This window comes from Balaenoptera acutorostrata, chromosome 10, assembly GCF_949987535.1.
Source record: "Balaenoptera acutorostrata chromosome 10, mBalAcu1.1, whole genome shotgun sequence".
In the NCBI taxonomy this organism is placed as follows: domain Eukaryota; kingdom Metazoa; phylum Chordata; class Mammalia; order Artiodactyla; family Balaenopteridae; genus Balaenoptera; species Balaenoptera acutorostrata.
Genome location: NC_080073.1, coordinates 84,158,303 through 84,301,390, shown reverse-complemented (window position 1 = coordinate 84,301,390; position 143,088 = coordinate 84,158,303). Strand labels below are relative to the sequence as shown.

Sequence of the window (143,088 nt, the reverse complement as noted above, 5' to 3'; positions counted from 1 at the left end):
GACATATATACGTCTATGCATAAGTGAGTCAAGTTGCTGTACACCTAAAAAACAAAACACCCTGCAACACTGTAAATTACCTATACACCAATACAAAATTTAAAAAAAATTTAAATGTAAATATACTGAAATTGGGACGTTTTGCATAGTGACCTTTAAAATTTTTGTACCAGTTTTCAATCCCATCAATCTTTTTTTTTTAATAAATTTATTGATTTATTATTATTATTTTTTTATTTTTGGCTGTGTTGGGTCTTCGCTGCTGTGCACAGACTTTCTCTAGTTTCGGCGAGCGGGGGCTATTCTTCGTTGCGGTGTGCGGGCTTCTCGTTGCGGTGGCTTCTCTTGTTGCAGAGCATGGGCTGTAGGTGCGCGAGCTTCAGTAGTTGTGGCTTGCGGGCTCTAGAGGACAGGCTCAGTAGTTGTGGCGCACGGGCTTAGCTGCTCCGCGGCATGTGGGATCTTCCTGGACCAGGGCTCAAACCCGTGTCCCCTGCATTGGCAGGCGGATTCTTAACCACTGCTGCCACCAGGGAAGCCCCCCGATCAATCTTTATGACAGTATATTCTCCCTAAATTCCTGTCAATACTCTCCTCATACTGTTATCTTTGCCAACATGATAGATTTTAATTTATTCCCATTTCTTATTCCACATTTGCATTTTTCTTTACATTTATTTGTTATATATTTGCTTGACATTTGCATTTCTTATTTTCCAAATTGTTTTCTAATACACTTTAATTATGTTTTGTTTGGGATTTAGTTACTTTAAAACACTGAATTCAGGAAGGACAAAGCAGCCTCCAACATCAGAAACTGGTCTGACATTTACCTTAGGCCTCAGCGTTGTCAGAAGCTGGGCTGGTGCTCACCACGCAGCCGTGTTCTTCTCCTGTTGCACAGATGTCACCTCACAGAACATCAACATCAGACAAGGACACCTGAGACCATGATACAGTGAGACAAAACAAGACCACAACATCATTTTGTCCAAGCACAGACCAAACAAGGCAGCACTGTGCACCTCACAATGTATCAAACCTCTCCCTGTGCTGATACCAGCAACCACGGCTTCTTTCCAATTACAGCTGCATCCTCACTCTAGTCTTCCCTCCATACAGGGAAGATGCACTGAGATGCCCAGTCATAGAATTGCCCCCACTTCCTGACAACACCCAATCTAGAGTGAGCCCCTCCTCCATATGCCCTCCTCAACATCACCCAACCAGAGCCCACATCCTGTATATGTTCTCTCTAACACCTCACACTAAGTCACCATGGTCCCCGATGGTGTGTCATCTCCCTCCTCGCTGCATCCAATAATAAATCCAACTTGTTTGCCCACCGATTTTCTCCTGGTGGTCTTTGGCTGAAAAACATTGCTACCTGTTTGTCAATTTTTTTGTCTTTGAGTTTGATAGGGGCATGTGTTAGTATCTTTGTGAATGTCTGGTTGACATAGAGAAAATTTATGATTTTTTAGTGGTTTTTCATCTTTGGGCCATACAACTCTTCATTCCCCAATTGTAAAAAATTCATGTATTTTTTTTGTCTAGGAAAGAGGGGTCCAAGGGTGAAGGGAAACAGAATTGACTGAATTTGGGGGAACGAATAGCAGGAGCAGTCAGTAAAGAATTCTAAGGTGGTAGATTCTAAGGTTTACATCTCCTGCTTTATAATTTTACAAGTATGTACAGCTCCTACAAGGTATTTGATATATGTTGTGTTGAGTAAATACTTTCTCTTGGGCTAAGTGAAGACTTCAGTGTCTGCTTATGTTTACCAGGTTAATGAAAAGAACAACAAGAGCTCAAGGTAATAAAGACAAGAATTAGCTCCAGCGATGGGCAGTTTTGAACACATATGACCTTAAGGTGATAAACCATGGTGTCCTTAATGTCTGAACACTCTAGTTGTTAAAATACATGTTAATGAAACTTTCTGCGCATGCTACATTTTAAGGATCTATCTAACACCCACATAGACAAATCCATGCTTTCCATATGAAGGTTATTTTAATATGCATCAACCTATGAGTCACACAGTATCTTTTTGGGGGAAGAGACTGGAAATTAAGAACATTATGGTTATGCAATGCCCAATAGGCTAACTACTAGCCACATATGGCTATTTAAACCAAATAACATTAAGGTGCTCAGCACAATAGCCACTTTTGAGGTGCTAAATAGCGACCTGTAGCTAGTGGCTACCTGATTTTGACAGTACAAATATAGAACAATTCCTTCACCACAGAACATTCTATTGGACAGGACTGCTCTTCATGCTTTCTGGGCCTCAAGTCGGATATACTGGACCCATGAAAGGGCCAATATTATTTCTCTTAAAGACGATGTCAGATTTCTGTCTGGGATATGAATACATACCTTAGCTGGTGTGTAACAAAACCAGACTAGGTTATGAGTGGGTGTGGTGCCTTCAGGCACAAACTGTTTCCAGGTCCAAAGGGGAAACACCTGTCCCCCTACCTCCCTTCCCAGACTGAGGACACTCTCTGGCATCACTTTCTAGGGGGTGAGTTCTCTCCTAGAGGAGCCCAGGGGCAGGGCCCTCAGCTAAGTGTGGGGAGGCAGGGAGTCCAGCTCAGGGAGAGGGATTCTCCAAAACGAAGAGGAGGCAAAGGCAAGGGTCAGTTAGGAGATTTTCCCAGGTTTATTCGAACAGCAGTTCTCAGAGTGTGATCTGTGGAACCCTTGAAGTCACTGAGACCCTTTCATGAGATCCATGAGGTGAAACCTACTTTCATAGCATTACTAAGATATTATTTGACTTTCCACTATGTTGACATTTCCTTTGAGGTATAACTTAGCAGTGATGGAGACTACTGTAGCAAACGGCAATATAATTATTTTCACCACAAATTACTTGCAGAAAAAAGAAAAGCAGGTTTGCTTTAAAACATTCTGGTTGATGCATTACAAATTTTTATCTTTCCTTAATAAGCCATAATGCAAAAGAAAATGAAAAAGAATGTATATACATATGTATAACTGAATCACTTTGCTGTACAGCAGAAATTAACACAACATTGTAAATCAACTATATCTCATAAAAAAAAAAAACTTATAAAAATTCTTTTGTTTCCTAAATCATCCTTAAATCCACTTTTTTTATTTGGCCACACCCCACAGCATGTGGGATCTTAGTTCCCTGAACAGGGATTGAACCCTTGAACCCAGGCCATGGCAGTGACAGCTCTGAGTCCTAACCACTGGACTGCCAGGGAACTCCCTTAAAGCCACATTTTAAAACTATCTTCTAAGATGACATGGGAAGTACCCATCAAGCACTTCTGCTACATTCCAAAGTACTATGTCCCAAGGAAAATCATTTGTGTGACCTGAACTACCCTCTTCTTCATGGAATACAATGTTTACTTGAAAGAATGAATGACACTGGAAGATCTATATAACTTAGTGAAACAACATATTACTTTTTTAAAATCTTAACGTTAGGGCTTCCCTGGTGGCGCAGTGGTTGAGAATCTGCCTGCCAATGCAGGGGACACGGGTTCAAGCCCTGGTCTGGGAAGATCCCACATGCCGCGGAGCAACTAGGCCCGTGAGCCACAACTACTGAGCCTGCGCGTCTGGAGCCTGTGCTCCGCAACGGGAGAGGCCGCGATAGTGAGAGGCCCGCGCACCGCGATGAAGAGTGGCCCCCACTTGCCACAACTAGAGAAAGCCCTCGCACAGAAACGAAGACCCAACACAGCCATGAATAAATAAATAAATAAAAATCCCCCCCCCCAAAAAAAAAAAAAAATCTTAACGTTAGTACAAGAGACATTCAATGTGCAAAATAGGGTTATGGATTTTAACGTAACAGAATAGGAAATAGTTAATAATATTGTTTCAATATTTTATATTGAAAATAACCTTTGAGAAACTACCACTTGTGTAGTTTTAGTTTTGTATCAAAGACTAACATCCATGACTGTCTGAAAAGGTTATTAAAAATACTACTCCTACATATGTGTGCGCCTTTTTATTTTCATAGACTTCAATCAAAATAACGGATTCGATGCAGAAGCAAACATGAACATCCAGGGGTCTTCTAATGAGACAGACAAGAAAGAGAGAGACTTGCAACAATATAAAAATCTGAAAAGCTCCACTTTTCCCACTACCGTGTTTATTTTGGGAAGTAGTTATTTTTCATATTAAATCATGGGTTATTAATATTATTCTAAATTAATTTAAAATTTTTAAACTCTATTATTTCTACTTTGGAAAGTATCGATAGACGTATCCACATAAACAAAATTATCTTTGGGGTCGTCACTAGTTTGTAAGACTGTATAAATATTCTGACCACAATGTTGTGAAAATCGCTGACTACACAGTCCCCGGGCCAGGACTCAGGGAGACAGTGCGACAAAGAGCTCTCTGAGCAGAAGGAGCAGGGCCAGGCACAGTCCCAGGTCCCGGGAGGGCCAGGCTCTCAGGCTCTCAGGGTGTCAGGCGGTCGCTGGGGCTGGGACGCTCCGTGGTGGGGATTCCCCGTCCCCCCGAGTTTCACTTTCTCTCTCACAACCTGTGTCGGGCCCTCCTGCCTGGACACTCGTGACGCGGCCCCACTTCTCACTCCCATTGCGTGTCCGCTTTCTGGAGAAGCCAATCAGCGTCCCCGCGGTTCCCGGTTATAAAGTCTCCACCGAGGCGCCAGGACTCAGGTTCTCCTCATATCCCGAGGATTCCGGTCATGGCGCCGCGAACCCTCCTCCTGCTGCTCTCGGGGGCCCTGGTCCTGACCGAGACCTGGGCGGGTGAGTGCGGGGTCGGGAGGGAACGGCCTCTGCGGGGAGGAGCGAGGGGACCCCGGGGGTCGGGGGAGCAGGACTCCCAGGGAAGGAGCCGCGCCGCCGCCCCCGGCCCAGACCCGCCCCCTCACCCCGGTCCCCGCCTGTCCCTCCCTGGCTTCCCGCCCCCTCTTCTCTCCCCACGAGGTGCCGGCCCTTCTCCGACCTCCACACCTTTTCCGTCTCACGAGCCCCTCGCCCCCTCCCCACTCCCGGCCCCGTCACCTCGGACCCGCGCCGGGAGGAGGGTCGGACCGGGTGTCACCCCTCCCCGCCCCCAGGCTCCCACTCCCTGAGGTATTTCTTCACCGGGATGTCCCGGCCCGGCCGCGGGAAGCCCCGCTTCATCGCCGTCGGCTACGTGGACGACACGCAGTTCGTGCGGTTCGACAGCGACGCCCCGAATCCGAGGATGGAGCCGCGGGCGCCGTGGGTGGAGCAGGAGGGGCCGGAGTATTGGGATCGGGAGACGCGGAACGTCAAGGACACCGCACAGACTTTCCGAGGGAACCTGAACACCGCGCTCGGCTACTACAACCAGAGCGAGGCCGGTGAGCGACGCGGGCCCGGGTCCGGGTCACGACCCCCATCCCCAGGGCGGGCCGGCGTCGCCCCGAGTCTCCGGGTCCGAGGGTCATCCCAACATTGCGGGACCCGCCCGGCCCCCCGACTTGGGAGGAAACGGCGGGACTTTACCCGGTTTCATTTTCAGTTTGGGTTTAATCGCTGCGGCTGGTCGGGGCGGGGTCAGGGTCTCACACCTTCCAGTGGATGTACGGCTGCGACGTGGGGCTGGACGGTCGCCTCCGCCTCGGGTACAGTCAGTACGCCTACGACGGCGCCGATTACATCGCCCTGAACGAGGACCTGCGCTCCTGGACCGCGGCCGACGCGGCGGCTCAGCTCACCAAGCGCAAGTGGGAGGCGGCCGGTGTTGCGGAGCAATTCAGGAACTACCTGGAGGGCAGGTGTGTGGAGTGGCTCCTCAGCTACCTGGAGACCGGGAAGGACACGCTGCAGCGCGCAGGTACGAGGGGCCGCGGGGCCTCCCTGGTCTCCCCTCGGGCTGGAGCTGGCTTCCCACAAGGGGAGGAAATGGGGTCCCTGTGGGAACAGCGCCCCAACTTCTTGTCGGGAGAGGGAGGAATCCGCCCAGGTTTTCATATTCTGTACAAGACAGTGATTCACCGGTGGCCTCACTTCTCTGAAAGACAGTTAAGGAGTCCAGTCTCTTTGGGGAAGAAGCCGGAAACCATCCCTGAGATAACTGACCAGCGGCGCCCTTTGACCCTGACCCCCATCTTGTGAACCATGACTTTCTCTCTCGAGGCCTGTTCTCAGCTTGAGAACATGTTAGGAGGCCTGACTCCAGCTTTTCTGAGTCATTCAGCCTCCACCAAAGTCAGGACCATTGCTCTGTATTCTCCCCTTTACATGGAGCCTCCTACCTTGGCTTTCATCCTTATTCTAGAACTTTCTAAGGACTGGGAGATTTTCCCAGACTCCGGAGTCCAGGCTGGTGTCTGGTGTTTTTGCTTCTTCTTTTCAAACCTGTTGTGCTGTCCATTCTCAGGATGGTCACATGATGCTGCTTCAGTGGCCCATGAAGGTAACACTAAGTGTGAATTTTCTGATTCTTCCTCCTCAGACCCTCCAAAGACACACGTGACCCATCACCCCATCTCTGACCGTGAGGTCACCCTGAGGTGCTGGGCCCTGGGCTTCTACCCTGGGGAGATCTCACTGACCTGGCAGCGTGATGGGGAGGATCAGACCCAGGACATGGAGCTTGTGGAGACCAGGCCTTCAGGGGACAGAACCTTCCAGAAGTGGGCGGCCCTGGTGGTGCCTTCTGGAGAGGAGCAGAGATACACGTGCCATGTGCAGCACGAGGGGCTTCAGGAGCCCCTCACCCTGAGATGGGGTAAGGAGGGACATGGGGGGGTGGAGCGTCTTCTCAGATAAAGCAGGAGCCCTTCTGGACACGTTCAGCAAGGTCGGGATTCAAGCCTGAGGTCAGGGCCCCTTCCCTTTCCTCCACAGAACCTCCTCAGCCCACCGTCCCCATCATGGGCTTCATCGTTGGCCTGGTTCTCTTGGTGGTCACTGGAGCCGTGGTGGCTGGAGCTGTGATCTGGAGGAAGAAGCACTCAGGTAGGGAAGGGAGGGAGGAATCTGAGTTTTCTTGTCTCACTGGGGAGTTTCAAGCCCAGGTAGAAGCTTGCCTGCGTTTTTATTGGGCAGTACCACTCAGAAACATTGCTTGCCTGTCTGGAGACTGGCACTTACCCTTTTGTAAAGCACATGTGGAAATGAAAGACAGATTTCTTCACCTTCATAATTCCAGTTGGGGACCAGATTACCAGCACTTGAAGGTCAGAGAGGGAAGGTCCCTGCTGAGGACAGACCCCCCAGGAAGGCAGAAGTTGATCCAGTCCCCCCATATCTCCTTTCTTCGTGTTGCTGATCCTATCATGGGTTTTGGTCAACAGTTCTGGAAAGTTCTCTGTGGTCCAGGATTAGGGCGGTGTTCCTCTAGGATCTCACAACTCGGTCTTCTCCCTGGCCTCTCACGTGATGGTTTCTTCTTACAGGTGAAAAAGGAGGGAGCTACGCTCAGGCTGCAAGTGAGTGTGGAGGGGGTGTGACTCCTGAGACCCTTGTGAGGGTGCAGACAGGAGGCCATGGGGGGCTCACCCTCCTAAAGTTCCTTCTCTAGTTTCTCTCCTGTGGGTTCTGACCACGTCCTGGTTTTGTTCTCCCCAGGCAGTGACAGTGCCCAGGGCTCTGATGTGTCTCTCACGGATCCTAAAGGTGAGACCCTGGAGGGCCTAGACTGGGAGAGGTGTTGGGGCCGAGGGGATGCCCCGGGTGGTGGGGATCTTTGAGTGGGACATTTGAGCATGTGGGGGGCTGTTGGGAAGGTCAGTACTTACATGACTTACCTGAATTTGTTCATGATTATTTTCTTTCACAGTGTGAGACAGCAGCCCCGTGGGGACTGAGTGATGCACGGTCCCACTTTGTGGCTTCAGATCCCGTGACTCCTCTTTCTGCAGCTGCATCTGAATGTGTCTGTGTTCCTCGTAGCATAACGTGAGGAGGTGGGGAGACTGGCCCACCCCTGCCCACCACGACCCCTCCCCACTCTGACCTGTGTTCTCTTCCCTGATCCACTTGCCTGTTCCAGCAGAGGCAGGGCTGGGCCACCTCCATCCCTGTCTTAACTTCGTGTTGCACTGAGTAATAATGTCCTACTTTCCTTTTGGAAATAAAATTTATATATGAAGTTTGTTTTTTCTAATTCCTGCCATGAGGGGTTGATGGGATAATAAAGGAAAGGATTCCTAAAGTTTGAGAGAGAAAATAAATGGAAGCACTGAGAACCTTCCAGATTCTGTGTGTTTGCTGTGCCGAGTCTGTCGCAGGTGGGACAGGAGGAGGGTGTGAGGAGCCGAGCGTGGACGCGGCCTGTGCCCACTCCGTGCTCACTGCATCGTGGGCTCTGATGTGGTCACTGCTCTGCCAGGTCATCTTCTCTGTTCCTTTGTCCTCGTCACTTGAGTAGAACCTTGTCCCACCAGGACCTGTGATCTCAGAGGCTCAGAAATCACCTGGGCCTTGTACTGTCTCCAGGACTGTGGGCAGCAAGGGCTTCCTGTAACCAGGTAGCCTTGGCTCAGGCCTTGGTCCCATCCTCGGACCCTGTCTTTATCGTGTGTGTTTATATTTTGCTTATTTAGTTGTTGTTCTTGTTGTAATAATGACTTGTTTTTCATGTGCAGAGTTCTGGTCTCATTCTTCTCTGGGTGTCCCCATCTCTGACAGCAGCAGGAGTCATTTTGCCTGTCATTGTCCCCACAAGTCCAAGGGGGCCCTGCACACAGGATTCTCAGTAGTATCAAGAGAGCAATTTTCAGCCTCATCCAGCTCTTGCCCTCCTTGTAGAGATGTTTGCTGGATTCTTCTTTCCAACTTTTCCCCATCTTTTTTTTTTTTTTTAAAGATTTATTTTTTTATTTTTTTATTTTTATTTTTATATATTTTTAAAATTTATTTATTTTATTTTATTTATTTATTTTTTTATTTATGGCTGTGTTGGGTCTTCGTTTCTGTGCAAGGGCTTTCTCCAGTTGCGGCAAGCGGGGGCCACTCTTCATCGCAGTGTGCGGGCCTCTCACTATCGCGGCCTCTCTTGTTGCTGAGCACAGGCTCCAGATGCACAGGCTCAGTAATTGTGGCTCACGGGCCTAGTTGCTCCGCGGCATGTGGGATCTTCCCAGACCAGGGCTCGAACCCGTGTCCCCTGCATTGGCAGGCAGATTCTCAACCACTGTGCCACCAGGGAAGCCCTCCCCATCTTTTTAAAGGAACCAGATTCTGGAATTAGCAAAGAGAAGGGACCCAGTAGTCTCTCATCTTGACTTAATTCTTGCTGGATTTCTCTCTTCTCTGCAGCCTGGCCCCTCTTCTGCCCTTAGATAGATCTTCTAAGCGTAGTGCTAACTCCAATCCAAACTGATGGATTTAGAAAGCAGAGTCTAACAGAGTCAGGGTACGTTGGAATATAGACACATAAGTGCAGGATACTCTTTTCTGAAGCGAGAAGGAGCATGGTGTGTGGTGTGCAGACTGATTGGTGTGGGAGGGAGGAGAGATCAGCCCTTGTGAGAAAAGTACAGGCGGCATTGATGTCATTGCAAATGGATGTTGTGCTGTAGCTGCCACAAGACAGCATGTGGCCTGAGGTCACGTTAATAAAGACACTGTCTCTAGAATAGGGAGGTGCTCTACACTGATGATTCATTCAATTGATATTTTTGGTGCCAGATACATGATACACTATTTTTGCATCTAGGAAACCTCAGGGAACTAACAACAGACAAAACTTGTCAGCCATGTGGAGTATATGTTCTAGGGGAAAGGGCAGAGTGTGCACTCTGAGACTAGTAAGTGAGGGAAGTGTTTACATTAAAAGTTGGTAAGTGCTTTGAGGAAGGTGACCCAGCGTGTAAGTGTGTGGGGACAGGGAAGGTGGCTGTTTTACTAGCGCGGTCAGTGTGGGCCTCATTGAGAAGATGACCTTTGAGTAAAGATGGGAAGGACATGAAGGAATGTCCCCGAGGATGTCTGGGGCAAGTTCTCTCCAGGCAGGGGAGCCTCCAGTGCCAGTGCACTAGGGCAGGAGAGTGTCTGCGTGCTCAAGGAAGAGCGAGGAGGCCATCGTAGCTGGAGGAGAGAGGAACTGAGATGAGGTGCAGTGTCCGGACAGATCATATAGACCTAGACAATATTAGAAGGGTTTTGATTTTGTCTGAGTAAGATGCGGAGTTTACAAGATGGTTTGAACACAAGATTGACCTGGTGTGACTACTCTCTAGAAACATCTGGCTGCTGGGCAGAATCAGGAGGTGAAGGGCAAGAGACTCCATAGAGGAAACTGTAGGAAATGGTGCAGTGTCCAGGCTGGAGTTGCTGGTGCCTGTCTGGGGTGTGAGCAGGGAAAGTAATAGTAACTGATTGGATTCTGGATATATTCTGAAAATGACGTTTTACAGCAATTCCTAATGGATTAAATTTGGGTTATAAGAAAGCAGAATGAAGGGAGACCCCAAATTTTGAGATTTGCAAGTAGACATGTGGGGCACCTTCCGCAGAAGTGGGGAGACTCTGGAAGCAGCACGTTTGAGGAGGCGGCAGCATTGGCATTCGGTTTAGGAAAGTGCAAACTGAGTCTGGGGTTCAGGTGAGATGACTTGGCTGGAGAAATAGTTGGAGGAGGTGACCCCCTATAAATGAGGTTGAAGGCTTTGAGAACAGATGAGGTCACCAGGGGAGAATTGGCTACAGAAGAGGAAGGACAAGGACTGAACCCTGGACCCTCCAGCGCTATGCGATCTGATCAGACCACACACCCGAGCAGACCGCACGGTTCTGAACACCGAGTCTAGAAGGCACAGAGACCAGGGGGTCCCGATCTTCCTCGTGCATCACCTGCACACCTCAGGTGGAAGGGAGCGTGAGAATCTGCATTTTAAACAAGTTTGGTGCTGAGGTTGCTGGTCTTCAGATCACACAGTTAGTAGCAACAATGTAGACAAGGATTCCCACGTGGCTGTGCATCAGCCTCACCTGTAGGGCTTGTTCATAAGGGATTCCTGGACTCCATGCCCACATTCTGAGATGGTGGGTCGGGGAAGAGGCCTGAGTACTTTGCAACAATCCCTACAAGCAGTCCTGAGGCTCAGGCAGATTGGGATCCACTGAGGTCAGTGATCAGAGAGTAATCAGGGTGGGGAGGGGTTTTAAATCGGCACTGAAATGTTTTTCCCTGGGAAGAAAAAGTCAGGACATTTTCTGGGAGATACATGTTTTCTCTACCATGCAGTATAGCCAGGTGGAAAATTTAAGAAGCAGTTATCCACTCAGCATAAAGAAAAGCTCTTGAGTTGCTAAGAGGGTAGACCTAAATTTTCTCCACACACACGAAAAAGGTGATTATGTGGCATGATACAGTTGTAAGCTAATGCTACGGTGGTAATTATTTTGCAGTATTAAGTGTATCAAGTCAACAAGTTGTACATCATAAACTTACTCAATATTGTAGATCCATCATATCTCAATAAAGCAGCGGGGAAGAGTCTCTGAATCCCTGCTCTCTCAGAGTTTCGATACATGGGATTCTCATGCAATTCTTTATGGGGAAAAAAGGGTTTCAAATTGTTCTAAATGGAACGAGAGAGAGAGAGAGAGAGAGAGAGAAAGAGAAATTGATTGCAGTTTTGTTTTATTTCAGGAAAAAGCCACAGAACAGCCCTGAGAGTACACAGCCAGGAACAGAATCCACAATCCCATCCGGTCGGGTCCCACAGAGGAACCCCTGCGCCTGCAGGTGGGCACAGATGCCACTGTTCACAGCACTGTCAGCCCTGATGCTGGACAATGCACCCTGCGGCTAGGCCTGCTGTCTCTGCTGCTCCTGACAACTGGACGACACTACTGCCACCTCTGCCACATGTGCCAAAGCATTCAGCACAATTCCAGCCTCCCTGTGTCACCATGTCCTGAGTCAGAGTCCAGCATGGGGTCACCTGCCTGGTGGGGCCTCAGGCTGTTTCAACCTGCCAGAATGTTTGGAAGCAGGTTTTTCTCTCTTATGGAGGGAGGTGGCCTCTACCTCCTACCAAGATCTTCAAGTTTGAAATTCCCCTAACTTGGGAAGAGGGTACAGATTCTAGGGGTGGAGGTTGAAGGTGAAGAAGGGAAAAAGAATGACAAATTTCAATTTTTGCAGCAGTTACCTAGACGAGAACTTGACCTGGTACATTGTAAGCAGTCAGGTTGGATGGATGAATAAGTAATAAATGACATCTTTCAACTTCTTCTGTGATGTTCTGTTATGGGGTCCAGCTTCTGTGTACTCCAGTTTATACTCAGATAAGCAGAGTGCATTTTTCAATAATGAAATGATTACTCAAAATGTCCTCTCCCTACCTTTGTCTCCTTCTAAGCTTAAAAAAACAAGATCTGTAAGTCTTCATGGGATCCATACATAAACACTGACATTTTATACTAAGTTTCCTATTTCTTTGTACATGCACATCTTTCTGGGGAAAGTATCCATATCACTTATCAGTTTACATGTGATCCCCAAAAAGAAGTATCAATACTAGTTTAGACAGCAAGTTACTCAGTCTCTGGTCCATGAGGAACTAATGATCCAACTGTCTTAGCAGATCCAATTGCTCATCTTTTTCTTGGCAATTACCAGTCTGGGTCAAGATAAGGGTAGAAGTTTACTTGCTTACACTCACTTTCAATGTCTGTATGTTTCTTATTGTGAGCTGAGAGCAAACATTTCACAAACCAGCACTGGCTCACAGAAGAGATAAAGTATCATTGGCTTAGGTGGACTTGTATTCTAGCACCTACCATGGTGCCAGATAAATAGCAGGAGTGAAAAAACAGGTCATGGAGACTCCATTCCCAGTAACGTGATAGAACTTGTTTTAAGGATGCCTCTTCCAGTAAAAACAAATAAAAATAATACATAAACTATAAAAAGCTTCCATACGTACAGTATCAAGAGAATAATTGTTTAGGCCAAAATATAAATGGGGGTAATGACCCAGAGGGAAAAATTGTTTTTATCCTTAGGGCATTAGCCAAATCTGGAAACATCTTACCTTTGGTTTTCTCAAGCTTATGAGCTGTAATTGGAAATGTCACCCAGAGAACTCATATTGGTTTTTTTTAATCCCGTGAAGTAAAAGCTTTTAGTAAGAAAGGCTTAGTGGAAGCCCCTGAAAAAGCCGCCCAAGCTCAGCCACGACAGAACATTAAAAACGATATTGTGTCTTGGGATAATGAAAGAAGTTAACGTCATCCTCAAACACTTAAAGGATGCAGGGGTGGTGGTCACATCACATACCAGTTAACTCACCACTGTGGTTCTTGCGGAAACTGGAAGGATCGTTGTCAATGATAGTGAGACAACGCTAACTCTCAGCGCTGCTACCTTTCTTTTCATTTCCTACCTTTATGTTTCTACCTACAAAGTTCTCTCTTTTAAAAATCCCAAATTACCTGGAAGATCGGGCCAGTTTTTTGGGAATATTTTGATCTGGATTCCTGTGAAGTGAGCCCCAAAACTTTGACTTGAACTCTATTTATTCTGGTCTCTGCATTGCTAGCCTCAGCCGTGTGACAGGCCATGTAGTCAGATGGTCCCAAAGTCACCCTGTGGTTGGCAGACTCTAAGCTGGTCCCCGATGCTCCCTCCTCTGGTATCTATGCCCCTGTCTAATACCTTTGGAACATAAGCTGGACCTAGTGATTCATTGGTAACAAATAGAATAGGGGAAGTGATGGTATATTTGGGGATCACCAGGGAAAAAGATATGAGGGACGCGGGGTCAGCTGTCTCAGGGCTGGCTGTCCAGGCCTGGCTGGGGAAGCAGAGATTCCCAATGGAACCCAATGACAACTGATGCTGCATTCTTTCCCAACCTGAGGAGTTTCTCCTCCAAATCTCAGCCTCCACAGTCACTGCCATCAGACAGGAGGAGGAGGAGGAAGAGACCACCAGCAGTGATTCTCATCCTGGCTGGAATGTCAAGAGAACTGTCTGTGAAAAGGACAAGAAGGGAAGTGAAGAAACGAAATTCTCCCAAAGCTAACACCTGGTGACCCAAACGCTCCCCTATCAGACCCCATGGCTAGAGAGATGAGGAGGGTAACAGTCTCCAGTCTCCCTGTGCTGTGACCCCAACCCTGGCCCAGCTCTCCCTTTCTCCATTTACAATAATGTTCTAGGAGCCCATTGGTGACACTGTAAATATATCTCTGCTCGTCTTAGAACAGACCACCACAGCCCCACACTCCTGGGAAGTCCTATTCTGCCGATATGTATTCAGTATGTGCAGCAGAACCCAAGTAACAGTGGTCTCACAGGATGGAAGCCTGTGTGTGTCTCCCATGACAGTGAGGCAGGCAGTTCCAGGGCTGCTAGGGTGGCTCTGCACCACGAGGATGTCCAGGCGTCCAGGTCTCCTTGACCTTCCTTCTCTGCTGTCCCTGGGATGTTGCCATTGTTGACATGACCCAAGGTACCTAAGACCATGTTCATGGTCCAGGAGCAACCAGGGAAAGCAGGGAAGGAAGAATGGTTTCTTCCCTTTAAGATAAAAAATTTTAAATTCACATCTGCTTCATCATATTGGCCAGAAGTTAATCAAAAAGATACAAGTAGTGGAGATTGAATGGTTTTTTTTTACTTTAATTAATTAATTTATTTATTTATTTATTTTTGGCTGCATTGAGTCTTCGTTGCTGGGCTTTCTCTAGTTCCGCTTAGTTGCAGTGCGGGGGCTTCTCATTGCGGTGGCTTCTCTTGATGCGAGCACGGGCTCTAGGCGCGCAGGCTTCAGTAGTTGTGGGGTACGGGCTTCAGTAGTTGTGGCGCACAGGCTTATTTGCTCCGCGGTATGTGGGGTCTTCGGGGACCAAGGATCGAACCCGTGTCCCCTGCATTGGCAGGCGGATTCTTAACCACTGCGCAACCAGGGAAGTCCCGAATGTATTTTTAATCTGGGTGACTTTGTCCAGAAAAAAACTCTATTACTATGGAAGAGAGATGATTTTTGCTATACTTAAATTTTTTTAAATCAGCAGTGGAGAATTGTTATTATCAATATCTTAAGCTGAGCCAGATTTGTATTTTAAAAATAGAATAATCTTAGAATATATTGCTAATTGATAACAAAACTGCAGATAGAATATGTGATAAATACCACCTGATAAAATGAAATCGCTCTCTATGATACTGTCGAAACTGGTAACAGTTACTGTGTCCAGGGAGGGAATTTGGAAGGGTTTTGGATGGGATGGAGGAGGAAATTTACTTTTCACTGTATATCCTTTATGTCATATGAATTTTTAAAACTTTATGCATGTATTAGTAAGTTGAAATAAATGTTGAATGACCAAAGAAAACCCCACACTCATTTAGTAATCATTTATTAGGCGGTTACTAGATGTCAGGCTCTGTGCTGGGCCTCAGTGAGTGACACATCAAGGAACTCACGATGGAGTGAAATGACCTGGTAAATGCAACATAGTCTATAATTAGTTGTCTGGGAAACAGCTTCCAGGAGGGAGGGAGCTGATTGAGAGCATACTGTGTGCCGGGTGTGGTGCCCCCTGCCGGGCACATAAAGAAAGCTAAGGTCTATGCCTTGGTGACTTAAATGTCTCACCCCGATGAGGGTCTGTGCCAGTCCATGACTTCCCAGGAGCCCCACTCTTATCCTGTCCCTGTGTGGGACGTGAGCTGAGGATTGGAGAGACGACCTTGGCCCATTTGGTCCAAAAATTAGTAGAAAGGGTTAGTTAGAGAACACAATTTCCTAATGAAGCTGAGTAATCAACACGAGAGAAAATCACTAAGAAATAATCTGGATGAAGGGGAAGAAACCAACAAACTAGAATCACAAGGAGTGACTCTGGGATCCTGTATGAAAGTAAGATGGGAGGCATAATGGGAGCCCAGGGTTTGCTGGCAGGATGACACAGGGAAGAAAAATGTGGGTGACTTTAGTGACAGCACTTTCCTAGAGGTGTAGGAGGTTTGAAAAGTAAGGGGGCAAATATTCAGAGGGGACCCTCTCAGATTCCCACAGACCTGGAGAGAAACCTTTCCGATGAAAACATTGATTCTTGTATCCAGGTCGGTGCCGTGATAAACACGAGTCAGTTCTGCAGATCATCCTGCCTGAGGCGGACCCACAGTGACAATGACTGTTCAGTGACTGTGCAATCCGTGGCAGAGTCCTCACTACCTCGTGCTCCTGCTTCTCTGACCTGGAATGTCCCAGTGCAGACAGACTCTGAGATACCAAGGATCTACCCAAGGATCCCTGCCTCCTGGGGTTCACACCCTGTGGCTCTCCACCCCTGAGTGTGGGTGGGACCTGGGACTTGCTTCTGACCAATAGAATATGACAACGGGGATGTCACTCCTGAGATTAAATCATAGAAGAGCAAGACCCCATCTTGCTGGCTGACTTTCTACTGTCTTCACTGCTTGCAAGCTCTGAGGAAGGAAGCAGCTGCGTTGGAAAGTCCTACATGGCAAGAAATTAAGGTCAGCCTCCTGTCAACATCCAGCAGAAGTCTGAGGCTGCCAGTGTAACAGCCCCCAAGAAACTACTCAGTCTTCTTCCCTAAGGCAACCCTTTCCATTTCTTGGTGACAGACGTTCTGCTTTCTCTTTACCAGCATAATATCAACTTCTCTGTCTATCCTACTTGCTGTCCTCTCACTTCATCCAGGAGGCCCCAGAAGGGAGCAGCAGGCAGGGTGGGAGGAAGTGCTGGTGAGCAGGGGTGTGGCCAGACCCCTCCTCATGTGTCACCTTGGACAGCAGATGTTCCCAGAAAGTCAGCTGGAAGAAGAGCAGTCAGGGCAGCAGGGATGGGAAGGAGATGCGTGAACACCCCTGTGACTCTCAGGCCCACGAGGGGCCGTGGTTTCAGGCTGTGAAATAACACAGTGATGAGTAAACTCTGCACGGCCCCTGCTGGTCTTCACCCTTCAGCATCTGGAAAGCCCAGCTCACACCCAGATGCAAACACCACTGCGGTCCTACAGCCCAGATGTGACCCTCACTTCCCACCACCTCCGGCAAACACACTGCAGCAGCCAATGTAGAACCAACTCTCCTGTCACTTCAGACCCCATGGACACACCTATAGGGAGTGTGAGAAACGCAATAGACTCCCAGCCAGTCTCAGAGCCCAGAGGGGACAGGGAAGCTGTCAGAGCCCCCAGAGGAGGTGACCCTTAGTGAGGCTGGTGAACAGTGTATGGGAGTCAACACAGCAGAGTGAGTACAGACCTGGGTGCAGCGGTCAGACCGCTGCCTTAGAGACATGGCTCAGCCAGCTGAGGGCCAGCCAAGCTCTCAGAGGACTCAGTTTCCTTGTCTGTAAAATGGGGTTAATTGTTGTCCCTATCTCAGAGGACTCTTATGAGATTTAAATAATTTGATTCATGTAAGTCCCTTAAAATGGTATCTGACACACTTATTAAGGCAAAATCCTGGGAAGGAAGAGAGTCCACACATGCAGCTCCTGTTTCTTTCTTCCAAGAGGATGAGGACCACTTCTCCCCAACACTCATCACCTCAGCCTCTTCTTACTCATGTGCAGATGGAGAGCTGTCCTGTCTCTTATATCCCCTGAGGTGGGAGGGGCACCTGGAGAAGGCCAGGGTGGGGGCCAGGATGAGGACGCATCAGAGCAATGCACACCCGCACACCACAAAAACACACATACACATACAAAGGCCCACACATGCTTGTGTACACTCACCCACACACATATACACAAACATCCACACACATGTGAACACACACAAACAGACACACATGCAGGTTACACTCTCCCTTCAGATTTGCCAGTTCATTGTAGGACTGGGCTTAATACTCCTTCATCTTTGTAAAAAAATTTAGGATCCTGCAGGAGACGGACATGAGAATTTTTGTCCCACTAGAAAGAGACCCATTCCCCAGGCAATCTGGTACTTTCTGGGCCTCATGTAGACCTGCTCCTGGAACCCTCATAGAGGAGAAGGGGAGCTGAACTTAGATCAAGGTCCTGGAGTCCAAAGGCCCCCAGCCTCCCAGCTCACCTGCACTTTCTCAGCTGGCCTCCCACCAGCCAGGGTCCCTCCACGCTTTGCTGCACAACAGGATGTCTGCATGTTGGCTCCAGAAGTCACGAGGACAGGAGCTGCAATTCAACCCCTGAGGTGAGAGACCCTTGGGTCAGAATAATGAAACCCAGAATCCCTTCCTAACCTGAGTTCTTGGTGTTCTAGAGCACAGTTCTTGCAGGCAAAGTTCCAGCAATCTGAACTCCTGCAAACACAACCCCACTGACAGCAGCTGCAAGGAGAAGCTGGCCAGCAAGTGCTCCCTTGATGGGGATGCTGGGCTGGGAAGACGGCTTTGAGGAGGAAAGGAGAGTGAGGGGCCCTGACCTCACATCTGAGCCCTGACCCTGCTGAAAGTCCCCAGAAGGGCTCCTACTTCCCTGAGAAGAAGGTTCCCCCTCAGATCTCTCCACACCGGACCTCAGGAAGAGGGGTTCAGGCAGCCCCTGGTGCTGCACGTGGCACACGTGTCTCTGCTCGTCTCCAGAAGGCAACACAAGGGCCACCCACTTCTGGAACGTTCTGTCCTCTGAAGGCCTGGTCTCTACAAGCTCCATGGCCTGGGTCTGGTCCTCCTCATCACGCTGCCAGGTCAGGGTGACCTCTGAGGGTAGAAGCCCAGGACCCAGGATCTCAGGGTGACCCCTCCGTCAGGGCTGGGATGCTGTGTCACCTGTGCTCTGGAGGCTCTGCGGGAGACAAAGCAGGGAGGGCTCAGGCAGGGCCTTGCTGAGTGGCATCGACTCCAAAGATCAAGACACTGTAGCTCCTGATGGTTTGGCTGCCAACCAGCACAAGGCAGGGACCGTCCTCTAGGGGGAGGGTGAAGAGAACAAGCACTAGACAAGCCAGGTCCAGACAAGGAGGTGAGAACTCTGTCCAACATTCTCCTCCAGGATAAGATCCTCTTCAAGGACTCTCTTCCCTTTTTTTTTTTTTTTTCCTGTCAGTGGTGTGCAGGGTTTTTTCTAATAGTTTTATGTTTCATCGTTTTTAAATCTTGTGACCAGACAAGTTTGTTGCCATTTCTACCATTTTGGACTTTATTGAGGCTTTCTGTATGGTACGTTGTAAACTTTTGGACAGTTCCAAACACTTGCAAAGAAGGTACATTCTCTGTGTTCTTGGAATAGGATTTGCTCTATCTCCATGAAGTTTTCCTTAGTAGTTTTGTTATTTAGGTATTTTGTATTGACACTTATTTTTTGACTTCTTGATATGTTATGGACTAGAAGCAATCACTCAAAGATTCCTATTAGCAATGAGTTTTTGCCCATTTTACTTGTATTCTTATAGTTCTTGCTTTTTATATTTGATACTTTTTTTCTGTATGACCTTTAAGGAGAGTTGTATCTTAATTGTGGATTATAATTTTCTTAGTAACATAAAACACCCTCTGTTGTCTTACTTAATAATTTTTTGCTTTGAATCCAATCCTGTTTGATAATAAGATCAAGACCTCAGATTTCTTTCATTTTGTATTTAGCTTATATATCTCTGCCCAGCACTTCCTTCATTTTAAATTTAAAGCCTTTAAAAATGTATATTTAAAGCTTAATTTTAATTTGTCTAGTTTATATCCTCAGGTAATTTCCTTAGAGGTTGTAGTATTACTGGCATGTTTCAAAGACTTTCAAAGGCAGAAAATGGCTTTCTCTCTTTTTTAACATTGTCTATAAATGATATATTGGTGGGTAGAGAATCCTTGGATCATGGCCCTTTCTTCAGAACTCTATATATCTACTCTTTGACTCTGATGTTGAAATCGACCACTTGGAAAAGCAGCTTTTACTCTCTGCCCCTTTGGTCCATTGCTGGTGTTTGTGCACATGCACGTGCTGACGATGGGAAATCATGCCTTTCTCTCAGGAGTTCTAACTGTGACTTCATTTTCTGTAGATACCCCAGGAAGAAGTTCTGGATTGAAAAGCCTATCAGTCCTCCAATCAAAAAGCAGACACAAGAATTTTCAGATAAACTTCTTTCTTTAGAGAAAGGACTCAAAGGATTCCATGGTAAAGGAAGGGGTTCTGAGCCTAGAATACCTTCTTTCTTTCTCTATAATGTTTCCTTAGGTTTTGATTGTGGCCGTGGCTTCTCAGAGTTCCTTGTTCTTGTGCACGTCACTCACACCACGCAGGGACATTGGGGAGGGAATCTAAGCAAGTCCAAACCAGAGAGCATTCCACATGATAGTCTAAGAACGTTACCTAGACTAAAGCAGAATCATAGTCAATAGGTCTCAGAGTTGGTAAAAAGATATTTCACATTTAACAGTGAGGCAAAAGAAAATTGGGAGGCTATGGAAAACAGTGTGGCATTTCCTCAAACAATTAAAAATATAATTACCATATGATCCAGCATTCCCACTTTCCAAAGAATTAAAAGCAGGATCTCAAAGAGATATTTGCACTCTCATGTTCATAGCAGCATTATTCGCCATAGCCAGGAGGTAGAAGCAACCCAAATGTCCATCAGTGGATGAATGGATAAACAAAATGTGGCATATGCAGACAATGGAATATTATCTAGCCTAAAAAAGGAAGGAAATTTTGACACATGCTACAACATGGATGAACCTTGAGGACATTATGTTAAGTGAAATGAGCCAGTCACGAAGGGACAAGTACTGTATGATTCCACTTATGGGAGGTCTCTGAAGCAGTCAAATCCACAGGAACAGAAAGTAGATTAGTGGTTGGGAGGAGGGGGAAATGTGGAGCTGTTGTTCAATGGGTAGAGAGTTTCAGCTTTGAAGAATGGAAGAGGTCTGGAAATTGGTTGCACAGCAAGTTAAATACGCTTAACATTAATGAAGTATACACTTAAAAATGGTAAAAATGGTAAATGTTATGTGTTTTTACCACAATTAAAAATTTTTTTAATTTAAAGAATACTGGGAGAATGAATCTAAAAGAGGTATCTTTGAGAGTGGAGAGAAATAGTGTGGTCTAGGACTAGAAGTTTAGGACTTAGTTTAACAACAGGGAACATGTCCACAGGTCCTCTTTAATGAAGCACCAGTTGGGTTCAGCAGATGTTGGCCGGGATACTTACATGAACCACTTTACATTGGACAGCTCTGGGTGTCTCCTGAATTGATTTCTCTATTTCACTTGTGTTTTCATGGTGCTTTGTCACCTTCTAAAGTTATATTAGCCAACAGTAAGAGAATTTGACCTAGAAGATGTGGTGTCAGAATTGCTTACCGTCCTTTGGTACTTTTATTCTAGGAAAATTGATGAGGGATCTGGAATATAAAACAAGTGAGCATCTGGAGGGGATAGTGGCTGAAGTTTGCTAATTGCAGCTTTCCTGTGAAGCTCCATTACTTATGGGTCAGCTCTTTCGATTTAAAGAGGAAGGTCTTTCTGTGACTAATGTATCCAAATTCTTTATCCTGAGATTTCAGATTTCAAAACCACAAACCTTTCCCCAGATTTGTGCAGCTGCAGTGATCCCAGTCCTTACCGTTTTTCCCTCTCAAGTCTCATCACACTCCCTGTGCCCTTGAAATTTCTGTGTTCTCTTCATTTTCCAGATATGGTTGCTAATAGTAAGAGCCCAAGGTCAAAAGCAGTTTCTGGCCTGGCCCCCTGAGGAGTCTCCCCCCATTGTCATAAAGGCCCCGGGACCTATGGGATAAATCTCATTTGCTGTCTTTTGTGATGCCACGCCTTTATCTCCTTGTCCCCACAGGGAGGCTCATCCTGAATTCCCAGACAGCCGGCGGCTACCTTTCAGTGTTTCCAAATGGGAAGAGCATGATATTCACTGGCTTGTGGATGAACACATAGCAACATGGTCAGCGATTTAATCCGGAGCCTGGCGTGCTGGGCAGTAAGGGCTTCACATGGGGCAAAGTGTATTGGGAAGTGACAGTGGACAGGATCTGGTGGGGAGCAGAGGAGGAAGAAGAAGCAGTGAAATACAGGGGTGGAAGCAGAGGTGTGTTTGGCAGTAGCTATCTTGGTGGATTTCTAGGCATCTCTGATGGGTCTAGTTCTCCTGGATATAGAGGTGAGAAGGAGGAGTCGGAGGGGAATGGTCGCAGGAAAATGGAATGTGGCCAGAATTCTGCCTGGTGAGGGTGGCAAGAGAGTCAGTGGTGAGAAGAGGGTTTCTCAGCTTCACCCCTGAGGAGGGGTTCTGGTCTCTGCAGCTGTCTTCAGCTGGGGTTTATATATGCACCGGCCCTGAGCCTTGCCAGATCCTGTCCTACTGTCCAAGGCTGACTGGAGCTGCTCTGGATTATGATGGTGGGAAGGTAACCTTTACCAATGCCAGAACTCAAGAGTTTCTCTATGGATTCTCATCTTCCTTCACTGGGAGAATTTTCCCTTTCCTGTGGCTTCACTGCATGAGATCCAGGCTTACGCTGAGACCCTGAGAGGAGACCTCCTGGGCAGGGCCCTTGGTGTTTTCATTGATCCTCTGCTCCTTTACATCATTCCCAGCTCTCTGCCTCAGCTAGGTGGTCCTGCGGGGTTTCTGAATGCACTTAGGTGACTGGAGCCTTATGGTAGTCAGGAGTCTCTTGTCCTCACTGCTTTGTCTCTAAAATGGGAGTCGTAACGCTTGGCCTGCTTTCTCTACAAGGGAATGGTTGAAATGTCTTTAAAGTACTTATTAAAATGCGTATTAATTATTAATTTTTCTCTTCTGTTGCCTTTGATTTGGTTCTTCACCTGCCACTGAGACAAAGGTATGAGAATGAGTGACTATATCATAGGACTGCAGCCCCTGCCAAGAATAGGAATTGATTACAACATCCATATCCATTTCTAGAGCACCTTTTCTGTCACATAATTTCTCCTGCCATCCTTCTAAACAGCTGAGCAAACAGTAAATGTTTTGCAACTCGTACCTGCTTACTATTGATACATTATGAGACTTGAGCTATCTGGAGTGGGAATTGGTTTATTTCTTTCTGAGGTGTTCTGATAATTTTTGCAATAAGAAGGGGGGAGTGGAAGCCATGTGAGGTTCAGGTGTATATGAGTTTTTGGAAGTCACTTGGTCCTGAAGTTCAGTCTTATATCAGCTGTGTTTTGAGATGGTAGAAATAGATACTTAGCTTAATATTAAATTAGTAGTCTTAACTATAAGCAGCAGAAAACAAATTTGGCTAATTTTAGAAAAAGGGAAATTTATTAAACGTTACTGGGGCTTGTAGAGTGTAAAGAGGGAGGGATATGTGTGCCTACCTGCTTGCAAATTCTGCCCCAAGAGAGCTGGGAGTCAGTGCGGGAGCTGCAGTGAGAGGGAGGAGCAGGTGGGGGAGTCATCAGTGGTTGAGAGGATTGTTGGGATTGTCAGTACGTAAACAGAACATATGATGCATGAGGACAAGCTAGTGGAGAGTGGGTGTGATCTGGTGGGGAGCAGAGGAGGAAGAAGTAGTGAATACAGACAGGGGTGGAGCCAGAGGTGCGTTTGGCAGTAGCTATGTTGATGGATTCATAGACCCAACTGATGGGTATAGTTCTCCTGGACATAGAGATGAGAATGAAGAGTTGAGGAGGGAATGGTCTCAGGAAATTAGTGGATAGAACAGGCCATAGTTCTTCATGTAACTAACGCCTAAATCAAAATCTGGCATAAGTGCACCAGATTGCCAGAGAATAGGATGCCTGCCTGTGCCCCAGCAACATTAAAGGTTAGGAAAGCGTGCTTTTGGCTTCTGTAATAAGAGGTGGTCTCATCAAGACTCACGTAGTTTAGCATTCTCAAGACATGGGAGCAGATGCTAGCTGCGTAAGAAGAACGTCCCTTATTTAAACTGCTGGGTTCAAGAGATGTGGGTATACTTGCTCTGATAGCTCAGTTGTATAAGAATGTTTTGTCAAAAAAATATGACCAAACAACACAAGATTCCTATACCCTATTACAGTATCTATCAATACAAGCAAGTACAAGTCGATTGCTGACGTTGTATGTTCAGATCCTCATTATAGCAGGGACAAAGCAATGTGCAACCAGATTTTTTCTATATGGTGAGTGGCCAAAGGTTTTAACTATTATATTCAATTACAGCGCAGTCCATATTTCACTTACAGGACTGAAGGGAATAGATTTTATGGGTTAAGGATGTAGATAGAGGATGTTGCAGAAGTAAATATGAGATGAAATATTAGTAATTACTAAAGAACAGGGTCAAAATTTAGCAAGACAGTGTTGAAACTGTTCCTCTTTAGAATGTTTCTTAAGTTAAAGATTAATGTTCATAAGATACTTATTAGACAGATAAATAGAAAAAAAATCAGGGGGTTTCCCTGGAGGCGCAATGGTTGGGAATCTGCCTGCCAATGCAGGGGACACGGGTTCGAGCCCTGGTCTGGGAAGATCCCACATGCCGCGGAGCAAATGGGTCTGTGAGCCACAACTACTGAGTCTGCGCGTCTGGAGCTTGTGCTCCGCAACAAGAGAGGCCGCGATAGTGAGAGGCCCGCGCACCACGATGAAGAGTGGCCCCCGCTCGCCACAAGTAGAGAAAGCCCTCGCACAGAAACGAACACCCAACACAGCCAAAAATATAAAATAAATAAATAAATTAATTAATTAATTATTTTTTAAAAAGCTACCTTAGGATCCTTAATTAAAAAAAAAAAAATCAGAAAAAAGAAGCCAAGAAGAGAAATTATGTCTGATACTAGAACCACAAGGAAGAGTCCTCTGGGGATTCCAGATTCTGTGCCAAGAGCATGACTCTGAAGGCCCACCCTTCTCTCAGGACAACTAAGGCATCCAGTCTCTCCAGGGATAGAGGGGAAGACAATCCCCGAAGTAACTGATTAGCAGTTCCCTTTGACTCCGGTGGCAGCAATGGGCACTATACTCTGGGCGACTTTCTGTCTCTCAGGCCTTGTTCTCTGCCTCACCCTCAATCTGTCTGGAGGTCTGATTCCAGCTTTTCTGAGTTACTTGGCCCCCACACAGGTCAGGACCAGAAGTGGTCTTCTCCAACCCAGAAACCTGGAGCCTCTTTCTCTGAGTTGTCTCAACCTGAACTTACAGCTATCCAAGGAACAGGAGATTATCCCAGACCCCAAGTCCAGGCTGGTGTCTTTCTCCCCGCAACTCAACTGTCCTGTCTGTTCCCAGGATGGTCACATGAGTGCTGCTGGAGTGTCCCATTAGGGATGCAAAATGTCTGAATTTTCTGATTCATCCCCTCAGATTCCCCCAAAGACACATGCAACCCATCACTCTATCTCTGACCGTGAGGTCACCCTAAGATGCTGGGCCCTGGGCTTCTACCTTATGGAATAACCCTGATCTGGCATCATGATGGGGAGAACCCAACTCATGGCACAGAGGTTCTGGATAGAGAAAAATATACCATGCTAACACTAGTCTAATGAAAGCAAGAGTAGCTATATTAATTTCATACACAGCAGACTTCAACACATGGAAGGTTATCAGAAACAGCAAGAAAGGCGTCACACACTGATAAAGGAGTCAATTCTCCAAAAAGACATTAAAATCTTTAATGTGAATGCACCTAACAACAGAGGGTCAAACTCTGTGAGGCAAAAACTGATAGAATTGATAAGAGAAATAGATGAATCCACTCTTTTAGTTGGAGACTTTAACATCCTTCTCTCAGAAATGGACAGAGCAAGCAGGCAGAAAATCAGTAAGGACATAATTGAACTCAAAACACTATCAATCGACTGGATATAATCGATATCTATAGACTACTTCACCCAACAACAGCAGAATACACAGTCTTCTCAAGCTCACATTAAACATTCACAAAGATAGACCACATTCTGGGTCATAAAACACACCTTAACAAAATTTTTTTTTATAAATTTATTTATTTTATTTCTGGCTGCGTTGTGTCTTCTTTGCTATGTGCGTGCTTTCTCTAGTTGCAGCAAGCGGAGGCTACTCTTTGTTGTGGTGCGCGGGCTTCTCATTGTGGTGGCTTCTCTTGTTGCAGAGCACAGGCTCTAGGCACACGAGCTTCAGTAGTTGTGGCTCACGGGCTCTAGAGCACAGGCTCAGTAGTTGTGGCGCACAGGCTTAGTTGCTCCGCGGCATGTGGGATCTTCCCAGACCAGGGATCGAGCCCGTGTTCCCTGCATTGGCAGGCGGATTCTTAACCACTGCACCACCAGGGAAGTCCCCACCTTAACAAATTTAGAAGATTAGAAGTCATACAGAGCCTGAACCAAGATGGCAGAGTAGAAGAACATGCTCTCACTCCCTCTTGTGAGAACACCAGAATCACAACTAGCTGCTGGACAATCATCGACAGGAAGACACTGGAACTCACCAAAAAAGATACCCCACATCCAAAGACAAAGGAGAAACCACTATAAGATGGTAGGAGGGGCGCAATCACAGCAAAATCAAATCCCATACCTGCTGGGTGGGTGACTCACAGACTGGAGAACACTTATACCACAGAAACCCACCCACTGGAGTGAAGGTTCTGAGGCCACGTCAGGCTTCCCAACCTGGGGTTCCATCAATGGGAGGAGGAATTCCTAGAGAAACACACTTTGAAGGCTAGTGGGATTTGATTGCAGGACTTTGACAGGACTAAGGGAAACAGAGACTCCACTCTTGGAGGGCACACACAAAATAGTGTGTGCATCGGGACCCAGGGCAAGGAGCAGTGAACCCAGGGGAGACTGAACCAGACCTACTTGCTAGTGTTGGAGGGTCTCCTGCAGAGGCGGGGGGTGGCTGTTTTTGTGGGGACAAGAACACTGGCAGCAGAAGTTCTGGGAAGTACTCCTTGGCGTGAGCCCTCCCAGAGTCAGCCATTAGCCCTACCAAAGAGCCCAGGTAGGCTCCAGTGTTGGGTTGCCTCATGCCAAACAACCAACAGGGAGGGAACCCAGCCCCACCCATCAGCAGTCAAGCGGATTAAAGTTTCACTGAGCTCTGCCCACCAGAGCAACACCCAGCTCTACCCACCACCACTCCCTCCCATCAGGAAGCCTGCACAAGCCTCTTAGATAGCCTCATCCACCAGAGGGCAGACAGCAGAAACAAGAACTACAATCCTGCAGCCTGTGGAACAAAAACCACATTCACAGAAAGAGAGACAAGATGAAAAGGCAGAGGGCTATGTACCAGATGAAGGAACAAGATAAAACCCCAGAAAAACAACTAAATGAAGTGGAGATACGCAACCTTCCACAAAAAGAATTCAGAATAATGATAGTGAAGATGATCCAGGACCTCGGAAAAACAATGGAGGCAAAGATCGAGAAGATGCAAGAAATGTTTAACAAAGACATAGAAGAATTAAAGAACAAACAAATAGAGATGACCAATACAATAACTGAAATGAAAACTACACTAGAAGGAATCAATAGCAGAATAACTGAGGCAGAAGAACGGATAAGTGACCTGGAAGACAGAATGGTGGAATTCACGGCTGTGGAACAGAATAAAGAAAAAAGAATGAAAAGAAATGAAGACAGTCTAAGAGACCTCTGCGACAACATTAAACGCAACAACATTCACCTTATAGGGGTCCCAGAAGGAGAAGAGAGAGAGAAGGACCCAAGAAAATATTTGAAGAGATTATAGTCGAAAACTTCCCTAACCTGGGAAAGGAAATAGCCACCCAAGTCCAGGAAGCACAGCGAGTCCCATACAGGATAAACCCAAGGAGAAACACACTGAGACACATAGTAATCAAACTGGCAAAAATTAAAGACAAAGAAAAATTATTGAGAGCAGCAAGGGAAAAAGGACAAATAACATACAAGGGAACTCCCATAAGGTTAACAGCTGATTTCTCAGCAGAAACTCTACAAGCCAGAAGGGAGTGGTAAGATGTATTTAAAGTGATGAAAGGGAAAAACCTACAACCAAGATTACTCTACCCGGAAAGGATCTCATTCAGATCAATGGAGAAATCAAAAGCTTTTACCGACAAGCAAAACCTAAGAGAATTCAGCACCACCAAACCAGCTCTACAACAAATGCTAAAGGAACTTCTCTAAGTGGGAAACACAAGAGAAGAAAAGGACCTACAAAAACAAACCCAAAACAATTAAGAAAATGGTCATAGGAACATACATATCGATAATTACCTTAAACGTGAATGGATTAAATGCTCCAACCAAAAGACACAGGCTCACTGAATGGATACAAAAACAAGACCCATCTATATGCTGTCTACAAGAGACCCACTTCAGACCTAGGGACACATACAGACTGAAAGTGCGAAGATGGAAAAAGATATTCCATGCAAATGGAAATCAAAAGAAAGCTGGAGTAGCAATACTCATATCAGATAAAATAGACTTTAAAATAAAGAATGTTACAAGAGACAAGGAAGGACACTACATAATGATCAGGGGATCAATCCAAGAAGAAGATATAACAATTATAAATATATATGCACCCAACATAGGAGCACCTCAATACATAAGGCAACTGCTAACAGCTGTAAGAGAGGAAATCAACAGTAACACAATAATAGTGGGGGACTTTAACACCTCATTTACACCAATGGACAGATCATCCAAACAGAAAATTATAAGGAAACACAAGCTTTAAATGACACAATAGACCAGATAGATTTAATTGGTATTTATAGGACATTCCATCCTAAAACAGCAGATTACACTTTCTTCTCAAGTGCGCACAGAACATTCTCCAGGATAGATCACATCTTGGGTCACAAATCAAGCCTCAGTAAATTTAAGAAAATTGAAATCATATCAAACATCTTTTCTGACCACAACGCTATGAGATTAGAAATGAATTACAGGGAAAAAACGTAAAAAACACAAACACATGGAGGCTAAACACTACGTTACTAAATAACCAAGAGATCACTGAAGAAATCAAAGAGGAAATCAAAAAATACCTAGAGACAAATGACAATGAAAACACGACGATCCAAAACCTATGGGATGCAGCAAAAGCAGTTCTAAGAGGGAAGTTTATAGCTATACAAGCCTACCTCAAGAAACAAGAAAAATCTCAAATAAATAATCTAACCTTACACCTAAAGGAATTAGAGAAAGAAGAACAAACAAAACCCAAAGTTAGCAGAAGGAAAGAAATCATAAAGATCAGAGCAGAAATAAATGAAATAGAAACAAAGAAAACAATAGCAAAGATCAATAAAACTAAAAGCTGGTTCTTTCAGAACATAAACAAAATTGATAAACCATTAGCCAGGCTGATCAAGAAAAAGAGGGAGAGGACTCAAATCAATAAAATCAGAAATGAAAAAGGAGAAGTTACAACAGACACCGCAGAAATACAAAGCATCCTAAGAGACTACTACAAGCAACTCTATGCCAATAAAATGGACAACCTGGAAGAAATGGACAAATTCTTAGAAAGGTATAACCTTCCAAGACTGAACCAGGAAGAAGCAGAAAATATGAACAGACCAATCACAAGTAAGGAAATTGAAACTGTGATTAAAAATCTTCCAACAAACAAAAGCCCAGGACCAGACGGCTTCACAGGTGAATTCTATCAAACATTTAGAGAAGAGCTAACACCCATCCTTCTCAAACTCTTCCAAAAAATTGCGGACGAAGGAACACTCCCAAACTCATTCTATGAGGCCACCATCACCCTGATACCAAAACCAGGCAAAGATACTACAAAAAAAGAAAATTACAGACCAATATCACTGATGAACATAGATGCAAAAATCCTCAACAAAATACTAGCCAACAGAATCCAACAACACATTAAAAGGATCATACACCATGATCAAGTGGGATTTATCCCAGGGATGCAAGGATTCTTCAATACATGCAAATCAATCAATGTGATACACCCTATTAACAAATTGAAGAATAAAAACCATATGATCATCTCAATAGATGCTTGAAAAAGCTTTTCACAAAATTCAACACCCATTTATGATAAAAACTCTCCAGAAAGTGGGCATGGAGGGAACCTACCTCAACATAATAAAGACCATATATGACAAACCCACAGCAAACATCATTCTCAATGGTGAAAAACTGAAAGCATTTCCTGTAAGATCAGGAACAAGACAAGGATGTCCACTCTCATCTCTATTATTCAACATAGTTTTGGAAGTCCTAGCCTCAGCAATCAGAGTAGAAAAAGAAATAAAAGGAATACAAACTGGAAAAGAAGACGTAAAACTGTCACTCTTTGCAGATGACATGATAGTATACATAGAGAATCCTAAAGATGCCACCAGAAAACTACTAGAGCTAATCCATGAATTTGGTAAAGTTGCAGGATACAAAATTAATGCACAGAAATCTCTTGCATTCCTATATACTAATGATCAAAACTCTGAAAGAGAAATTAAGGAAACACTCCCATTTACCATTGCAACAAAAAGAATAAAATATCTAGGAATAAACCTACCTAAGGAGACAAAAGACCTGTATGCAGAAAACTATAAGACACTGATGAGAGAAATTAAAGATGATACCAATAGATAGAGAGATATACCATGTTCTTGGATTGGAAGAATCAATATTGTGAAAATGACTATACTACCCAAAGCAATCTACAGATTCAATGCAATCCCTATCAAGTTACCAATGGCATTTTTTACTGAACTAGAACAAAAAATCTTAAAATTTGTATGGAGACACAAGAAACCCCGAATAGCCAAAGCAGTCTTGAGGGAAAAAAACGGAGCTGGAGGAATCAGACTCCCTGACTTCAGACTATACTACAAAGCTACAGTAATCAAGACAATATGGTACTGGCACAAAAACAGAAAAATAGATCAATGGAACAAGATAGAAAGCCCAGAGGTAAACGCACACACCTATGGTCAACCAATCTATGACAAAGGAGGCAAGGATATACAATGGAGAAAAGACAGTCTCTTCAATAAGTGGTGCTGGGAAAACTGGACAGCTACATGTAAAAGAATGAAATTAGAACACTCCCTAACACCATACACAAAAATAAACTCAAAATGGAGTAGAGACCTAAATGTAAGACCGGACACTATAAAACTCTTAGAGGAAAACATAGGAAGAACACTCTTTGACATAAATCACAGCAAGATCTTTTTTGATCCACCTCCTAGAGTAATGGAAATAAAAACAAAAATAAACAAATGGGACCTAATGAAACTTAAAAGCTTTTGCACAGAAAAGGAAACCATAAACAAGACGAAAAGACAACCCTCAGAATGGGAGAAAATATTTGCAAACGAATCAACGGACAAAGGATTAATCTCCAAAATATATAAACAGCTCATGCAGCTCAATAGTAAAAAAAACAAACAACGCAATCAAAAAATGGGCAGAAGCTCTAAATAGACTTTTCTCCAGAGAAGACACACAGATGGCCAAGAGGCAGATGAAAAGATGCTCAACCTCACTAATTATTAGAGAAATGCAAATCAAAGCTACAATGAGGTATCACCTCACACCAGTTAGAATGGGCATCATCAGAAAATCTACAAACAACAAATGCTGGTGAGAGTGTAGAGAAAAGGGAACCCTCTTGCACTGTTGGTGGGAATGTAAATTGATACAGCCACTATGGGGAACAGTATGGAGGTTCCTTAAAAAACTAAAAATAGAACTACCATATGACCCAGCAATCCCACTACTGGGCATTTTCTCAGAGAAAACCATAACTCAAAAAGACACATGCCAAAAAAAAAAAAAGAAGACACATGCACCCCAATGTTCATTGCAGCACTATTTACAATAGCCAGGTCATGGAAGCAACCTAAATGCCCATCTACAGTCGCATGGATAAAGACGATGTGGTACATGGCTTCCCTGGTGGCGCAGTGGTTGAGAATCTGCCTGCCAATGCAGGGGACACGGGTTCGAGCCCTGGTCTGAGAAGATCCCACATGCCGCGGAGCACCTGGGCCCGTGAGCCACAACTACTGAGCCTGCGCGTCTGGAGCCTGTGCTCCACAACAAGAGAGGCCGCGATAGTGGGAGACCCGCGCACCGCGATGAAGAGAGGCCCCCGCTTGCCGCAACTAGAGAAAACCCACGCACAGAAACGAAGACCCAACACAGCCAAAAATAATAAATAAATAAATAAATGAAATTAAAAAAAAAAAAAAGATGTGGTACATATATACAATGGAATATTACTCAGAAGCTGGGCTGGAGCTCACCATGCGGCCATGTTATTTTCCTGTTGGACATATGTCATCTCACAGAACATCAACGTCAGACAAGGACATCTGAGGCCATGACACAGTGAGACAAAACAAGCCCACGACATCATTCTGTCCAAGTACAGACCAAACAAGGCAGCACTGTGCACCTCACAATGGACCAAACCTTTCCCTGTGCTGACAAGAGTGACCACGGCTTCTTTCCAATTACAGCTGCATCCTCACTCTAGTCTTCCCTCCTTACAGGGAAGATTCACTGACATGCCCAGTCACAGAATTGCCCACACTTCCTGACAACACCCAATCTAGAGTTAGCCCCTCCTCCATACATCCTCCTCAAAATCACCCAACCAGAGCCCACATCCTGTATATGTTCTAACACCTCACACTAAGACACCATGGTCCCTTATGGTGTGTCATCTCCCTCCTTGCTTCATCCAGTAATAACTCCAACTTGTTTGCCCACAAATTTGCTCCTGGCGGTCTTTGGCTGAAGGACATTGAGACAGGTTACCTGTTTGTCAATTTCTTTTTTAAGTGTCATTGAGTTTGAATAGGGGCATGTGTTTGTATCTTTGTGAGTGTCTGGTTGACAGAAGATTTATGGCTTTTTATGATTTTTCATCTTTGGGTCATATAACTCTTCATTCCACAAGTGTAAAAAATTCATGTAAAGAAACTTTCCTGGTGGTCCAGTGCTTAAGAATCCACCTTCCAATGCAGGGGATACAGGTTCGATCCCTGGTCAGGGAACTAAGATCCCACATGCCGCAGGGCAACTAAGCCCTTGCGCCACAACTAGAGAGCCCGCGGGCCTCAACTGCTGAGTCTGCGTGCTCTAGAGCCCATGCTTCACAACAAGAGAAGCCTGAACGCCACAACGAAGACCCAGCGCAACCGAAAAAAAATTCATGTATATTTTTATCTAGGAGAGAGGGGTCCAAGGGTGAAGGGAAACAGAATTGATCGAACTTGGGGGGAAAGTATAGCAGGAGCAGTAAGTAAAGAATTCTAAGGTTACATCTTCTACTTTATAATTTTACAAGTATGTACAGGGCCTACAAGGTATTTGATATATGATGTATTCTATAACTACTTCCTCTTGGGCTAAGTGAACTCTTTGTGTCTGCTTATGTTTACCAGGTTAAGGAAAACAACACCAAGAGCTCAATGTAATATAGACAAGGATTATCTCCAGTGATGGGCAGTTTTGAACACTTATGACCTTAGGGTGATAAACTATGGTTTGGTTAATGTGTGAACACTCTAGTTGTTAAAATACATGTTAATGAAACTTTCGGTGCATGCTGTATTTTAAGGATATATCTAAGACCCACGTAGACAAATCCATGATTTCCATATGAAGATTATTTTAATATGCATCAACCTATGAGTCACACAGTATCTTTTGGGGGAAGAGACTTAAGATTAAGAATATTCTAGATATGCACTGCCCAATATGCTAGCTACTAGCCACATATGGCTATTTAAATTAAATATAAGTGGTCAGCACAATAGCCACTTTTGAGGTGCTAAGTAGCCACATGCAGCTAGGGGCTACCTGACTGGACAGGACAGATACAGAATAATTCCTTCATCACAGAACGTTCTATTGGCCAGGACTGCTCTTCATGCTTTGTGGGCCTCAAGTCATATACATTAGACCCATGTGAGATGAAAGGGCCAATATTATTTCCCTTAGAGACTATGTCAGATTTCTGTCTGGGATAAGAATACATATTAAGCTGGTGTGTAACAAAACCAAACTAGGTTATGAGTGGGTGTGGTGCTTTCAGGCACAAACTGTTCCCAGGTCCAAAGGGAAACACCTTTCCCTCCACCTCCCTCCCAGACACTGGCACCAATTTTCAGGGGGTGAGTTCTCTCCTAGAGGAGTCCTGGGCAGGGCCCTCAGCTAAGTTTAGGGAGGCAGCAAGTCCAGCTCGGGGAGAAGGATTCTTGGAAATGACGAGAAGGCAAAGGCAGGGATCAGTTGGGAGACTCCCTGGTTTATTCAGAACAGCAGTTCTCAGAGTGTGGTCTGTGGAACTCTTGACGTCACTGAGACCCTTTCATGAGATCCATGAGGTGAAACCTACTTTCATAGAATTACTAAGATAATATTTGTCTTTTTGCTATGTTGACACTTGCTTTGAGGTATAACAGCAGTAATAGAGACTATGGTAGCAAACTGCACTAGTAATTATTTTCACCACAACTTACCTGCAGAAAAAAAAAAAAAAAAGCATGTTTGCTTTGAAGTGTCCTGGTTGATGCATTAAAAATTCTTATCTTTTCTTAATAAACCATAATGGAAAAGAATATAAATATATATGTATATATACATATATATATATATAACTGAATCACTTTGCTGTACAGCAGAAATTAACACATTGTAAATCAACTATACTTCAGTAAAATAAATTTTAAAAAATAAATAAATAAAAATTCTTATCTTTCCTAAATCACCATCCTTAAATCCTCATTTTAAAAGTATCTTCTGTGATGACATGGGAAGTACCCATCAAGCCCTTCTGCTACATTCCAAAGTACTATGTCCCAAGGAAAATAATTTGTGTGAGCTGAACTATCCTCTTTTTCATGGAATACAATTTTTACTTGAAAGAATGAATGACACTGGAAGATCCATATAACTTAGTGAAACAATGTATTACTTTTTAAAAATCTTACATTAGTACAAGAGACATTCAATGTGCAAAATAGGCTTATGGATTTTAATGTAACAGAATAGGAAATATTCAATGATATTGTTTCAGGTCCACTTTGAAAATAACCTTTGAGAAACTGCCACTTGTGCAGTTTTAGTTTTGTATCAAAGATAAACATCCACGATTATCTGAAAAGGTTATTAAAAATACTACTCCTACTGGGACTTCCCTGGCAGTCCAGTGGTTAAGACTTCCCCTTCCAGGGCTGGGGGTGAGGGTTTGATCCCTGGTCGGGAGCTAAGATCCCACATGGTTCGCTGCCAAACAACCAAAACATAAAGCAGAAGCAACTCTGTAACAAATTCAATAAAGACTTTAAAAATGGTCCACATTAAAAAAAAAACAAACTACTACTACATATGTGTGGGCCTTTTTATTTTCACAGACTTCAGTCAACATAACAGATTCAATGCAGAAGCAAACATGAAAATCCAGTGGTCTTCTAATGAGACAGACAAGAAAGAGACTTGCAAAAATATAAAAACGTAAAAAGCTCCACTTTTCCCAACTACCGTGTTTATTCTGGGAAATAGTTATTTTTCATATTAAATTCATGGGTTATTAATATTATTCTAAATAAATAAATTTAAAATGTTAAACTCTGTTATTTCTACTAAGGAAAATATCGGTAGAAGTAACCACATAAACAAAATTATCCTGGGGGTCCTCACTAATTTGTAAGACTGTATGAATATTCTGACCAAAATGTTTTGAAATCGCTGACTACACATCCCCTGGGCCAGGACTCGGGGAGACAGTGCAACAAACAGCTCCTGGTGCAGGAGGGGAGGGATCAGGGCAAAGTCCCAGGTCCCGGGGAGGGCGAGGCTCTCAAGGTCCCAGGCTCCAGGGCGGTGTCTGGGGCTCTGACGCTCCGTGTTAGGGTTCCCCGTCTCCCAGAGTTTCACTTTCTCTCTCACCACCTGTGTCGGGCCCTCCTGCCTGGACACTCGTGACGCGGACCCAGTTCTCACTCCCATTGGGTGTCCGGTTTCTAGAAGCCAATCAGCGTCTGACCCGCCGAGACTCAACTTCTCCCCAAACCCCGAAGATGCGGTAATGGCACCGCGAACCCCCGGGGGTCGGGTGCGCAGGACCCCCAGGGAAGGTTCGATTCCGCCGCCCCCGGCCCAGACACGCCCCCTCACGCCGGTCCCCGCCTGTCCCTCCCTTGCTTCCCGCCCCCTCTTCTCTCCCCCGGAAGTCCCGGCCCTTCTCCGACCTTTTCCGTCTCACGAGCCCCTCGCCCCCTCCCCGCTCCCAGCCCCAACCCCTCGGACCCGGGACCTGCGCTGGGAGGAGGGTCGGGCCGGGTCTCACCCCTCCCTGCCCCCAGGCTCCCACTCCCTGAGGAATTTCTACACCGGGGTGTCCCGGCCCGGCCGCGGGGAGCCCCCCTTCATCTCTGTCGGCTACGTGGACGACACTCAATTCGTGCGGTTCGACAGCGACGACCCGAATCCGAGGATGGAGCCGCGGGCGCCATGGGTGGAGCAGGAGGGGCCGAAGTACTGGGATCGGAACTCGCGGATCTACAAGCACCACGCACAGACTTTCCGAGTGAACCTGAACACCCTGCGCGGCTACTACAACCAGAGCGAGGCCGGTGAGCGACGCGGGCCCGGGTCCAGGTGGTCACGACCCCCATCCCCAGGGACGGGCCGGGATAGTCCCAACATTGCTAGACCCGTCCGGCACCCCCTACCCGGGAGGGTCCGCAGGTCTTTCACACGGTTTCATTTTCGGTTTAGGTTTAATCACTGTGATTGGTCGGGGCGGGGGCGGGGCTGACTTCGGGGCGGGGCCAGAGTCTCACTCCCCTATGGATGTATGGCTGGGAAGTGGAGCAGGTCGGGCGCCTCCTCTGCGGGTACAGACATTTAGCCTCCGGCGGCGGGGATTACCTCGCCCTGAACGAGGACCTGCGCTCCTGGACCGCGGTGGACACAGCGGCTCAGATCACCAAGCTTAAGTGGGAGGGCTCGGGTGAGGCAGAGCGCGACAGGAACTACCTGGAGGGCACCTGCGTGGAGTGGCTCAGCAGACACCTGGAGACCGGGAAGGACACGCTGCAACGCGCAGGTACGAGGGAATGCGGGGCCTCCCTGGTCTCCCCTCGGGCTGGAGCTGGCTTCCCACAAGGAGAGGAAAAGCAATCAGTATCAGAATATCACCCTTCCTTCTGGACGGGAGAGGGAGGAGTCCTTCTAGGTTCTTATATTCAGTACTAGAGACTGACTTGCCCAGAGGGCTAGACTTTTTTTTTTTTTTTGGCTGCGTTGGGCCTTCGTTGCTTCGCGTGGTCTTTCTCTAGTTGCGGCGAGTCGAGGCTACTCTTCGTTTCCGTGCGCGGGCTTCTCATTGTCGTGGCTTCTCTTGTTGTGGAGCACGGGGCTCTAGGCACGCGGGCTTCGGTGGCTCGTGGGCTCTAGAGCGCAGGCTCAGTAGTTGTGGCGCTCGGGCTTAGCTGCTCCACGGCATGTGGGATCTTACCTGACCAGGGATCGAACCCGTGGCGCCTGCACTGGCAGGCGGATTCTTAACCGCTGCGTCACGAGGGAAGCCCCGTTGGACTTTTTCTAAAGGACAATTAAGGAATCCAGTCTCATGGGGATGGAAAGGGAGACCATCCCTGAAATAACTGATTAATAATTCCCTGTGACATTGACAGCAGTATTGTGAACCATGACGTTCTCCCTCAAGGCCTTGTTCTTGGCCTGAAAACACCTTTGGAGGCCTGACTCCAGCTTTGCTGAGTCCTTCGCCCTCCACCCAGACTAGGTCCAGAAATCTGTGTTTTCTTCCTTTGAGACCTGGAACCTCCTACCGTAGTCTCTCATTCTAGAACTTTCCATGGAATAGGAGATATTCCCAGACCCCTGAGATGAGGCTGGTGTCTGGGTTTTGTGCTTCTCCTTCCCAACCCTTGTCCTCGCGTTTCTCAGGATGGTCACATGATGCTGCTTCAGTGGCCCATGGAAATAACCCAAAGTGTGAATTTTCTGATTCTTCCTCCTCCGACCCTCCAAAGACACATGTGACCTGCCACCCCATCTCTGACCGTGAGGTCACCTTGAGGTGCCGGGCCCTGGACGTCTACCCATCGGAGATCACCCTGACCTGGCAGCGTGATGGGGAGGATCTGACCCAGGACATGGAGCTTGTGGAGACCAGGCCTTCAGGGGAACGGAACCTTCCAGAAGTGGGCGGCTGCGGTTGTGCCTTCTGGAGAGGAGCAGAGATACATGTGCCATGTGCAGCATGAGGGGCTGCCTGAGCCCATTACCCTGAGATGGGATAGAAAGGCGGATGGGTGGTCGAGCTTATTATCAGATAAAGCAAGAGCCTTTCAGGAGAACTTCAGCAAGGTCAGGACTCAAGCCTGAGGAAGGCCCTCACCTTCCCTTTCCTCTACAGAACCTCTTCAGCCCACCGTCCTCATGGCATCATTGTTGGCCTGGTTCTCTTGGTGGTCACTGGAGCTGTGGTGGCTGGAGCTGTGATCTGGAGGAAGAAGCACTCAGGTAGGGAAGGGAGGGAGGGATCTGAGTTTTCTTGTCTCACTGGGGGTGTTTCAAGCCCACGTAGAAGTTTGCCTGCCTTGTTCCTGGGAAATACCATCCACACATATGTGCTTACTAGTCTGGAGCTGAGTGCTAACACTTACCCTTCTGTAAAGTATATGTGAAAATGAAAACAAATTTTTCACCTTGATAATTCTGGTGATGGGGACCTGATTCCCAGCACTTGAAGGTCAGAGGGGAAAGTCCCTGCTGAGGACAGACCTCCAGGAGGGCAGTTGGTCCAGTCCCTGCACATCTCCTTTTTTCATATTTCCTGACCTTACCCTGGGTCTTCAGTCACAGTTCTGGAAACTTCCCTGGGGTCTAGGACTAGGGGGCTCCTCTAGGATCTCATGGCCCTGCCTCCTCCCTGGTCTATCATGTGATGTTTTCTTCCCACAGGCAGAGAAGGAGGGAGCTATGCTCAGGCTGCTAGTACACTTGGGTGGGTTGGAGGGTTATCCCTGAGACCCTTGGAATAGTATAGATGGGAGCCCATGGGGGGAATCTTACCCATCCCATAATTCTTCCTTTAGTCTCATCTTCTGTGGGCTCTGACCAGGTCCTGTTTTGTTTTATCCTAGGCAGCGACAGTGCCCAGGGCTGTGATGTTATCTTTCACCAGTCCTAAAGGTGAGACCCTGGAGAGCCTGAAGCAGGAGAGGGGTGGGTCAGAGGTGACACCACTGGGTTATGGGGATTCTCTGAGTGGACATTTGGAACATACAGTGGACTGTTTAGAATGTCAAGACTTTTCTGAATGACTTAAATTTATTTATGATTATTTTCTTCTAAGTGTGAGACAGCTGCCTGCATAGGACTGAGTGATGCAAGATTAGTTCCCCCCCACACCATTGTAGCTTCAGATCCCCTGATTCCTCTTTCTGCAGCTGCATCTGAATGTGTCTGTGTTCCTATTAGCATAATGTGAGGAGGTGGGGAGACTGGCCCACCCCTGCCCACCGAGACCCCTTCGCACCCTGACTTCTGTTCTTTTCCCTGATCCACTTGCCTGTTCCAGCAGAGGCAGGGCTGGGCCCTTTCTACCTCTACCTTAACTTCAGGGTGCCCTGAGAAATACTGAAAATAAGAATCTGGATGTGAATTTGTTTCTAATTCATGTCATGACAGTCGATGTGTTAATAAACAAAAAAGATTCCTAAAGTTTAAGACAGGAAACAAATTGAAGCACTGAGAACCTTCCAGAATCTATGTGTATGCTGTGCTGAGTCTGATGTAGGTGGGACCAGAGAAGGATATAAGGAGCGTGGACAGGGCCTGTGTCCAGTCAGTGCTCAGTCCATTGTGGGCTTTGAAGTGGTCACTAATTGGATGGGTCATCTTCTCTGTTGTTTGTCCTTGTCCCTTCAGTAGAACCTTGTCCCACCAGGACCTGTGATCCAAGTCACCTGGGCCTTGTCCTGTCTCCGAGCTGTGGGAAGCAAGGGCTTCATGTGGCCGGGTCAGCCTAGACTCATGCCTCAGTCCAGCCCTCAGCCCTATCTTCTTTTGGATGTTTATGTTTTGCTTCTTTAGTTTTTTGCTTTTTTTTTTTTTTTTTTTAATTATGACTGTTCTTTTCATGTATAGAGTTCTGGTCTCATTCTGCTCTGGGTGTCCCCCATCTCTGACAACAGTAGAAGTCATTTTGCCTGTCAGGGTCCCCACAAGGCCTGTGGCAGCCCCTGCACACAGGAGTCTCTGTGGTATTGAGAGATGACTTTTCTCTCTCATTCAGCTCTTGTTCTCCTTCTAGGGCTGTTTCCTGGATTATTCTTTCCATCTTTTCCAAAGAACCAAAAACTGGAAAGGAACAAGGATTAAACCCTGGAAGTCCCAGTGCTACGTGATCTGATCAGACCACACACCTGAGCAGACTGCAGAGTTTTGGCACTGCGTCTAGACAGCACAGAGACCAGGGAGTCCTAAACTTTAATTTGCATAAGAATCATCGGGACATCTTGATAAGATTCAGAAGGTCTGCAGTAGGGCATGGGATTCTGTATTATAACAAGGTTGGTGCTAATTCTGCTGAGTTTCAGATCACATTTAGTAGCAAGAACATAGACCAGGATTCCCACACGGCTGTGCACCAGCCTCACCTGTAGGGCTTGTTGAATAAGCAAGTCTTGGGCTCCGTGCCCAGCATTCTGAGATGGTGGGTCTGGGAAGAAGCCTGAGTATTTTGCAGCAATCCTTGCAAGCAATCTTGGGATTCAGCCGGATTGGGAACGACTGAGGTCAGTGATCAGAGCGCTCAGGTTGGGGAGGAGCCTTAAATCCACACTTAAACCTTGTTTTTTCCTGGGAAGAAAAGGGCAAGACGTATGCTGGAGACACATGTTGGTTTTTCTACCCTGGGGTATGTAGCCAGGTGGAAGACTGACGAAGTGTTATCAGCTCAAGATAATGAAAATCTATGAATCCTTGCTCTCTGAAACTATTCCCTGGATGGATTTCTCACTCATTCCTTGGTATAAACAATGGAATACAAATTTTTCTAATTGTAACATAAATGAAAATATGTGTGTGTGTGTGTGTGTGTACCCTGGGAACTCATTTCATTTCAGGAAAAGCCACAGAACAAGCTTGAGGGTGTGTGTGTGTGTGTGTGTGTGTGTGTGTGTGTGTGTGTGTGTGTGTGTGTACCCTGGGAACTCATTTCATTTCAGGAAAAGCCACAGAACAAGCTTGAGGGTGTGTGTGTGTGTGTGTGTGTGTGTGTGTGTGTGTGTGTGTGTGTGTGTGTGTGTGTGTGTGTGTGTGTGTGTGTGTGTGTGTGTGTGTGTGTGTGTGTGTGTGTGTGTGTGTGTGTGTGTGTGTGTGTGTGTGTGTGTGTGTGTGTGTGTGTACCCTGGGAACTCATTTCATTTCAGGAAAAGCCACAGAACAAGCTTGAGGCTACACAGCCAGGAACAGAATCCATAATCCACTCCAGGTCTGGTCCCACATAGAGGGATTCTGTCTTGGAATCAGACATTTGGGGCCTTGGATGGGAGGGAGTTTATTTTGCATGTGGGAGGAATGCAAATAGTTAATGTCCAGAAGGTGAACTGTGGTGATTTTCAAATGTCCACATACTGTATGATACCGAGAGGTAGAAACAATATCTTCCATAGTGGCTGTGCTATTTTGCTTTCCTGCCAGCAAGGAATGAGTGTTCCCACCCTGTCTGAATGTTTGTGTGCCCTCAAAATTCATATGCTAAAATCCTAATGCCCAGTGGGATGGTATTAGTAGGCAGGGCCTTTGGGAAGTGCTTAAGTCATGAGAGTGGAGCCCTAATGAATGGGATGAGTGCCTACAATCCTGTTCCCAGTCCCCAAGATGTGGGGTTTTTTCCACACCACCAAGCAGTTCTCTGATACCAGATGGGGGTCTAACAATTCAACTCAATTCTGACACTGTCTACACTATCTACCTGGAGATCACATCAGATCACACAAGTTAAAGGTTCAGTCTCACAAGAATACCCACCCCTCCCAACTTCAGATGCCAATTGCAAATCCCAGTTGTCACCTATACTTCTGACTGATCAGTTAGGTATCAGTGGTTCCCAGGACCCCTCCTGATAATTTGCTAGAGAGGCTCACAGAACTCAGGAAAACAGTTTACTTAATGTTTATCAATTTATTATAAAAGGGTATGATAAAGGATACAGATGAGCATCCAGATGGAAGAGATTCATGGGGCAAAGTATGTGGGGAGGGGCACCAAGCTCCCATGCCCTCTCTGGCTGCACCACTCTCCCAGCACCTCCACGTGTTCACCAACCTGAAAACTCTTCAAACTCCATCCTTTTGGGTTTTTATGGAGGCTTTATTACATAGGCATAGTTGATTAAGTCATTGGCCATTGGCAATTGATTCAACCTCCAGCCCCTCTCCCCTCCACGGAGGTCATGGGGGTGGGACTGAAAATTCCAACCCTCTAATCATGGTAGTCTCCTTTGGTGACCAGCCCTCATCCTTAAGTTAGCTAAGGGCAGTCCAAAAGTCATTTCATTAACATAACAAAAGACACATTGATCGCTTTCATCACTAGGAAATTCCAAAGGCTTTTGTAGCCCTGTGCCAGGAAAGGGGAGGAAGACCAAATATACATTTCTTATTATAAATAACAACATCACAGTGCCTCACAGAGAGATCCTTAGCTCTTAACATTGTGTGAGGACACAGCCAGAAGGTGGCAGCTATGAATCAGGAAGACGGTCCTTACCCACCCTTGCAGGTACAGTGATCTTGGACATCTCAGCCTCCAGAACTACGAGCAATAACTTTCTGTTATTTATAAACAACCCGGTTGGTGCTGTTTTGTTACTGCAGCCCTAATAGACCGTAGTTCCTGTTGCTCCACATCCTCACCAGTACTTGGTAATATCCGTTTTTATTTTAACTATTCTAATAGATGTGTAGTGGCATACTATTTTTTTATTTGCATTTCCCTAATGACATATGATATTGAGCATCTTTTCATATGCTTTTTCATATACCATCTATATTGTCTTTGGTGAATTATCTGTTCATATTTTACATATTTTTTAACTGGGTTATCTGTTTTCTTATTGTTGAGTTTTAAGGGTTCTTTGTATATTCTAGATACAAGTCTTTTATCAGATATGTGATTTGCAAATATTTTCTCCAAGTCTGTGGCCTGAGCTCTTTAACAACATATGCAAATGACCAAATATAAGCATAGATTTGTATTTTACAAAAAAATAATACTAGGGACTTCCCTGCTGGCGCAGTGGTTGAGAATCCGCCTGCCAATGCAGGGGACACGGGTTCGATCCCTGGTCTGGGAAGATCCCACATGCTGTGGAACAACTAAGCCCGTGCGCCACAACTGCTGAGCCTGCACTCTAGAGCCCATGAGCCAAAACTACTGAGCCCGCGTGCCACAACTACTGAAGCCCACACTCCTAGAGCCCATGCTCCGCAACAAGAGAAGCCACCGCAATGAGAAGGCTGTGCACCACAACAAAGAGTAGCCCCACTCACCGCAACTAGAGAAAGCCCGCGCGCAGCAACGAAGACCTGACTCAGTCAAAAATAAATAAATTTATTTAAAAAAAAGAAAGAAATACTACTATTTTTCTGGAAAGAGAAATGAGAAATTGCTAACTCTAGTTTCTGGGCAGATGACCTGGGTGACTGGGGGATGGCAGCTGGGGAGACGTGACTTGTGTGTGTGTATTTATCTATACATCTATATCTATGTATCTATATATTCTGATATAGATATAAGATATAGATATATCCCTCAGCATTTTTAATTTTCTTGTGTATCAAAGAATGGTTTCAAAACTAAATTACATTAAAATCCTTTAAACTTGTAAAACACTTGACATCATGTCCAAATCATGTGTTAAAACTCATATTCTGATCCTCTATTCTAGCACCAATGATTTTTTTTTGAAATTCACGTTCTTTTATTTATTTATTTATTTATTTATTTATGACTGTGTTGAGTCTTCGTTTCTGTGCGAGGGCTTTCTCTAGTTGCGGCAAGTGGGGACCACTCTTCATCGCGGTGCGCGGGCCTCTCACCATCGCGGCCTCTCTTGTTGCGGAGCACAGGCTCCAGACGCGCAGGCTCAGTAATTGTGGCTCACGGGCCCAGTTGCTCCGTGGCATGTGGGATCTTCCCAGACCAGGGCTCGAACCCGTGTCCCCTGCATTGGCAGGCAGATTCTCAACCACTGCGCCACCAGGGAAGCCCCCAATGATTTATTTTTGACTTTTTTTTTTTTTTAGAGCAGTATTAGCTTCACAACAAAATTGAGAGGAAGGTACAGAGATTTCCCATATACCCCCCCGGCCCCCACCAATGCATAACCTCCCCCATTATCAACATCCCCCACAGAGTGGTACATTTGTTATAATTGATGAACCCACATTGACACATCATGATCACTCCAAATCCACAGTTTACCTTGTTTACCTTAGGGTTCACCTTGGTGGTGTACATTCTATTGGTTTCAACAAATGTATAATATAGGTATCCATCATTATAATATACAGAGTATTTTTACTGCCCTGAAAATCCTCTGTGCTCCTCCTATTCATTCCTCCCCCTTCCTAATCCCTGGCAAACGCTGAACTCTTTACTGTCTCCATAGTTTTGCCTGTTCCAGAATGTCATACGGTTGGAATCGTACAGTATGCAGCCTTTTCAGATTGGCTTTTACTTAATAATATGCATTTAAGGTTCCTCCATGTCTTTTCAAGGCTTGATAGCTCATTTGTTTTTAGCACTGAAAGTATTCTGTTGTCTAATGTACCACAGATTATTTATCCACCTACTGAAGGACATATTGATTGCTTCCAGGTTTTGGCAATTTTTAATAAAGCTGCTATAAACATCTGTGTGCAGGTTTTTGTGTGGACAAGAGTTTTCTCCTTTGGGGAAATACCATGGAGTGTGATTGCTGGATTGTATGGTAAGTTTTGTAACAAACAACCAAACTGCCTTCCAAAGTAGGTATACCATTTTGCATTCCCACCAGCGATGAATAAGACTTCCTGTTGTTCCACATCCTCATCATCATTTGGTGGTGTCAGTTTTCTAAATTTTGGCTATTCTAACAAGTGTGTAGTGATATCTCATTGTTTTAATTTGTATTTCCCTGATGACTTACATTGTGGAGCATCTTTTCATATGCTTGTTTGCCATATCTGTATGTCTTCTTTGGTGGGGTGGCTTCTTTGGTGGTGGTCTTTTGCCCATTTTTTAATGGTTGTTTGTTTCATTGTTGCTGAGTTTTAGGACTTCTTTCTGTATTTTGGATAACAGTCTCTTACCAGATGTATCTTTTGCAAATATTTTCTCCTACTCTGTGGCTTGACTCTAATTCTCTTGACAGCAGAAGTTTTTAAAATTATTATTATTGAGCTATAATTGACATTATTTTCAGGTATAAACCTAATGATTCTTGGCTTCCCTGGTGGTGCAGTGGTTGGGAGTCTGCCTGCCAATGCAGGGGACACGGGTTCGAGCCCTGGTCTGGGAGGATCCCACATGCCGCGGAGCAACTAGGCCCGTGAGCCACAGCTACTGAGCCTGCGCGTCTGGAGCCTGTGCTCCGCAACAAGAGAGGCCGCGATAGTGAGAGGCACGCGCACCGCTATGAGGAGTGGCCCCCCACTTGCCACAACTAGAGAAAGCCCTCGCACAGAAACGAAGACCCAACACAGCCATAAATGGATAAAATTAAAAAAAAAAAACCTAATGATTCAATATTTGTATATATTGTAAAATGATCATCACAATAAGTCTAGTTAACATTCATCACCATACATAGTTATAAAACTTTTTTTCTTGTGATGAGAACTTTTAAGATCTACTTTCTTAGCAACTTTCGAATATGCAGTACAGTATTAACTATAGTCACCAGACTGTATATTACATCCCCAAGTCTTATTTATTTTATAACTGGAAGTTTGTACCTTTTGATCCCCTTCACCCATTTTTCCCACCCTCACCACCCCCACCTCTGGTAACCACCACTCTGTTCTCTGTATCTATGAGCTTGGGGACTTTTTTTAGGGGAGGGGATTATATTCCACATATAAGTGAAGTCATATGATATGATATTTGCCTTTCTCTGTCTGACTTATTTCACTTAGCATAACGCTCTCAAGGTCCATCCATGTCACAAATGGCAAGATTTCATTTTTTTATGGCTGAATAATATTCCAGTGTGTGTGTATCTGTGTGTGTGTGTATACCACATTTTCATATCCATTCAACCATCGATGGGCACTTTAGGTTGTTTCTATATCTTGGCTATTGTAAATAATACTGCAGTGAACATGGGCATGCACATCTCTTTTTGAGTTAGTGTTTTCATTTTCTTCAGATAAATACCCAGAAGTAGAATTGCTAGATCATATGGTAGTTCTCTTTTTAATTTTTTGAGGGATCTCCATACTGTTCTCCATAGTGGCTGCACCAATGTACATTGCCACCAACAGTGCACAAGGGTTCCTTTTTCTCCACATCCTCGCCCACACTTAAAGAAGATTTAAGTAAGTCCAGATTATCAATTATTTCCTTCATGGATTGTGCCTTTGGTGTTGTATCTAAAATGTCATCACCATACCCTAAATTCATCAAGGTTCTCTCCTATATCATCTTCTGGGTGTTTTATAGTTTTACATTATACATTTAGGCCTATCCTCCATTTTGAGTTAATTTTTGTGAAGCGTGTAAAGTCTGTGTCGAGACGGACATTTTTTAATATGGATGTCCAGTTGTTCTAGCACCATTTGTTGAAAGAGGTTATCTTTGCTCCATTGTATTGCCTTGCTCTTTTGTCAAAGGTCAGTTGACAGTATTTATGTGGGTCTATTTCTAGGCTCTTTATTCTGTTCAGTTGATCTACATTGTCCCTCAGCATCCACAGGGGATTGATTTCAGGACCCCTCAAAGATACCAAAATCTGTGGATGCTCAAGTCCCTTTTACACAATGGCATAGTGTTTGCATATAACCTACACATATCATCCTGTGTACTTTAAATCATCTCTAGGTTACTTCTAATACCTAATACAATGTAATTGCCATGCAAATGGTTATAAATACAATGTAAATGCTATGAAAATAGTTGCTGGTATATAGCAAATTCAAATTTTGCCTTGGGGAACATTTTGGAATTTTTTTTTTTTAATCTTGGGGGCAGTAGTTTGCCTTGTTTCCTCTCCTCTTTTACGAATCTGAGAAGAGTTGGTGATTTTTCAGTCTGTTCAGCTTTTTACTTGGTTTAAGGACAGAGAGGTGATTTCCAAGCTGCTTATGTGTAGAACCAAAACCAGAAACTCCCCAAAGATCTTTTCGCTGAACTATTTTGGCTTAAATTTTCCATTTCTAGAAAAGATTGGCTATAGTATATGGACAAATCCTTCCACTGAAAAGAGGTACAAATGCCATGTAAAACTCAAAAACCATCTTCTTAAAAGCATCAAAGAGTTGACAAGATAGTAATAAATGACCTAGCTCCCCAAAGAAGGGAAAGATCCTGCTTGGACTTCATAGAGAACAGTGTCCTGAAAATGGAGAAACAGCTCTGTAAATTTATTGCCCCAGAGCCCAGACATAGCAGTCCTGCACTTTCAGCTCTTTGTCCCAAACTCCTGACTTTTCTACCCATCTGCCTTCCCTTTAAAATTTTAAACCAAGCTTTTAAAATTCTGATTATAATGTATATGGATAGTGTATAATATATGATAATGTATATTCACTATAGAAAATTTACAAAATGCTGAAAATAATAAATGACAGTAAAAATAACTGTAACCCTCACACATGGAAATATTTTGTTGTATTTTCTTCTAGTTTATTATATAACCTGCTGCTGCCCAAGTGCTGAAACTCTAAGTTGATGAGCACAGACCTCAGTGGCCCCAAGCTCTGTGCCTGTATCTCTGCCTTCCAACCAGTTATGATGGATGGTCCCACTCCTATCTAAGGTCACCCCTCAGCTTGGGCATAAGATTGGGCCCCTGCTTCCCCCGAGAATCAATTTCCTAGTCTCTACTGTATCATTCATTCTTGCATACAAATGTGCTGTAATACCTCTCATTAAAACAAACAATATCCCCCCAAATTCTATACTTCAGGATAGAGATGAGCAAAAGACTCTGGATTTTAGACAGCTTTCTTTGAATAGTTAAGAAAGTCAGCTTTGTGCTTAGCACACTAAAAAATAATTTTATATTACATAATCTTTTGGTATCATTTATATTTAGACCATGTCTGGGGAATCTAATATTCAATTACTAAATTAAATGTTCTCTTTACTACTTACTTTGTAACCCTATAATATTCTAAGAGTAAACACAAATTAATAGAGTTGGTAAGAAGAGGAGAAAAAAAGAAATTTTGTATTCCAGTTTTTAATCCCATCAAGCTTTATGACCAGTATATTTTTTCCCTATACTGGCAATATCCTCCTCATTCATTTTCATCTTTGCCAAGCTGATAGATTTTTTCATTCTTTTTTTTTTTTAATTAAATAATTTATTTATTTTTGGCTGTGTTGGGTCTTTGTTGCTACGCGCAGGCTTTTCTCTAGTTGCAGCGAGCGGGGTCTACTCTTCGTTGTGGTGCGCGGGCTTCTCATCGTGGTGGCTTCTCTTGTTGCAGAGCACAGGCTCTAGGCGCACGGGCTTCAGTAGTTGTGGCTCATGGGCTCTAGAGCAGGCTCAGTAATTGTGGCGCACAGGCTTACTTGCTCCGCAGCATGTGGGATCTTCCAGAGCAGGGCTCGAACCCGTGTCCCCTGCATCCGCAGGCAGATTCTTCACTGCGCCACCAGGGAAGCCCCCAAGCTGATAGATTTTAATTTTTATTTCATTTCTTATTCCACATTCTTGTTTTTGTTCACATTTATTGCTAATATATTTGTTTGACATTTAACCTATGTGTCAAAGAATTTGCACAAGATAAAGGAGCAGCTTGGAGCAGGAGATGTATAAGTACAAGTGGGCAAAAGACAATACAATTGAGAACCACAAGAAACAACAGATAGTACAAAGAGGCTCATAAAACTTCAATATTGTAATTATAAAACATAGAAAATAAAACAACCTGGATTATTTTGTATAAAGAGAAAAATGACAAGCTTGAAAATGCCATGATGGAGTATCAAGGATCAGATTTACTCTCCTGTCTTAAACAACGACAAATTCAGATAAATATATGAAACAACAGTATTCAGACCTTGGGCATCAGGCAGCACAAGAACTGTGACTCCTATGAGAAGGGAAACGAAAGCAGCAAGGCCTACAATTGTCCAGCTTCCTTCCTGGAGAGAGTTTCCAGGACACAGCGCGGGTGGGGAGGAGCCCTAACACAGCCCAGCAGTCTCAGTGAGTTAAGGGGACAGAGTTATCAACTGTGAGGACTAGGATGTTAGAATTAGCAGACAGTGACATTAGAAGTTATTATAAATCTACTCCTTATGTTCAAAAAGTTATATAAGGACATGAAAGGTATATAAAAGACCACAATCAAACTTCTAGAGATGAAAACGTCTGAGATAAAAATACAATGGATGGGACTTCCCTGGTGGTGCAGTGGTTAAGAATCCGCCTGCCAATGCAGCGGACACGGGTTCGATCCCTAGTCCAGGAAGATCCCACATGCCACGGAGCAACTAAGCCTGTGCGCCATGCCTGCGAGCCACAGCTACTGAGCCCACTCGTTGCAACTACTGAAGCCCGTGTGCCTAGAGTCCGTGCTCCACAAGAGAAGCCACCGCAATGAGAAGCCTGCGCACTGCAACGAAGAGTAGCCCCCGCTCGCCGCAGCTGGAGAAAGCCCACGCACAGCAAAGAAGACCCAAAGCAGCCTAAATAAATAAATAAATAACTTTAAAAAAAATACACTGGATGTGTATTGGTAGATTGGTAGATTGTGTTTGGATGTGTAATGGTAGATTTGATATTGCAGAAGAAAAGATCAGTGACCTTGAAGACATAAAAATTATACGAAGTAATAATTAATTATTACAGTGTATTACTAAGTTTGCAACATATGTTCAAGCAACATTATTCATTATAACCAAAAAAACAGAAATAACCTAAATGTCCATGAATAACACACGAGGTGACTATTTTCCTTGGAGGGACCCAGAGGATACTGTTTATCAGGCAATAAGGAATGTGCAGGCAAGGGGAGTATCAACCTCATTGTGCCTGTGCTTGGTAAGCCGGGCCTGACTCTAGGAGATGATATTACAGAACCTGGCTCCTTAGCATTAATGGGGATAATAGGATCCCAGAAAGCCAGAGGACAAGTGACAGCAAGTTAGAAACAAAGTGGGCAGAATTGCCAAAATAGCCAGCAATGTCAGAACTGAAGCCAGAAAATTCTGACTGCAAGGAATTTTGGAAATGGGTAACAGACCATTGTACTCCTAGGGGCAAGATAAATGGGCAGCCTACAAGAGTGTTGCTTAATATTTTAACCAATAGAAGAAAAATGAATAAGCTGAAGGCTGAGATTAATGGCTCTAATACAAAGTTATGATTCCTTGGGACTTCCCTGGTGGTCCAGTGGTTAAGACTCCATGCTCCCAATGCAGGGGGCTTGGCTTCAATCCCCGGTCAGGGAACTAGATCCCGCATGCCACAACTAAAAGATCCCGCATGCCACAACTAAAAGATCCCGCATGCCGCAACTAAAAGATCCCACATGCCGCAACTAAAAAAGATCCCGCATGCCACAGCAAAGATCTTGCATGCAGTGACGAAAGATCCCACGTGCCGCAACTAAGACCCAGCACAGCCAAAATAAATAATAAATAAATAAGCAAATAAATGAAAAATTTTTTTTTAAAGTTATGATTCCTTGACCAGTTTCCAGACCCAAGCCAGATCTCAGACACAGAATCCATTAATTAAAGGAGAGGCCAGGTCCCCTGTTGAAGTCCCATGCAACACCATGTCAAGTGTACATCAGTAATTCCCCAAGCCCATCACTAAAGGAATCAATGGCCATTTATTCATACACTGAAGAAAGAAAATACCCTGATCTTTGCTAGGTTTATTAGACACAGGATCCAATTTGACACTAATTCTTGGGGAACCAAAGCACCATCATGGACTCCCATTAGGGAGAGGCATATGGGGACCAGGAAATAATTTGTTTCCTGTCTCAGGTCCACCAATATCTCAGTGGGTCCTCTGTGTCCACACATCCACTTGATGGTTATTTCCCCAGTTTCCAAATGTGTCATTGGAATGGACATGCTTAACAATTGCCAGAACCCTCACATTGTTTCTTTGACCTGTGGAATAAAAGCCTGGTAGTAAGAGAGGCCAAGTGGAAGCCCATGAATTAGCCTTTGAACCTCAGGCAGGATAGAAAATTAAGACAATATTGTATCTTGAGGGCAATTAAAGAGGTTAATACCACCCTCAAATACATAAAGGATGCAGGCGTGGAGGGTAGTCCAAACATATTAAGTTAATTTGCTGGTCTGGTTCTTGCAAAAATTGGATGGATCATGGTAGATGATAGGGAACTGCTAGAAATTTAACTCAAATTAGCCTAATTGCAGCAGATGTGCTGAATGTGATATGTTTAATAGAGCAGATTTATGCAGTTTCTGGTACATGATATAAGGCTATTGAATACCTAAAGGGAATTTTACCTCAATTCAGTTGCATAAACAAATGGCTCAGGCCTTCATGTCGCCTACCACTGTTGTGCCTTTCTCTTTTCCTCATTTCTCACCTATGACCTAACGGGGAGTTCCTATGACCAGTTGACATAAGAGGGGAAAACCTGAGCTTGGGTCACAAATGTGGCAGCTCAGTATGTTGGTGTGAGCCAAAAGTGGGCTACTGCCGTGCTGCACCATAGCCCCACTCAGGGATGACCAAAGACAGTGCTGAGGGGCCGTCCTTCCAATGGGCAGAACTTCAGGTGGTGCTCCTACTTACCCACATTGCATAAAGAAAAAGAAGTGGCCTGAGGTAAGACTATGCACAAACTCAGGCAGTGGCGGTGGCTTAACTGGAGGGGCCTGGGAGGGACCTAAAAGGAGCAAGATTGGAAGATCAGGACAAGAATATTTGGGAAGAGGCATATGGTAGGCACAAAGTGTTAGGATAAGCTGTATCACATGTTAATGCCCATCAAAAACTATCTACTATGCAAGAGACACTAAACAACCAAGTGCACAGAATGACTCAGCCAGTAGACATTAGCCAGCCTCTGTCCTTAGCTAACTCAGTGTTTGCACAACAAGCTATAAAAGGAATATCCATGGTTGGGCTCCCTTTCACCCAGGCTGATATAGTTACTGCTACAACTGAACAGCTGATCTTCCAGCAACAAATAAACTCCAATGTGGTATCATTCCTTGAGGAGGGCAACCAGCCCCTTGGTGGCAAGTTGATTATGTTGTTACTCTTCCACCTTGGAAAAATCAGGGATTGATCTTGATCTGGGCTGACATGTATTCCAGGTAGGATTTTGCCCTTCCTTCGCACAGAGCATCACTCAGAACTATTAACCTAGGGCTCACATAGTAATATAAGTATCCAAGGCTATACTTCTAGTCATTAGACTAGACTAGTCATTAGACTAGTCATTGGATGATGGAGAGAACATTAAATTCTGCTGGGCTTTCATTAAAAAAATAACAATATTTGCATCATTGTGGCAGGACTCCTTCAGTCACAAGTTAACAGTTTTAGCAGAACAGATTGAGCATGTTGATCTACCTGAGAGGGCAGGGATGAGGCTGACTTGAGACATAACTGGATCTAGGGAATCAAACTTGTCATCAGCTCTCTCTTTCTGTTCCTAAGGAAGGTAGCCAAGATCATCTCTAACCTCCCTCACATTGCGCCACTTTAACAACTTAAGCAGAAAAATAAACATCTTTCTCACAGTGTCCATACATAAAGTACCAGAGAAGGTTACCTTTGGACCAATCCTTGTTGCCAGGCAGATGTGGTACAATGTGGTACACCCTGATTGGTCAGGTCTGGGTCATGTGCCTCTCCTGGTACATCATAATATTTCCTAAGCTATTTAAGGTCATGCTGATTATTAAACCATGTAACTATAAATAAAAAGAACTTTCAGAATTCTTTGGGCCACGAGAAAAATGAGAGAACATCAGCTATTAGCAAAGTTGGCTTTCCTTTATGTTTCTTTTTAAAATTAATTAATTAATTAATTAGGTTGTGCCAGGTCTTAGTTGCGGTTCGCAGGCTCCTAAGTTGTGGTATGCATGTGGGATCTAGTTCCCCGACCAGGGATCGAACCCGGGCCCCCTGCATTGGGAGCGTGGAGTCTTAACCACTGGACCACCAGGGAAGTCCCTACCTTTATGTTTCTAGCTAACAAAACTGACTCTTTTAATCACAAAACTGATTCACCTTTCTAGGTGGTAAACAGACAGACTCTAAGATATTCCCAAAGATCTTCATCTCCTGGCATCCATGCCCATGTATAACCTTTACCCTTAGAGCATAAGCTGGAGCTAGTGACTCACTGGTAGCAAATAGAATTCGGGAAGTGAGCGATGGAATATTTATTTTGGGATGACCGGGGACAGGATATGAGGGAACTGAGGTCAGCTGTCTCAAGTTCAGCTGTCCAAGCCAGGCTGGGGAAGCACAGACTCCCAGTGAAAACCAATGTCAAGTGGCTCTGCATTCCTTTTCCACCTGAGGAGTTTCTCCTCTAGATCTCAGCCTCCACAGTCACTGCCTCGAGACAGGAGGGAGGAGGAGGAGGAAGAGACCACCAGCAGTGATTCTGATGCTGGCTAGGACCGTTGTAAATATATTGGTTTGAAATGATTTCAAATCCACTTGTTTATAGCTTAAGTGGAGTTGTTTTAATCCACTTGTTTATGGTAAGGACCAAAAAAAGTTGTTCTTCAAAGTAAAGTTGTTTTGACATTAGAATGAAGTAAGTTGTGTCAGGATGTCATCATGTCCTCTGCTGTTGACTGATAAGCACTTAGCAGCCCAGCTGCTGACAGGGGCCCTCTGGGGGCTTATCAATAAGAACATGTGGAGAAGCAACTATGGCAAAGGGACATTTACAATATAAAAAACCAACAGTTAGGGAGGAATATCTGAGAGTTTCAGTCAGGGCAAAGCTACCCTTCACGGATCTAGCTCTCTGAAGATATTGAGACACTTGCTCCTGCCCTGGCCAAGGCAACTCTTTGGTCAGCAGCGATGTTCAACCACGCAGCAGTCTCAGGAAGGGAAGGGACACCTGTTCCTGCTTCACCGAGGCCCTCCTGGTTGGCAGTGACATGAGCCATGCAATGGTCCCTGGAGTGATAACCCTCGGAGCAGCCTCGCCTGCCCACCAACACAGGCTCCAACGTTCCCTAGCAACATGCTCTAGCAAAGCCTTCTCTCCCGAGAAAACAAACTCCTATAAAAGATGCACCTCAAAGTACATTTGGACATTATTTCTGTAATCTCCCCTTGCCCAGAACAACAGTGTAATTAATCATTTGTTTGGAGTATGTTATTTCTTTATTAGCTTATTAAAAGACATTATCCTGTATGCTATTGGCTGATGAAATTATTATAATTTCCACAGTGAACCTGTGTTAAATAAACTATTGGCAAAGACAATCTCAGTCTCTGAGCACAATTTGCTGCCTCCAAACCAAATCATAAAACAAACAAGGAATCTGATCTGTAGTGAAAACAGGAAGTGAAGAAACAAAGACTCCCAAACCTAGCATGTGGTGAGCCCCATGGCTAGAAAGATGAGCACCAACATTTCCAGCCTGGACACTGCACTATTTCCTACAGTTTCCACTGCTGCATTGTTCACCCTTCACTTCTCAATTCTGTTCTCAGCGCAACAGCCAGACTGATGCTTCTAAAAAGAAGTCATACCAGGTCCCTCTTCTTCCAAAACTGTCTTGGAGTGCTACATCTTCCTCAGAGAAAAGTCAATCCAATATTCTCAAAGCCCACATGATCTGGCGGACACTGGATTTCATCTCAGTTCCTCTCTCCTCCAGCTACGATGGCCTCCTCACTCTTCCTTGAGCACGCAGACACTCTCCTGCCCTAGTGCTCTGGCACTGGAGGCTCCCCTGCCTGGAGAGAACTTGCTCCAGACATCCTTGTGGACATTCCTTCATGTCCTTCGCATCTTTACTCAAAGGTCACCTTCTCAATGAGGCCCACACTGACAATGATGCCCTAGTAAAACAGCCACCTTCCCTGTCCCCACACACTTACATGCTGGGTCTCCTTCCTCAAAGCATTTACCAACCTCTAAGGTAAACACTTCATTTATTACTCTGCTTATAGTACCCACTCTGCCCCTTCCCACCAGAACATGCTCCACAGGCCAACAACTTTGCCTGACTTTAGTTTTCTGAAGTTTCTTAGATGCAAAAATAGTGTGTCATGTATCTGACACACAACATATATATTGGTTGAATGAATGATCAGTGGATAGCACCTCCGTATTCTAAAGGCAGTATCTTTATTAACGTAGCCTAAGGCCACATGTTGTTCTGTGGCAGCTACAGCACGACATCTACTCTCACTGGTGTCAATCCTGCCTTGCTTTTCTCACAAGTGCTGCTCTCCCTCCCTCCCTCCCTCCTTCCTTCCTTCTCCTTCTTCCCACACCAACCCTCCTGCACACCACAGCACACAACTTCTTTCCCTCTTGAGAAAACAATGGTCCTTGACCTATGCGTCCTATTTTCCAATCCACTGTAAAGCTAAATTAGACTCAGCTTTATAAATCCATGAGTCTGGCCTGAAGCCAGCACTAGCACTACTAGAGCTAAGGGCAGGGAGAAGGAGTAATGAGCAGAGAAGATAAGAGGAATTTCTAAGATGAGAAACTATCAGATCCCTCCTCTCTACTAATTCTGGGATCTGGTTCCTTAAAGAAAGGTTGGGGAAAAGACGGAAAGAACAATCCAGAAAATAGCCTTAGAAGGAGGGCAAGAGCTGGATGAGTCAGAAAACTCATTTCTGCAGACCACTGACACTACAGTGAGCAGGGAGCTCCTGGGCCTTGTGGGGACAATGACAGGCAAAATCACTCCTGCTCCTGTCAAGAGATGGGGGACACCCAGAGTAAAATGAGACTAGAATTCATACCCAAGAACAAGAAGAGGCGTAATTCTCTATAGAAACAAATAAAAAATAATAATAAACACCCAAAAGATGAGGGCTGAGGGCCAGACCCAGTCCTGAGTCCTGGCTGACCCAACCAGGTAAAGTCCTCACTGCCCAGAGTCCAGAAGACAAGACAAGGTCCAGGTGATGTCCGAGTCCCTGTGATCACAAGTCCTGGTGGGACAAGGTTCTACTGAAGGGACAAGGACAAAGAAGCTGAGAAGATGTGACCAGGAGTGACCACATCAAAGCCCACGATGCAGTGAGCACGGAGTGGGCCCAGGCCGTGTCCACGCTCGGCTCCTCACAGCCTCCTCCTGTCCCACCTGCAACAGACAGAGCACAGCAAGCACACGGATTCTGGAAGGTTCTCAGCACTTCCATTTATTTCTCGCAAAATTTAAGAATCTTCCTATCTTTTAATTAACCCACCAACCCCACCTCACGACAAGAATCAGAAGAAACAAATTCATATCCAGATTCCTATTTTCAATAAGGAGTAAGAAGCTGCAATTCAGTGCAACGTGAAGTTAAGACAGGGATGGAGGTGGCCCAGCCCCACCTCTGCTGGAACAGGCAAGTGGATCAGGGAAGAGAACACAGGTCAGGGTGGGGAGGGGTCGTGGTGGGCAGGGGTGGGCCAGTCTCCCCACCTCCTCATATTATGCTAAGAGGAACACAGACACATTCAGATGCCAGCTGCAGAAACAGAAGTCAGGGGATCCAAAGTCACAAAGGAGGGGGGTGGGGCATAAACAAATCTTACATCACTCAGTCCCACACAAGGCCATTCTCTCATACTGTGAAAGAAAATAATCATGAACGAATTCAGGTCAATCACCGTAAGTGGTCCATTCTTAACAGCCCCCCACATGCTCAAAATGTCCCACTCAAAGAATCTCCATAACCCAGTGCGTTCCCTCTGCCCCAGCCTCTCTCCCATTTTGGGGCCTTTAGGGCCTCACCTTTAGAATCAGTGAGAACATCAGAGCCCAGAGCACTGTCACTGCCTGGGGGAGAACAAAACAGAACGTGGCCAGAGCCCAGAGATGTGACTAAAGAAGGAATCATGGGGTGGGTGAGCTCCCCCATCGGCTCCCGTCTGCACTATCCCAAGGATCTCAGGGTTCACCCTCCACCACCACCTCTGCTCAATACTTACTTGCAGCCTGAGAATAGCCCCTCTTTTTCCACTTGAGGAAAGAAACACAATGTCCTGTGAGAAGCCAGGGAGAAGGCAGGTCATGAGGCCCTAAAGGAACCCCCTAGTCCTGAACCCCAGGGAAGTTTCCAGAACTGTGACTGAAAACCCAGGGCAGGATCCAAAAACATGAAGAAAGTAGATGTGCAGGGACTGGACCAACCACCCTCCCGGAGGCCTGTCCTCAGTAGTGACATTCCCTGACCTTCAAATCCTAGGAATCATGTCCCCGTCACCAGATTCATCACGTTGATATTGGTCTCGATTTTCACATGTGCCTTACAAAGAATAAGTGAAAGCAAAAGGTCCCAAACTTACTAAGCACACATGTGTGGATGGTACTTCCCAGTAACGAGGCAGGCAGACTTCTACGTGGGCTTGAAACCCCACAGCGGGACAAGAAAACTCAGATTCCCTCCCTCCCTTCCCTCCCTGATTGATTCTTCCTGCACATCAAAACCACCACAGCTCCAGCTGCCACAGCTCCAATGACCATAAAGAAAACCACACCAGCAGTGTTGCCCTTGATGGAGATGGGAAGGAAAGCTGGCTCTGGGAAGGAAAGAGAAGGGAAGGGGCCCAGACCTCAGTCTTTAGTCCTGACCTTGATGAAGTTCTCCAGAAGGGCTTCTGCTTCCCTGAGAATCTCCCCGCTCCATTCCCCTCCTTACCCCATCTCAGCGTAACGGGCTCAGGCAGCCCCTCGTGCTGCACATGGCACGTGTATCTCTGCTCCTCTCCAGAAGGCACAAGAACAGCCGCCCACTTCTGGAAGGTTCCATCCCCTGCAGGTCTGGTCTCCACAAGCTCCATGTCCTGGGTCTGATCCTCCCCATCACGCTGCCAGGTCAGGGTGATCTCTGCAGGGTAGAAACTCAGGGCCCAGCATCTCAGGGTGACCTCCTATTAGGGCCGGTGTGTTGGGCCACGTGTGTTTTGGGAGGCTCTGTGGTAGACAAAGCAGGGAGGGCTCAGGCAAGGGCTCACTGAGTGGCATTGACTCCAAAGACCAAGACACCACAACTCCTGATGGTTTGGCTGCTGACCAGGGGGAGACAGGGAGCTTCCTCTATCTGAAGGTAGAGGGACCCATATTAAGCTGAGCCAGGTTAAAGACAAGGGTGTGGGAACTCAATCTAACATTCTCCTCCAGGATAAGAGCCTTTTCAAAGACTCTCCACTCTTATCAAGCCTTTGGTCAATGTTTCTAGAAACAGGTGTGTATCTAGTGGAAAAGTGCCAAAAGGGTGAAAAACCTCCAAGGTTCTATGAAGTAGCTCTGTGCCCTCCTGAGAGTAGTTTCCTGAGCCTAATAAGAATGGGTGGATCGGGACTTCCCTGGTGGTCCAGTGGTAAAGAATCCGTCTTCCAATGCAGGGGACGTAGGTTCAATCCTTGGTCAGGGAACTAAAATCCCACTTGCCACGGGGCAACTAAGCCCATGTGCCACAACTACTGAGCTCGCACGCCTCAACTAGAGAGCCTGCATGCCGCAAACTACAGAGCCCATGCACTCTGGAACCCGTGCGCCACAACTACAGAACCCATGTGCCCTGGACACTGCGTGCCACAACTAGAGGAGAGAAAACCCGCCCGCCACAACTAGAGAGAACCCCACGCACCGCAATGAAAGATCCCACATGCCTCAACGAAGATCCCGCATGCCACAACTAAGACCCAATGCAGCCAAAAAATTAATTAATTTTCTAAAAATCGGTGTTTGAATCAAAGCTTTAAAAAAAAAAAAAAAAAAAAGAATGGGTGGGTCAGATGGCACCGTCCAGGAGACTCAAGATAGGAAGCCCCCCAGTCCACATCTCTGGCTTGCAGGGAAGTCATCATCAGCACATTGGCCCCAGCCATCCCACACTAAATATCTTACACCCCTGCGCTGGATCAGTTCTGGAGGAGACCCCCTCACCTCACCCACACTCTGGAGAGAGAATGGCCCAAGCTGGGGATGGGGGAAGGGCTGAGTGGGTGGGCTGTGGGAGGTCATTACCAGTACGGTTCAAGCTCTCCCCTCCAAATTTCAAGTATCTCTGCAGCCACAGGACGCACTCTTTCTCCAAGTAGTTCTTGTCTCTCTCAGTGAAGTTCCCACCAGCCTCCCATTTTCATTTGGTGTACCGAGCAATGAATGGTGCTGCTGTGTATTGCAGAGAGTCCGTATGCAAGCTCAGGTAGTCCTCACCATCATAGCCATACTGCCAGTGCCCCGTGGGCCTGCCGTCCTGCTGGAGCTCACAGCCGAAGGTGAACTGGAGGGTGTGGGGACCTGCTCACCCCCAGGGACCAAGCAGTGTCAGTCAGGCGGAGCCTGACTCCAAGGCCTCCGCATCCATGGTTCCAGCTCCCCCACGCCTTCCCATCTTATCTCTTATCTTCTCCTTAGAGGCCATTCACATTCTATAGGCAAACTAGTTTTGTCCTGATACTGATCTCTTTTATTGGCTGTCAGCTCTGCTGTGGGGAGTGGCCTATGGTTGGTTCCAGGAGGTACTGAAAAAGCCATGGATGGGGAGTTACAGATTTGGACTTTGCCATGAACTGTGTTATCTGGGCAAGTTATTCAACCTCCAGGGTTCCACATTTATCTTGTGTAAATGGAGGGTTAGATTATGACCTTACAGGTCTCTTCTGTGTTAAGAGTCTCAGATTCTAAGCACAAGTTCCTGAAAACAGGATCACACTACACAGCATTAACACAGGAGGGCACAGAGTGCTAAGTACAGTTTTCCTTGAATGCTATGGACTGAATTTTATCCCTCCAATATTCATATGTTGAAGCCCTAAACCTCGATGTAACTTTATTTGGAGATTCTAGGAGGTAATTAAGTTTAAATGGGGTCATGAGCATGGCGCCCTAATCCAACAGGGATTAGGGGGATAGGGAGATCTCTCACTCACTCCATGTGCATACACCAAGGAAAGTGAGAATGTGGCTGACTGCAAGCCAGGAAGGGAGCCCTCACCAGAAAGTGAACCCTGCTGAATCTTGGTCTTGGACTTTCCAGCCTCTAGAACTGTCAGAAAATAAGTTTCTGTTGCTTAAATCATGCAGTCTGTGGTATTTTGTTATGGCAGCCCGAGCAGACTAATACACGAGGTACTAGAGAATGCAAATAACATCAATAAGCCCAAACTGCTGAAAAATTTCTTGAATGAATTTCAAAGTCAAATATAAATAAATATGAGATCACTGCAGCCTGGATTCACCACACTCTCCTCTGGGTTCCCACAGTCTCCCAGCTCAAACTCCTAGTCCAACACTGACATACTCTAACCTTATTGTGTATCATCACTCTCTTCTTATGCTGTGAGCCCTTAGATGGCAGGTACTATGTCAGTGCCTGTGAAGTAACCATCTGATAGACCTTTGTTGAATTCATGCTCCTAGAAGGATCAACTGGTAAAAGCTGAGCAGCCTCAGTATTCAGCTTGAATTGTACTTCTCACTGGTTTATGCCTTGATTTGGCTTCAAGGACCTTTACAAACTTGTTTCAACAGAGCTAAACTCTCAAGAGCCATTAACTAGAAATGATTAAACTTCAGTCTATCCCCTGAACTCACTATGCCAAATCCCACCCCACACCTTGCTGCACCCTAATTTCCTACTGCTTGAAACATCTTTTACTTTCTTCATAGACCTAAGTAATACACATCCATCAGGTTCTATATAAAGTTCCGCCTCATTCATGAAACTCTGACCACTGGGGTGTGTTGCCTATGAACCTCAGTAAACTATTTCTCTGCTTCTCATTTGGCATTTAAGGAGGTTCCTGTCTTTGACATCTCTGGGTATGCATCAAAGGGTTAATAAAGTTTTCACAGAAGTGTGAGTACCCTCCCATATTAATTGTAAGCTCTCTGAAGACAAACACCAGGTTATACTTTTCTGGATCCCCACCTCCAGCACCCAAAAGAGACATACTAAGCATATGTCCATGACCCAATAAAACTGCTTAATTCATCTATTTATTAATTATTAAGTCATGTCAAACAGACCCTATGCCATTGTGACCAGACTAGCCCAGCTTTCATTCTCAAGTGTTAACTTGTACACGTTCTCCTGCCCCAGCCTGATCCTATGGGAACACTTGTAGAGAGGGCCTTTCACCCATGGGGATTGGTGTGATGTGATAACCACCACTTCCCTCTGCTTTTTCTGAAGCACCTACCTGTTTGCTTTTGTGCCAGCACTTTGTTCAGACCATCCTCCATGGTTTGGTTGTAATATTGCTGCACATTCCTCAGATTTAAGTGGAAAATCTTCATCCGACTTGTGAAGATCTTGGTCTCATCCTCAAAGTAACTCGGCTCCTCCATCAACCACTGAAGAGAAGACTTTGCCTTCATCTCCTCACTGTCATAGCGAATGAAGGGCTGGTCATCCACGAAGCCAAAAGCAGTAAATGAAGGGACTCCTGGAGCTGGCTCAGACACAGCCGAGTAGAAATAATGCAGAGAGTGCGATCCTGAGGTAAGAACAAGAGACAGTGGGTCAGAGCAAGCTCCAGAATTTACTGAGTGAGGATCTAGGGAATGAGTGTGTGTGCACGTGTGTCCAATAAGAGACACACGGCACACAACATAAAACAATGAAAAAGACAATTACAACACTCGGCATAAGTGAATTCAAATCCCACACAGAGTACGCACTGAGAGAATTTGAAGAAATAAAATATATACACACACATATGTATACACATGCAAATATATATGTATACACATACAAATATATATGTATATACATATTTACATACATACAGAGTAAGAGATTGATTTACTTTAAGGAATTACTAGCTCATGCAGTCTTGGAGGGCTGGCAAGTCCAAATCTGCAGGCAGACCTGCATGCTGGATACCTAAGGAAGACTCGATGTTGCAGTTTGTGTCCAAAGGCAGTCTGGAAGCAGAATTCCCTCTTCCTCAGGAGACCTCAGTCTTCCCCTTAAGGTCTTCAACTGATTAGACAAGGCCTACCCACATTATCACTAGGGTAATTTACATTACTCAAAGTCTACTGATTTTTTTTTCTTTTGGCCATGCCATGTGGCTCACAGGATTTTAGTTCCCTGACAAGGGATCGAACCTGGGGTCCTGGCAATGACAGTGTCGAGTCCTAACCACTGGACCACCAGGGAATTTCCAAAGTCTACTGATTTAAATGTTAATTTCAACTAAAAAATAACTTCATAGCAAAATCTAGACTAGTGTTAGACCAAATAGCTAGGTGCCAGGATCTAGTCGACACATGAGATTAACCATCGCAAGCACTTAGCACAAATACATAATTACATAGTACATATACAAATGTATATATAAAAATATATAATATGTGTATTATACATATATACACCATATGTATATGAGAGGGAGACGAATAAGTGAAAAATCCATATACCTTACAAAGGTACCAGGAACATAAATTCATGTATAGCAGATATATAATATAGAAAGTACAAATGTCCCATAATAATATCCAAGAGAGAACCACTATTAACTATTTGTTTTATATTTCCCCCTTTTTTCCCCTATTCATACATTAGTAAAGATGGATGGAAGTTTGAAATAAATGTTTCTTCCAATTCAGATTGTTCTACAACTTTTATTTTTAATTTATCATGTGGACATGTTTCCTGTCCATATATATAGACTCTTATCTTTTTTCCTAATGACAAGTGTGGTATTTCACTGTATGTACATAGCTTATTTAACTATTCCAGTACTGTTTTTCCCAATTATTCACTAATATACATAATGCCTCAAAAGTATTCTTGCACTTACTTCTTTGCATACTAGAGAAAGTGTTTCTATGAATTCTTAATTTAAGTGGAAATGTTGAAACAAAGCTTATGAATAGTTTGAATATTAATAGGTAGTACCAAAGTGCTCCACAAAAAGATCATCAATTTATACCCACATTAACAGGAGAAGTTGCAATATATAGTTTTTTGTTTGTCACTCAATAGATTATTTAATAAGCAAGTTTCACTCAATAGATTATTTAAAAAGTCAACAAAAACTTGGGAGGGCCTTTTCTACAGAATTAAAGTGTGTTTTTTATTTTTTAGTTGAAGAGTTGCTTTACAATGTTGTGTTAGTTTCAGGTGTACAGCATAGTGATTCAGTATTTTGGCAGATTATATTCCATAATAGGTTATTATAAGATAATGGGTATAATTTCCTTTGCTATACATAAATCCTTGTTGCTTATCTACTTTATATATAGTAGTTTGTATCTGTTAGTCCCATACCCCTAATTTGTCCCTCCCCTCTTGCCCTCTCCTCTTTGGTAATCACAGATTTGATTTCTATGTCTGTGAGTCTGTTTTGTATATACATTCATTTGTATTATTTTTTAGATTCCACGTATAAGTGATGTCACATAGTATTTTTTTGTCTGACTTATTTCACTAAGCATATTTTCTAGATCTATCAACATTGCTGCAAATGGCAGTTGAAATATATATTTTTTAATGTACTTATGTTGTAATTAGAGAGGTTGAATATAATTTCATGTCTACTGGGCAACTGAATTTATTCTTCTGTAAATTACTTATTCATATCATTTATATGCTTTTAACGGAATTGTTTTTCTCTGTTAAGAAGAACCTCTCCATTTTTACCCCTTGGTGTGGTCTCCTCCTTTGATGAACAAGTCCCTCTCACCGTGAACTGACTCTGACCCCACTCAGATCTAGACTCCATGAAGAAGCACCTGCTGAGTCAAGTCAAGAAGTCCTTCCTGAGGAACCAAGACAGTGGACATGCAAGCCAGCGGTCCCTCTGTCTGTTCTCTGCCAATCCCTACTGTGGCCCTGCACCTGAACAGGGGCTATGCAGGGAGCAAGGCTGTTGTTAGATGTTCAGAGACACTGAATTCCAGGGAATGATGGTGAAGAGAAAGAAAAAAAAAACAAGAGCAAAAGACGAAAGACACTGCATACAAACTCCCCTTTATTCTTTCTAAGGTTCAGTCCAGCAGCCATATCCTGGATGACTTGGTCCATTCCGGCAGACAGGAAATGTGCAAATATGGAAAAGTTCACACCTTACTCCCATTAAACACCCTCACCAAACCAGTTAGGTTTGCACATAAATAAAGTCTGTTTCCTAAATATTATCACTGTGTTGGAGCATTTCCTCTGTGGTCTGCTATTATTTCTTTGTTTTAATTCTTTTAATAACTGTATGAAGTGACATTTAAATTCCATGTTAGGAGTGAGAAAACTGAAGCTTAGTAGCAAAGCTTTAATTAGAACACATCTCTCTCTCTTGCTCATAAATAGGTGAGACAAAAAAAAAAAAAAAAAGTGAAACTGACATCACATTCATGCTGCCAGATATGAATGTCAAGAATTTGTTTCATTTTCCATCGAGTTTTTCCTTGCTAGTCCAGAAACATTTTAATCAGCAATTAAGTCATGAGCCTGGCTTTCCATCTGGTTTTCTTAGTACACCTCTAGACTCTGAAGTTTAACAACAGCTGCTGAGCAACCATGCATAGGACACCTGAGGCTGGAGACAACGGTTTCTCATTAGTCTGCATAAAGGAAAATCCAAAAATAGCAGCTTGGGGTGCGGAGAGCTTTACATAGTTTCGGGTCGGGGTTTTCCTGGATGAGTCATATTTAACGAGTACATCAGTGAAGCACTTCTTCCATCTGAATAAATGTGAATGTTCGTGCGTGTTATCTCTTTCAACTCTGTCATTAACCAAGCTTCTGATAAATAAAAAAGAAGTTATTTAAAATATTTTATCCCATCTTTTTAGATTTCTGTTTTTGTAAATTTTTATAATGTGCATAATGTATTGGTACAATGGAACATCTACATACTTTATAAATAAACACACACTTTAAACTGTAAAGAAAGATGATTTAAAACCTTGGACACCATGGACCCCAAACTCCTGCTTCTGGCTGTGGCTCTGCCCTTCGAAATATTCAACAAGCCTCTTTTCTAAGTGGCTTTGAAGAACCAGAAACATCTATTCTGAGGAAGAATACATAATTCGTAACTTCCAGCCTCGTTCAGAGATCTGCCAGCTTCCTTCTTGTTTGCACTACATGCCCTTCTTTGACAGAGCCCGCACAATAGTAAGCCTGTGACAGCCTGCACCAAGATTTTGGAAAGTCACCCTTGAGCTTCCAGTGCTCTGAAGTTCCATTCTGGAGTTTTCCTCTGCCGGATTCGGTTTCCCCTGCAACTCTTCCCAGCCCGCTGCCCCCAGTTCCCCACTCAACGGGCTCGGGTCTCTGGCAGGAAGGTCAGGAAGGAGTGAAAGAGGACAGGGGCCCACAGCATCGCCTCAGCTGTTATGATTGGCCCCAAGGCTCCCCAGCACAACCGGGACGGGGCACTCAGCGCCGGGGCAGCCAGCTTCACTCCAGCTCTTTACCCAACAGGGCGGGACCTTAGAGGTACAAAAACTGCTGAGGGCGAACAGGAAAGGGTTGGGGAGGGAAACTAGAGCACCAGCCAGAGAGAGATAAGCACTGCAAAAACGCTCTCTGGAAAAGTCCCACTGGAATTGGTTTCGGAGAAAGTCCCAGATGAACAGGAAACGCTCCCGGTCCCGCATAGCCAACGCCACACCAAGTCAGCCAGTAGCTCAGGGCTGGTCTAGAGGCACCCACCCCCTTATTGGACTTCAGATCCTAGGCAGGTCTCTCAGCTTAGGAGCCTTGGTTCCTTCCTCACCCAATACAAATAATGTTCATCTATACATGGAAAACCACAGAGAAGTTAAAAGAGTGATTAGCAACTTGGAAAAATATAGCCATATATGGAACGTAATAAACATACAATTAAAATTGAATTGGACTTCCCTGGTGGTGCAGTGGTTAAGACTCCGAGCTTCCAGTGCAGGGAGCACAGGTTCGATCCCTCGGCTCGGGTAAGTTCAGCAGGCCATGGGGTGTTGCCAAAACTTAATTAATTAATTTAAAAAAGAAAAAACAAACCTGGGGACTTCCCTGGTGGCGCAGTGGTCAAGAATCCGCCTGCCAATGCAGGGGATATGGGTTCCATCCCTGGTGGAGGAAGTAAGATCCCACATGCTGCAAGGCCACAGGGAAAAACAAAATTACATATTCAGGGGGGAAATCGGCAATAAATACACAAAAATAATGTTCTGATTTGGGGTGATCTTTTTCCCTCCAGTTCCAAGTTTTATGGAATGCACTGCCTTTGACTTATAACAGCTAATTAATCAGTCACATTGGCAATCATTTCACAGTACATACATATATCAAATCATTATATCCTACACCTTAAACTAATATAATGTTATATGTCAATTTTACCTGAAAAACTGGGGATAAAAATAAAATGTCCAATTCAAATAAGTTCAGCAGGAGCATTGTTTGTATAAGACAGAAACTGTTATGAGGAACCTGGGAGGGGCAGTTACCCTGCCTACTCTGGGCAAAGTGAGAGGACTGCTGGGTCACAGAGTTGCCTCAGAGGGTGAGGGAAGCTCTCCTCCCTGGTTTGGCGGTTCAAGTGGACCAGGTTCAGACCCCCACAGTGGGTTGCTGGGGGTGAGGGAGGTTGGTAAAGCTTGGGACAAGGACGTAGAGCCAAGAGAAAGATTAAAAAACAAAAACAAAGGACATCCCCTTTCCCTTTCCACCCGGCTTCTCTTTTGCTCACATCTGGATTGTTGAAAGCATACCCTGATAGGAGCCAGTAGGGACCAGAAGTCAGGACTTCTCCTACCTTCTGTTTCTCTAATCTCCCTAATCCTGCCTCCCATAAATCACCACACCCCCACCCTACCCTATCCCAACGGCCATACTCACTGGCAAGAATGGCCTTCGGCATTCCCTGGAACAGCAGCAGTAGGAGGTGAGCCCTCATCACTCCAATTCTTATTATCAAGCGCAAGGTCATTCAGGGGGACCCAGTACAACACAACCTGCAACTTGTAGCTAAAGCCAGGGGAGCAGAAGGAACAAAGATGTGGGCTAGTCCTCAGAAGAAAGCAAAGGGTTTAGCAGCCAATAGTTCCTGTGATATATAGTTCCTGTGACTATCTTGATAGCTTCAGCTTTGTAGTAAATTTTGAAACCAGGAAGTATGAGCCTTCTGATTTTGTTCTTCATTTCAAGATTATTTTGGCTTTTCTGGTTCTCTTTCATTTCCATATGAATTTTAGAATTAGCTTGTCAATTTCTGCAAAGAAGTTAACTGAGATTTTATAGGGATTGCATTGAATCTGTAGCTCAGTGTGGAGAATATTGCCATCTCAACAATATTAAGTCAGGACTTCCCTAGTGGTCCAGTGGTTAAGACTCCGTGCTTCCACTGCAGGAGGCATGGGTTTGATCCCTGGTCGGGGAATTAAGATCCCGAACGCCACACCGCCAAAAAAAAAAAAAATTAAGTCTTCTGATCCTTGAAAGTGATAAGTCTCTCCATTTATTTCGATCTCCTTTATTTTCTTTCAGCAATATTTTTTTTCATTTCAGAGTATAAATTATACACTTGTTATATTTATTCCTAAATATTTTATTCTTTTTGATGCTATCACTCATGGAACTGTGTTCTTACGTTTATTTTGAATTGCTCATTGCTACTGTATAGAAGTACAACTGGGGGGACTTCCCTGGTGGTCCAGTGGTAAAGAATACGCCTTCCAATGCAGGTGACTTGGGTTTGATCCCTGGTTGGGGAACTAAGATCCAACATGCCCCGGGGCAACTAAGCCCGAGCACCACAACTACTGAGCCCGCATGCCACAAACTACAGGGCCCATGCGCCACAACTAGAGAGAAGCCCGCACGCTGTAATGAAAGATCCTGCCTGCTGCAACTAAGACCTGTCACAGCCAAAAAAAAGAAAATAAAATAAAATGTCAAACTTTTTTTAAAAATACAACTGATTCTTGTATATTAACCTTTGTATTTGTTTTCTGTTGCTCTGTAACAATATTATCACCAACTTGGCTGCTTAACACAACAGTATCTTATCTCACACAACTTATCTCAGTTTCTGTGGGCCAGGAGTGGAGTATGATTTAGCTATGTCCACTCAATTTTGGACCATCCCATCCAAAATGGTGTCAGCAGGGCTGGGGTCTTATCTTAAAACTTTACTGGGGAAAGACTGGTTTCCATCTTATGTGGATGATGGCAGAATTCAGTCTCTTGTGGTTTTGGGGCTCAAGGTTTCAGTTATTTGCTGGCTGTCTGCTGGAGGCTGCCCTTGGCTCCTAGAAGCTGGCCTCAGATCCTTGCCACATGAACCTCCCAACATGACCACTTGTTTCATTAAAGCCAACAAGGGAGGAAGTGTCTTTGCAAATTTGGGATCACAGTCCTATGTAACAAGGTGTAACAAGTGACATCACATCACACATGCTGTATTCTATTGATCAGAAGCAAGTCACAGGTCCTGCCCAAACTCAAGGAAGATAACGCAAGAGTGCAAATGCCAGGATGTGGGGCTCATGGGGGCCATCTTAAAGTCTGTCCACCAGTCTGTCATCTGACCCCTTATAATTCATGTCCATCCCATATGCGTAATAAACTCACCCCCTCCATGAACACCAAAGCTCTCATCCCATTACAGTATCAGCTCAACATCCAGAATCTCTTCATATAAATAAATCAGGTCCAGGCGTGGATAAAGTTCCATGAATATAGTTCTTTTCAATCTGTCAATCTGTAAAACTAAAAACAAATTATCTGCCTCACACACTCCAACATAAAATGGTAGGACAGGCGTCGGATAACAGCTGTAAACATTCCCATTCAATATGGGGAGGGGGGATAATGGAGATACTATTGCATAGCAATTCTGGTATTCAGCTGGGCAAATGTTGGATGGGATGGTCCTGATTAAGTTTCGAGACCTGAGAATAATTCTCAGGGTTTTTGGCTCTGCCCTGTGGACGCTTGATTCCACCCTCTTAGTCATCCTTCCTTTTTCATGAAAGGCAGCACTTGTTTGTACCTGAGTCATTTTATCAGCTTGTTTCCTACCAATAGAATCTGGGGGGGTCTGACAACAATCTTTCCTTCCCATTCTGCATTCTCTTCATCCTTTTCAGTACGAACTGCCAGTGATTTTATTGACTAACCTTCTTATAAAACACTGTGGGCCTTCCATGGATTTCACTGGTGTTCACAATTAGACAAAAACCACAAACACAGATCTTTTCAAGATCTTGGGCTCTTGCTGAGATGGCTGAGGGACAAGATATTTAAGCTTCCTAGAATTGCTATGGTTTAACTGAGAGGTTCTATGAGGCATACACTTAGTATTTTTAAAGGGCCTGTTTAACTGAGAGGTTCTATGAGGCATACACTTAATATTTTTAAAGGGCCTGTTGTGTGACTGAATTTTACTTGATGCTTAGGTCTTTCTGAGGTTTTAACTAAAATTCATTTCTAATTTTAATGCTTTTTGTCATCTGGAGAGGCTGAGAATTTTCAAAATAATCAAACCCTGGTTCCTTTTTTCTTTAGCTCTTCTTCCCTCAATTTATCTTTCTACTCTTACATGTTACTATAAACAGTAAGAAGAAAGCAAGCAGCACCTGCAACACGTTGCTTGGAAATCTCCTTAGCTATATAACCAGGTTCATTGCTTACAAGTTCTGCTTCCCACATAACTGTAGGAGATAATTTAGCTAAGCTTTCCACTACTACTTAACAAAGACTTCCTCTTCTTCTAGTTTCCAATAAGATGTTCCTCATTTCCTTCTGAGCCCTCATTGGCAGATTAAAGCCCAGGTTTCTACTAAGTGTGTTCACAGAAATGTAGGCTTTCTCCAGCATGCTTCTTTCTTTCTTTCTTCCTTTCTTTTTTAAATTTAATTTTATTTATTTATTTTTCATACAGCAGGTTCTTATTAGTTATCTATTTTATACACATCAGTGTATACATGTCAATCCCAATCTCCCAATTCGTCCCCCCAACCATCACCACCCCCACTTTCACCCCTTTGTGTCCATACTTTTGTTCTCTACATCTGTGTCTCTATTTCTGCCCTGCAAACCGGTTCATCTGTACCGTTTTTCTAGATTCCACATATATGCATTAATATACGGTATTTGTTTTTCTCTTTCTGACTTACTTTACTCTGTATGACAGTCTCTACATCCATCCACTTCTCTACAAATGCCCCAATTTTGTTCCTTTTTATGGTTGAGTAATATTCCATTGTATATATGTACCACACCTTCTTTATCCATGCGACTGTAGATGGGCATTTAGGTTGCTTCCATGACCTGGCTATTGTAAATAGTGCTGCAATGAACATTGGGGTGCATGTGTCTTTTTGAGTTATGGCTTTCCCTGAATATATGCCCAGTAGTGGGATTGCTGGGTCATATGGTAGCTCTAGTTTTTATAAGGAACCTCCATACTGTTCCCCATAGTGGCTGTATCAATTTACATTCCCACCAACAGTGCAAGAGGGTTTCCTTTTCTCTACACCCTCACCAGCATTTGTTGTTGTAGATTTTCTGATGATGCCCATTCTAACTGGTGTGAGGTGATACCTCATTGTAGCTTTGATTTGCATTTCTCTAATAATTAGTGATGTTGAGCATCTATTCATCTGCCTCTTGGCCATCTGTATGTCTTTTTTTAAAAAAATATTTATTCATTATTCTACCTGTGTGATTTGTATCATTGTATTTTTTTAAATTTTATTTATTTATTTATTTATTTATTTTTAGCTGTGTTGGGTCTTTGTTGCCATGCGCAGGCTTTCTTTAGTTGCGGTGAGCGGGGGCTACTCTTCGTTGTGGTGCGCAGGCTTCTCGTCGTCGTGGCTTCTCCTGTTGTGGAGCACGGGCTCTAGGCATGCAGGCTTCAGTAGTTGTGGCACGTGGGCTCAGTAGTTGTGACTTGCAGGCTCTAGAGCTCAGGCTCAGTAGTTGTGGCGCATGGGCTTAGTTGCTCCACGGCCTGTGGGATCTTCCCAGGCCAGGGCTTGAAGCCGTGTCCCTTGCATTGGCAGGCGGATTCTTAACCACTGTGCCACCAGGGAAGCCCTGTTTGCTAGTATTTTGCTGAGGATTTTTGCATCTATATTCATCAGTGATATTGGTCTGTAATTTTTTTTGTAGTATCTTTGCCTGGTTTTGGTAACAGGGTGATGGTGGCCTCGCAGAATGAGTTTGGGAGTGTTCCTTCCTCTGCAACTTTTTCGAAGAATTGAGAAGGATGGGTGTAAGCTCTTCTCTAAATGTTTGATAGAATTCACCTGTGAAGCCATCTGGTCCTGGACTTTTGTTGGAAGATTTTTAATCACAGTTTCAATTTCCTTACTTCTGATTGGTCTGTTCATATTTTCTGTTTCTTCCTGGTTCAGTCTTGGAAGGTTATACCTTTCTAAGAATTTGTCCATTTCTTCCAGGTTGTCCATTTTATTGGCATAGAGTTGCTTGTAGTAGTCTCTTAGGATGCTTTGTACTTCTGCGGTGTCTGTTGTAACTTCTCCTTTTTCATTTCTAATTTTATTGATTTGAGTCCTCTCCCTCTTTTTCTTGATGAGTCTGGCTAATGGTTTATCAATTTTGTTTATCTTCTCAAAGAACCAGCTTTTAGTTTTATTGATCTTTGCTATTGTTTTCTTTGTTTCTATTTCATTCATTTCTGCTTTAATTTTCATGATTTCTTTCCTTCTACTAATTTTGGGTTGTCTTTGTTCTTCTTTCTCTAGTTCCTTTAGATGTAGGAACCTAAGATTGTTTATTTGAGATTTTTTTCTTGTTTCTTCTGGTAGGACTGTATTGCTATAAACTTCCCTCTTAGAACAGTTTTTCCTACAACCCATAGGTTTTGGATCATGTTTTCATTGTCATTTGTCTGTAGGTATTTTTTTATTTCCTCTTTGATTTCTCCAGTGATATCTTGATTATTTAGTAACATATTGTTTAGCCTCCATGTGTTTGTGTTTTTTACGTTTTTTTCCCTGTAATTGATTTCTAATCTCATAGCGCTGTGGTCAGAAAAGATGCTTGATATATGATTTCAGTTTTCTTAAATTTACTGAGGCTTGATTTGTGACCCAAGATGTGATCTGTCCTGGAGAAGGTTCCGTGTGCACTTGAGAAGAAAGTGTAATCTGCCGTTTTTGGATGGAATGTCCCATAAACATCAATTAAATCTATCTGATCTACTGTGTCATTTAAAGCTTGTGTTTCCTTATAAATTTTCTGTCTGGATGATCCGTCCATTGGTGTAAGTGAGGTGTTAAAATCCCCCACTATTGTTGTGTTACTGTTGATTTCCTCTTTTAGAGCTGCTAGCAGTTGCCTTATGTATTGAGGTGCTCCTATGTTGGGTGCATATATATTTATAATTGTTATATCTTCTTCTTGGGTTGATCCCTTGATCATTATGTAGTGTCCCTCCTTGTCTCTTGTAACATTCTTTATTTTAAAGTCTATTTTATCTGATATGAGTATTGCTACTCCAGCTTTCTTTTGATTTCCATTTGCATGGAATATCTTTTTCCATCCTCGCACTTTCAGTCTGTATGTGTCCCTAGGTCTGAAGTGGGTCTCTTTAGACAACATATATATGGATCTTATTTTTATATCCATTCAGCGAGCCTGTGTCTTTTGGTTGGAGCATTTAATCCGTTCACATTTAAGGTAAATATCGATATGTATGTTCCTATTACCATTTTCTTAATTGTTATGGGTTTGTTTTTGTAGGTCCTTTTCTTCTCTTGTGTTTCCCACTTAGAGAAGTTGCTTTAACATTTGTTGTAGAGCTGGTTTGGAGGTGCTGAATTCTCTTAGCTTTTGCTTGTCTGTAAAGCTTTTGATGTCTCCGTCGACTCTGAATGAGATCCTTGCCAGGTAGAGTAATCTTCCCTTCATCACTTTAAATATATCGTGCCACTCCCTTCTGGCTTGTAGAGTTTCTGCTGAGAAATCAGCTGTTAACCTTATGGGAGTTCCCTTGTAAGTTATTTGTTGTTTTTCCCTTGTTGCCTTCAATAATTTTTCTTTGTCTTTAATTTTTGTCAGTTTGATTACTATGTGTCTTGCTATATTTCTCCTTGGGTTTATCCAGCCTGGGACTCTCTGCACTTCCTGGACTTGGGTGGCTATTTCCTTTCCCAGGTTAGGGAAGTTTTCGACTATAATATCTTCAAATATTTTCTTGGGTCCTTCTCTCTCTCTTCTCCTTCTGGGACCCCTATAATGTGAATGTTGTTGCATTTAATGTTGTCCCAGAGGTCTCTTAGACTGTCTTCATTTCTTTTCATTTTTTCTTTATTCTGTTCTGCAGCAGTGAATTCCACCATTCTGTCTTCCAGGTCACTTATCCATTCTTCTGTCTCAGTTATTCTGCTATTGATTCCTTCTAGTGTATTTTTCATTTCAGTTATTGTATTGCTCATCTCTGTTTGTTTGTTCTTTAATTCTTCTAGGTCTTTGTGAAACATTTCTTGCATCTTCTCGATCTTTGCCTCCATTCTTTTTCTGAGGTCCTGGATCATCTTCACTATCATTATTCTGAATTCTTTTTCTGGAATGTTGCCTATCTCCACTTCATTTAGATGTTTTTCTGGGGTTTATCTTGGTCCTTCATCTGGTACATAGTCCTCTGCCTTTTCATTTTGTCTGTCTTTCTGTGAATGTGGTTTTCGTTCCACAGGCTGCAGGATTGTAGTTCTTCTTCCTTCTGCTGTCTGCCCTCTGGTGGATGAGGCTATCTAAGAGGCTTGTGCAAGCTTCCTGATGGGAGGGACTGGTGGTGGGTAGAGCTGGGTGTTGCTCTGGCAGGCAGAGCTCAGTAAAACTTTAGTTCGCTTGTCTGCTGATGGGTGGGGCCGAGTTCCCTCCTTGTTGGTTGTTTGGCCTGACCCAGCACTGGCGCCTGCAGGCTTTTTGGTGGGGCTAATGGTGGACTCCGGGAGGGCTCACGCCAAGGAGCACTTCCCAGAACCTCTGCTGCCAGTGTCCTTGTTCCCACGGTGAGCACAGCTACCCTCCGCCTCTGCAGGAGACCCTCCAACACTAGCAGGTAGGTCTGCTTCAGTCTCCTATGGGGTCATTGCTCCTTCCCCCAGGTCCTGATGCACACATCACTTTGTGTGTGCCCTCCAAGAGTGGAGTCTGTTTCCCCCAGTCCTGTCGAAGTCCTGCAATCAAATCCCACTAGCCTTCAAAATCTGATTCTCTGGGAATTCCTCCTCCCGTTGCCAGACCCCCAGCTTGGGAAGCCTGACATGGGGCTCAGAACCTTCACTCCAGTGGGTGGACTTCTTTGTTATAAGTGTTCTCCATTTTGTGAGTCATCCACCCAGCAGTTACGGGATTTGATTTTATTGTGATTGCCCCCCTCCTACCGTCTCATTGTGGCTTCTCCTTTATCTTTGGACGTGGGGTATCTTTTTTGGTGAGTTCCAGTGTCTTCCTGTCAATGGTTGTGCAGCAGTTATTTGTGATTCCAGTGCTCTCACAAGAGGGAGCCTTCCCTTCCTTCTTCCTTCCTTCTTCTTTTCTTCCCTTTCTTTCTCTTCCTTCCTTCCTCTTTCTTTCTTCTTTCTTTCCTTCCTTCCTTTTCTTTTTCTTCCTTTCCTTTCCTTTCCCTTCCTGTGAAAGCACTGAGTCCTAACCACTGGACCACCAGGGACTTCCCTCCACCACGCTTTTTTTTTTTTTAATATTTATTCATTTATTTGGTTGCACCAGGTCTCAGCTGCAGCAGGCGGGCTCCTTAGTTACAACTCACAGGCTCCTTAGTTGAGGCATATGAACTCTTAGTTGCAGCATGCATGTGGGATCTAGTTCCCTGACCAGGGATCAAACCCGGGCCCCCTGCATTGGGAACACAGAGTCTTAACCACTGCACCACCAGGGAAGTCCCCCACCATGCTTAAAATTCTCCTAGCCTCTACCAACTGCCTGGTTCCAAACCTGCTATTCCATTTGTAGGTCTTTGTTATAGCAATATCCCACTTTCAGGTACTAAAATACATATTACATTTCTACTAATGCCTAACAATATTACCATCAATTCAATGGCTAAAACCATAAACATTTATTATCTTGCAGGCTTCGTGGGGCAGGAATCTGGGCACAGATTAGTGGGTCCTCTGCTTAGGGCCTCACAAGCCTGCAATCAAGGTATTGGCCATCTCAAGACTTGACAAGAGAAGGATCTGCTTTCAAGCTCCCAAACTGTTGGCAGAATTCAATTCCATGTGGCTATAGGAAGAAGGGCTTCAGTTTGTTGCTGATTGCTGACCAGAGGCCACCCAAGCTCCAAGAAGCAGCCCTCAATTACTTTCCATGTTCCTCCCAACATGGCTGCTTGCTTCATCAAAGCCACTAGAGAAGAAAGCCTCTTTCTTAGACATGACAATCCTATGTAATGTAATCACGTAAGTGATATCCCATAACCCTGGCCATAGTCTATTGGTCAAGACCCTCAAGTGTAAGTTATCACACAAATGAATGAACACCAGGAGGCAGGGACTATAGGGGCTACCTTAGAATCTATCTGCCACAATCTTGTACTGTATTACCTGGCTGAATTAATTTATTCATTCCAGTAATCTGTGTGTTTGGGAGGGTACCTTAGGGTTTTCAGAATGCAGGATCACATTATTTTCAAATAAAGATAGTGTTATTTCTTCCTTTCCAATGTAGATGTCTTTTTTTTTTTTTTTCTAATTGCACTAGCTATAACCTCTAGTACAATGCTTATAGAAATGGTGGCAGCAGACATACCTTGTTCTCAATCTTGGGGGAAAGCATTCATTCTTTCACCATTAAGATGTCAGGTTTTTCATAAATGCTCTTTATCAGGTTAAATAAGTTCTCTCTGTGGCAAACTCTAAGATGACCCCTAATGATCCTCATTTTCTAATATTTATGCCCTTTTATTATAACCCTCCCCTCGACTGTCTCTGGGACCTTTGACTTGTTTCTAATGGAGAGAATATGGCAAAAGTGATGGGATGTCATGCCTATGATCACATTGCTACAGAGTCTGTTTTGCTAGTAGACTTTCTTGAGACACTCTCCTGTGCTGGCTTTGAAGCAGCAGCCATGTTGAGAGTCCCATGTGACAAGGAGCTGAGGGTGGTTACTAGGAGCTGAGGGCAACCTCCAGCCAACAACCAGCAAGAAGTCAAGTCCCTCAGTCTTATAACCACAGGGAACTGAATTCTACTGACGTCCTTAGTGAGTGTGGAAGTGGATCTTACAGTCAATCCTCCAGCTAAGAACACAACTGACACCTTAATACAGCCTTGCAGAGAACCCAGCTGAGGTATACTTGGAGTCCTGACCCACAGAAATTGTGAGATAATAAATGTGTGTTGATTTGGGGGCCAGGTTTGTGATCACTTATTATGTAGCACAGAAAACTATGTATGTTTAATCCATTCACATTTAATGTTATTCTTTATCTGAGTGGATTTGTTTACCATGTTTTTTTCATTTTTTTATGTATCTCATGTCTTTTTGTTCCTCTGTTCCTTCTTTATTGTCTTTTATTAGGTAGATATTTTGCTATGAGCCATATAAATTATTTTGTTCATTTCTAAGTATAATTCTGAATTATTTTATAGTGGTTTCTTTAGGAATTACAATCTCTACCTTAACATATCACAGTATACTTTGGATAAATACTAATTTAATTCCAGTAAGCAGAGAAACCTTGCTCTGATATAGTTTTGTTATGACTCCTCTCCTTCGTGTTATTGTCATATATATTACATAGCTATATTTGTAACATAGTATCATAAATATTGAGTTATGTAATTTTCTTTTAAAGAAGTTGAGAAAACAGAAAAAACATACTTGAGCCTTTCATTTTAAACTCTGTATTTAGCATTTCCAGTACTCTTCCTCTTGTGGATCCAAATTACCATTTTTGTCATTTCCTTACTCCAAAAGAGTTCCATTCCGTCCTCCATCCTTTGTCCAATTATTCACATGAATATATATTACATCTGAAGATGTTGTAAGCCCAACGCAATAAATTTATTATTGCTTTATATAATTTAAGTCAGATAAGAAAAGATGAAAATACATTTATAATGTTTTTCATAATTATGTTCATATTAGCTTTCCTGGTGCTCTTTGTTTTTTTCATGCAGATTGGGGTTATTGTCTGGTGTCATTTCTTCTCAGCCTAAAGAATTTAACTATAGTATTTCTTGTAAAACAGATCTGCTAGCAATAAATCCTCTCAGTGTCTTTGGGAATGTCTTTGTCTTCAGTTTCAAATCATAGTTTTGCTAGATATAGGATTCTTTGTTAACAGGTTATTTGGTGGTTTCTGTGTTTTTGTTTAGCTTTATTTTGCTTTTCATTTTGAATGTATCAATGCTTTCTGGCCTCTATTGTTTCTGATGAGAAGTTAGCTGTTATTCTTATTGTGTGTGGGTGGGTGTGTAATATGTAATGAGCTTTTTCTCCTACTGCTTGCAAATTTTTCTCTTTTCTTTTGTTCACGATCTTTTGACCATAATGTGTCTTGGTGTGGATCATCTTACTTGGAGTTTGATACATCTCTTGAGTGTATAGATTCAAGTTTCTCATCAAATTTGGGAAGTTTCAAGCCTTTATTTCTTTATTTTTTCTGCTTTTTCTCTTTCCTCCTTTTCTGAGACTCCTATTATGCATATGTTGGTACTGATGTTGTCCCACAGTATCTGAGGCTCTGTTCATATTTTTTTATTCTTATTTCTTCCAGTTCTTCATACCAGATAAACTCTATTGAACTATCTTCAAATTCTTTCTTCTGCCTGCTCAATTCTGCTATTGAGTCCTTCTACTGAACAGGTTTTATTTTGTTTTTTGGGGGTTTTTTTGCTTTGTATGTGTATTTTTTTTTAATTTTTTAGAAGATTTTATTGTTTTAGAAAAGTTTTAGATTTTCAACAAAATTGAGAGGAAGGTAGATATTTTCCATACACCCTCTGCCCCCACACTTACACAGTCTCCCCCATTATCAACACCACTCACCAGAATGGTACATTTTTTACCAAGGATGAACACATCATAATCATGAAGTCCATAGTTTTCCTTAGTGTTCACTCTTGGAGTTGTACATACTATGGTTTGAACAGATGTATGACATATATTCATTATTACTATAGCATACAAAGCATTTTCATTGCCCTAAAAATCCTGTGTTCTGCCTATTTATCTCCCTACCTCACCCCACCCCACCCCACCAGTTACCACTAGGTTTTCTTGTCTCTGTAGTTTTGCCTTTTCCATATGTCATATAGTTGGAATCAACCTTGCATCATTTATATTCCCACCTAGTTCTCCCCACAGTACATGCTGGATATTTTAAACAAAATTATAGATATATCATTTCATCTGTAATATTTTTAATGTATCCCTAAAATTAATTTTATAAATTTCATAATTACAGTATCATTTCTAAAAATAACAATTCTTAACATCATCAAACATTCAGTGCATGTTCACACTTCCCTAATTATATTTTTTTCTTAACAACTGAGGTGTTTAAACCAGGATCCAAAGAGATGTACTCAATGATTTTGGTTGCTACGTCTCCTAACTTACTGATTCCCTCTCTTCTTTTTGTTTTTTTCTCTTGAAATTTATTTGGTTAGAAATCAGCCTTCACTTCTACCACAGCTTACCTACAGCTTCCTGTTTCCTGCCCTTTGAGGTCACAAAATTACTTCTTAGTTAAGATACTGACATTTTCTTCGAAACTTCTTTCTCTTAAGTTTATTTAGTACCTTCAACAACTCTTTCTCCTCATAGTGAGATTTCAAGTGTCTAGAAAAACACATCCCTACATAAGGGGGTCTATAACCCACTGTCCTAACCTCATTAACTCACTCTAGTGTTGTTCTATTATCTTTATGATGCAAGAAGCAGAACTGTCTGAGAATAACACTGCGAGCTCATGCTGGGTAGCCTGAATAATAAGCTAATTAGAACCTGGGGTTCCTTCTTCTCCCAGCGAGTGGGGCTGTAAGAAATCACCATCCAGTTGGATCAGTGGTGTTTTTAACACTTGGCAAAGGAGTCTATAATTTGCCATGGGCCCCCAGGCCTCCAGTTATTGGGCAGTTGGCATTTCCGTACATCTGCAATATATCATCTATTACTGCATAACAAATTACCCCAAACAAGAGGATCTCACAGCATCTCACAGTTTGTGTGGGTCAGCAATCCAACCACAGCATAAGCTGGGTCATCTATTTCAGGGTACCTACAAGGCTGCAATCAAGGTGTTGGCAAGAGTGGGGCTCATAAAAAGAAACGAAATTGAGTTATTTGTAGTGAGGTGGATGGACCTAGACAGAGTGAAGTTAAGTCAGAAAGAGAAAAACAAATACTGTATGCTAACACATATATATGGAATCTTAAAAAAAAAAAAATGGTTCTGAAGAACCTAGGGGCAGGACAGGAATAAAGACGCAGACGTAGAGAATGGACTTGAGGACACGGGGAGGGGGAAGGGTAAGCTGGGACGAAGTGAGATAGTGTCATGGACATATGTACACTACCAAATGTAAAACCGATAGGTAGTGGGAAGCAGCCGCATAGCACAGGGAGATCAGCTCGGTGCTTTGTGACCACCTAGAGGGGTGGGATAGGGAGGGTGGGAGGGAGATGCAAGAGGGAGGAGATATGGGGATATATGTATATGTATAGCTGACTCACTTTGCTATAAAGCAGAAACTAACACACCATTGTAAAGCAATTATACTCCAATAAAGATGTTAAAAAAATGCAGATGATGTCCAAATAAAACTTTCTTTTCACTTCAAAGTTTGACTCAGCTTATCTTGGGAATGTGAGGAGGGTGTTGAGGAAGAGTCTGTTAGAGGTTCATGGGAGAGGCAAGTGGAGGGGGCAGGGGGGAAGAGGTGGTGGGGACAAAGGGAGAGACTGAGCAGACTGGACGATATCCAACAGTGCTCTGAGACTAAGGAGGGAGCACCATGAGCGGTGTTAGGTGCCATAGAGAAGACTAAGGAAAGGCCTCTGAGGACCACTGGAAGACAGTGTAAATTAAGTGGCGAGAAGAAGTGGGACTGCAGAAGTCAAAGAAAGATGAGAATTTTTTTTTTGACAGGAAAGTAGGATTTATTGGTGGGCATGAGTAAGGAGGGGACAGCGCCAAAGCTCTCAAGAGTGCAGGGTCCACCATTTGTCCAGGGGCCACAATTAGGGATGCATTTGACCACACAGCCATCCGGGATGAGCCACTTTTCTGCCACCATGTTTTCAAATTCATCCCCATTAAACAGTAAATCCCCACTTCTTGGAGATGTGGATCTTCTGGTGGCCAGGGAACTTGAACTTGGCCCTGCGGAGGGCCTCAATCACATGCTCCTTGTTCTGCAGCTTGGTGTGGATGGACATTATGATTTGGCCAATGTGGACCCTGGCCACTGTGCCCTGGGGCTTTCCAAAGACACTGCACATACCTGTCTGGAGCCTAGACTGGGGACAGCATGCCAGTCATGAATGTCCACTGGAAAGGGCTGTCTCCAAGGTCCCTTAGGGCAACCCATTCAGGCAACAGGCTGCATACACTACCGAGGAGGCTGCTGTTTGCAGCCATTGCACACTGGGCCCCCATGGGGAAAGATGAGAATTGAGGAAAGTAAAATAAATGCAGACCACTTCTCTCACTGCAGCAAAGGGAAGATTGTTGCTACATAGGTCAGCCGGGCCAATAAAAGCTTTGTTAAATTCTGATTTGAAAGCAAAAAAGAGGAAGCACTATAAAGACTGATAAAAGAAAAAAGACTATGAAAACAATAACTCTAAAGGAGTTACGAAAAAAATAAAAAATAAAGGAGTTATGATCAAGACTACAGTCAGTTTGGAACTGGCTATATCTCTGGAGAAACATTTTGGAATTAGCTGTCTCTTTTCCCAGCTATGACCTCAGATTCCTGAAGGGACTATGTCTGTCTTGTTCACTGGTATCCATGGGACCTAGCACAATGCCTAACACAGTCTCTCAATAAAAGTTTGCTACTGATGGACTCTTCCTTCAATATTTGAGGAGTACATGCTTAATAAGTGTCCTCAGTGGTCCATGGCCCACCTCTACTGCAAAGAGAAAGAGTAATTTCCATGAGCAGTTTGCAAAGATCTTGGCTTCCCTAGAAAGTGCTCAGTTTGACAAACGAGAAGGATCACTTTGCTCCTTTCACCAGCCAAAACAAAGACTGTAGAAAGCTGTTTTAAACTTTCTCTCCTTACATTTGAATGGGACCACATATGGAATCCCCCATATACCTAAGTGCACAAAGATGCAGTGTCTATTTCTCTACAAGTGGTCTGTTCTTCCTCACAAATCTCCCACCTATAAAGTTAGGACAGCCCACTGGACAAGATCATAAAGAGCCTTGTAAGCCATTCCAGAGAGATTTAGGTCTTACCCAATCAGTGAAGGATAAAAGTCATCATCAAAGATGACTGAGTAGGGGAATACTACAGACTTCTGAGTCAGAAATATCACTGAGGAGGCAGTACAGAGGAAAGACTGGGAGTGAGGCAAGGGAGTGAGAACAAATGCTCAGATAAAGGTAGGGAGTCAGCTGCCACAGTATAGGAAGGGCCTGAAATAGGACAGTCAAAGTGGAAAAGGAAGGAGGGGACAGCTAAGATGTTTAGAAATGTCAGAAACTGGCAATTAACTAAATGGGAGGGATACAGGAGAGGAATTACAACATAATTAACAAAGCAGTGAAGCACTGGATATCAACAGCAAAGAAAATGCCCTTTAAAAAAAAAAAGGAAGAAAAAAAAATCTCATCCCAGTAGTTTCACATCCTAAGGGTCAGGATCTCCACCTGGAATCTTTCTGCGGTGCTCTATGGGAACAGGGAGAGGATTTTAGAGGCTACCACTTTTGGGTCACTTCCTAAGCAGTGGAATTCTTAGGATGGGAGGGAGGACATTCTAGTTCCTCAGGGATTCACTGAAGTGAATCAGGGCATGATCAGTGACAACACTGTGTTGCTCCCAGAGTGGACAAAGGTCTGAGTGTGAGAGATACAGAGCTCCTGAAGTCTGACAGATAAACCCATCAGCCTCTGGAACCTACCTAATCCTTCTCCAGTCCTAATCTCCTTAATCCTAAATCTGAGCTCAGTTCTGCCAGCACCTCTAGAGTAAATCATAAGGTCTGAGACCTCAGCAACAAGAGAAGCAGAGTTGGACTCACTGAGGCAGCCAAAAGAAAGAGGGGGAGATGGAGAAATGCAAAATAACAGAAGATCTGACTCTACCACCTGGGTAGTGCCTTTCATTCTCCTGTGTTTTCCAGTAAGTCATTAGCAGATCATCTGCCATCTTCTTTTTCTTCAAGAACCAATCAAACTCAAATTTGCATTTGGGAAACAGAAACTTTCAGAAAACCCAGAGACATCTTTTCAGGACCATGGAGAGCAGAAGGTGGTCGCTCCTGAGGAAACGTTCCATCGCAACATGAAGATGAGGGAAAGAAAGAATAAAGGGTAGTGGAGTCATTAATGGAGAGCATTCAGGTGAGGTAGAAAGACTTGCAATATAAAATCCAAAAGGGCCTTATAGAGCACCTAGTCTGAACTCCTCATAGGAGGGATACTCTTGAGCCAGAAAAGGAAATTCTCCATACCTTCATTATAGCCAACAGTTCTCTTCAGCGATTTATCTTAAAAGGTATCTATAGGGAGTTGAGACTTTTTCAATTTCCTTGGAAGAAATGCATACAAAAAGAACCTTTGATTGATGGTCCTAAAAAGAGCATTACAAACAAGAACCGAAATATTGATACCATAAAGGTAAAGAATCTCACCTAGGTAGGATGACACAAGAGCTGCCAACTCAAGGTTAGTCCTTGGGTCTCCTGACACCCGTGCAGTGTTTTCTTCTTTATAGTTCTTGAGTGGTTAAGGATCTAGATTCTCCTCTGGCTCTGCCATACACCAGCTGTGTGACCGCAGGCAAATTACTCATTCATTCCAAGCCTTGATCTCCTTCTTTGAGCTAAGGCTTCCTGTGTGTCAGACACTGTGAAGCAATGGGAAAACAAAGACAATTTCTGCTCTCAAGTAGCTCCTACTCCAGTGGAGGACAGATATAAAAAACATCGATAGTTCAAGAACACTATAAAAGTACAGAAGTTTTCCAAAGAAAAATATTAACAACTTGGAGGTGGGAGCAAGATTAAGAGGAATCCAGAAAAACAAAGGCATCAAGCTGTGAAATAGGGCACTAGATTTAGGGAACTACAAATAACAATAACTTAGTTCTGATAGATGATAATTTGGCAGTGGGGAGAGCTGGAGTAATAAAACCTTCCACATACTAATGTTGTGGAAGTCAAAGGAGACAAAGCACTATATAGATAAATATTAGCTATGTATTATGCCAACAGCTACCCCTATGAGAAATAAAGATTCTTTAATTCAACAAACATTTATAGAATACCTACTACATACTCACTGTACTAGGAGAAGCCACTTCTCCTTTTGGTCCCCTCCCTAAAATAGAGCCAGCTTGAGAATCAAGAAAACCAAATTCTGCAATCTTTCCTGGAGGTAAAAGTGCCTCTTCTATGCATATCAAGCAAGGGGAGTGGAGGAGAGCTTGACAATCCCATGATTCCTCTACTGAAGTGTCACTTAGATAAGCACATCTTGCACTTGTGTGATTTGAAAAAAGGCTTTGCCTACAGACCAAAGAATACCAGGGATGACCTCTGGTATGATCCCCTCGGCACCAAGTAATCAAGCAAGGTGGTATCATGACACAGAGTCAGATGATCAAAAGTGGCAAATTTCCCAGGCTCAGCTGACAATGAGAGCATACGTAAAAGTGGTTAGAAAAATCATCTTTATGCCAGTTACTATTTTCAACTTCTCCTACTTAGTACTAATTCTCTTAGCTTCCCATAACCAAATATTTGCATATGAACAAGTAGCAGCCATGGTTCTACAATCTGACTAGTCCACTGACCAACTCAATGTCTACATCAAGGACATCTGGATATTGCAGTGTCATGTAAACTTCTCTCTGGTGAAGTGTCTACAGACACCAGTGAAATTTAAAATTTATACCCTATATTGGGTTGAATAGTGTCCCCCCAAAATTCATGTCCACTAGGAACCTCAGAATGCAATCTTATTTGGAAATAGGGTCCTTGTAAATGTAATCAAGTTAAAATGAGGGCATACTGGATTAAGGTGGGCATTAATCCAATGACTGATGTTCTTTTTAGAAGAGGGAATTTTGGACACAGACACACAGACACACACATACACACAGAGAACACCATGTGACAGTGGAGAGACAGACTGCCAAGGAACGCAAAGTATTGCCAGGCACCACAATAAGCTAGGAGAGAGGCATGGAACAGATTCTCCCTCAGAGCCTCCAGAAGCAATCAACCTGACCAACACCTTGATTTCAGTCTTCCTCCAGACCTGTGAGAGAATAAATTTTGTTCTTTTAAGCCACCAGTTTGTGATACCTTGTTATAGCAACCCTAGGAAACTAATACATACCCCCCTCCCAGTACATGTTTTCCTTCTATGTGCCCTAGGATTTAGGATTTTTTTATCTTCTCAGACAGAAAAGATAGATATCAACGCTAGTAACTGTATTAGCACATGGAAAGGGGTACTCGTGAGAGCAACAGAATGACTGAGCAATTCAAACCAAAAGAGCACCTTCACAGGTGATGTAAAGGGCAGGGAAATTTACTTCTGAAGGCTCTATAAATTGAGACCCTTTAATCTCTGCAGTAGTTTTTTAAATACCTACAAATTCTTTGATACTCTAGGGAGGGAGAGAAGGGCAGCAGTTAAGAAGAATTCCTGGAACTCAGTAACACATTAGCTGTGAGTGAGAGGGAAAAATCTCAGTTCATACATGTTGAGCTCCAGATGTGTGAGTTTCAGGAGAGACATATAAGCCAGAAACAAATTTTGAGAATCTTTAGCATACAGATTAGCAGATCTCAAATGAGCTTCTCTGGCCAAATGCACAAGAATTGTCTGGGAAAACCTATGAAAACACGGAGTGCCAGTTAATACTTAAATGAACTCTATAATTAAAAATTTACTACTATTAGTAAGAGATTGTGACGGGGGTCTAGATATAAGAAATAGTCAAATATCAATGATTTCTTACTTCTTTATCCAAGCAATGAAGCACCTGGTATGCTTATCAGAAACTGGGGGAAAATCTCCACTCATAACAGCCAAAAGAATGCTAAATGAATCTGTTTTTTAAAAATGAAGATTTTGGGACTTCCCTGGTGGCACAGTGGTCGAGAATCCACCTGCCAATGCAGGGGACATGGGTTGGAGCCCTGGTCTGGGAAGATCCCACATGCCGTGGAGCAACTAAGCCCATACGCCACAATTACTGAGCCTGCGCTCTAGAGCCCACGAGCCACAACTACTGAGCCCGTGTGCCCCAACTACTGAAACCCACTCGCCTAGAGCCCGAGCTCCACAACAAGAGAAGCCACCACAGTGAGAAACTCACGCACCACAATGAAGAGTAGCCCCCACTCGTAGGAACTAGAGAAAGCCCGTGCGCAGCAACAAAGACCCAGCACAGCCAAAATTAAATAAATTTTTTTTAAAAAATGAAGATCTTACTGAAGAACTAAAACAAGACCTAAATAAATGGAAAACAAACCACATTCTTGGCTGGGAAGACACATAAAAAATACCAACAATACCCAAGTTAAATTATACATTTAATGTTTTTCCATTTAGAATCACAATAGGTTTTTCTCTTTTTCTTTGACGGGAGAGAACAGTAAAAAATGATTTCAGAGTGTATAGGGAATACATGTCCAAAAACATCTAAGAAAAAGTATAAAAATAACAGGAAAGAGACTTGCCTGTCTGGATTTCAGAAAATACTATAAAATCAATGAAATAAAATCTATGGTGTTGGTGTAAGAAGAGATAAATAGAAGATTAGAATATAGAATCAAAAATCCAGAAACAGATCTCACTATGAAAGAATTTCAGATATGACAAGTGTGATAGTTTAATTCAATGAAAAGAGGATGATTATTTAATAAATGTAGCTAGTACAACTAGCCATCCATCTAAGCCATCTAATGCATGCTATTCAACAGTAACAACTAGCCACATGTGGCCACTAAGCACCTAAAATGCGCCTAGTCTAGAATTGAGATTTGATATGAGTGTAAAATATACATTGGATTTCAAAGACTTAGTCTAAGAAAACATAAAATATCCCACTAATAATTGTTTAAAATGGATCACATGTAAAAATATTTTTGATATAACAGGTTAAGTTGGTGAAATAAAATATATTATTACAATTAATTTCACTTCTTTTTCTTGTTTTTAATGCAGCTTTGACTAGAAAACTTAAAATTACATAAGTATCTTGCATTTTATTTCTACTGGACAGCACTGCTCTAGAGAAAAATAAAGATCTTCCCTTTACATCATATTTTTAAAAACAAAGATAAAGGGCTTCCCTAGTGGCGCAGTGGTTGAGAATCTGCCTGCCAATGCAGGGGACGCGGGTTCGAGCCCTGGTCTGGGAAGATCCCACATGCCGTGGAGCGACTAGGCCCGTGAGCCACAACTACTGAGACTGCGCGTCTGGAGCCTGTGCTCCACAACAAGAGAGACCGCGACAGTGAGAGGCCCGCGCACCGCGATGAAGAGTGGCCCCCACTCGCCGCAACTAGAGAAAGCCCTCGCACAGAAACGAAGACCCAACACAGACATAAATAAATTAATTAATTAATTAATTTTAAAAAACACCAAAAAAACAAAGATAAAGACTTAAATGTAAAAAATAAAAAACACTGTAAGAAAACCTAGGAAAGTAAATTAGAATCTGAGGGTCAGGCTAGATTTCTTAATGAGGACAGTATGTCAAGTGTGTGTATGTATGTATGTATGTATAAATTGATAAGCAAAAGACAGACAACCCAACAGGAAAAACAGGCAAAAGACAGGATTGGAAATGCACAGAAAACAAATCCCAATAACAAACAAACAAACAATAACAACAAAAAGATATTCAAAATTACTAAGTAAGAAAAAGTGTAATTCAAATAACCAAGACATTTTTTACTGGCCAGAAAAAAATAAAAACAGATAATAACTCTCTCTCCTGGGGATGCAGGAAAGGGGAAAGCTCATACACTGCTGCCAAGGTAAATGTAAAGAATAACAGCCTTCTTAAAAAGCAGTAAGGGGGCTTCCCTGGTGGTGCAGTGGTTAAGAATCTGCCTGCCAATGCAGGGGACACAGGTTCGAGCCCTGGTCCGGGAAGATACCAGATGCCACAGAGCAACTAAGCCCATGCGCCAAAACTACTGAGCCTGCACTCTAGAGACCACGAGCCACAACTACTGAGCCCAAGTGCCACAACTACTGCAGCCCGCACACCTAGAGCCCATGCTCTGCAACAAGAGAAGCCACCACAGTGAGAAGCCCACACACCACAACGAAGAGAAGCCCCCGCTCATCGCAACTAAAGAAAGCCCACGTGCAGCAACAAAGACCCAACACAACCAAAAGAAAAAAAAAAAGAAAAAAATGCAGTAATGAAATATCCATAAAAATTAGTACTACAGTTGTTCCACACAGATACCAAAATCCACTGATGCTCAAGTCCCTTCTAAAAAATGGTAGCCCTCTGTAACCACAGATGCAGAACCTACAGATACAGAACCCACGGATACAGAGAGCTGATTGTAAATAATACCCTTCAACCCCGGAACCGTTTTCACAGTAATGAATCCACTAGCACATAAGGACAAATGTTCAGAGAATCTTTAGTCTAACACTATTTATGCAGCAGCAAAATAAAATAAAGAGGAAACTAAGGCAAAAGAAAGGAAACTAAGTAACAACAGGAAACTAAGTAAATGCCCATCTGCTAATAAAAGATTGGAAAATGTATGTCACCTGCAGAACAAAACCTGTTATGCAATCATTACAATTTTAATGAAAAAATAAGCAAAAATTTTTAAATATGAAAATGTCAACAGTGGCTCCACTGTAAGCAAAGAGACTATCTCATAATATGCTGGTGTGGGCAGGAATCGGTACAACCTTATGGGAAGGAAACTAGAAGACAATTAGAATTTTAAATTTCCATGCCTTTTGACTCAGTAGCTCAGTTTCCAGAAATCTGTCCTACTAATACAGATGGTATGACAATTTAAAGACATACGTGCAGAGCAGAAGCAAGAAGAACTACAATTCTGAAGCTTGTGGAAGGAAAACCACATTCACAGAAAGATAGACAAAATGAAAAGGCAGAGGACTTTGTACCAGATGAAGGAACAAGATAAAACCCCAGCAAAACAACTAAATGAAGTGGAGATAGGCAACCTTCCAGAAAAAGAGTTCAGAACAATGATAGTGAAGATTATCCAGGACCTCAGAAAAAGAATGGAGGCAAAGATCAAGAATATGCAAGAAATGTTTAACAAAGACCTAGAAGAAAGAACAAACAGAGACGAACAATACAATAACTGAAATGAAAAATACACTAGAAGGAATCAATAGCAGAATAACTAAGGCAGAACAACGGATAAGTGACCTGGAAGACAGAATGGTGGAATTCACTGCTGTGGAACAGAATAAAGAAAAAAGAATGAAAAGAAATGAAGACAGTCTAAGAGACCTCTGGGACAACATTAAATGCAACAACATTCGCATTATAGGGGTCCCAGAAGGAGAAGAGAGAGAGAAAGGACCCGAGAAAATATTTGAAGAGATTATAGTCAAAAACTTCCTTAACATGGGAAAGGAAATAGCCACCCAAGTCCAGAAAGTGCAGAGAGTCCCAGGCAGGATAAACCCAAGGAGAAACACGCTGAGACACACAGTAATCAAATCGACAAAAATTAAAAACAGAGAAAAACTATTGAAGGCAACAAGGGAAAAACAACAAATAACTTACAAGGGAACTCCCATAAGGTTAACAGCTGATTTCTCAGCAGAAACTCTACAAGCCAGAAAGGAGTGGCATGATATATTTAAAAGGAGTGGCATGATATATTTAAAGTGATAAAAGGGAAGAACCTACAACCAAGATTACTCTACCTGGCAAGGATCTCATTCAGATTCGATGGAGAAATCAAAAGCTTTACAGACAAGCAAAACCTAAGAGAATTCAGCACCACCAAACCAGCTCTACAACAAATGCTAAAGGAACTTCTCTAAGTGGGAAACACAAGAGAAGAAAAGGACCTAAAAAAAAAACCCATAACAATTAAGAAAATGGTCATAGGAACATACATATTGATAATTACCTTAAACGTGAATGGATTAAATGCTCCAACCAAAAGACGCAGGCTCACTGAATGGATACAAAAACAAGACCCATCTATATGCTTGTCTACAAGAGACCCACTTCAGACCTAGGGACACATACAGACTGAAAGTGAGGGAATGGAAAAAGATATTCCATGCAAATGGAAATCAAAAGAAAGCTGGAGTAGCAATACTCATATCAGATAAAATAGACTTTAAAATAAAGAATGTTGCAAGAGACACGGAAGGACACTACATAATGATCAAGGGATCAATCCAAAAAGAAAATATAACAATTTTATATATATATGTGTATACACACACACACACACACACACACACACACACATATGTGCCCAACACAGGAGCACCTCAATACATAAGGCAACTGCTAACAGCTATAAAAAAGGAAATCAACAGTAACACAATAATAGTGGGGGACTTTAACACCTCATTTACACCAATGGACAGATCATCCAAACAGAAAAACTATAAGGAAACACAAGCTTTAAATGACACAATAGACCAGATAGATTTAATTGGTATTTATAGGACATTCCATCCTAAAACAGCAGATTACACTTTCTTCTCAAGTGCGCACAGAACATTCTCCAGGATAGATCACATCTTGGGTCACAAATCAAGCCTCAGTAAATTTAAGAAAATTGAAATCATATCAAGAATCTTTTCTGACCACAACGCTATGAGATTAGAAATCAATTACAGTGAAAAAAACATAAAAAACACAAGCACATGGAGGCTAAACAATATGTTACTAAATAACCAAGAGATCACTGAAGAAATCAAAGAGGAAATCAAAAAATACCTAGAGACAAATGACAACGAAAACATGATGATCCAAAACCTATGGGATGCAGCAAAAGCAGTTCTAAGAGGGAACTTTATAGCAATACAATCCTACCTCAAGAAACAAGAAAAATCTCAAATAAACAATCTTAGGTTCCTACACCTGAAAGAACTAGAGAAAGAAGAACAAACAAAACCCAAAGTTAGCAGAAGGAAAGAAATCATAAAGATCAGAGCAGAAATAAATGAAATAGAAACAAAGAAAACAACAGCAAAGATCAATAAAACTGGTTCTTTGAGAAGATAAACAAAATTGATAAACCATTAGCCAGACTCATCAAGAAAAGGAGGGAGAGGACTCAAATCAATAAAATTAGACAAGAAAAAGAAGAAGTTACAACAGACACCACAGAAATACAAAGCATCCTAAGAGACTACTACAAGCAACTCTATGCCAATAAAATGGACAACCAGGAAGAAATGGACAAATTCTTAGAAACGTATAACCTTCCAAGACTGAACCAGGAAGAAATAGAAAATATGAACAGACCAATCAGAAGTAAGGAAATTGAAACTGTGATTAAAAATCTACCAACAAACAAAAGTCCAGGACCAGATGGTTTCATATGTGAATTCTATCAAACATTTAGAGAAGAGCTAACACCCTTCCTTCTCAAACTCTTCCAAAAAATTGCAGAGGAAGGAAGACTCCCAAACTCATTCTATGAGGCCACCATCACCCTGATACCAAAACCAGACAAAGGTACTACAAAAAAAGAAAATTACAGACCAATATCACTGATGAATATAGATGCAAAACTCCTCAACAAAATACTAGCAAACAGAATCCAACAGCACATTAAAAGGATCATACACCATGATCAAGTGGGATTTATCCCAGGGATGCAAGGATTCTTCAATATACGCAAATCAATCAATGTGATACACCATATTAACAAATTGAAGAATAAAAACCATATGACCATCTCAATAGATGCAGAAAAAGCTTTTGACAAAATTCAACACAACACCCATTTATGATAAAAACTCTCCAGAAAGTGGGCATACAGGGAACCTACCTCAACGTAATAAAGGCCATATATGATAAACCCTTAGCAAACATCATTATCAATAGTGAAAAACTGAAAGCATTTCCTCTAAGATCAGGAACAAGATGAGGATGTCCACTCTCGCCACTATTATTCAACATATTTTGGAAGTCCTAGCCACAGCAATCAGAGAAGAAATAGAAATAAAAGGAATACACATTGGAAAAGAAAAAGTAAAACTGTCACTGTTTGCAGATGACATGATACTATACATAGAGAATCCTAATGCCACCAGAAAACTACTAGAGCTAATCAATGAATTTGGTAAAGTTGCAGGATACAAAATTAATGCACAGAAATCTACTGTATTCCTATACACAAATGATCAAAATTCTGAAAGAGAAATTAAGGAAACACTCCCATTTACCATTGCAACAAAAAGAATAAAATACCTAGGAATAAACCTACCTACGGAGACAAAAGACCTGTATGAAGAAAACTATAGGACACTGATGAAAGACATTAAAGATGATACAAACAGATGGAGAGATATACCATGTTCTTGGATTGGAAGAATCAATATCGTGAAAATGACTATACTACTCAAAGCAATCTACAGATTCAATGCAATCCCTATCAAATTACCAATGGCATTTTTTACAGAACTAAAATTTAAAAATCTTAAAATTTGTATGGAGACACAAAAGACCCCGAACAGCCAAAGCAGTCTTGAGGGAAAAAAACGGAGCTGGACGAATCAGACTCCCTGACTTCAGAGTATACTACAAAGCTACAGTAATCAAGACAATATGACAGGGCTTCCCTGGTGGTGCAGTGGTTAAGAATCCGCCTGCCAATGCAGGGGACACGGGTTCGAGGTCTGGTCCGGGAAGACCCCACATACCGTGGAGCAACTAAGCCTGTGCGCCACAACTACTGAGCCTGTGCTCTAGAGCCAGTGAGCCACAACTACTGAAGCCCGCACACCTAGAGCCCATGCTCCACAACAAGAGAAGCCACTGCAATGAGAATCCCATGCACCACAACGAAGAGTAGCCTCCGCTCGCCACAACTAGAGAAAGCCTGCGTGCAGCAATGAAGACCCAACGAAGCCAAAAATAATAAATAAATAAAAATAAAATGAAAAAGAAAAAGAAGACAATATAGTACTGGCACAAAAACAGAAATATAGATCAATGGAACAGGATAGAAAGCCCAGAGATAAACCCGCGCACCTGTAGTCAACTAATCTACGACAAAGGAGGCAAGGATATATAATGGAGAAAAGACAGTCTCTTCAATAAGTGGTGCTGGGAAAACTGGACAGCTACAGGTAAAAGAATGAAATTAGAACACTCCCTAACACCATACACAAAAATAAACTCAAAATGGAGTAGAGACCTAAATGTAAGACCGGACACTATAAAACTCTTAGAGGAAAACATAGGAAGAAGACTCTTTGACATAAATCACAGCAAGATCTTTTTGATCCACCTCCTAGAGTAATGGAAATAAAACCAAAAATAAACAAATGGGACCTAATGAAACTTAAAAGCTTTTGCAAAGCAAAGGAAAGCACAAACAAGATGAAAAGACAACCCTCAGAATGGGAGAAAATATTTGTAAACGAATCAACGGACAAAGGATTAATCTCCAAAATATATAAACAGCTCATGCAGCTCAATGTAAAAAAAGCCCAAACAACCCAATCAAAAAATGGGCAGAAGACCTAAATGGACATTTCTCCAAAGAAGACATACAGATGGCCAAGAAGCACATGAAAAGCTGCTCAACATCACTAATTATTAGAGAAATGCAAGTCAAAACTACAGTGAGGTATCACCTCACACCAGTTAGAATGGGCATCTTCAGAAAATCTACATACAACAAATGCTGGAGAGGGTGTGGAGAAAAGGGAATCCCCTTGCACTGTTGGTGGGAACGTAAATTGATACAGCCACTATGGAGAACAGTATGGAGGTTCCTTAAAAAACTAAAAATAGAACTACCATATGACCCAGCAATCCCACTACTGGGCATATACTCACAGAAAACCATAACTCAAAAAGACACATGCACCCCAATGTTCATTGCAGCACTATTTACAATAGTCACGTCATGGAAGCAACCTAAATGCCCATCTACAGTTGCATGGATAAAGAAGATGTGGTACATATATACAATGGAATATTACTCAGCCATTAAAAGGAATGAAATTGGGTCATTTGTAGAGAAGTAGACGGATGTAGAGACTGTCATACAGAATGAAGTAAGTCAGTCAGAAAGAGAAAAACAAATACCGCATATTAATGCATATATGTGGAACCTAGAAAAATGGTACAGATGAACCAGTTTGCAGGGCAGAAATAGGGACACAGATGTAGAGAACAAAGGTATGGACACCAAGGAGGGAGAGTGGCGGGGTGCGGGGTGGTGGTGGTGGGATGAACTGGGAGATTGGGATTGATATGTATACACTAATATGTATAAAATGGATAACTAATAAGAACCTGCTGTTTAAAAAAATAAAATAAATTTCAAAAATTCAAAAAAAAATAAAAGACGCATTCCTTATTGAGAAGTTAAAAAAAAAAAAAGACATCGGGGCAAATATATCAAATCATTACGTTGTACACCCTAAACTAACACAGTGTTATACGTCAGTTATATCACAATAAAACTGAGGGAAAAAGATATATGTACAAGAATGTTCACTACAGCCTTTATTTAATAAGACTTGGAAAACCCTAAATGTCTTCTCTAAACAAAATGGCTGAATAAATTATACGTCTACACAATGAAGCAGTGATATAGACTTGAAAAAGAACAAGGTAGTTCCAATGTTACTGAATTGGGAAGATAAAAGACAGCCAGTATAAAGTATTAAAAGCACAGTGTGTAAAGCATAAAAAGCACAGGATAAAGTATAAAAAGACTGACGACTGTCTTTCTGCAGTTTAAATTTTTTATAATTTAAAAAAATGGTGGGGGAAAATTAGATGCTTTGCCTTTTTCTGAGGAAGCATTTCGGAAGTCTGGACAGTTGAACCCTCTCCCTCCCCAACCTACCGTATCTCATATCTGACCTCAACCAGTTTTCTACCTGCACTGCTAATACATCCTTTTCCTCTATATGACTCAGTGGTTCCAAGATATCTTCTGATATAAAAGATATATCAGATATATCTTTTACTGATATAAAAACAATATTAAAGTGTATATTTAATTTTTTTAAATTATCATTCATATTACTATTATTCATTTTTGCATATTCCTATGTTGGAAATCCCGTGTTGATATAAATCAACATCACAATTCAGTGTTATTCCACCTCTCCTGAACTGAAATCCCTTTTAATTTTAGATAACGAATACCTTTCCTTGTTTAAAGAATGTACTTGTATCTTAGTATATTCATAAATCTCAGCCGACCAAGTTTCACAGGTCATAACAAATTTGTGTTAATATTTCAAATTTCCTTTATTATTATTTTGTGTGTTATCATATAGACAGATGGAAATAAGAGATCATAGCATTGTGTTCACCCACTTTCCCAGGCATTCTGTCTTGAAAAATATTGGGTACTTCATTACTGTTCTATGTCAGGGGTCAGCGAACTATGGTCTGCTACCTGTGTTTGTACAGCCCATAAGCTAAGAAATGTGTTTACATTTTTAAATGATTGGGGGTAAAATCAAAAGGAGAATAAAATTTCAAGGCAAGTGAAGAATTTATATGAAATTCAAATTTCAGCAACGCTCACTCATTTAGTATAGTCTAACGCTATTTTCATACTACAAAGACAGAACTGAGTATGGGCAACAAAGCCAAACATATGTCCTATTTGGCTCCTTACAGGAAAGGTTTGCCAAACCCTGTTCTATGACATAGTACATGCCCTTCATAATTTTATAGTTTTACCTAGACATTCTCCCCCCTTTCCTTCCATACTGAGCATAAAGTCATCTTAATAATCTATTAGTCTCCAGGCCAACACATTCTTCATATTCCTCAGAAATGCACTTCCTCCTGGAAATTTGCTTAATATTACCACCCCTGGCCACCTACAAACAGAAAGCCAGAATGAAGTGCTAGCCAACACCTTAAAAGTTACAAATCATAGCCAGAACCAAACCTCACCACGCTCCCTATAAAGTAAGGATAAAGAGGCTGACCCCTCAGTTTGTGGCTTTCAAACTACCCTACCTTAGAACTGAGGCAGTCCATGAACTAGAAAAAGTACTGCTGCTAAAATTCCCAATGGTCAAATAACAATGAGGGGAAAAGAAGTTAATAAATGTAATTTTATCAAGTTTAATCCTCTTCAAATCACTGCTACTGAAAAAAAGTGAACAAAAAGCAAAGAACAGTGAAGAAAAAGCAGACCAGCTGTATTTAGCATGCCTGACCCTAAATCTTTATACCTCCCACATGAGATATTTTCTGCAAATAAATAGTTCCTGGCTCCCAGGATGAGAGGTTAAATACTGCACAGTGTTTGTAAACAGCATCACAACTTACACAGGAACAAGTTGGGCCATTGGGCCATTTCACCTGGAAGGGTACACCAAAATGTGCTCATTTCTTTCGGTTAGCATTCTGTATGCCAAGTGTTGGCAGAGAGAAGGCGGGGCGAGCTGCGTTTCCTACCAGCAGTGTCCACTCTTAGCACTAACTCCTGCCCAGCCGCAGCACACCTTTCCCCAGCCCCAACTTCTCCCCAGTCCCATCACCCCTTTACCCAGCATCCACTCCTCCCCAGCTCCATCAACTCAACTCAGCACCTCCTCCCAGTCTCATCACACCTCTGTCCGCCGACTCTTCCCCAGCCTCATCATCTCGCTCTCGTCCTCCAAAGTCACAGGGCTGCGAAGCTTCCAGCTACAGGAGAGGAAAGTAAGGAGGCTATAACGCAGGAGTCCGGAGTCTCCGCACAACCACCATCTGCTCTTGAGGAGAAACTCAAGCCAAAGCCACAAAACTGGAAAAAGACGGGATTGGCTCGCACCCAGAACGGGTGCTCACGGCGCGCTCGCTGCGGTCGGGCACCGAGCGAGGAGCTGAGGACACAAAGGTGAGCAGCAGAGTCACAGTACCAGCTCTTTCGGGGCTTCCACTCCATCGGAGGAGGTAGATTATTTCCGTAAAGCTCGCCTAGCAAGGACAAGGTGACCAGCATCCGAAGTCCACGGCAGGGAAAACTGAGCTAATCCTTCAATGTTAAAAGGCTTAAACTCAACTTGTCGGAAGTGACGTGCCAGCTGAGACCCGCAGGTCCACCACGTAATTGGCCGCCGACTCGGCGAGCCACCTTCTCCCGGGACTGGCCTGGAGAGAGGAGCAGTGTAGCTCAAAGTCCGCAACCCGCCCTCGTCCCGCCCCCGGCGGCTCCCAGCCCCAACCGGGACCAGCCCGAGCCGGGTCAGAGCCCGGGTCCACACCCTGGGCGGGACGGTCCCGCCTGCCCCGGCGCCCGTAGACGCCGTGTGGGCAATGGGCTTCAGCGCTCCGCCACGCGCATGCGCGGCCCTCTTTCTCCAGAGTATTCCTCGGGTCACCTGGACGACCGCATTTCAGCCACCTGCCCCTCCGGGTCTCTTCTCGCCCTTAACTCCTGCTGCTGGTTTTCCCCTCCGGCCCCCCGCCTTCTCCTTGTTCCGCAGGCGCCGCTAGGCCTTCCCGCGGCCGCCCGCCGATACCCGGGCTTCCACTGACACGAACCTCTCACCGCGGCTTCCGCTTCCGGCGAGTATTGTGTGTCGCGCTGCGGGGCGGGGGCGGGGGGAGGAGGAAGGAGGGAGGCAGCGCTCCGGCGGCTCTGCGCCCCGCACTCCCGGACCCGAAGCCGGGAAGGTAGGTGCTGTCCCGCCGCCGCGCCGGGGCCTTGGGGCCTGTCCCCGCTGACCGGCTCCGCACGCCGCGTCCTAGCGCCCCGCGACTGCGTCACCGGCCCCCCGCACGTAACCACAGCTGCCTCCGCCCGCCTCGGGCCCGGGCGGACGTTTTGCCGCCCCGGCGACGTCAGCGCGTCCGGCGTTGCTTGGCTACCCCGCCGTTCCCCCGTCCCGCTGCCGCTCGCCTCCCCGGGTGAAACTCTTACGCCGTCACCGCGGCTCTCGGCTGCGTCATAGCGGCGGGCATCCCACCTTCACGTCACACCTCCTCCTCATCTGGACACACATCCCTCCCTCCCTGCCAACAACGACGTTTCCTCTCCCCCCACTCCAGTCCTCCTGCGCCAGATCTGGCGGGAGAAGATGGAGACGGGGGTGGGACCGAGTTGTGGACCACGCTCAGGAAAGGGTCGCAAGGTGGGACCCCCGACAGTGGTAGAAACAAAATGAGGACGGCTTTGAAATTTGCCCTTCTACTGAGACACGAGGAATAGAGGGGAAAAAATGACCAACCCAGAGACACTGAAGGCCTCACTAGTGCTGTAGCTCCAAGTCCTCTCCCCATACCTCCCTAACCTTTCCCCATCTCTCTTTCACTCTACTTCTTTGCTAGTCTAGATCCATCCTGCTCCCTAACTCTGCAAACAGTTCAACTCACCCCAGGTGAGGAAACCACCTAATTTCTAGAAGATTAGGGAAAGGGAAGGGTTACTCGTCAAAGTTGGATTCCCGTAGGTAGAGAAAAATCGTCTGACTGAACTTCTCTCCTGGTTGAGAGAGGAAATTAAGATCCAAATAGGTTATCAGTTCCTACTCCAAATTAAATACTTTTCATGTGTGCCGTCAACATATACAGGAATAATCATTGTTAACCCAACTCATTATATGGCCACTTCTCTCTCAATACATAGACTTACTAAATTTCCTTCTGTTGGGTCCCTTAGGGAGGGGGTTAAGGGGATAGAGAAGTCAGCTATTTCATGGATAAAAGTGGTGATGTATTAAGGATGGAACAGAGGACCAGCCTTCTGCTTTATAAATCTCTTAGATGCATTTCCAATTCTTTTGAGGCTTCATTAGAAGTTTTTGATTGCCTCTTTACTTTTCTCTCTCTTAATTCCCAACCACTCCAGAACCTATTAGTTGGAGGTACAGTACATCCAAGGAATTAGTTATCGATAACTATTTCAAAAGACTCCAGTCACTGCTGAATACTTAAAATAGACTTGTCAGCTCTCTCTTCAAAAAATTATTGCCCTGGGCTCAGTAATAGACTTTAGTTGCCGTGAATTTATCACTTTTCAGCAGTTCCAGATGTCCAAATGCACACAAATAGAAATGAGTTGTTGTATAAATCATTTCATTCCAAAAAAAGGGCACACTTCCTCTAGGCTAGCCTGATAAAAGGAAGAGTAATTTCAAACTTTCTGAAAAGAAGAGGTTGTCACCCTTGCCTAACTCATTCTATTTATCACCCTTTGAAAGACTGAGAGAACAGTGGCAGAGAATCAAGCTTAGGCTCCAATGGGCTATTGTAGTAAAACTCTTCTGTAATATTAAACTTTAAAATACACTTAATTTAAGAAATCTTAATTAATGCTTTGACTTTTGTGGCACTCTTCGCTTTCCCATACTCTTTTCTCATCTATTAGAAGAAGATGTCACACTAGGAATACATTGGTCTGAAACTCTTGGTTCTAAGATACAAGTGGAATGAACCTGGATCAGGAGAAGTACTCAGCTAGAGTTGAAGGAAGCCTCTGTTTCTAGCAAGAGAAAGCAGTGGTAAAAGACAAGATTGAGGGTTGTGTGTCATTTTGCTGAAGAGAAAAAAAAAAATTGATGGCTGGGAGTCAAAAGTTTTGGAAATGGAGGGCTTCCCTGGTGGCGCAGTGGTTGAGAATCTGCCTGCCAATGCAGGTGACACGGGTTCAAGCCCTGGTCTGGGAAGATCCCACATGCCGCGGAGCAACTAGGCCCGTGAGCCACAATTACTGAGCCTGCGCGTCTGGAGCCTGTGCTCCGCAACAAGAGAGGCCGCGATAGCGAGAGGCCCGCGCACCGCGATGAAGAGTGGCCCCCACTTGCCACAACTAGAGAAAGCCCTCGCACAGAAACGAAGACCCAGCACAGCCATAAATAAATAAATAAATAAATAAAGTTTTGGAAATGGAGAAACAAAAGAGGTTGATGTAGTGGAAGAGAAGATGTAAAATACCATGATGGGGCTAAATCTGGGCTTAGGATTTAACATGGGGGTAACTGTCAGGCCAGGGATGCAAAAAAAACTAAACCTCCAACTAACATTTTTTTTTTTCTTTTCTCTCATCCTAACCTCAAGTTAAATAATGGCAGAGACAAGCCTGTTAGAGGCCGGGGCCTCTGCAGCCTCCACAGCTGCAGCTCTGGAGAACTTACAGGTGGAGGCAAGTTGCTCTGTGTGCCTGGAGTATCTGAAGGAGCCTGTCATCATTGAGTGTGGGCACAACTTCTGCAAAGCTTGCATCACTCGCTGGTGGGAGGACCTAGAGAGGGACTTCCCTTGTCCTGTATGTCGAAAGACGTCCCGCTACCGCAGTCTCCGGCCTAATCGACAGCTGGGCAGCATGGTGGAAATTGCCAAGCAGCTCCAGGCCGTCAAGCGGAAGATCCGAGATGAGAGCCTCTGCCCCCAGCACCATGAAGCCCTCAGCCTCTTCTGCTATGAGGACCAGGAGGCTGTGTGTTTGATATGTGCAATTTCCCACACCCACCGGGCCCACACCGTCGTGCCACTGGACGATGCCACACAGGAGTACAAGGTAGGGAACCAGACACATGATGCCAATGCAGGGCAAGAGGGAGGAGCACAGAGGATGGGAGACTCCCTGGGTAGAGGATTGTAAGTTCCTGAGGGCAAGACGGTATCTGATCCTCACTCTATAGTCCCTTCAGAGCTATGTACACCGGGGCACACAGTATGTCTGATCAATTATCCTCAGGCATGAAGAAAAGCAGTAAGGAGTACCCCCAAAACTTCTGTCTGACTTTTATAACACATTTGAGTATGTGTGGTCTTGGAATGTATCATATTTTTCATAAATGAATGAAACCATGTGGAGAAGATCAAACTTAAGAACTGAAAAATGGCCTGGTTTCTTCATTCTGTCCCCCTGCTCAGCACACCCCTTGTTTACCCACTGGTATTGGGAACAGGTAACCTCACTTTAGAATGATCCCCACCAGGCTAAGCTGAACCAGTCTGTTTGCATCTTCCCCCAATAAAGGATAATACGGCATCTGGTTTAACTTACTACTGGGACACAGGGTAAATGTTTGAGTAATAGGAACTAGAGATTTTAATGTCTTAGCACTTTATCAGGTACTTTGCCTAATTAATAAATGTTAATAATGTTAATAAAATCTTGGAAATAAGACTTTATGGTAGTTTGAAGAATAAGTAATCAGGATTTTATTATATTTGCAAGTGGTTAGAATTGGATAGGAAAACAAGTTTAAAGAAAGATATCAGGGTACAGGAGGTCACTTTGACAGTAACAAGCATTTCCTTTAGTTAGAAAATTAATAGGGCTGGGGAAGGACAGAGAGTTGGTGACAGTGGAACAGTGAGATTCAGTGAAAGGAAGGTTTCAGAGCAAGGAAGGTGATGGAGACAGGCTGGTGGCAGGAGGAGGGACCTGTAGGAAGCTGACACCTCAAATGACAGGCCAGGAAGGGAGTTGGATCAAGAGGCAGTGAGATGGATAGGAAGCAAACAAATGGTTTAAAACAAATAGGTTAGGGCTTCCCTGGTGGCGCAGTGGTTGAGAGTCTGCCTGCCAATGCAGGGGACGTGGGTTCGAGCCCTGGTCTGGGAAGATCCCACATGCCGCGGAGCAACTAGGCCCGTGAGCCACAACTACGGAGCCTGCGTGTCTGGAGCCTGTGCTCTGCAACAAGAGAGGCCGCGATAGTGAGAGGCCCGTGCACCACAATGAAGAGTGGCCCCTGCTCACCGCAACTAGAGAGAGCCCTTGCACAGAAACGAAGACCCAACACAGCCAAAAATAAAAATTAATTAATTAATTAAAAAAAAAATAGGTTAGCCTCTGAACGTAGGATGTACTAGCCAACTCCAAATGCCATTCTCCCACTTCTCACCCCTCAGGAAAAACTGCAGAAGTGCCTGGAGCCCCTGGAGCGGAAGCTGCAGGAGATCACCCGCTGCAAGTCCTCTGAGGAGAAGAAGCCTGGGGAGCTCAAGGTAAAGGCAGGCAATCCCATTTGGGCTGCTCTGCAGGCAATTAACTGAACAGTAACCACACATTATTTAATCCACCAGTTCTGGTTTATTAGAAAAATGCTGTTCTCTCAAAAACAATGATATTTTATTAAGCTTGACTGTGATTAAACATTGTACTTAAATTGTCATGGATTAAGAATTGAGGAGAAGGATGTAAGAGGTGAAGGACAGAACATCTTATATCTGGCGAGTTGAGGGAGTTCATGCCCCTTGGCCTCCTTTTCTTTGTAGAGCAGGGAAGGAGGCTCTCTGCTGAGAGATCCTTAGAGGGATTGAGGAAAGGAGAATGTGGAAGGTGCACTGGGGAGGAAGAATGAAGGAGCTGCCCAACAGCGCCCAGAAGAACCCCCCAGCGACATTAGGACCACATTCTCTTAATTCAAGTAAGCTCAAGTATGCTAGATGATAATGGTTCCTAGAATGTTCTTACCCTCCTCATCCTCTACCTATAGGATCCTGTCCATCCTAAGATGAAAACCACTTCCTATGTAGCCTTTCCTGACCCTTTAGAAATTAGCTTTCTTAATGTTCATACAGTTTCACATCTCTTCCATAGCATTACCATATTTGTAGCATGGTATTTTGGTATCTGCCTTATTTCTTCTGTTGGACAGTGAAACATGTATTAATTATAGTGGTAATAATACCTAGTATTTATTGAATCCTGTGCATTAATTCATTAGGTGTCCATGACATTCCAAACTTAGAAGATTGTATTAGGTCTTAGGGTTCTGCCCAGTATTAAGTTCTAAGAGTTCAGGCTATACTTGGCCCAAGTGGGACATAGAGGAGGTACTAGACAAGGAGAAGGGAGTCCAGGAAGTCATATTTGACAAGAGTGAACTTAGATACCCTGTAAGGTAAGTATTGTTATCCCCAGTTTACAAAGTAGGAAACAGAACTTGGATAAGTGTCTAGTCCAAGATTATATAGCCAGTATGTGCAAAATCAGAGATACTAATTCTGCAGAAATCAGTAAATATTTACTAAGCTTCCAGTATAGGCCAAACCCTGTCTTTGACACTGGGGAACAATGATGAGCAAAAGCACAGTCCCTGCCCTCCTTGAGCTTACAGTCAAGTAGAGAAAACATAAATGACATGGCACAAAAAGCACAGTTGCAAATTCCTAAGAAGACAGCAGAGAAACTTGATGTCATTAAAGGCTTCCAAAAGAAATAATGAGTTTTTGGAGTTGAGATTTAGGGATCACCAGAAATTAAACACAGGTTTGAAATCCATAGAAACACTAATTTTTTTTTTTTTAACAATGACATTTCAACAGGAAGCAAGTATTATTACCTTAGTCCTTTATACATTTTAACAAACAAACATTTGAATTTTTTTAAAATTTGAACTAATTTTGATTGCAAAGGTGAACGTTAAAAAAAAAAGTTATTTGTCCTTTTGGAGGGCTCCTGAAGAACTTAAAATATGTGAAAATGAAGCTTATTCCCAGTCATTAGCTTTCCTCTTCCTGTTGATCACCTTCTTAAAGGTAAAGGATGGAGAGGGGAATAAAAATTTTAAAAACCTGCTAAGTGCTTGAACAGAACTGTGGTGTGTTTTTTTTTTAAAATGTAAATTATCATTTCAGTGGTCTCGGAAACTCACCAACCACCAGCATTCCTTCAGTGACCTTTTGAATTCTCTCCCTCATCCCCACCTCCAGACCCAATGCCCCTTTTAGAAATAATTTGTAATTAATCATGCTGAAATGAAAATTATGGATAAAATGATCTATCCACATAATTTTTAAAACAGGCTATCATGCCCAAATATAGTATAATATAATATAACATAGAAGTAATTTATAATAAAATCTGGTATGTAAACATTTAGGCATGACTACCCTGAAAGACACTACAGTGTAGTTTTATCCTTGCACCTATATCAACAACGCAACAAATACAAATTCAGACTGACGGAATTGTGTAGCAATGTTGACTCAAATGCCACTAGCAGTTTAGCTGTTGGTGCCATAATTTTTCAAAATGATAAATAACTTACAGTAAAGTTCTAAGAAAAACAAAATACAGTCTTAATGAGTTTTCAGCCATTCCTGAAAAATTCAGGTATAGTAAAACCATATAAGAATTACTCTGTGTTTGTATATAAAGTGGCATTCAAGTCCAGGACTCCCATTTTTTTAATATCCAGCAGAACATTAGAAAATGGTGCAGTTCATCTTACTGGGTTGTCTTCACACATTGGAGGAGTGTTAGCATCCTTCCCAGGAGCTCCCCGAATCATGGCAAACAGAAATGCCCCCTGTTTCCAAAACATCCCTAGAGGGAGGTAACACCCTGATTAAGAACCACTGCCCTACAAAATAGAAGGAAAAAAAGAGAAGGGATTATGTGATTATAAGAGAGCCCTTTGCTTTCTTTTTACCACAGTTACGAACCTAAATTCTACCCATACATCACCCCTAAACACACAGACACACAGGAAAAAAGGTGGTGTTTTACTTAATGGTAAATGTTGTGAGAATAGATTTTGTTCCAATATGCTCCTGAGGAGGCAGCAGTGAAATGGGAAGCAGCAAGCAGCTCTAGAACTGGAGCTAGTCCGCCTCTGCTGGAAACTAGCTTGAAATCCAGAAACACAAGGCTTGTAAGGCCCACCTGGCTTTGCAGCCCCACTCTCTATTCACCCTCAACCCTGCCTTCCAGGCCCTATCTACTTCCTCCTTCCAGAGTCCCAGTCTCTGCTTCTAACTTTGCTTTCCTCTTGGGCTGATTCCTCCCCATCAGACACGTGATGCTTAGGGAATCCTTTGGGGAGATCACTTCTTGTTGCAGTTGAGGTGCAAAAGGGAGGATATGTCTGCTGATAACTCTCAGAATGGGTTATGGCTGGAGTTTGAGTCATATGTTATCCAATTTCAGAAATGTTAGAGGTTTAACTGAAAGAAAGCATGTTTCAAATTTCAAGCAAATAATTTACTCACAAACTTCTATAACCTGTTCCTGGGGTGTGAACTGTCAGTCTGTGAAGTGACTTGAAGCTGTTTAACAGGTTCAGCCCTGAAATCTACATTTATATTTTGTAACAACCCATTTCTAAAATCTTGTTGATTCTGATATTTTTCCAGTTGCTTCTCTGATTTTTATCAAGTAAATGTCTTGCAATGTACAAATGATAACAATCTCTGACTTTCCAGTATTTGTACTTTCCTTTTCTTGACAGATTGCATTAACTAGAACTTGAGAGTAGGCCATAGCAGAGGTATCTCTGATATCTGTAATAGTACATGTCATATTATTGGGTTCTTATGTCTTGAATATTTTTACTAAAATATAAAAGTGTAGCTTTTTTAGAAGCTAATTTAATAAAGAAGATAAATTTTTTTAACATTGGTTTATTTTCTTATCTCCCCAATGGTCTTCATCCCATCATCAGTAGGGGTGACAATGAGGATGGAGCCATTCTTTTCTTTTCTTTTTTTTAAATTTTTATTGGAGTGTAGTGTAGACTATTTTGTTCATTTCTACTGTACAGCAAAGTGAATCAGCTATACGTATATATATATATATATTCCCCTCTTTTTTGGATTTCCTTCCCATTTAGGTCACTACAGAGCACTGAGTAGAATTCCCTGTGCTATACAGTAGGTTCTTATTAGTTAGGGATGGAGCCATTCTTTACAAAAGGAAATTCCAATGGAGAGAAACATGCGTGTCCTGTTAAGCTCTTTCCAATGACGCTGGAAGTCTGTGTGAATTCATGCACATGGTGGGTGGGGAAAGGCACTTTATGCCCCACTGGCCCTGTTAAACATAATACCCACCCTCTGTTCTCAGAGACTAGTGGAGAGTCGTCGACAGCAGATCCTAAAGGAATTTGAAGAGCTTCATCGGCGGCTGGATGAAGAGCAGCAGGTGTTACTTTCACGACTAGAGGAGGAGGAACAGGACATTCTACAGCGCCTCCGAGAAAATGCTGCTCACCTTGGAGACAAGCGCCGGGACCTGGCCCACTTGGCTGCTGAGGTGGAGGGCAAGTGCTTACAGTCGGGCTTCGAGATGCTTAAGGTTCGACCTTTGCCCCTGCATAGCCCCTCAGGCCAAGCGCAGTCTAGCTTTGCACAGGCCATTCTGTCAGCCTGCAATGCTCACTCCTCCGCTCTGCCTCTCTAAATCCAATTCATTCTTCCAGACATGCTCAAAGGATCTTTCTCTACAGAAAGCCTTCTCTGATTTCTCCCATCCCCTTCTGATCATTTCTGTGTTCTTATGTCTTGTCAACAATTATGTGCTTAACTTGTACCAAAGAAAAAATTCACTCTTTTGAGAGGAGGGCAGTCTAGTCTGAATCAGTGAAAAAACTATGCATTAAAAATTGTGTAAATGCAGTAACCGTTACTTTTAAGTCCTGGAACTTGATTTACCTAGTGCACAGAAAGAATAGAATCATAGTTTGAAGGACACTTGAAATAATGTATAAGTAATATATTGCTTTTGATATGTAAATGGTGCCTCTTAAATGTTTGAAATAATCTGTTTTCTTAAGCAAATGAATGGTGTTAGCAAGGCTGTAGGAAACATATTTCTTACCTTAGAGATCACATTACCAGCATTTGAATCAGTGAGGCTTCGTTGTACATTTATCTGCATGTTATACATTGCTTGGTATTTACTCTCGTGTCCTTTCATGTATGTGTGTTCTGCCTTCCACATTAAACTGGGAAATCCTTGGGGGGCAGAGATTTGTCTTCTTTGTCTTCTGGACCCCAAGTATTCACAAATCAGGATTGGCACACAGTTACTAATATTTATTAACCAATACTAGGCAAGGGATACCAAACCACAACGGGAGAGTGTGATTCGTTCCTATGCCAGCAGTCTGGAACTATCTGTACTGATCCTCAAGGAGACAGGTGTGTGGTTGGTACTTGGGGGACAGAGTAAAGAGCAGACACAATCCCTGTCCCTGGCATTGAGTCCCAGTGTTCTTGAGGAACAAAGACAAGCACCCAAGAAACTATTTGGAAGTGATATCAATTACCAAGCTTCATGATGACTGAGAGTTGAAAGTGGGGGTTAGGTTGGGAGAGATGTACTCAGATCCCTCTGGAGCTCGTCCCCTTGCACTGTGACCCATAGTTTGCCTTATGCCTATTTAATAGATCTAGAACTTTTGGGAGGAGGGGAACCTTTTGCCTTTAGGACCCTTGACTACCAGGACCAATATTGCTTTCTTTTCTCCTTCCTCTAGGATGTCAAAAGTACCCTGGAAAAGTAAGTGATTCTTGTATCTCTTTGAGTGAGTTAGGTCTTGGCTTAAAGAGTAGGGCTACAATAAGGAGTTGGGGGAATAAGGATGGGAAAGTCATGCAGTATCTGGGTAGAAAAAGGGAGAAGGTTTATTGCATCCATGAAGCCAGTTAGAGAGCAAATCACTGGGAGTACTAGTCCCTTACCTTTTCCCCTTTGAGATCAGGACTTCCTAGATACAAAGATAATGAAATAGAACCAGATTCTACCTGGGCCTATGGGTGGAATTGTGTCCAAACAAGATGGAAGGAGGAACTGGTTGGGGGCAGTGGGGGGAGGTGGTTATCTATTTGCATGAAATATAACAGTACCTCCAAAAAGTTCTAAGACTGATTATTAAGATAAGGGTTTGTCTAGGGGACCATATGGCTTTCCATAGATAGGCAAAAGAAAGCAATAAGCAAGTACTTGTCTTGAGGGAGGAGAAAGTGTGAGGATGGAGAATTTTAGTTTCTCCCTAGAGATGACAACATCTGAATACTCACTAAGCTGGAGCTTCCCCTGACCCTGCCCTTTCTTCCCCTATCTTCCCATCCCTCCTAGATGTGAGAAGGTGAAGACCATGGAGGTGACTTCAGTATCCATAGAGCTGGAAAAGAACTTCAGCAATTTCCCCCGACAGTACTTTGCACTAAGGAAAATCCTTAAACAGCTAATTGGTGAGTTGTTCCCAAAAGGAAACTAGCAGAGGGAATTAACAGAGAGAAGAGAGTCTTTAGGTCCTACTTTATCTGGACTTCAATTATCCCCTCTGTCACTTTTCATGTCCATATCCACACCCACTCCTTTACCTGGTTTTCAGTCTCACTCTGAGTCACAGAACTCAAAGTGAGAAGCTTCAAGTGTCATCTACTCTTAGTCCCATACTTTTCTAAATAGGGACCCAGAGAGGTTAAATAATTTGCTGAAACTGGTCCCCTCTTGAGAGTGAAAGGGAGTCTTATTAATACTTACTTGGAAAATAGTCATAAGCCAGACTGTTCCAGGAAAACAGACACATGGTCACCCTATCGCTAGACTATAAGGTTATCTTGCTCTGTACCCTTCTTAACATTTTTATTTTTTCTGACCGTTGGACTGTGCCTTGTGCTTCTCCACACAGTGAGATGGATGATGATGTCAGGGAGGATGGAGGGAGGACTAGTCAGGAGCCTAAACCACCAGCCCTTGCAGAGTCAAGAGATCATTACCTGTTTATTTTAGGGCCAGGATGAGAAGTGAAGCCATTGTTCCCTCCCCTCCTCTCCCTTAGGTGACACCGAGGATTGAGAAAGTTAAGCAAACCACGGGGTTCTGGGGGCTTTCAGGGAGCAGGCTCTGCAAAGGCAGGCTGGAAGAGTGAGGCAGGGGCGTTTAGCTATTCCCGTCCTCATCTAGCTCCCCACTCTGGCTTCTCCCGCCAGCGGATGTGACCCTGGACCCTGAGACTGCTCATCCTAACCTAGTCCTGTCGGAAGATCGTAAGAGCGTCAAGTTCGTGGAGACAAGACTCCGGGATCTCCCTGATACACCACAGCGTTTCACCTTCTACCCTTGTGTCCTGGCTACTGAGGGTTTCACCTCAGGTCGACACTACTGGGAGGTGGAGGTGGGCGACAAGACCCACTGGGCAGTGGGCGTGTGCCGGGACTCTGTGAGCCGAAAGGGCGAACTGACCCCACTCCCTGAGACTGGCTACTGGCGGGTGCGGCTGTGGAACGGGGACAAGTATGCAGCCACCACCACACCTTTTACCCCTTTGCACATCAAGGTGAAACCCAAGCGGGTAGGCATATTCCTAGACTATGAGGCCGGTACACTGTCTTTTTACAACGTCACAGACCGCTCTCATATCTACACCTTCACTGATACTTTTACTGAGAAACTTTGGCCCCTCTTCTACCCAGGCATCCGGGCTGGTCGGAAGAATGCTGCACCACTTACCATCAGGCCCCCAACAGATTGGGAGTGACAGGTAGGGACATGGGAATAATCAGGGTGAGGCAGGGTCAAGAGCTACGGGCCTTCCTTCCTGTGACCTGCTGGAACGTCTTCGTGTCTGCCTGGTTCCAGTCCTGAACCATCTGGGAGAACACCTTGGTTTCTAGGATGGTTTATGGGGAGGAGTAGTTAGGACTGGGCTGGGACGAGAGCACTGCAGTGTCTCCCTCCTCACTGTTAGGGTGGAGAGCTGGTTCCCAGGGGGTAGTCTCCTCTGAAGTCCATCAGGTTTTCTATTGCACAAGGATGGGTTGGAAGGAAGGAGAGGCTTTTCCAGAAACAACAAGTCTGTCGGAGGGTCTGACTTGCTCAAACCAGAGGAGGAAACAGAAACCCCTGTACATCCTTTTAGGGGGTTTTTTGACCCAAAATAGTCTTGTTTTTTAAGGAAGATCACAGGGGTCTTTGTACCTCTAAATTGAAATAAAGATGAATGACAGTTGCTCTCGTGGGTGTAGAAGTTGAGGAGTTATTTTCAGGGCAGAGATTGGGCATCAAGAAGGTTAGAAAGAAGGTCAGGAAAGGGGGCTAAATGAACAGATTCCTAAAGACTAATGAAGGGGAGAAGGGTTTCTTTGGTTGCCATTATGAGTAGGATTGGCCAGAGGTAGGAATGTGGGGAGGAGGGGGTTGGAAGAAAGAGAACCCAGGTCCCTGCCTTAGCCTTCAGCAGAGATGTCTCATCGCCCACCTCCTTGTAGTTGCTCATCTCCAAGAGCTGTTACCTTGCTCATCTGGAGAGGCAAGATGCAAGACACATCTACCCTTTCACTGCTTTCCCAAGGGAACTTGGAAAGGAGAGAGTCAGGTATTAGAGGAAAGAGAAAAGTATTCTTATCCAAAGCCCTGGCCTTAAAGAATGCTACTAAGTAGCTACTCCCAAGTTGTCAGCCTTGTTACCTGGCTAAGGTGTCCAAGCCAGACAGGGAAAAAGAAAACGGAGTCTTCCTCACCCTGGGGACAGGGTAGAAGAGGGTGGTATGTATAGGGAAGGGCCAGATAGGCAACTTCCTTTGGCCTGTGTGCATCTGGCCTGGAACTAGTGTTCACAAGAGCCGGATTTTGTTTGTTGCCATCCTTCACCTTTTGCCATTTCTCATATCAGAGAATGTAAATCATTTTAATGTTAGGCCAAAATAAATAACCTGTAGGGTACATATGTTGTCAAAAAAGGTAAAGCAATGCATGCCAAACCAAACTAAAATGACTGGATTATCTGCTACTTGGGTAATCAGGGGTTCACAGAAGATTAGGACAAGAAACTGCAGTTCATTGAGGGCATTTCAGCTCCTCCTACCACCTCAACAGGACTTTGTCCAGACTCTCCTCTTACCTTTGTGCCTTGACTGTGGTTCTTTGTGGCAAGATGCTTTGGTTGGTAAAACGTAATATGGAACAAAGGATCCACTGAAGTGATCTATGTGTCCTGTGTTAATTTGATGATAATCTCTGTTGATGTGTAAGAAACGGTTAAAAATGCATGTTCCTTGGAATTCCCTGGCGGTCCAGTAGTCAGGACTCCATGCTCTCACTGTCAGGGGCCCAGGTTTGTACCCTGGTCAGGGAACTAACATCCCACAAGCTGCACGGCGTGGCTAAAAAAAAAAAGTTGTGTGTTCCTGGGGCTCACCTTCAGTGATTGATCGAGGTCTGGAGTGGGCCTGGGCATCTACCTTTTAAACACTCCTCATTTGAGCCTGAAGACCCTTGTGAAACTAATCTGAGAGGAAATTTCAGCCATTTCCTTCAAACTGGAGGCCTGGTTGGTTCCCTGTCCAGCCTGATGGGGGGCGGGGAGGAGGGGGTCTGGGAGAGGAGAGAACCCTCATTCTCTCCTGACTTAGTCTGCCCTCTCCCCATCTCAGGATTTATTCATCCTCTACTTAACCTCAGGAACGAGTGGTTATTAACTATGAAGCAGAAGTGAACACAGGATGTCAAACAGAGCAAAGGAGAGACAGAGGTCTAAGGGAGGGATGTGAGGAAAGCATGTGAAACACTACAGGGGATATTTTTTCGGGGGCAGGGGATGCTGTTGACAGGTTTCCTCCGGTACCTAAGACCAGGAGTTAGTGAGGATCACCTACTTACTGTGTGTCCAGCACTGCATTTTGGTAAGTGGAAACGATTGAGAGTAAGCTGTGCTTTCTAAGGGGCAGGAGCCCTCTTCCCTCCCTCCACTGCCCTCAAGATCCTTTCCAATTTCACTGGCACTGGCACTAGTGGTTTTTTTGAATGTATAAACTGCTCCTTCAGTCTGTAGGTCTTCCAGGCATCTGCCTTTGGCTTCAGGAGCATAGGGCAGGAAGTCTAGCTGGGTATATATTGCACATAACCATCTCCCCAACCTATCTGCATAAAGAGACCAGTCTTCTGTCCTGAAGATGTTTAGCAGTTTAAGATTCTCTCCTGCTCCACTAACCTCTCCAGTCTCTACCTAATATAATCATGGGCTTGAGGAAGACTAAAAGGAAGCCAAAACTCATAAAGGAACCCCTGGCTTGGATTGCAGGGGATGGTGTGGGTTTGCAAATAGATGGGTCTGTGAGGCCGCAGGGTGTCGCCAGAGTAAGGACGGCACGGGAGCGCGCACGGCCCCAGGAACTACAGTTCCCAGGAGACCTTGCGCGGACGCCCGGGAGCGGGGCTACCCCGGGGTGGGGCCTGTGGACTGCGGCGTGTGGGGAGCTAACGCGGCTCGGATGGCCGGGCAGGTGAAGGACCGCGAGGCCTTCCAGAGGCTCAGCTTCCTGTACCAGGTGAGTCCGCGTTGCGGCGCACGCACGGGGAGGCGGCCCAGTGCGGAGGGACCCCAGTGACGGCTCCTTCCCTCAGGCTGCTCACTGCGTCCTCGCGCAGGACCCCGAGAACCAGGCACTGGCGAGGTTTTACTGCCACACGGAGAGGACCATAGCGAAGCGGCTCGTATTGCGGCGGTGAGAGGGGTGCGGAGCCCGGCGGCGGGCTGGACGGGGGAAAGAGGGGAGAGGGAGAGCGGGCGCCCAGACCACCACCTACCTCCGCCCCCAGGGACCCTTCGGTGAAGAGGACCCTCTGTCGTGGCTGCTCTTCCCTCCTCATCCCGGGCCTGACCTGCACCCAGCGCCAGAGACGTGAGTGCTCCCTCCTGCCGAGGTGGGAAGTTTGAGGAACACCTGTGGGCTGGGGGAGGGCGCGGGCAATGATCCCTTCCTCGATGTAGATGGGTGCCAGGTGTGGGATTTGGAGGCGTCGGCTTTCTCCAGCTCTGAGTTAACAACTTAACTCCACTTGGACAAACTAGGTCTGGGCAGTAGAGAAGTGACGTTGCCATGAGAAGCAACCTCGCCCGTGCATGATAATAGATGTTATTTGACATCTTGAAGGACATGATTCCCATATTCATTCATTCATTCAACAGTTATTTTTCTGAGATGTGTCAAGTATTGCTTTAGAGTCATTATTCTCATTGAAATTATAGTCTGATGGGACAGACTAAGACAGAAACAATTAGAATAGCATAGAAAAATGCTTTAATTAGGGAAGTAGAATACTAAGTTACTTAAACCAGTGATGGTGAGGTTCATTATAAGGGAAGGGAGTGGGAGATGGAAATCCTAGGCATTTGTGAGGCCGCAGACAAGAGAGCTTGTGGTGCTGTCAAGGAACTGAGAGCCCAGGAGGCTGGCTTTGATGTGGGCAAGGGCAAGTCAGGAGGCCAGAGAGGGAAACAGGGCAGATCTTGAAGAGTCTTGTTAAGGAGTTTGGACTTTATCTTAAAGGGTACCAAGAGGGACTTCCCTGGTGGTCTAGTGGTTAAGACTCCGCACTCCCAATGCAGGGGGCCCAGGTTCAATCCCTAGTCAGGGAGCTAGATCCTGCATGCAGCAATGAAGATCCCGCACGACCAATCCGACCAATCCGCACGCGGCAACAAAGATCTCACGTGCTGCCACTAAGACCCGGCACAACCAAATAAATAAATAAAGGGTACCAAGAAAATGACAGACTTTATGCAGAGACCTGACACCATCAAATCAAAGTGGGGAGGGAGCAGAATCCCTACTGGAAAACGGTGGAGGCAAAACTGGGTGCAGGAGACCTTTTCTTCTCCTAAACCTGGGCACTCTCTTTTCCCCACATGCACCCCAGGCTGCAAGGCTCAGCGCTGGACTGTACAGACCTGCCTGACATGCCAGCGCAGCCAACGGTTCCTCAACGATCCCAGGCATCTGCTCTGGGGAGACCGACCTGAGGCCCAGCTGGGGAGCCAGGCAGGTGAGAGGTGGTTGAGGAAATGGGGGGTACCCCAGGGGGGTAGGGACAGTGGGTAACATAGAGCTGCAGAGGACACATGGGTGGGTTCTGGGTTGGTGTGAAAGGTGCCACAGTCTTAAAAAACTAATTCTGCTCATCTACTCAGATCCCAAACCACCACAACCCCTGCCAAACACAGCCCACCGCATTCCAGCCCACCTTCCTGAGGAGAAAGTGCAGCCTCAGAGTTCCAATCGCCAGTGATGGATTCACCCTGTCTTCCAAATAAATGTTAATTCTCTTTAACTTTGCATGATTCTGTTCTGTATTTCAGCTCTTAACTCCATTTTCCTCTGGTTCTGTCTGTATTTCTCTGTCAGCAGCTAACATCTTCTTTGTCCTTTTAGTCCTTTGTCGTTATCATCCTCATACTCCCACCATTCAGGGAGATCCCAATTACCACTTGGCCCCATGAAGCAGCTCCCATTTCCAGGACCCTGCCTCCAGTGCCCCTCCACCCCTGCTTCCTCAGTGCAGTGCCACGATTGGAACTCAGGCTCCGGGCTTGTCTGCGAGGCCCTGATCCTTCTTAAGGCAGTCCATTTTTAGGTAGCCCTGACTGTTGACTAAAGGGCTGGACAGACAGACTGCTGATGCCACTGATGCTGTTTTTAAAGGAGGGAAAAAAAGTTTGGGTGGGGTTGGTGGAGGGAAGGTTTAGATTCTCCAGGCCCACTTCCTTTTGGGTCTTTTCCCAATCTCTGTGTTTTCTTCTATAAAATTCTAATAAGAGAAGTTGTACAACCTGAACTAATAAAGTCAAAGGTACTAACAAACGGACACTGGCAGATATTACACAAGTAAGTTCTGTAGGTAAACCTTCAAGGTTTTCTTGAGAATCAGTAAACAACAAAAATTGTTTTATTTGATATCCCTGGACAATTTACTCGAAGTCAGAATTTCAGACTGACCTCTTTGCTAGGTGCCAGCTAATCAGTTTACCCCAAAAGTAGACAAACAAAATTCCCTATTCCCAGAATGCAGTTTCCTCTCTTCTCTTTCTCTTGTAAATCCTGGTTGCACTTATTCATTGCTGCATAAAAATCACTGCATAATGTTGTAGCTTAAAACAACAATGATGTGTTATTTCCCCTGATTCTGTGGGCTAGACTGATTGAGGGCCTGTCTGGGTGGTTCTTCTGTTCCGTATAGCATCAGCTGGAATCACTCAGCTGCATTTAGTTGGAGGCTGGTACCTGGTCTGGAAGACTCAAAAAGCTTCATTTGCATGTTTGCACCTCATTGCTTCTCCATGTGGCCTTGCTCTGTAACTGGCCTTGACGTCCTCACAGCATGGCTGTCTCTGGGTGGTTGGACTTCCTTACAAAGCTTCTGGCTTCCACAGAAAGTATTCCAAGAAGACAAGCTCCACGGTGCAAGTGCTTATCAAGCCTCTGTCCTCGTCACGCTTGCTAATGTCACCTTGACCACAGTAAGTCATGTGGCCAAGCCCACGTTCAGTGTGGAAGGGGCTACACTGGGGCGTGGATACTGGGAGGTTCATTGGTTCCTTGAGGACCACCAGTGTAGCAGTCTACCACATCCTTGTTTTGCCTTTGTCCCTGACTCATTCTCTTCACTGATTCCTTCACATGCCAGTACGCTGTTTGCATGGAAAATACTTATCAGTGTGCAAGTAACTAAATGTTTCTGAGTTATTCTTTGACGTTTATTTCTGGAGATAGTATTCAATGGGTCAACTGTAGCAGCCAACACAAACATGTAGCCTGAAGATGCACCCCATGCAGGCCTGGACCCTTTGTGTCCTCAGCTCACCTTCCTTGGTTCCCTCCTTGAGTGTCATTTCTGAGCTGGTTGGTTCTTACGCACTAAATCTGATTCTTGGCCAAGTTGTTTTGACTGTGATTATGATTGCACATGACTGAACATGTCCACAGTGGGATAGCACTGGGGTTCCTCTAACTAGAGATCATAGCCCTCTTCCTCCTCCCAAAACTCTGTCCTTTTTCATGTTTACTTATTATGATACAATAGTTGTCAGTATGTGCAAAAATGGATTTCCTATAACAAAGAGGAAATCAAAGCCCTAAAATTCAATAGTCAGTTTTCTTTAATGTTTCTAAACAATTCAGTAATTCAAAATCTGTGCTCTTTTAGGACCTGTTAGATAAAATTAAATAGAGGAGAGAGAAGAAACTTATGTCATCCCAACTGAATCAAAAAAACAAGGTCTGGGAATCCCCTGGTAGTCCAGTGGTTAGGACTCTGCACTTCCACTGCAGAGGGCTCGGGTTCCATCTCTGGTTGGGGAACTAAGATCTGGCAGGCCGTATGGTGTCGCCAAAAAAAAAGAAAAAAAAAAGATTTGGGGAAGGTAAGGGATCTAGTCATTGTTGGTTCAAAACCTCAGGAGCTTCCTAGGTAAAATCTGAAACCAGCCCCTGTACATGGAAAGCAAGGAGAGATCAAAGAAAGAGGCGGACCACTCCAGATTGGTAGGTGGCAGGTTTAAAATAAGCAAGGAAACTTACATACGAGGCTTTGTCTTGGGCAGCAGCAAGACGAGTAGACCTCCACACTCACCCACCAGAATCTTAAAAAGTTTATATAGAGGCCTTAATAGGGTTCAGTCATGCCTTCAGTCCAGATGGTCTCAACAACACCTTGCTCTCTCAAAGTTGTGCCCTTGGAACAGCTCCCACTGTGGGAACAGTGGGCAGAACTCACACTCCAAGGACAGGGGAGTGGGTGAGGAGCCCCTGATTGCCCGGGTCCAGTTCGAGGGTCAACCAGCAGTCATGTCCTCATGATTACCTCCTTCAACAGTCATGCTGATATCTGGGAGAAACTTCCAGGCAGAGGGAACAGCTCGGGCAAGTGTCCTGAAGAGGGAGCCTGCGCAAGAGCCTGCGTATTCATAGTTCGCAAGAGGCCAGTGTGAGTGAACAGTGAGCCAGGTGGAGAGTAGTAAATGTGGCCAGGAGATAATGGGAGACCAAGGATCTCTAGGCCATCATAAGGAAATTGACTGGTTCATTGGGAGGCCATTGGAGGTTTTTAGCAAGAAATGACATGATCTGTCTTAACATTTTAAAAGGATCACTCTGATCTAACAGTAGACTAGGAGAGCAAGATTGGAAGAAAGGAAAACAGGGAGCTGTTGTGGTCACCCATGTGAGAGATGATAGTGGCTTGGACAAGGGTCTTCACAGAGGGAGAGCAGTGTTCAGATTTTAGATCTAGTTTGAAGGTAGAACCCATAGATTTCCTGATGGACTAGCAGAGGGATGTAAGAAAAAGGACAAACAATTCCACAAAACTAAAGTTTAAACGGTCTCGTGATATGTGCTATAATATATTCAGAACAAGATATTGGTCTGTACTTTGAAAATATCCTCTGTAAAGGATATTTTATGAATTCCTATTTGATCCAAATGTACAGAGTCCAATACATCTCCAGCCCTGATGTGTGTATTAGTTTCCTAGGGCTGCCATAACGAAGTGCCACAAAGTGGGTGGGTTACAACAACAGAAGTTTATTCTCTCGCAGTGCTGGAGGCTAGAAGTCAAGCCATCCACAGGACAACGCTTTCTCCAAAGGCTCTGTAGAAGGAGTCTTCCTTGCTTGTTCCTAACTTCTGATGTTTATCAGCAATCCTTGGTGATCCTTGGCTTGTAGATATGTCACTCCAGTCTCTGCCTCCAACATTGTATGGCATTCTCCCTGTTTGTCTCCAGACAAACAAGGACATCAGTCATTGGAGTAGGGCCCACCCTAATCCAATATGATGTCCTCTTAACTTGATTATATCTGCAAAGACCCTATTTCCAAATAAGGTCACATTCACATGTTCTAGGTGGACAAAAATTTGGTGGGGGACATTATTCATCTCAGTGCAGGGTGGAAGTTGGGTTTGGAATTCAATCTAATCATTCCCAGGGCTTCTGGAAAGTACACTGTATGTAGAATGGAGAGACATGCCATCACTTCTGTAACTCTCTATGAACTTTTCTCTCTGTAATGTTAATGCTATAAGGTTCTTAGCATATATCCTCTCATTATAAAGATAAAATACCTGATGCTGTCCATTGAGCCTTTTGAGGATCTGTTGTATAAATCAGGGGGAATATTTTCTGATTTCAAAGAAGAATGAGACAGAACAATAATTCACTGTGTTAATGAACTAAAAGAGAAAAAAAATCATATAATTTCAGTAAATGTAGAAAAAGCATTTGACAGAATCTAACATTTATTCCTAATAAGATCTCTCAGCAAATGAGGAATAGATGAAAAGTTCCTCAACCTTAAAAGGACATCTATGAAAAAGCTACAACTAGCATCACATTTAATGGTGAAAAAATGAATGCTTTCCCCCTAAAGTCAGGAAAAAGACAAGGTTGGCTACTGTCACCTCTTCTACTCATCATTGAACTAGTGGCTCTAGCCAGTGCAACAAGGCAAGAAAAAGAAACAAAAGGCATCCAGATTAGAAAGGAAGGAGTAAAATTGTTTTAGTTTGCAGAAGACATGATCATCTATGCAGGAAGTCTTAAGACATCACTTGAAAAGCTCGTACAGGGACTTCCCTGGTGATCCAGTGGTTAAGACTCTGCACTTCCACTGCAGGGGGCGTGGGTTTGATTCCTGGTCCACGTGGGTTTGATCCCTGAATGCTGTGCAATGCAGCCAAAAAATAAATAAATAAAAATAAAAAATAAAAAGCTCCTACACCTAATAAGTGAGTTTAGCAAGAGTGCAGGATATAAAAAAAAAAAAAAATGTATTTCTACGTACTAGAAATTGTATTTCTATACACAATTAGAAATTAATATTAAAAACCAATACCATTTACAATAGCATCCAGATATTAAATACTTAGGGATAAATACGACAAAAATTATGAAAGGCCTATATACTGAAAACTACAAAATATTGTTCCAAGACCCAAATAAATGGAGAGATATAACGTGTTCATGAATTGGAAGACTCAATATTATTGAGATGTCAATTCTCCCAAAACATGTCTCCCTAGATTTATAGCAATCTCAAGCCCTTTTTTTTTTTTTACTCTGAAAGTCATAATAGCCAAAACAACTCTGAAAAAGAATAACAAATTGGAGGAATTAAAGACTTGAGTTCAAGACTTATAAAGCAATAGTAGACAATATAGTCTTGGTGTAAAGATAGACAAATAGATCAATGGAGCAGAATAAAGTCCAGAAATAGATCAATACATGTATGGATAACTTATTTTGGGCAAAGGCAAAAAGACAATTCGGTAAAGAAATGACATTTCTTTACAACAAATGATGCTGAAACAATTGCTTATCCATATGCATAAAAAGGTAACTTCAATCCACTGATCTCCTCAGCCCTCCGCTCACCCATCTCCTAGTCACTGCCTTTCTCTATCTTGCTGCCCCTTTTCTGTCTCAGGAACCCCTTCACCCCCTACCCCTTCCCTGCCCCATCAACCTTGGACCCCAGGAAGGAGGGTCAGACAAGGTATCAGCTCCTCCCTACCCCCAGGAGGTATTTCTACAGAGTCTGAGGATGGAGCCTTGAGCGCAGGGTGGAGCAGGGAGGGCTGGAGTATTGAAACCCAAAGACCACAGATCTTCAAGGGTTAAACCTGAAGCTCAGCACCTTTCACCTTCCCTTCTAAGAGCTGCTTTCCTGGCCTGTCATATCCAAGACCATCATATTCCCTGTGTGAGTCATTATCCTCCCACCTATGGGACTTGCCTTTATCTTCTTGCTGTTACCTTGATGCTTGTTATAGGGAAGAGAAAGAGTCCAGGTAGGAAAGAGAGCCCCCATTTCCTTATGGCTTCCCCACCCTAAGTGGCGGAATTGCCCCATTTTCTGCCCCCGTTACCGCTGGGCTAGAAATGACTACACCTAGATATGCAGCAGGCTGTGGGAAGGAGACTGGCTCTCAGGTGGGCAAGGCCTTAGCCTAGTTGAGCAACCACTGCCTGGGGGGCCGAAATCTGCAGGGAGCCAGGCTCGCTGGGACTGGGTACTTGGGGTAGGAGTTTTCTGCATTAGAAGCTTGATTGTCAGGTGGGCAGACTGAGAAAGTTTAGGCTAGAAGCAGAGCAGGGAGGCTGCTGCCCGTTGAACCATAGTCCCTGCATCCCAGGACTTTCTGGGGTCAGACTGCTGCTTCAGCAGAGCGGGCCACTTCGTGGTGTTTACAGGCCACAGAGATCTGTTTGAAGCCAGATTTCCCCTGCTGTCCCCTTGAGGTCTCTGCTCAGTAGGTCTGGGGTGTACCTGAGAGGTACCCAGGATTCCTGGAAATCAGATTTCCATAATACAGTTCACCCTCCTATAAATTCTGTCCTTGGTTTTTATAAATTTTTTATATGAAGTTAAATGTTAGCATAACAGATATGTGAATAAGTGAGAAAATTTGGTGAACGTGTGTACATAGATGCCTCGCAAGCTTAAGCATTAGGTGAGGACGGCAGGTTAACTGTAGCCAGCACAGGTGAGGACAGAGGAACAGAGCTCAGGCCACCAGAACTGGGTGTCCTCCCTGTTTTAAAAGGTACCTGGGATTTTGCTTCTACTCTGGTATGTATGGTGACGCCAACAGATCAGGAGATGATTACCATTGAAAAGATAGTTTTACTCTGGTTCCCAAGAAGTGAGGAGGGGGCGTTGCACGCCACACTGAGCAGGGCCACAGGCAGAACACTGAGGTCGAGGTCAGTTGCAGATAGAGAGCAAGCGGAACAGCAGGAATGCCTGTATTGTGGTTTTTGTGGGAAGGAACTGGTGAGGCAGGGCAACAACGGGCCGACTAGGTTTGGCATTGCTAGTTTGAATAATCTTAGCGAGCTCCAAGGTGTAGCCCTAGTTGTCTGATGCCTGGTGCTGGGGCGGGTAGGGCCTAGGGTTAATGTCTCACAAGCTTAAGAGGGAATAAAGCAGGCGGGTGAGAGGGTGCAGGCTCCAGATTGGTTAGTTTGCATGTCAAAGGGTGAGCTCCTGGGAGAGTTGATTGCTATCTCTAAGAGTAGGCTAACCCCGGGAGGGGCAGTCCCTCCCTAATCTGCAAGGCCCAACAGGTCAAAAACTTCAGAAACTAGAAAATATGGTTAACATACTCACACCCAGAAGTTACAGGTCAGAGGCCTAGGGTCTCTGCCGCAGGATAGGCTTCGGGAGAGCAGCTGACTAGTCCCAATGAAACAGGAGGGAAGGGGGCAGGGCACAATCTTTAAAAGAATGATAGAGCCCGAGGACATGACATAAACTGATTAGAACCAAATAGGTCCAAGATGGCAGACAAGTTGACTTCCACTAGACCTTGAGCCGCAGTATATGCTCACTGTAACACATCAGCAAGCTAAATGACACACTCACAGGTGCCATGGCAGTTCCAACGCCGACCATCAAAGGCCAAAAAAGTGGGTGGTGGCCCGATTTCTGGAAATCCCCACAACAGCTGGAATACTCCTCCCACTCATTAGCCTATGAAATTACCCACTCCTATAAAAACTGACAACCCCATACCCTGGTGCCACTCTCACCTTCTGAGATGGGCCACACTCTGTCTGTGGAGTGTGTTTCTCTCTAAATAAATCCACTTCTTACCTATCACTTTATCTCCCACTGAATTCTTTCTGCCATGAGACATCAAAACCTGAGCTTCATTAAGTCCTGAAACCAGGTGTTAACCTGAGATCAGGCCTTTTACCTAATCTCAGATAAAAGACCGTGGGGGCTTCCCTGGTGGCGCAGTGGTTAAGAATCCACCTGCCAATGCAGGGGACGTGGGTTCGAGCCCTGGTCCGGGAAGATCCCACATGCAGTGGAGCAACTAAGCCTATGCACCACAACTACTGAGCCCTCATGTGGCAACTACTGAAGACCGCGCACCTAGAGCCCGTGCTCCGCAACAAGAGAAGCCACCACAATGAGAAGCCGGCGCACCGCAACGAAGAGCAGCCCCCGCTCGCCGCAACTAGAGAAAGTCCATGCACAGCAACAAAGACCCAACACAGCCAAAAATTTAAAAAAACAAATTTATTTTAAAAAAAGACTGTGGGTTTTGGTCAGGTTCAAGTCCCAATCTGGGTTTAGGCTGGGTTCGTGTCCCGGCACGTGGGTTCAAGTCCCAATCTGAGGTGCACGGTTTCACCAACACTTCCCTTTCCCGTATTGCTTCCTGATCCTGCCCTAGTCTGGACTGAGATAGTTCTGGAAACTTCACTGGGGCCCAAGACTAGCAGCTCCTTAAGAGTGTTCACCCTGGCATCTCACAGGATGTTTTCTCCTCATAAGGGGTAAAGACTGGGACTTTTTTTCCCTGAAACTGAGTAAGTAGGTAGGAGGGTCAGAGAAGGAGCCTTAGGATGAGGGAGACAGGAGTCCAGAGGAGGATTCTGTCCTCAGAATCTGTAGGCTGTGACCAGATTTATTTACAAGTTTCTGTTTGAAGACCTGTTTTCAGTTCTTTGGGGTATATACTTAGGAGTGGAATTGTGGGATCATATGGTAGTTCCGTTTTTTGGGGAACCACCAAGCTCTCTTCCACAGCTGCTGCACCATTTTACATTCCCACTAGCAATATACAAGCATTCTAATTTCTCTCCATTCTTGCACTTGTTATTTTGTTTGTTTATTATAGCCATTCTAGTGGGCGGGCATGAAGTGCTATCTCCTTATGGTTTTGATTTGCATTTCCCTAAGACTAATGATGTTGAGCATCTTTTCCTATACTTGTTGACCATTTGTATATCTTTGGAAAAATATCTATTCAAGACCTTTGCCCCCCCCCTTTTTTTTTTGTCACTCTGCACGGCTTGCAGGATCTGTCATAGCGCTGGTGGGTGTGTCATTTAGTCTGCTAATGTATTACAATGAGCGTATACTGAGGCTCAAGGTCTACTGGAAGTCAACTTGTCTGCCATCTTGGACCTAGTTGGTTCTAACCAGTTTTTGTCATGTTCTATGTCTATGTCATTCTTTTAAAGGTTGTGCCCTGCCCCCTTCCCTCCTGTTTCATTTCCACTTGTTTCTCCCAAGGCCTCTCGCCTTCTGAGACGGCCCACACTCTGTCTGTGGAGTGTGTTTCTCTCTAAATAAATCCACTTCTTATCTATCACTTTGTCTCTCACTGAATTCTTTCTGCAGTGAGACATCAAGAACCTGAGCTTCATTAAGTCCTGAGACCAGGTGTGTGATCTCAGTTAAAAGACCATGGGTTCAAGCCCCAATCTGAGTTGCACGGTTTCAGTTCCTCACAGTCCATCAGTGTTCTGGCCTCTTAAAACAATTGCTCATGTAATAAACACTCAAGATTTTCTTGAAATTCTGCCTTGGTTTTTGTTTGTCATTTCTTGCATCATTGCTGTTTTCCTGATGTGTTTCAGCACTTATCTCATTACATCTAGATTATTAAGCATGTGACTGATCCTTGAATTTCTGTCTCAGCTGCTGCCTTTGGGTTCTGCCCTTTCTCTCTGTCTTATTACACAAGGATTAGGAAGCATTCCCTGAACAAAAGAATTTTCCACCATTTCAGGGTTGAATATGAATTGCTATTAACATCTGAATTTATATTTAGAGAAGATGGGTGTTGTACAACCAAGCCTCTTAAACTTGCAAGCTCTCCAAGGTCATCTAAACCACACTGTTGATCTTCCTCCAGTGTACAGTTACCCTGGGGAGCCAATGATGTCATAACATCCATTCCAGAGATGTGTTTTTGCTGAAGTGAATGATCCTGAAGTGTTTTGGGTTCTGATAAGTATATAGCCAAAGTGGATACTGACTCCAGGAATCCTGATCTTGTAACATTCTCCCATTAAAAATCACCGGGAGCTATCTATGATTTAGGCATTTAGAGGTTTTCTTCATCAATTTCTGTCCTCTTCGGGGCTTCACAGCGTTGTTGAGTCTTCCGCTTGGCAGAGCCTTGACAAAGCAGGGCAGAGCTGCGGGCTGGGAGAGGCGGCTGGGACGGGCCCCAGGCGAGCAGGGACGGAGGCCTCGGGGTGCGTGGATCCGCCTGCGGCTGGCCGCGGTGCCAACTCCGCGACACCAGATCTGTGTCTCTGTACGAGTTCCTGGAGTTTTGTACCCGCACAGTCCAGCATCGCGGCTGGCGGATAGAGGATGTTAAATAACCGTTGGTTGATTTAAGGAATGAGCGACGCAGTGATGCGTCTGAGCTGCACAGCCGGCAAGCCGCAAACACTCCCGGGCCACTTTTGGGTCTGGCTCTCTTTTCCAGCTGCTGAGATTCTTCCTTTCCCTTTCACTTCCACTTCTCGACTTCGCTGGGAGGTCCTGCTCTGACTCCCACCTAAGAGCTTCCGCTGGTCTCCCCCTATTGTCACGCTTCTCAGACACCGCTCCATCCCCGCCACGCACACAGAGATATGGGACTTGTCTTGCGAGGTTCACGGTTCTCCCAGCTCAGATGTGTTCCCCAAGCTTGGACATGCCTTTTGCTTCCCAGAGGTGTAGGGAAGAAGCAATTCGACTTTGTCCTTGAGCTTCTTGTTGTGTCTGGGAAGCGTGGGACGCTGTGGGTTAGTGAGAAACCAGAGGAGACTCAAGGGACAGAGTTCACGGTCCTTATTGTCCCTTATTGGAAATTTGCAATATCTCAATAGGAGGATTTTTCCTCAATATGAGGGGAAAAGTCAAATTGGAGAAAGAGCCGAGAGGAAGAAGAGAAGATCATGGGCTCCGGTGCTAGAAAATAATTCACGAGAAACCTAACGCAGTCTAAAACCCGGAAGAAAAGTGGCTTTGCAGAAGTTCCTCTGCAGTTGCATTGGTCACAGATTGTCAGTTTCCCTCGCCCAGAGTCCGCTCCTTTGGCTCCACCTTGTGGCAGCTCCACCCTGCCTGAATTGCGGCTCTTGTTCTCCGCTGATTGCGCGGCCCTTCCCTCACACAGGGCCCCTCAGCTACCCCAGCTCATTCCAAGTACACAAATAGCACTCAAACCTGATTTACGCAAGTGCCCCAACCCAGGAGATCCATGTCCCTTTCGCCTCGGGACCTCTGACAGCGCGGGCTTCTACTCTAGCAGAACCAGAGACCGCTGCCCTGGTCTGTTCTGCCTTCCCTTCTACCCTTTGTGGCTGCTTCATCTCAGGCATTTGCCCTTGGCTGGGATGCCAGTCTCAGTGCGTGGCCACTGGCCTAGCTGAGATCGTCATTATCTGTCCCTGAGAATTCTGCCAAGTTTTCCTAACACATTTCTTTTCTTCCAGTCTTACTCTCCTCCAAAGACTCTGCCAGCCACCAGAGAGATATTTGTAGAGCAAGATGTCATTTGATCCTTCCCCTACTTAAAAATCTTCAGTGGCCCACACAATCATTTCGAGAAAACGTAGCCCTAAATAGCATATAGTCTTGAATACATATAAAGCAAAAGCTATCAATATGTAGTATACATCTGTAAAGCATTTTAATTGCAGAAAATGTATGCCAAAGTCACAGTAAATAACATTGCACTACAAACTATAGGATGTCAATAATTTGCTTCCCTTTAATCATTCTACTTACAAATTACTACTGGCCGTAGGCTGACTAATGGCCCCTAATCACATCCTAATGCCTGAAAACTGTGAATATTGCCTTAGATGGCAAAAGGGACTTTGCAGATATGATGAAACTGAAGATCTTGAAAAAGGGGGGTTATCCTGAATTTGCAGGGTGGGCCCAGATGTAATCATAATAGTCCTTATCAGAGAAGGAAGAAGGAGTCAGAGTTAGAAGAGAAGGTGATGTGATGTGGAAGCAGAGATTGAAGTGATGTACTTTAACGGTGGAGGAAGGAGCTACAAACCAAGCAACATAGGCAGACTCTAGAAGCTGTAAAGTGTAAGAGAATGAGTTTTTCCTTAGAGCCTCCAGCAGGAACCAGCCCAGCTGACACCCTGACTTCAGTCCACTGAAACTAATTTTGGACTTCTGACCTCAAGACCTGTAAGAGAATAAATTTTTTTGCCCCTCAGGTGAGCCCCTAAGACTTGGAGGATCCAACACAACTTTTCCAATTCAAATATATGGTTCTGACCTGGCTAGAACAATGGTCTTTCAGGATCATTCTTGAGTCATACTGGGGAAAATCAAGAAAACCATGAGTTACCTTGACACATCATAGCTACCAAAAATGTTTACCGAATTTATGGGGACTTCCCTGGCGGTCCAGTGGTTAAGACTCTGCGCTTCCACCACAGGGGTCGCGGGCTGGATCCCTGGTCAGGGAACTAAGATCCCACATGCCACACAGTGCGGCCAAAAAGAAAAAAAAAAAAAGAAAAAAAGTGTTTGCTGAATTTAAATGGATCTCTTAAATACATCACTGGTTTACATCAGCTTACAGAACCTTTGCTTGTCCACCAGGGGCCAGCCCACCCTCCTGCACTTGCCATTATTGATCAACGTGCAGAATTGTATCCTACCAAATCAGCAGCCCCACTTCTAGCACGTCTGCAGAAGAGAACCCAGGGAATGTATGTCCCAGAATCCCCATAGCTCAAGTTCAAGTTTTCCAGTGGGAGAGACTTGCATGAGATATGGGGCCCAGAAGAGGGAGATCTCGCTATCCATCAGGCACATGAGTGAGCAGGCACATGTGAAATTCTCAGCAGCTACTGTACCAGGTTTGACACCCACCTGCTTTGCCTTGCAGACTGAGACACAGGATGGGATTTTTCTCACAGGTTCTAGACAATTACAGCAATCTCCCAGAAAGCTTGTGAGAACCACCCATCAGTGCTTTGAGCTGAGATCTCCAGCATTTGCTTCCCTAACCTTCCAACTTCAGCTCCTCAGAATTTTGGTGGTGACTGGTATTATTTTCCTATATCTGCCATAGCAAATTACCACAAACTTAGTGGCTTAAAACAACATGAATTTGTTATCTTACAGTTCTGGATGTCAAAGTCTGAAATAGGTTTCACGAGGCTAAAATCAAGATGTCAGAGAGGCTGTGTTCCTTCTGCAGCCTCTAGGAGAGAATCTGTTTCCTTGCCTTCTCCAGTCTCCAGAGGCTGCCTGCATTTCTCAGCTTGTGGCCCCTTCCTCCGTCTTCTGAGTCAACAATCAAATCACTGTGACCTCTGACTCTGTCGTCGAATCTCATTCTCTAACTCTAACTCTCCTGCCTTCCTTTTTTACTTGTAAAGAACCCTGTCTTACATTGGACCTGCCTGTATAATCCAGGATAATACTCCCATCTCAAGAAGCAAAAAGTCCCTTTTGTCATATCAGGTGACATTTTCACATGTTCCAGGGATTAAGACATGGGCTTCTTTAGGAGACCATTGTCACGCCTACCACATGACTTCACTGATGTTTGCTCCCCAGATTTTCAACTGTGGTGGAAACTGTTATTCCTGTGTTAATTTTTTTATTCCTGGAATACCAGAGTAGGGCTGTTTCTGAAAAAGCCTACACTGATACAAGAAGAGCTGAAAAATTGTGCTCCTATTATCCGGACGTCTCCAAATGGTGCTGATTTCTTAATATGCAATAGGTATAAATTAGGCAGTGATCTTGCCGGGGCAATGGAAGGAGGAAAAAAAAGGAATCATCAGAAAGCCCCTGTCCCATCGCTTCTCGGCCTTTTGGCTAAGATCAAGTGTAGAAAGCCCCTGTCCCTTGTCCATGGTGTCTGGTCCTCTTGGGCTCTGGGCTGCAATTTTCCTCTCACATTGACCCCAGCCAATTCCTGACTGAAAGGGCTTTTCACATGATTTGTGTTCAGTTCTTGGATTTGTCATCTTCTCTCTGTCCTCTCGTGTATCTTCATGTTTGTGTTTTTCTTCTCTTCCAACACTGTAGTCCTGCCTCGATTCTTATCATTGTACTCTTCCTGGCTTGCACACAAGTAAGCCAGTTCTCTAAGAAGAAATTCCAGACACCTCTTCATTATTTGTTAGTTACTGATTTTATTTGGCTGCAGAGTTTACAGGGCAAGCTCTCAAGTTTCTTACTTTCTATTTTACAAAATTGACTATAGGGCTTCCCTGGTGGCACAGTGGTTAAGAATCTGCCTGCCAATGCAGGGGAGATGGGTTCAAGCCCTAGTCTGGGAAGATCCCACATGCCGCGGAGCAACTGAGCCCGAGCGCCACAACTACTGAGCCTGCTCTCTAGAGCCCGTGCTCCGCAACAAGAAAAGCCTGCGCACTGTAATGAAGAGTAGCCCCTGGCTCGCCACAACTAGAGAAAGCCTGCGCGCAGCAACAAAGACCCAATGCAGCCAAAAGTAAATAAATAAAATTAATTTTTAAAAATTGACTATAAAAATAATGCATACTCACACAGGAAATGAAACAATCAAATTTGTATAAATATATTTTTAAATCTCTTCCATCACTAAACCCACACCCACTTTATTGAGGTAATTAATATTATCAGTCTACTCCCTATATTTTTGATTTCTCCATTTTCATAAACACTTGTATTGAGGGACTTCCCTGGCGGTCCAGTGGTTAAGATTCTGTGCTTCCACTGCAGGGGTCACAGGTTCAATCCCTGGCCTGGGAACTAAGATCCCGCATGCCACATGGCGTGGCCAAAAAAACAAAAAACAGAAAGCAACAACAACAACAAAAACTATATTGGGTGTTTTTCTCTCATAGCTTCTTTTTTTAAGCAAAGAAACACACTAATTTTACTTGACACAATCATTTTTAACATCTTGAGATATAAATCACATACCATACAATTCATGCAAAGTGTACAATTCGGTGGTTTTAATATATTCACAGAGTTGTGCCACCGTTAGCACAATCAATTCTAGAACACTTATCACCCACGAAAGAAACACCATACTCATTAGCTGTCACTCTCCATTTTCCCCAAGACCCCAGTCTTAGGCAATTACCAACGTATGTTTTATTTCTACAGATTTCCTATTCTGAATATTTCATATAAATTAAATCATACAATATGTGGCCTTTTGGGTCTGGCTTCTTTCACTTAGGATAATGTTTTCGAGGTTCATCCTTTTTGTAGCATTATTAGTACTTCCTTTCTTCCCTTTCTTCTTCCTCTTCTTCTTTTTCTCCTCTTTCTCCCCTCCCCCTTCTTCTTCCTCTTCCTCTTCTTCTCCTCTCCTCCTCCTTCTTCTTCTTCTTCTTCACTGAATAATATTCCATTGTATAGACATACTACAATTTGTTTATTCATTTATTATTTGACAAACATTTGGGTTGTTTCCATTTTTTGCTATTATAAATAATGTTGTTATAAACACTTGTGTACAATGTTTTTGTGTGGACATGTGTTTTTATTTCTCTTGAAGTGCTTACTTTAGTCTAAATGCTGTTACACTGTAGGTTCACTGTAGATGGGCTGTCTGGCAGAACAGAGGCTCAGGTGACTTATTGCCTCTGTGAGTCACTTCCTCTTCTGCCCAAACTGGCTCTTCTATTATAGTGACATCACGGTTAATGATGTATTGGAAGTGGGGTAGATTCAGAATTTGAGACTGTGATTAATGACTGTGTTTAAAATCACAATTTCATGACCATTAGGGTTTACCTTAAACTTTCCTCTCTGGTATCCCATTGTATCCAGTTTAGAGGGAACTACAGCTTCCTGTACACTAGGACATGTAGATCTGTCCACGGTGCTGAAAGTCTTAAATTGGCAGATTCCACCAACTCCATGAATGGCCTTCTTATTGTGGAAAATTGCTCTACGGTTGAATTTGTACATTCGTTATTTATAAGTTTAGAGCATCTGGGTTACAGAACAATCCAGCAATAAGTTGGGAAGATAACATACAGAAAGATCCACAAAATATTCTCTTATGCTCTATACTGAAATGTACAGAACAAAACAAAAATAGACCACATAATGAGTGAGAAGTTTATCTTTAAGTTTTTTATCAGGATATAAATAAGTTCAGTATTATTGTGGAGGAAAGAGAAAGAATTCAGATTTCAATTAACTTTGATTATCCCCTCCCAATTTATTATCCTTTTTAACCTCACAAGACATTTCAATTTTTTCCATAGTTTATCTTCATTCAATGTTATGCACACACTTACCCTTATTTCTTGTTTATTTTTTATTTAAACTCACACCCTCCTCCTGAGACCTCTCCTTTTGCCTGAAGTACATTCTTCAGAGTTCCTTTAGTAATGGTCTGTTTGTGTCAAATTGTCTGCCTTTGGAAAATCCCATTGAAATTTTAGTTTTAATTATTGTGGTTTTTAAAATTACTTAATTAATTTTGGCTGCGTTGGGTCTTCGTTGCTGCGTGCGGGCTTTCTCTAGTTGCAGAGAGCGGGGGCTGCTCTTCGTTGAGGAGCACAGGCTCTAGGCGCGCGGGGTTCGGTAGTTGTGGCTCGCGGGCTTAGTTGCTCTGTGGCATGTGGGATCTTCCTGGACCAGGGCTCAAACCCGTGTCCCCTGCATTGGCAGGCAGATTCTTAACCACTGCGCCACCAGGGAAGTCCCTGTATTTTCATTTATAAAATGTTGTATATAATTCTTTTCAAATTTTCTTGGATATTCTTTACAATTTCTTATTAACTGAAAATACTTAAAATTTTGTCTTTTATTCACAGTAAGAATATGCTATTTTATAACCTATTTTTATTACTCTAATTTCAAAGTTACAGAATTCTGTTGTTTGTTTTTTTTCTGTTTCTTCTTTCAAGGTATCTTGTTTCTTGTGAACATATATTTTCTTTTTTAGTGTTAAGTATTCATTTTGCTTATGAAATGATTTTTGGAATTTTCAAAGCATGGATGATAGTAGATTCCTCCAGACCTCTCTTGTGTTTGCTTTCACCAGATTCCTTGGAGTATGGCCTTCTTAATCCTGAATTCATGGCATGCTAATATTCAGAACATCCATGTAATGTGAACTTGGGTTGTCAATCCATAAGAGAGAACACCTGTGGTTAAAACTTAGGCTGTGGTATTATTCTGCTGCCTGCTTGGGAAATCAGTATAGGAAAAATTCAGACTCTTTATGCATCAGGAGAGGGGCCACCTGTACTCCTTGATGGGGATCTTCCTGTGACCCATTTGTTCCTGCTGGGGGTGACCATGACTCCCAATTCCATCCCTGTAAAATAGTAAAAAAAAAAAATCAGACATGAGAGCATCTAAAATTTTCCTGTGAACCCCTTTTTGGGAAGTAGAGGGATGTGCTCCAGGAAGAGGAGGGCATATACCAAAAAAGAGGAAGATGTGGGATCTGGGAAAACAGGGCATCAACCTATGAGAAGGGAAAGGGAGTCAACAGGAAGGCAGAGGGGAGCCTTAACCAAGAAAATTACCTAGGCAGCAACCATCATGGTTTTGAAGGGATTGAGAAGGGATTCACTTAACTGGGGGGAGAGTTGGGGGGATACATTTATAAAATTAAAACATCATGGAAAGTAAGAAAATGAAAACATCAGGCAATTATTAAATCCCTGACAAACACCAGTATGTATGGAAAGGACAATTAAAAGAGTTTTACATGTGGCTCAGGCATGAGTAGCATTCCCATAAGTAAATAATTGTAACTCTGACTCTCAGTCCAGTCAACTGGACTACCTACCCTAAGAGGATGAAATTACATTTATTGGGGGGTGGGGGAGTTGGAAGTGTGGGAGGAAGGGATGTTGGCACGTCAAAGATAATTTCTATCAATAAAACTGAAAAATCAAACGAAGCACGAATGTATGCTATCAAGAGACATGGAGATAACAAACAAAACGTAAGCTAAAAGGCTTGAAAATAGTTGTTTTCCAGAAAAGGGGTAGAAGGGAATGGTTGGGAGAAAGTAGAGAAGAGATGGTATTTTGCTACTGGCAAGGCACTGTGTAACTTTTTCTGTTTTTTCTTTTTTGCCGAGCCACTTGTGGGATCTCCCTGACCAGGGATGGAACCGGGCACTCGGCAGTGAAAGCGTGGAGTCCTAACCACTGGACCACCAGGGAATTCCTGAGGCATTGTGTAACTTAATGAAGGGGGAAGTGGACAGGGCAGGCAGCCAGCCTCACTCAGAGAATAGGGTTCCAAGGAGTGGTGACGGGTCTGTGGGTTCCTGAAACCTCTTCTTCTGAGCCCGAGCACGAGCAGGACTGCCCTTGGGGCTGAGGCCACCAGCACCCAGGGCTAGCAAGGGCACTGAAGCTGCTCTAATATGGAGAGAGGCAAGAGGAGACTCCAACCTTTTGACCTGAGTGGGTCGGCATACTCTAGTCTCCCTGGTGTCTCCATTCCTGGAGTTAATATGACAAATTGCCTCTAAATTCATCCACTTGGATGGAACTCCTCCCCACACTTCCTATACCCCTCACCACCACCATTTCCTAGAAGGGTTGTTCTGCACGTTGTTCATCGATTTGTTTTTGCCTGCTGGAGAAAGGATAGAAGGGAAGTCCACCCAGCACAACCAGAGGGAGGCAGCTCCGAGGACCCCTGCTTGAGGTGCACAGTGAGATTTTTCATCTCCAGAGGAGAAATCTCTTGTAGGGCCCCAGGAGAGTCAGTGCTGTGACGGGGGCGGGGGGAGGGGGGCGCGGGGCGGGTGGCCTCCGGCCGCGCATCCCGGCCACTCTTTCTGTTCTCCCGGCGTTTCAAAATAGTGAAATTGAAAGGACTGGGATTCTGCCGCTTCTGTCCAGGCCCCTTTCCCCTTTACCTGAGCGTGAGGGCATCACTTGGGGCGAGGCAGGGCGGGGGGTTCAGGGTGTGGGCGGAAGCTCGGAGCTGGGGATTGTCCCCAGAGACAGAAAATAAGTACCCTCGACCATTGTAGTCAATTTGGACTGCATAAGCTAAATTTAGATTCCTCAAAGCTTGGTTCGGAAAAAAAAAAAGGTTTAGTTCACCAGCAAGAGCCCCCTTTCCACCCTTTCTCCACCTCCTGGCTCGCTTTCAAATAGGGGTCTGGCTGGCCGGGGGGACCTGGAATGAGTCCTTTGAACGGAAGTCCAAAAAAGTCGTGAGGGCGAGTGAGATTATACGTGAAGAATGGGGAGACTTGGGGCCGCAGGTTTGGGCTCCTGGAAGGGATGGGAAGCCTCCCCCGACTCCACCGAGAGTGACTAGGCTACGGGCGTCACCAGCACAGAAACGCCGGCGCCCAGTTGGAGCCTTAGCGGTGCAGTTTTATTCCGTAACTGACCGCCCGAGGGTTGGCAGTTCTGTCCGCTGCGAGTTCTGGCTCCTTCGGGGGAGAACCGAACCCGAGATACTTTATTTCTCTGGAAGAACAACGCTCGAGGCAGACCGCTCTGTGTCCAGGCAAGGAAGCCTTTGAAAATAGTTACACGAAGAAAAAACTCAAATTCATTTTTGCTTTGCCTTACTGAGTACAGCTTACCTCTTAACTGGTCCCAAGGGAGACGGTGCCCGGACTAAAATTGATCTTCTGGGTTTCCATCCAGCGCCTCCCCATAAAGCCGGGTCTCCCCTCTTCCTCTGGGAAAAAAGTGACCGCACCCCCTAACCCCCCTCCCCCGCCCCACGGGAATATCAGTGGCGTGGCCCGCACGCCCCGCACCGCCCATGAATGGAGAATCACACCGGGCGGAGATTGTAGTTTAAAAATCCCTGAACTGCGTTGCGGGACGCGATGAGTGCAGAAGGGTACAGGCAACTGTTTGGCACCCGGGACGCAGCTGTCTGACGCAGACTGCCCTGCAGCTCCTCATGGGGCCTATTCCAGAGCAGAAAGGACCGCCCTAGGAGGACAGGAGAGGGCAAAGGCGAGTTTGAGGTCGCCTGGACTTTGCTGTATAACAGGGCAGGGAGGTGAGAGGTGAGGAACAGTGACCCTGGCAAGGAAACCTAGACCACGGTGGGGTAAGGGAACGGGTGCGTTTGCAACTCAAGGCTTTGGCAGTCTAGACAAGCAAAGCAAGGGAGTGAAGAAAAAAAAAAAAGCTGGAGAGGGGATTCGAGCCGTAGGCACCCCCAGTGAGGCCAGCCAGTTGTCAATTGTGGGCTCTTCCGGAGGCGTCCCAGGCCCAGATGCCTCCGAGGCAAGTGACTAAGGGTCCTCCTAGGCATTGTATCTAGGCGCTCTAGAGAATCAGACCTTTATATTCTGGGGAACACTGATCGCGCCCTCTGCTAGTGGTTGGGACTCCAGACCCTGCTTGCCCTCTCAGAGTCCAGGCTTGGAGCAGTGCCCCTGCAAAAACCCCTGGACATTCCGCAGAGGGGGACGTCCGGCCTCTAGATTTTCCCATAGACGAAAGAGTATTCTGTTCACGCAGAAACATACTCTCCTAATAAATAACTTTGAGGCTGGCGGGAATGACAGTCTGGGAGGGGGGGAATTTGCACAGCGATTTTTTTTTTTTTGAGGTTGTGCTACTCTTTCTTTGCTGCTGATTTTTTTTATATATACAAATTTATTTATTTTTGGCTGCATTGGGTCTTCATTGCTGCGCAGGCTTTCTCTAGTTGCGCGCGGGCTTTCTCTAGTTGCGGCGAGTGGGGGCTACTCTTTGATGCGGTGCGCGGGCTTCTCGTTGCGGTGGCTTCTCTGGTTGCTGAGCGCGGGCTCTAGGCGTGCGGGCTTCAGTAGTTGTGGCTTGCAGGCTCTAGAGCGCAGGTTCAGTAGTTGTGGCGCACGGGCTTAGTTGCTCCGCGGCATGTGGGATCTTCCCCGACCAGGGCTTGAACCCGTGTACCCTGCATTGGCAGGCGGATTCTTAACCACTGCAGGCACCAGGGAAGTCCCTGTTGCTGATTTTTAGTTTTGTTTGTTTACAGAGCTGTGGCAAAAACTAATTCAGTTGTCTTCCTCTCTTAAAGTATTGCTGTTGACAACACACTGTGCCTTAGTATTAGTGAGGACCAGTAAGAGTAGTACCCACCACAGAGGGGGGCTATGAAGAGAAGATGAATTAATATTTATTTGGCTCTTACACTGTTAGCCTTACAAATGATTTTAAATATCATGAAACAGTTGATTCTAAGTTTTGATTCTGTGGGGAGGAGGAGGGGGGCAATGAATAGATGGGGAATCAGTTGTGCAAACTGGGTAAGGTTCCTGTTTGGTAAATGTGCTAGGAGACTGTAAAGTACATTTCTACTTGATGTGATATGCTAAGCCAGCTGCAGTTCACATCGAACACTTTAGAGCCGTATTTGACACTCTAAAAAAAATTTTTTTAAGAAACTATACTTTTGTTCCATTAGCATTATGCCATGCATGTCCAAAGAAACTTGAACTATATGTACCATAAAGGACAATTTAGGTATCTTCTTTTTTATATTTTAATAAGAAATGGAATGATACTGTGTTACTCCAAAGAGTGCCCAGAAAATATTTTAGAAATAGAACTTCCAGTGGATGAAGGGGGTCAAAAAGTACAAACTTCCAGTTATAAAATAAATAAGTCATGGGGATGTGATGTACAGCATGTTGACTATAGTTGATAATACTGTATTACATATTTGAAAGTTGCTAAGAGAGTAGATCTTAAAAGTTCTCATCAAAAGAAAGAAAATTTTATAACTACGTAAGGTCACAGATGTTACTACACTAGTGGCGATCATTTTCCAATGTATACAAATATCAAATCATTATGTTGTATACCTGAAACTAATATAATGCCGTATGTTAATTATACACCCATTTTTGAAAAAGAAATAGAACTTCCATTTAAAATAGTCAAGGGCTTCCCTGGTGGCGCAGTGGTTAAGAATCCGCCTGCCAATGCAGGGGACACGGGTTCGAGCCCTGGTACGGGAAGATCCCACATGCCGCGGAGCAACCAAGCCCGTGCGCCACAACTACTGAGCCTGAGCTCTAGAGCCCACGTGCCACACTTACTGAAGCCCGTGTGCCTAGAGCCAGTGCTCTGCAACCAGAGAAGCCACTGCAATGAGAAGCCCGCGCACCGCAACGAAGAGTAGCCCCCGCTCACCGCAACGAGAGAAAGCCTGTGTGCAGCAACAAAGACCCAACGCAGCCAAAAAAATAAAAAAATAAAATAAAAAAAATAAAATAAAATAGTCAAGTAGTTGGGGTTACACAGAAATGCTCCCACAAATAAGAATGCCTTTCAAAGGGGGCAAATCTGCTTTAAATCGTGTTGTTTGTATCTTTTCTTAATGCTATGTCAAAATGACTGCAGATGTTTTCATATATTTAATAATCATTGTCTGTAAAAATCATATGATCATTTCAATAGATGCAGAAAAATCATTTGACAAAATTCAACATCCATTTGAAGAAACCTCTCAACAAAGTGGGTATAGGGGGAATGTACCTCAACATAATAAGGGCCATATATGACAAGCCCACAGCTAACATCATACTCAACAGTGAAAAGCTAAAAGCTTTTTCTCTAAGATCAGGAAGGAAACAAGGATGCCCACTCTCACCACTTTTATTCAACACAGTATTGGAAATAATTGCCAGACCAATTAGACAAGAAAAGGAAATAAAAGGAATCCAGATCATAAAGGAAGAAGTAAAACTGTCACTATTAGCAGATGACACCATATTATATATGGAAAATCCTAAAGTCTCCACAAAAAACAAAACAAAACAAAACAAAACATAAAACCTGTTAAAACTAATCAATAAATCAATAAAGTTGTAGCATAAAAAATCAATATACAATCTAATCTCACTTAAAATTGCATCAAAAGAATAAAATACCTGGGAATAAATTTAACCAAGGAGGTGAAAGATCTTTACACTGAAAACTATAAAACATTAATGAAAGAAATTGAAGTCACAAATAAATGGAAAGATATTCCATGCTCATGAATTGGAAGAATTAATATTGTTAAAATGTCCATACTACCCAAATGCAATCTATAGATTCAATGGAATCCCAATTAAAATTCCAGTGGCATTTTTTACAGAACTAGAATAAACAATCCTAAAATTTGTGTGGAACCACAAAAGACCTCAAATAGCCAAAGCAATCTTGAGAAAGAAGAACAAAGCTGGAGGTATCACACTCCCTGATTTCAAACTAAGTTACAAAGCTATAGTAATAAAAACAGTGTGGTACTGGCATAAAAATAGACATGTAGATCAATGGAAGAGATAGAGAGCCCAGAAATAAACCCACACATATATGGTCAATTAATTTCTGACAAAGGAGCGAAGAATATACAATGGGGGAAGGACAGTCTCTTCAACAAATGGTGTTGGGAAAACTGGACAACCACATGCAAAAGACTGAAACTGGACCACTATCTTACACCATACACAAAAATTAACTAAAAAATGGATTAAAGACTTAAACATAAGGCCTGAAACCATAAAACTTCTAGAAAAAAAACATAGGTGGTAAACTCCTTGACATCAGTCTTGGAGATGGTATTTTGGATTTGACACCAAAAGCAAAGGCAACAAAAGCAAAAATAAATAAGTGGGACTATATCAAACTGAAAAGCTTCTGCTCAGCAAAGGAAACCATCAACAAAATGAAAAAGCCCAGAAATAAACCCTCATATATATAGCCAAATCACTTTTGACAAGGGTGCCAAGACCAGCCAATGGGGAAAGGACAGTCCTTTCAATGAGTAGTGCTGGGAAAACTGGATAGCTTCATGAAAGAAAAAAAAAAAATGAAGTTGGACCCTTATCTAACATGATATACAAAAATAAACTCAAAATGGATCAAAGACCTAAACATAACAGCTAAAACTATAAAATTCTTAGAAGGAAACATAGGGGGGAAACTTTACAACATTGATTTGGCAATGATTTCTTGGATATGACATCAAAGGCAGAGGCAACAAAAGGAAAAACAGACAAATTGAGCTTCATAAAAATTAAAAACTTTTTGTGCATCAAAGGACACTCTCAATGGAGCAAAAGTGCAATCCATAAAATAGGAGAAAATATTTGCGAATATCAGATATCATATATATGATAAGGGATTAATAACCCGAACATATAGAGGACTCCAAAAACTCAACAACATAAAAGCAGACAACCCAATTCAAAAATGGGCAAATGACTTGAATAGACATTTCTTCAAAGAAGATATACATGTGGCCAATAAGCACATAAAAAGATGATTAACATCACTAATGATTAGGGAAATGCAAGTCAAAACCACAATGAGATACCACTTCACACTCATTAGGATGGCTACTAAAAAAAAAAAATAGAGGACTTCCCTGGTGGCGCAGTGGTTGAGAGTCTGCCTGCCAATGCAGGGGACACGGGTTCGATCCCTGGTCCGGGAAGATCCCACATGCCACGGAGCAACTAAGCCCGTGCGCCACAACTACTGAGCCTGCGCTCTAGAGCCTGCAAGCCACAACTACTGAGCCCACATGCCACAACTATTGAAGCCCGCGAGCTCTGCAACAAGAGAAGCCACCGCAGTGAGAAGCCTGCGCACCTCGAGGAAGAGTAGCCCCCGCTCTCGGCAACTAGAGAAAGACGGCGTGCAGCAACGAAGACCCAACGCAACCAAAAATAAATAAATGAAATTTTTTTTAAAAGATAGAAAGAAAGAGGGGGGGAAGCGGGGGGCGGTGGTGGTGGTGGGATGAATTGGGAGATAAGGATTGACATATATACACTATGTATAAAATAGATAACTAAAAAGAATCTGCTGTATAAAAAAAAATAAAATTTAAAACTTTTTTAAAAAAGAAAATAACAAGTATTGGCAAACCTGTAGAGAAAGCAGAACCCTTGCAAACTGCTGGTGGGGGTATAAAATTGTGCAGGATAATAGAGTACAATTTAATGAGGGGATTATTTTAATAGATGTGTGTGTGAAAAGGGTGTGAGCAGTTACCAGTTCTCTTAGAAAGAGCGGGGACTCCGAGCTTTCACGGAGGGGCCACGGGTTTGGTCCCTGGTCGGGGAAATAGGATAGCCGTGTGGCGTGGCCGAAAAGATAAATAAATAAATAAATATTTAAAATAATAAATAAATAAATGGGTATGTGTGGTTTTATAAAACACTGGCAGAGAGGCTATACCTTTTTGCATTCCCACCAGCAACGAATGAAACTTCCTGTTGTTCCATGTCCTCACCATCATTTGGTGTTATCAGCGTTTTGGATTTTAGCCATTCTAATAGATGTGTATGTAGTGGTATTTCATTGTTGTTTCAATTTGCAATTACCTAATGATATATCATGTGGAACATATTTTCATATACTTATTTTCCATCTGTATATCTTCTTTGGTAAGGTGTAAAGTGTCTGTTCAGATTTTTTGCCCATATTTTATTGGGTTGTTTGTTTTCTTATGGTTGAGTTTTAAGAGTTCTTTGTATATTTTGAGCACCAGTATTTTATCAGATATGTGCTTTGCAAATGTTTTCTCCCAGTCTGTGGCTTGGCTTTCATTCTTTTTAACAATGTCTTTCACACAGCGGAAGTTTTTCACAAGTTCAAGTGCTTAGCAAACTCCAAGCAGGATAAATACTGTATGATATGGCTTGTATGTGGAATCGAAAAAATACAACAGACTAGTGAATATAACATAAAAGAAGCAGACTCATAGATATAGAGAACACGCTAGTGGTTACCAGTGGCGGGGGGGCAACTTAGGGCTGGGGGATTGGGAAGTACAAACTATTGGGTGTAAGATAGGCTAAAGGATGTATTGTACAATGTGAGGAATATAGTAATAGTTGTAAATAGAAAGTAACCTTTAAAATTTTTATAAAGTAAAAAAATTTAAGAAAATAAAAACTTTTTTAAAAAATTAATTTATTTATTTTGGCTGCATTGGGTCTTCGTTGCTGTGCGCGGGGCTTTCTCTAGTTGCGGTGAGCGGGGGCTACTCTTCGTTGCGTTGCGCGGGCTTCTCATTGCAGTGGCTTCTCTTGTTGCATGCAGAGCACAGGCTCTAGGCGTGCGGGCTTCAGTAGTTGTGGCTCGAGGGCTCTAGAGCGCAGTCTCAGTAGTTGTGGCGCACGGGCTTAGTTGCTCCGAGGCATGTGGGATCTTCCCGGACTAGGGTTCAAACCCGTGTTCCCTGCATTGGCAGGCGGATTCTTAACCACTGCGCCACCAGGGAAGCCCAATAAAAACTTTTAAGTCTGTATAATGCTACTCTTTGTATAAGAAAGACTAAAAAATATTTATAACATGTGTGTTTATTTTTGTAAAAAGAAACTCTGTAAGAATAAAACAGAAACCAATAAAAATGGTTACTTGAAGGGAGAAGGAAGAAACTGATGGGGAGTATACGATAAACATACTTCTCTGAGTACTTTTTTTTAAAATTAATTAATTAACTTTTTGGTTGTGTTGGGTCTTCGCTGCTGCGCCCGCGGGCTTTCTCTAGTTGTGGCGAGCAGGGGGCTACTCTTCATTGCCATGTCTGGGCTTCTCATTGCAGTGGCCTCCCTTGCTGCAGAGCATGGGGTCTAGGTGTGCAAGCTTTAGTAGTTGTGGCTCGTGGGCTCAGTAGTTGTGGCGCACGGGCTTAGTTGCTCCATGGCATGTGGGATCTTCCCCGACCAGGGATCGAACCCATGTCCCCTGAACTGTCTTTTTTTTTTTAATTAATTTATTTATTTTATTTATTTTTGGCTGTGTTGGGTCTTTGTTGCTGTGCGCGGGCTTTCTCTAGCTGCAGCAAGCGGGGGCTACTCTTCATTGCGGTGCGCGGGCTTCTCATTGCGGTGGCTTCTCTTGTTGTGGAGCCTTCGTTGCGGTGCGCGGGCTTCTCATTGCGGTGGCTTCTCTTGTTGTGGAGCACGGGCTCTAGGTGTGCGGGTTTCAGAAGTTGTGGCTCGTGAGCTTAGCTGCTCCGCGGCATATGGGATCTTCCTGGACCAGGGCTCGAACCCGTGTTCCCTGCATTGGCAGGTGGATTCTTAACCACTGCGCCACCAGGGAAGTCCCATGAGTACATCTTTAAAATCTTATTTCTACTTTTGAACTTTGAAAGTATTTTACATATTTTAAATGAACTTAATATAAAAAATCAGTCTAGGGCTTCCCTGGTGGCGCAGTAGTTGAGAGGCTGCCTGCCAATGCAGAGCACACGGGTTCGAGCCCTGATCTGGGAGGATCCCGCATGCCGCGGAGCGGCTAGGCCCGTGAGCCACGGCTACTGAGCCTGCGCGACTGGAGCCTGTGCTCCGCAGCAGGAGAGGCCGCGATGGTGAGAGACCCGCGCACCGCGATGAAGAGAGTGGCCCCCACTTGCCACAACTAGAGAAAGCCCTCGCACAGAAACGAAGACCCAACACAGCCAATAAATGAATAAATAAATAAATAATAAAAGTGTTTTTTAAAAAAAAAATCAGTCTAAAATTGAAAACTAAAACATATGAACCTATTTATTTGCATATTTTGAGGTAACCATTAAGAGAAAATAATTATTTCAGGTGACTTTTGAATACAGTACTCTGTACATCCTTCATGGTAAATATTCTAAAGACTAAAAGAACAGCTAGTAAATATTAAATTTCACTTAGTAATTTTGTTAGTAGTATTAAATATTGCAATTTTGAAATTATTTTATGTATATTTTAGGATAAAGCGAATAGATAAATACATCAAAGTTATTAAGATTTTCAATTATCCTGATAAAAGATATAAAATACAAAATTAAAGAAGTTGAGAGAAAACTACAATGTAAAATTTGAATTGGAAATATCAGTATGAATTCATGATTTCTCTAAACACTAAAAGTGTCTTAAACAGTGATACCTCTGTAGCGATGAGCTCTCCCAGAACCTAAACAGTGGTTTCCATATACCATTCTTCGTTAAAAGAACCAGTGCTCCTTGGAGAAATGGCCGATTCCATGTCTGAAGCTTGGGAAAGTAAAAACTGAGCCTGGGACATCATCATGCCAGAAGCAAGAAAGTGGTCAAGACAACTTTGGGGCATGTCAAAAGGACACAGGAGTCAGCTTAAAAGGGCTCTTACTGGACACATTTGATACAGTTTGAGCACAAAAGGAATAATGACTGTAACTGATTATAAAATACTAAATGGATTAAAAACCCTGGATCTATAGTTAAAAAAAAAAAGACTATAACTTTCTACCCTTGTAGATTAATATACCACCACCTTACTCTGAAAATTGGTAATTAAATGGAAATAATTAAGCATTTGTCGTGGCTTTTTAGAAGGAACCCTACTTTTCCAGTTGATGAGGGAAAGCTCCTCTCTAGATTAACATCCCCTTATAAATGGGGGAGTGGGAGAAGTCGAAAAGCACCATTTTATAATTCCTGATGAAATAACTCATTCAGGCAAGGATCACTATGGATGCCAATTATTGGGTGAAAGCTTTTTTTTTTTTTTTTTAAAGGTTTTTATTTATTTATTTATTTATTTAATTTATGGCTGTGTTGGGTCTTCGTTTCTGTGCGAGGGCTTTCTCTAGTTGCGGCAAGTGGGGGCCAATCTTCATCGCGGTGCGCGGGCCTCTCATTATCGCGGCCTCTCTTGTTGCGGAGCACAGACTCCAGATGTGCAGGCTCAGTAATTGTGGTTCACGGGCCTAGTTGCTCCGCGGCATGTGGGATCTTCCCAGACCAGGGCTCGAACCCGTGTCCCCTGCATCGGCAGGCAGATTCTCAACCACTGCGCCACCAGGGAAGCCCGAAAGCTTTTTTAGAATATTCAGTGTCAGGAATTCCCTGGTGGTCCAGTGGTTAGGACTCCATGCTCTCACTGCCAGGGGCCTGGGTTTGATCTTGGTTGGGGAACTAAGATCCTGCAACGTATGTAGTGCAGCCAAAAAAAAAAAAAAAAAAAATCACAGTGTCAAAGAACCATGCAGATGACTTGCTAATTGCAAAGGGAAACACTTTACCTTCATAGGACAGATCGGACAGTATCCACCTTAACCAAGTGATTACACTTAGCATCATTAGCTGCGGCATGACCTCGTATTACATGCATTCCAATGTGAGGCAATGTGAAGAACGCAGCACTTTTGAAGAATTAGTCCCCAAATTGGGTAACTAGAATCTTATTTTTTTAATTAAAAAAATATGAGCTAGAGGAACAAGTTAAATGACAACATAGAAACAATAAGACAAATCCAGAATGTAAGACATTCTATAGAAGAGACTGGCCTAGTCTCTTCAAAGAGTCAATTCTATGAAGAAAAAGACTGGATTCTTCTGGATTAAAAAGAAAAGGGGAGGGACTTCCCTGGTGGTCCAGCAGCTAAGACTCCACGCTCCCAATGCAGGGGACCCGGGTTCGATCCCTAGTCAGGGAACTAGATCCCACATGCCACAACTAAGATCCTGCATGCCGCAACAAAGATCCCACACGCGGCAACTAAGACCCAGCACAGCCAAATAAATAAATATTTTTTTTAAAAAAAGAAAAGGGCAAAGAGGAGGACATAATCACAACAAAAGGCAATCTGTGGAACTTGATTCCTGGTTTGTTTCTTTAATGCTGTAAAAGACACTTAAATTGGGAAAGCTTGAATATGATATTAGATTATATTAGGAATTATTAACTCATTAGACATGATAATTCTAATGTGGTTGTGTAAGATATACACTGATGACTTAGGGATGAATGAGCATGATGTCTGCAACTTGCTTCCAACTGGTTCAGGAAAAAAAAAGGATAAGTAGACAGACAAATAGATGGATAACAAGATAGAGACTAGTAAAGCAAACGTGGCAAAATTATAGGATTTGTTGAAACCTTGTATGAATGTTTGGGTGTTTACTGTCCTTTTTTTCAGTTTGTGTGTTAGACAATTTTCAAAACAAAACGTTGGAAAGAATTTCCATATTATTCTTTTTTTTTTTTTAACATAGTAACAGAAGACATTCCAGGCAGCAGCTCATTAAATTATTTCTTCTTTTTTCTCCCGTGGAACCAAAAGATTCTCATTTATGATATTTCTGAAGGCACATTAAGAAACATGTTCAAACTTTGTTATCTCTTTATTCAAGTTTGGCTTTAATATTTTATTAAAAATTCTTGAATTTGTAAATATTAAAACACTGCAGTTTACTACGGACACAAGAGTGACAATGAACTAGCAATAAAATCAAAGTAGAAGCTAAACTACTTAGAAGCAATAGCAACTCCATAATTCAAAGATAA

At 43.8% G+C, this 143,088-nt stretch overlaps 5 protein-coding genes, 1 non-coding gene and 1 pseudogene across 13 annotated transcripts; 4 read left to right on the top strand and 3 right to left on the bottom strand.

Annotated features, from left to right (window-relative positions):
* Positions 1 to 4,631: 4,631 nt before the first annotated feature.
* Positions 4,632 to 8,109, top strand: LOC130709019 (BOLA class I histocompatibility antigen, alpha chain BL3-6-like). Of its 3 annotated transcripts, XM_057554377.1 has the most exons (8): positions 4,633 to 4,787; positions 5,102 to 5,371; positions 5,572 to 5,847; positions 6,469 to 6,744; positions 6,864 to 6,974; positions 7,415 to 7,447; positions 7,587 to 7,634; positions 7,798 to 8,109. In XM_057554377.1, exons 1-8 carry the CDS (start codon positions 4,724 to 4,726, stop codon positions 7,800 to 7,802), a joined length of 1,083 nt encoding a protein of 360 aa, XP_057410360.1. In that variant the 5' UTR covers positions 4,633 to 4,723; the 3' UTR covers positions 7,803 to 8,109. The 3 variants fall into 3 exon arrangements, with proteins under 3 accessions (XP_057410361.1, XP_057410359.1, XP_057410360.1); XM_057554378.1 differs by lacking the exon at positions 6,864 to 6,974 and having other exon boundaries at positions 4,632 to 4,787; XM_057554376.1 differs by lacking the exon at positions 7,798 to 8,109 and having other exon boundaries at positions 4,632 to 4,787; positions 7,587 to 7,723.
* Positions 8,110 to 14,655: 6,546 nt separating this feature from the next.
* On the bottom strand, positions 14,656 to 18,617 carry LOC114236892 (patr class I histocompatibility antigen, alpha chain E-like). Its single transcript, XM_057554381.1, has 2 exons — positions 18,012 to 18,617; positions 14,656 to 17,577 (listed from the first exon to the last, which is right to left on the bottom strand). Exon 1 carries the CDS (start codon positions 18,590 to 18,592, stop codon positions 18,197 to 18,199), a length of 396 nt encoding a protein of 131 aa, XP_057410364.1. The 5' UTR covers positions 18,593 to 18,617; the 3' UTR covers positions 14,656 to 17,577; positions 18,012 to 18,196.
* Positions 18,618 to 35,888: 17,271 nt separating this feature from the next.
* LOC103008134 (BOLA class I histocompatibility antigen, alpha chain BL3-7-like) lies at positions 35,889 to 40,960 on the top strand (annotated as a pseudogene).
* A 14,586-nt stretch (positions 40,961 to 55,546) lies between these two features.
* LOC103007834 (H-2 class I histocompatibility antigen, Q10 alpha chain) lies at positions 55,547 to 96,498 on the bottom strand. The gene is given in 10 exon segments (XM_057554379.1): positions 55,547 to 56,389; positions 57,029 to 57,073; positions 57,226 to 57,279; positions 57,936 to 58,169; positions 58,172 to 58,210; positions 59,267 to 59,542; positions 61,447 to 61,743; positions 66,237 to 66,332; positions 96,200 to 96,275; positions 96,491 to 96,498. Coding segments are annotated over 8 exon segments (1,173 nt in total). The 5' UTR covers positions 66,304 to 66,332; positions 96,200 to 96,275; positions 96,491 to 96,498; the 3' UTR covers positions 55,547 to 56,228.
* Positions 80,748 to 80,886, bottom strand: LOC114235504 (small nucleolar RNA SNORA70). Its single transcript, XR_003621662.1, has one exon. It is a non-coding gene; the product is annotated as a small nucleolar RNA SNORA70 (small nucleolar RNA).
* A 151-nt stretch (positions 96,499 to 96,649) lies between the features above and the next one.
* On the top strand, positions 96,650 to 110,244 carry TRIM39 (tripartite motif containing 39). Of its 3 annotated transcripts, none has more exons than XM_007194030.2 (7): positions 96,650 to 97,705; positions 99,630 to 100,089; positions 101,436 to 101,531; positions 105,376 to 105,606; positions 106,790 to 106,812; positions 107,392 to 107,507; positions 108,252 to 110,244. In XM_007194030.2, the coding sequence occupies exons 2-7, from the start codon at positions 99,637 to 99,639 to the stop codon at positions 108,797 to 108,799; spliced, it is 1,467 nt and encodes a 488-aa protein (XP_007194092.1). In that variant the 5' UTR covers positions 96,650 to 97,705; positions 99,630 to 99,636; the 3' UTR covers positions 108,800 to 110,244. The 3 variants fall into 3 exon arrangements, with proteins under 3 accessions (XP_007194092.1, XP_007194090.1, XP_007194091.1); XM_007194028.3 differs by having other exon boundaries at positions 96,651 to 97,247; XM_007194029.3 differs by lacking the exon at positions 96,650 to 97,705 and adding an exon at positions 97,715 to 97,951.
* Positions 110,245 to 111,469: 1,225 nt separating this feature from the next.
* On the top strand, positions 111,470 to 121,895 carry RPP21 (ribonuclease P/MRP subunit p21). 4 transcript variants are annotated; one of them, XM_028161792.2, is made up of 5 exons: positions 111,470 to 111,587; positions 111,688 to 111,764; positions 111,859 to 111,941; positions 112,960 to 113,085; positions 113,231 to 117,889. In XM_028161792.2, the coding sequence occupies exons 1-5, from the start codon at positions 111,531 to 111,533 to the stop codon at positions 113,326 to 113,328; spliced, it is 441 nt and encodes a 146-aa protein (XP_028017593.1). In that variant the 5' UTR covers positions 111,470 to 111,530; the 3' UTR covers positions 113,329 to 117,889. The 4 variants fall into 4 exon arrangements, with proteins under 4 accessions (XP_028017593.1, XP_007194089.1, XP_057410363.1 ...); XM_007194027.3 differs by having other exon boundaries at positions 111,478 to 111,587; positions 111,664 to 111,764; positions 112,960 to 113,092; positions 113,231 to 117,891; XM_057554380.1 differs by lacking the exon at positions 113,231 to 117,889 and adding an exon at positions 120,869 to 121,895 and having other exon boundaries at positions 111,480 to 111,587; positions 111,664 to 111,764.
* Positions 121,896 to 143,088: the final 21,193 nt, after the last annotated feature.

What these genes read in the sequence shown, in the direction of transcription:
- RPP21 (XM_007194026.3), top strand. Translation starts at nt 111,531, where the DNA reads ATGGCCGGGCAGGTGAAGGACCGCGAGGCCTTCCAGAGGCTCAGCTTC. An exon ending in CTGCACCCAGCGCCAGAGAC is followed by an intron (nt 111,942 to 112,959) that starts GTGAGTGCTCCC and finishes CATGCACCCCAG; the next exon opens with GCTGCAAGGCTCAGCGCTGG. An exon ending in CCAGCTGGGGAGCCAGGCAG is followed by an intron (nt 113,086 to 113,230) that starts GTGAGAGGTGGT and finishes TCATCTACTCAG; the next exon opens with ATCCCAAACCACCACAACCC.
- TRIM39 (XM_007194030.2), top strand. Translation starts at nt 99,637, where the DNA reads ATGGCAGAGACAAGCCTGTTAGAGGCCGGGGCCTCTGCAGCCTCCACA. An exon ending in CGGGCTTCGAGATGCTTAAG is followed by an intron (nt 105,607 to 106,789) that starts GTTCGACCTTTG and finishes TCCTTCCTCTAG; the next exon opens with GATGTCAAAAGTACCCTGGA. An exon ending in GTCAAAAGTACCCTGGAAAA is followed by an intron (nt 106,813 to 107,391) that starts GTAAGTGATTCT and finishes CATCCCTCCTAG; the next exon opens with ATGTGAGAAGGTGAAGACCA.
- LOC130709019 (XM_057554376.1), top strand. Translation starts at nt 4,724, where the DNA reads ATGGCGCCGCGAACCCTCCTCCTGCTGCTCTCGGGGGCCCTGGTCCTG. An exon ending in CCTGACCGAGACCTGGGCGG is followed by an intron (nt 4,788 to 5,101) that starts GTGAGTGCGGGG and finishes CCCCGCCCCCAG; the next exon opens with GCTCCCACTCCCTGAGGTAT. An exon ending in CTGGAGGAAGAAGCACTCAG is followed by an intron (nt 6,975 to 7,414) that starts GTAGGGAAGGGA and finishes TTCTTCTTACAG; the next exon opens with GTGAAAAAGGAGGGAGCTAC.
- LOC114236892 (XM_057554381.1), bottom strand. Translation starts at nt 18,592, where the DNA reads ATGGAGCTTGTAGAGACCAGGCCTTCAGAGGACAGAACGTTCCAGAAG.